The 144,179-nt window shown below is 37.3% G+C and overlaps 1 protein-coding gene across 1 annotated transcript; it reads left to right on the forward strand.

Annotated features, from left to right (window-relative positions):
- Positions 1-11,782: 11,782 nt before the first annotated feature.
- PPP1R3A (protein phosphatase 1 regulatory subunit 3A) lies at positions 11,783-80,569 on the forward strand. The gene is made up of 5 exons (XM_036760638.1): positions 11,783-12,576; positions 75,708-75,763; positions 75,866-75,990; positions 77,900-78,206; positions 78,432-80,569. The coding sequence occupies exons 1-5, from the start codon at positions 11,783-11,785 to the stop codon at positions 80,567-80,569; spliced, it is 3,420 nt and encodes a 1,139-aa protein (XP_036616533.1).
- The last annotated feature ends 63,610 nt before the right edge of the window (positions 80,570-144,179 follow it).

The raw sequence follows: 144,179 nt of genomic DNA on the forward strand, positions 1-144,179 counted from the left end.
AAACTGAAATGAGCAGAACCAGGAGAACATTATACACAGTATAAGACAGTAATAGCAATATTATATGAAGATCTACTATGAATAACTTAGCTATTCTCAGCAATACAATGAACCAAGACAATTCTGCAGGACATATGATGAAAGGTTCTATCCATCTCCAGAGAAAGAACTGGTAGAGATCTAAATGCAGATCAAAGATACTTTTTCTTTACTTTCTTTAGTTTTCTTGAGGTTTTTTTTGTATGTTTTCTTTCATAGAACGACTTAGATGGAAAAGTATTTTGTATGACTATACATGTATAACCTACGGCAAATTCCTTGCCTTCTTAATGAGGGAGGAGGGAGAAAGAATGTGAGAATTTGGAAGTCAAATAAAAAAAGAATGTTAAAATTGTTTGTATAAGTAATTGGGGAAAAATACAATATTAAATAAGATTTAAAATTATTTAAAATTAAAAATTATATGTGTATGTATATATGTGCACTATTAGCTAGCATTTAGATAGCACTTTAAAGTTGGCAAAGTGCTTTACAAATATTATCTTATTTGATTCTCACAACAACCCTGGGAGGTGGGTGCTATTATTATTCCCATTTTAGAGATGCAGAAATAGAGGCAGATGTCAAGTGACTTGCCCAGGGTCACACAGCTAGTACATATCCGAGGCTAAATTTGAACTTAGGTCCTCCTGACTCCTGGTCCAACACTCTTTGTGTATCAGTCTACACTCTGATCACATCACCCCTCTATCAGGAGGTGGGTAGAATGTTTCATCATGAGTCCTCTAGTATCATGGTTGGCAATTGAGATAGTTGGTTCTTAACTCTTTGAGAGAGCTATTAAGATTTTGAGAGTCACTGTTTACCTTTTGTAGTACAGACAGAAACCTTTGTGAAAGTACAAGAAAGTGTGTGTGGATGCAGCTGAGGATTACTATCAGATGTGATGTCCCCAAGAGTAAATAATTCTGGCAAGGCTCACTGCTCCCTGCCCTCTTGGAACATTCTCTGTGTACTCGATTTTGAGGCCACTTACCTATCTAGATTTAACATACTTTACCATTTCTCATGAATAGCTGATTTTGATTTTCTTTCTGGCAACAATCCTTAGTCATTTACATTCTCTAGCTAATGCTACTGGCATCTTCTTGTGCCTAGGATCCCTTTGAGGATGATTCAAGCTTAACCCCTGTAGACTTCTTCAACTTTCCTGTGAATCATTGTGGGCTTTAGACACTGGGTTCAGAGGTCCAAGAGGGCTTGAGGAATCAAGCCATATGTGACATTTAAGAGGCCCATGATCACAGGATCAAAGATTTAAAGTTGGGAAGGATGTTATTAACAATTGATATCCTCATTTTACAGAACTGGAAATTCATGCACTGAAATATTAAATGACTTATCCAGGGTTACACAACTAGCATCTGAGGCAAACTCAAGTCTTCCCCAGGTTGAGCATTCTATCCACTACACCCAACGTTTCACAAGTAGGAAGTGATGGAGACCCAACTCCTTTGATTCCCAAACGTTTGCTGTTTTCACTCTGGAAAAAAAGTGTAAGAAAAACTTTGAATCCTCAGCTTCTAAAAGTGCTACCCCCAGTGAGAACAGGCAACCTTATTCTCAAAGACATAGGAGAGTCTTCAAACCAAATTTGTAGCTCACTAGGAATCTATTTGTTGTTGTTGAATCATTTCTATGCCAGTCTCCAAGCAAAGGGAAGAAATTAATGTTTTCAAGGGAGCTTCCCCAGATAAAAAATCCATTATCTGTGAAGACTGCTGTCAAAGAATGAGGGTTCCACCTCCTTCCTAGTAGCTACCATTCAGAAGGAAGCTTAGTTCTGTTCTGTTCTGCTCCAGAAGGTAGGACCAAGAACAAAAGGCATAGCTTTCAGTGTGGAAAATGTAAGTTTAACAGCAGGATTCCCAAGCAACTAGAGCTGTTAAAATTGGAATGAGCTACCTAGGCTGCAGTTCAACCCCCTCATTCGATCTCTTCAGACAGAAACTATATAACCCCTTATTGGGTGTGTGGTAGTGGGGATCCTTTTCCAGATATGAGTTGTATTAGCCAGTTGCTAAATACTTTTATAATTTGTAAATTCGATAATTCTATCGTTTGAATTTTTCTGCCAACTTTTGGTTTGGCAAGGTCACACTCCTGCCTGCTAGATTATGGCCTAGCTTTTCTTCTTCCATCTTGCAGTGATGCCACAGGTTTGTAGAAAGAGAAGTAGATGTGGAGGAAACATCTTTTTTAAAATTCACCATTATTTCATGTCCCTTCTGTTTACTGTTCTCAAGCTTTAACTTTAGAATGGACATGGCCTTGAAGTCTTTGTTCCTACTTCAGTTGCTCACTAGATTCTGAGAGTATACTCTACTGCCTCATGGAAAATATCTTGATGAAATTAGAGAAAACCCTCACCAATGCAGTTTGTAGTTTCTGTCTCTACTTTAGTTTTTTGTAATGTATTCTTTCATGGAAAAATCCCAGCTGAGATCAGAGAAAACCTTCTCAGTTTCCCATTTATAATCATTTGTTTAACCCAACCACAATGCCTGAGTTCCTCCATCTTGAAACTTTCATTTTAGATGTGTTTGTCCCCGTCAGCACCATGTTCAGCAGCTGGATGTAAATAAATATTGCTGAGTAGTTCACTCATGGCTACATCAGAGCTCTAAGAGGCATTTAGCATGTATGCAGGGACTCCTTTTGAGGTCAACAGGAACAATGCATATGGAAGGGGACATTTATCATGAATGCAAGAGAATGGAGCTAAAAGCAAGATATCTCTATCTCTGTTTCTATCATCTCTATTATCTCTATCTCTATCTCAGATCATAGTAGCAAAGGACTCTAGAACTTCAGTGATATGCTCCTCACATTTTTCTCTGCCTCAAGTCTTGCTTTTTGCCCCACTCCCAGTCTCAGATATCTCTCCACTTATTATCTATCTCCCTTTCCACATGTGGAGTTACTGTTGACCTCACAGGGAGACTAGGCACAGAGCATGCATGCTACATGCTGGGAGGACAGAACACATTGTAATTATTTCCATTTTATAACAGATGAAACTGAGATGCAGAAAGGTTAAGCCATTTGTGCAAAACCACATATAAGTAAGCATTCTTTGAGATGGAGATGGAAACCTTTAATCAAGAAGAGGTTAAAATGTCATGATTCCAAATCAGAAATAGACAGTCTGAAATGGCAGATTCTTAAGAGAGAATAATTAAAGGAGTTGATGCCTCATTGTCTTTAACGATATTCCTTGCTGTTCCATCAAACCACTGAATAGATAAGAGGTGAGCAATAAGTTTCAAGCTGATCTTTTGTGTAGCCAGACAATTTAGACAAAAGCTCATAGGGATTTGGTGAAAAGTGAATTCACCCACCTGGCTTCCAAACTCCATAACTGAGCAGCAGACGACTGAGTGACAAGGAGTTACGGGGAACAGAGCAAAATGACTCAATGGATTTCAGAAAATGTTTTTTAATTTGAGATATCTGAGTGCTGCCTATGCCAGCTGTAATAAGAGTAGCAGTTGGGAGCTTGGAATAGGAGACTTCAGACATGGTTGGGCCAATGCATTTTATTCATTTCCTGCTTTTATTCATCATAGAGTCTGCAGAATTTATAATTACACAGAGCAAGATTATTAATCACTGCTCTTCAGTACAGTCATTATTATTTTCAGAGTTTAAATGTTCCACAAAAATGTCACCTCCCAGCCAGTCAAGAGAAATTTTCTGCTATATTCTCCCGGTGTCCACCTAAAAAAGGCTCCAGATTTTAAATCCTATGAGACATCCTCCCCACCCTGAATTTATACCCTGATTAGTCTCCTGGGGAAAGGAAATAGTCCATTCCTAAATTTAAAATCTTTACAACTGGGTGGAAATCGTGACAGTATCTTTTTATCACATCTCCTCTAAAGACTCTAATTCCCTGATATCTGTTTTTAATGGATTTCTTTCACATCTTCATTTTTTTTAACAGAGCTATACTTTAAAAAATGATTTTACAGTAGTCTAAGCATTCTTGGATTCCCAATTCAACCAGTCATTGTCCATATCCTATAGCTTTTTGTTAAGATGATTATTGTTATATTATGGGAGGGGAGGCATCCAAATAGTAGACTACAAGTCACGCCATGACACTTAGGCAAATAAATATAGCAAGGATCTTCATAAATCATGGCACCTTACGGAATTCTCTGAATATAGTTCAGTAAAAGGTGACTAGTTGTCTCATTAAGAACTATAAGTCTCAGTACTGAGAGGTCCCTAGTATAACTGGGGAGTGCAGTGGAGGGAATCTCTAACTCACGGCGATGAATTGTGTTCTCTTGCCACTGGAGGTGTGACAGGAGTGCCTTGTCATGTGTGGAGCCAGTTTCAAGTTCTCCATCAACATTGGATCAGCCTGTGTTTGCAGGGGTAAAGAAGACTAATACCTTTTTCCTTCCATGATTCCATTTATCTTAAAGTCTGACTCTTTGTGATTTGGGAAGGATGGGGAGTTAGGATCATAGATCTAGCTCTGGAAGGGACCTCAGAGGCTATTAAATTCCAGTTCACTAAGCTGTATCTTTCATGTATACTCTTTGGTGCCAATGGAACCACTTGTAAACAACCTTTCAATAATTAATAATAATAGCTAGCATTTATAGAGCACTTTAAGAATTGAAAAGTGCTTTATTTCATATGATTAATTGATTAATCATTTATTTGACAAATATTTATTAAATGCCAACTATGTGCAAAGGATTGTGTTAGTACCTTGAAAGGGATTACTAACCGTAATCCATTTATGAACTATATCATCCCAGGAAAGTTACTTAACTACTTCAGTTTCAGTTTCTTAATTTTTTTAAAGGGAGGGAGCAGGACCTAGAGAGAGAGAAGAAGACAGTAGAAACCCTTTTCAATGGTGTTTATTTTACTCTTCCTGATTCACAGCCCAATAAAAGGCAATGGTATGTTCCTTACTCAAGGTTCTACAGACCCTAACTCTGGCACCATCAATTACTTTCCTTCTTTAGGAAGATAGCACAAACCATCTGATTATAGCATCCATTCTCCCTTTACATAATTGCTATTATCTGCCAAACTCCAGGACATTCTGACCTTTCTAAATGTTTTTAATGCCTGGTTCAGAGCTTTTCTCTCCATCTTGGAAGACCTGCATGGCACTCATGACTGTTCCGATCTTCTGAACTCAGAGTTCCATATCTTCATTAACTCTTAGGTTCCCCATCTCAACTATACTTTATCTTCCACCAGAATAGCCAAACTTTAGACCCTACTTTCATTCAAAAATAACTCCATTCCCAAAATCTTGATACCTAATTGTCCCCTCTTTTACTACTATGTCTTTCTACCTGTCTCTCTTACCCTTTCAGAGGATGATATTTTGGATTTAATGAATTTTAGAGGTGGGAAGATTAGAGATAATTTCGTCCATTACTGTTTCTTTCTCTCTCTAGGCCCTGCTCCTTCCCTTTAAAAAAAGTGAAGAAACTGAAACTTGAGTATTTGAGTAACTTATCTGGGATGATAAAGTTCCTAAATGGATTACAGTTGTTAAAAGGATTCAAACCTAGGTCTTCTGACTCCAAATCTGGAGCTCTTTCCATTATATTAGGATTCCTCCTGCTTGAACCTGCCTCTTTCACCCTCATCATGTCTTCAGGCCCTTCCTAATTTTCTCATTTCATTACCTTTTTTTGTTCTTCATTCACTTTGTTACACTTCTTTGAACGCTATGGCGCAGGCATTTCATAGGATCACAGAATCAATTTAAGCAAGAAGGGATGTTGGATATCGTTGAGTCCAACACCCTCATCATACAGATGAGGAATCTTAGGCTCAGGGACGTTAGGGGACTTTGCCAGGGTCACTCAGCTAGCAAGGGTGAGGTTTGAATCCTAGTCTTTGTGACTTTGAGCCCACCGCTCTGTCTATTGTGCCATAGCGCACCATTTCAATCATGTACTTGTCTTTAACCTTCAATCACTTGCCGCCTTGACTTTCAAAACCATTTCCTTCTTGCTAGTCCCCAACCTGGGTTATCCTGACCATCTGCCTTCCATATAATAAAGCCACCAAACACTGTTGGATTGTTATAAAACTATGACAATTGAGCAGAATAAAAATTCATGTTATCCAAAATTAGCTGATTCTTCACTGTTACATGGTAATGCTCTTTTTATTTTTTACAAACTTTAATCTATTACATATTGAGTCTTCATCTTTATCTATTGAACTTTTTTATTTTAGTATTTTAAATAATTTTATTTATTTTTTTCTTTTTTTTTTTGGAGGAGGGAAGGCAGGACAATTGGGGTTAAGCGACTTGCCCAAGGTCACACAGCTAGTAAGTGTGTGTCAAGTGTCTGAGGCTGGATTTGAACTCAGGCCCTCCTGACTCCAGGGCCAGTGCTTTACTCACTGACCCACCTATCTGCCCCAATAATTTTATTTATAACATTTATTTGTACTCAATATTAAATAATTTTAAGTAAAATTTTTATTTCATTTACTTTATTACCTATTGAATTACTCATTTCCCTGACTCTCAGCAGATGACATGAACCTTGCTGAAGAGATCAAGACACTATGAGCTCCCATAATTCTCCACTCCATGCCTCAAAAACTTTTGCTGCTTTTAAGGATCTTTTTCTCCTTCCATTTAATCTTCAAGAATGAAGTGGTTCTTCCAAAGGTAACCACTCCATCTGCGAAGCCTTCCCTGAGACTTTTGCTTCATCAGTCCCCATAGATTCCTCTTAGAATCCCTAGCTCAACATAAGTGCCATCTCCTACATGAGGCTTCTCCTAATCTCTGCAATATTTCCAGTGCCTCCCTTCCCCAAATCACCTTGTGTTAACATTATAAATATTTTGTACCTACTTATATGTGTACATGTGTTTTCCCCAACAGAAGATAAACTCCTTGAGGGCAGGGGCTAGTTTTTGGTTGTTGTTTTTATTTTCTTATTCCTAGTGCCTAACATATTGCCTGACATAATAGTTGGTTGTTCTTTGTGCTAGAGGAGGACCAAAATGACGTCACCATGTCAGGGTCAAAGTACAGAGTGTCCGACTGTGGCTGATCAGACTAATATGAGCTCAGAAGGCTCTACCACAGGTCAGACACAAATAGTTCATATGAACGTTTGGAGTGGAGTTGTCTCTAAAGTTCGGCTTCTTATTTCCTTCGAGCTACCGTAATCCTGCTTTGCTCATAGAGCACAGTGCCTTCTTTGATGGGGGCATGCCATGCTGGGTGGTCCTGTGCCAGCATCTCCCATATCTCACAGTCAATTCCAAAGTCCCTCAAAGAGACCTGGAGAGTGTCCTTGTATTGCTTCTTTTGACCTCCATATGAGCTCTTGCCTTGTGTGAGTTCTCTGTAAAATTGCCTTTTAGGCAAATGTACTTTTGGCATTTGAATAACATGGCCAGCCCATTGGAGATGCACTCCGTGCTGTAGAGCCTGAATGCTTGGCAGGAGCTTAGTGTCTGGTGCCTTATCTTGCCAGATTATCTTCAGAATCTTCCTAAGACAATTCAAATGGAAGTAATACAGCTTCTTGGCATGACGCTGCTACAATGTCCAGGTTTCAAAGGCATAAAACAGTGAAATCAGCACAATGGCTTTGTAGATATTCGGTTGGGAATGAATCTAATACCTCTTCTCTCTCACTTTTTCCTTTGGAGCCTCCCAAACACTAAGGTGGTAGTAGTAGTAGTAGTAGTAGTAGTAGCAGCAGCAGTAGTAGTGGTAGTAGTAGGAGGAGGAGGAGGAAGAGGAGGAGGAGGAGGAGGAGGCAGTTAATGAATGCTTCCTGGTTGATTGACTGACATTCATTGTCTGCTCTTTCTCTGGAACGTTTGTCTATTTCCACTAGCTCCTTCTCTTCAACCCACAAACACAATACGATTTTTTCTATCCTTACTTTTTCTTTTCTTCTCCTCAAACCTGTTACCCTGTGACCCCAAAAGTCAAATTCCATGCCATGTAATGGTGAGTTGAATATAAATAGCTGATAATGGCTGTTGGTACATGAGACAATAAGATGATTTGTTGTATGCCTAATAAGAACAGGAAGGCACTTACTAACTATATGACCTTGCACAAGCAACATAATCTTTTTGAGTCCTGGTTTTCTCACATCTAAAATGAAACTATTGTCTTCTAACGTCCCTTCTAGTCTAAGCATGCTATTACACTGTATTTTTTATATGCTATCTTTCTTCAAAAGATCTCAGAGTATTTTCAAATACCTTGTGATTAATCCTCAAAATGAATGCTGAGGTAGGTGGGTGGCAGATATTTCATACATTAAGTGACCAGAAGCCCCTAGTGCTTAAATATAATCATTTCAATTGGTTTAAGGCTAAATAATATATAATTTAGGAACACTGAACTTCTAAGGAGCTTTTAACCTGCAAAGTCTCTTCCAACTCCAAGATGTTATGATTCTATCATAAAATACAAAAAGAAAACATGTCTTTCTTAGCTGATAAATTCAGTGCTACCCAGAGCATCAATTGGTACATACCCCACTGATTTTAGCTCTTATAATTAAAAAAAATTGGTGAGCATGTGGAATGAAGGGGTTAGAAAATAAAAATTCAGCTGACATTTACAAGTAAGTATTTCTAGATGTACGTATGTAGGTAATATATACTTGTACATTCATATAAGTATACATTTTATATTTAAATATTAAAGCTTTGGTTTTATATGTTCCTTTATACAAACCTTTAAGGGCCTTTGACTATTCCAAAAAAAATTTTTAAAAACCAAATAGAATAAAATAAGGTGAGATTTTATCTCATAAAGTGGCTAATAATATAATGCAATATGTTAGTTGAAAAGGGGAAACCTAGGAAGGAATTGTGTTTTTTTTTTTAAAGCAGAGGTGATAGTAGATATGAAAAAAAATTGGGTGCTAGTCTCTTCTCTGTTACTGAAAAGAAACAAGACAATGTGAATTTGGATGGCACGCAGAAAAACACCATGTCATGGGGCTACGGGTTGATCATGCTTCTCTCTACAACCCCAGAGAGACTTATTCTATAATATTGCATTCATCTGTGGGCACCTCATTAACAGAAAAAATATAGGCAAGCTGGAAGGAGTTCAGAGAGGAGTAACAAAATGATAAAAAGCGCTGGAGGGATTGACATGTGAGAAAAGATTTAAAAAGATGAAATCTCTTCGCTTTTGCTAAGTGGTGACTAAGGAGGAACATGACAACTGTCTACAATTAAGTGAAGGTTATAAACTCCAAAGAGAGACAGTGATTACCATGAATCAAGGGAGTACTACTTTGTAAAGAGATAAAATTAAGAAAAGAAAGTTTAGGGCAAATAGCAGGGACATTTTTGAATGTTGAGATGTATTATGTTCTTTGTGGCAGCACTTTCATCTTTTGAAATGTTTAAAATGGAACAAATTGGAAGTGCTTATAGAGTATTGAGGTATGCCTTCAACCATATGGCTCAGAGTGGACTCAGTGGCCTCAGTAGACAGATTTCTCCACCAGTCCTCATTATTTTATAATTTGTGAGCCATGAGAGTTGTAATCGATTGCTTCTGGACATTCTTTTCTAATTCCTTTACCTTCCTTCAATCACTATATACTTCAGATACCTTGGATAATAGCTGGTCATAGGAGCTAAGGTTTCAGGAGAATGTCTCTCTATGGTGTGTTATGTTATATGTATGAGGTAGGGAGGGAGTAAGCATTTGTATGGTGCCATGACAACCTCTCTTCCTGTATTTTATCAGATCACACACAATAATATCCTAGTCTTGTGTGTGGGATACATGAAAGACTGGAATTCAACTCAATGAGCATTTACTTAACAACTAGTATGTACAAGGTTCTAGGAATACAGAACAGACACTGTCTTCATTGAATTTATATTCTACTGGGAGATACAAAATTTGCACAAATAAGATATTTGAAGAAGGAAAGAGTATTAACCACAAGAGCGATCAGAAAAGACTTCCTGTAGGAGGGCACCAGAATTAAGTCTTAAAAGATGTTAAATATCTATGGAGACAGATGTAAGGAGGTAGTGCAATCTAGGCATAGAGATGGTAAATTGCACACTGAGTTCAGGAAATAAAAATTAGATTGGCTTGACTGAAATGTAGAATAGTATGAGAGGAGTATAATAAGCCTGGAAAGGCTGAAACCAGATTGCAAAGGGCTTTAAATGCCAAATTGAGGAGTTTGTATTTCTTCCATAGGCAGTTGGGAGCCATTGAAGATTATTTAACAGGAGGAGTGATCCAGACTTATGCTGAAGGATGATTTTTTTTTGGCAGATGTGTGGAAGATGAATTGGGTATAGGAGAAAATGGAATCAAGGAAACCCATTAAGAGGTGGTTGCCATAATTCAGATGTAAAGTGATGAGGGCTTGAACTAGAGTGGTGGCTGTGCGACTGGAGAGAAGAGGTTGAATACTATCGAAGAGTTAGAACTGACAGGAGTTTTACCACTGACTGTACACTAAGGGTGAGAATGGAGAACGAAGGAATGAGGATGACTCTGAAGTTTCAAATCTGGATGACTGGCAGGAGGGTGGGGCAATCAAAAATCAGCTGAACATTTTGTATACTTGATTCCTTTCAGGGTCAAGTTCACCCTACCAACGAACCTCTTTAATATGTTGAGGTCAAGTAATTTATGGCATTTTTGTGCATTTTCCTACAAATTAGTTAAAAGGAACCAAATAACTTTTTTTAAAAAGTAACAGGTTCAAGCAGATTGTCCCCAGACATAAGGTAGGTACTTCCTGTTGAAATATCTACTACTCTGGAAACTACAGTAGCACTTAGTACATAGCAGTACCTACGCATGTACCCCAAAAGACTTAAAAGTAACTTCCAAATGTGGAAAGCCTTTTCTGACTCTCTTACTTGTTACTGTTCTTTCACTCCTCATGTATGTACTTATTTGTTTGCATATTGTATCCTCTCAATAAGCTCTTTGAAAGAAGAGTCTTGGTACAGCAGAAAGAGTATGCAGACGTGGAGTTCAAGTGCCACCTCTAATGTTTACTCCCCCGTGTGACCTTGGAAAAGCCTCTTTACTTTCCAGGGTCTCAGTTTCCATATATAAAGTGAAGTGTTTGGATTAGATAACTTTGGAGTTCCATTCAGCTCTAAATGGATGCTCCTATGACTTTTTTAAAAATTACATTTGTAGCCCCAGTGCCTTGCACATAATAGCAATTTAATAGAAACTTATTGGATTGATTTAGATTGGTGCCTAATTTACAGCTGTGTGTAGCAGAGGTACGGGGATCATCTGGCCTCTATGTATGTCAAAAAGGTGCACTGATTTCATCTAAGACACGAGTGAGTATGATAAGAAACAAAACTAAACATCAACAAACATGAAAAGCTACATGGAAATTGGTTCAAGTGACAGATTTTTAAACTTCTGACAAGGTAGATTCAGATTTCAAAATGCCACTTTGGGGGTTTGCCTGTAGATAAATACATACTTTTTTTAAAGTAAGGATTAAATGTGAAACTTACCCTGGACAGAGTAGCATTGATGTGATCAAATTAAAGGCCTTTGGAAAGCTGGCCAGAATAGTTTACACGCCAGTGCTTCTATATTTAGGTCTGACTCCCTTCTGCAATGTCAACTGTAACATTATCCTTGTTTTAAATCTCAGTATCTCAAATATCAGTTGCTACTAGTTGTCCAGTTCTTCCCTGGTTTATATCAGAGAGCCCAATGGAGCCTTCTGAAGAAATTGTACAGATTAACAAGGATAACTTTTTAGAAGTTCCCAGTTTATCTGATTCTCTTTCTGAAGATGAAGAAATTAAAGATAACCTCAAGAATCGCTTCTCCCCTCTCCCAAGGCGAAGAGGGTCTGATTCTTCTGAATCAGATTATCCATACCTGGATACTCCTTCCTCAGGTTCACGAAGAGTTTCATTTGCTGATTCCTTTGGATTCAATCTTGTATCTGTTAAAGAATTTGATAGTTGGGAGTTACCAGGATCATCATCACATTTTGACTTAAGGGATGATGTTTTCCACACCGAGGAATATATTTTATCTCCATTGTTTGATTTACCTTCCTCAAAAGAAGTGCTGATGCAGAAACTGCAGGTACAGAAGGCAATCCTGGAATCAACGGAGTTCCTAACTGGGGCTACAGTTATGAAGGGCACTATCCGAGTTTTGAATGTTTCTTTTGAGAAGTTAGTGTATGTTAGAATGTCTTTAGATGACTGGCAGTCACATTATGACATTTTAGCTGAGTATGTCCCTGATTCTTGTGATGGTGAAACTGATCAATTCTCCTTTAAGATTTCATTGGTTCCTCCGTATCAAAAAGATGGCGCTAGAGTTGAATTTTGTATACGTTATGAAACTTCTATCGGCACGTTTTGGTCAAACTATAATGGCGGAAACTATATCTTGGTCTGTCAAAAGAAGGAAAGGGAGCCAGAGCCTGAAAAATCACGGGAAGTAATAAGTAACAGACAGCTAAGAGGCTGCTTAAAGGTAAAATCAAGGTGAGGTTACATCTTATAGTTTTTAGTCTTGAGAAACTTGAATATTTCATGTCATACATATTTCACTTGTTAAAAGAAATACTCATTGTATTTTAGACTGCACTGTATGATATGTATTTAAAACCGTACTTGAATTTAATGAGATTCATTTTATTCAAACAGTCTTATTACTTAATAGAGCATACCTCTTCTAAATAATGAAGAAAGTATACAGATGTATGATAGAGGATGGGCAGGAAGCTGAGTATGTGCACTGTTAGTTGATACAGTTTTTTGAAGGAGTCTAAAGGAAGAGAGAGCACCAGATATTTTAAATCCCTTAACATCTCACAGTGCCACCAATGGCTAATTCAATGCAGACTGGGAAACTTGTAGGTGCTCCCCCCTGCTCCCTAATATAAAGTTTAATTCCTTCCCATGTAAAAATGATAAATGAAGGGATAAGTCCATTGATTTCTAGTCAATGTGTCTAAAAGTATACTTTCAAACTTGAATGAAAAAAGACTGCTTCAAAAAGTGAATACTACTTGGTTTTCTAACTGTAAAAAAGTCTATTATTACCTCCTATGATCTTATATTATAGCTTGAAACTTGAAACAGATAAATTTTCTGACTGACTTTTTTAGTTCATTTATAAGGAACTTTTGAGTGATGTCCTTGATTAGTCATATTGTGAGAGCTGTGAATATAATATTAAAATGATAAAGACACAATGAGGTGATGAGTAGAAATATCTAAGAATTCTGACTGTGATCAAACAAGTCATTATAGTACTTACATACTAAAATGTGATAGGTTATCATGGTAAATACATCCTTAAGGAAATTGTAAACAATAAGCTAAGTGTGGTTAAGTAAAATTTTTTCAACAGAGACCAAGAAATTCAGATATACTGGTCTATGTTTAGGAGCTGTTGACATCTTTGGTAGACTTGAAAACCCATTTATAATTATAATGAAGAACGTCTGGTTTTCATTACCTCCATACCATAGATTGATTAAATTCTCATGGTATCAGGCTATCAGATCATCTTTTTAAAGGAAAGGTTAGTCTAGTGCTACTCCTCTTCAGCTCCTACTAGAAAAGTCCCCAAATAAAAAATAAAACTATTGCTCCATAAATCACTGGTCTGACTGTTTTCTGGGATTGTCCATCCTGCCAGTTCCTAATGGGGGATAGGCAGAGGGGAAAGGAGTATGCCTTCAAATCATGTTGAAAATTGTGCTATGGAAAAAGCATTGTACTTGGTGCTAAAAAATACAGGCTCTTATTCCAGCTCTGTCACTAACATTGTATGAACAGCAATGAATTACAACCTCTCTGTCATCTAGTTTTTCAGTTTTTGAAGATCCATCCAGATAACGTAAGTGACACGCTAAAAAGCAGAAAGTGCTAAATACATATAAGACATTGTTATTTATTAGAAAAAACTAATGGTCTATTATTTTAAAATAGTTGCAACAATGAAGTATTCATGCTTTCTCCCTCAAGTTTGTTAGGGCTTGTGCTTTGTACTGAGCTCTGCTAAGTAGGAATAAAGTTCCCTCAAATCTGCATTGCAAAGTTATCTGTAAACATAAAAGTAGAGTTATAACATCTATGTATGCTAAGATGATTATTTCTCTATTTGCCATGAGCTTTGGTTGCCCACCCACTTAAGAAATCTTTATTTATGAAATTCTTAAAACATAGATAATATCATTATTAAAATTTTATAATACATATCTCCAGCGTTATACGTTTGAATGTATTTGAGACATTTAATGAGAACCTCATTAATAGATATTTATTTAGCTATTTACAACTTGCTAATTTTCAGAAAAACAAGACTTTGAAAACAGTTCTGAGGGCTAAAAACAAAGTACTATTTTGCCAAGTGGATTATTATGTAAAATTAAAATGTCATTTTGAATGTGTGTGCATTATACATTATAATCTGGTACACATAGGAAGTTCCCTATGCTTACCAAACTTGACTTGATGCCAAGAACAAAAAGAAGGAATGTCAGGCTGAACCTATTTCTATTTTTCTCAGTGAAGAAAACTATATAGTAATGATACTAATTAAGGTTTTGCCTAAGGAATGCATGAGCATGCCTAGGATGAAAATAAATGTACACACACACACACACACACACACACATATACATAGAAATAACACACATATTAATATATACATAAGCACATACATTCAGACATATATACATAGGCATATATACACATACATGTTGAGAGAGAAAAAGAGAGCAAGAGAAATTTTTCAGAAGAGCTATCATTGAATTATAGCAGACACCATTCGAGTCCTAACATCACTTTAGGGAAAAACCTGAGTCCTAAACCACAAAATGGTCTGAAGGCCTGTAAAGTTTCCTAATGAGTTATAAAAATGGAAAAAAAGCCTTCCCCCTCAAACCCACAAATACATTTTCTCCAGTTCTATAACTTAAAAATGACCAATATAATTCAAACCACATTTTGAAAAAAGCATTTGCCTCTGGAGGAGGCTTTCTGTGCTGAGTTTCAGTCCAACATGAATTTTTACATCTGATTTATATACCACTCAAAATGGAGTGTATAAAGGAAATCCTGACAGATCCTTAGAACAGCATGTGCCATAATAGAATATTTATACAGCTTTTCCATAATATAATTTATATGCAATGGGTTTCAAATATTCCTAAAACTCACACAAGAGAGTACTATCGAATTTCAAAATGAATATTACAGTTGCTTTCCATTGCAAGGGGCTTTGGCAGGGAAAAAAATCTTTTTACCTTATTAGTGTGATATCACAAAATGTAATATACTTTCCTAAAATAAGGATGAGCTTAGACTCCTTTGAGTAAATGAATTATTGTTTTTGACACATGGTTGTTGTTGCATTAGTTGAATGTGACTTACAGTTGTTACTATGAAAGGCGGACAGGTGTTGTAGACACAGGTGCTTGTCTAAGAGTCAGGAAGATCTGACTTCAAGTTTTCCCTCTATTATATACTTTCTTTTTTGAGGCAATCAGGGTTAGGTGACAACTAGTTAGTGTCTGAGACTAGATTTGAATTCAGATCCTCCTGACTCCAGGGCTGGTGCTCCATCCACTATATCACCTAGCTGCCCCTCTTATATACTTTCTATGTCACTTAAACTCTTAATGCCCAAGGTGACTCTGCACAACTATATGTTATAGATGAGTTACTGATCTGCATCAGTGGAGTCAATTTCCGCACTTGGAATTCTCCACACTGGTGAAATTATGGATCCAGACCAAAACAAATAAGTGATACATTTATAAAACACCTAAAGAGATCAATTTATTGGTGGTCACTTCCTTCTGGAGGAGAAAAAAACATGTAAGATTTGTTTTATGCATGCATGTATGCATGGAGGCAAATGATCGATACTCTAGTAGCTAAAATCAAAATGAGGGGGCCCTGCCACAGGCAGTAATATCTGTTTGGATTCTAAAAGGAATGTCAATTTTTTAAACTGAAGTTATTTCCTTTTGGGGTCTCTTAGATTGCACCTCATGAAAGTATCAATAATCTCTACTTGTAAGGATACAGTGAAATGGGGCAACATGTTGAGAAGAGCACAGTCTTTGTCATTCCAGTCACTCCCCTATGCACTGTATTTCCCTTTTTAAAAATTTAATTTAGTTTTTAATTTATGAAATTTAACAAACATTTCCATACATTTTCCTACTGGAAAAAGATGATTGTATATGAAAGTGCAAATCTATTATGTACAAATGCAGATATTCTCGGGCCAAAGCTTGCACATCTCCACTTTGGCATGGGCAATTTTTTTTTAGAGCTTATTTTATTTCTGCTGGTCCATCTATTTTGGATTGACTAAAAAATGCAGAAGGATAAGAAAATACAGTTATGAAATCCTGTGCATGTTAAAGGTATTTAATCAAGGATATTTAATTGCATCGAAGTTAAGTTGAATGTGTTTTTTGCCTTTCTTTCTATCTCTTCATGAAGGAATCTATTACAGACTTAAAATAAATGAGTTTAGAAGAAATATGTAGGTTACGTTTTCTCTTAGTTAAGGCAGGTGTCATGGAATGTGTGGAATGCATTGTTACCAGTGCGTTTCAACTTGGAGGATGGTCTAAGATAGGACATCACTTCTGCTAGGTACCAAAAGCATGCTTGTTCAGGTTCAACCACAATATGGTTTTTTCTTAGATGAACCAAATCTAGAAATTTTCAAAGTAGAGAAATAATGTAGTATGGATATTCAGTGGGGTGTAGTAACATGGACAGAGAGAAGTAAAGAAATCCCTGAGTGATATAGATGTCAAAGATAATATTTAACATAAATCTGCAAAACAAGGCATAGAAACAAGCAAAGCCAACAATAAAAAGAAAAAAATCTAACATGATTTCATTTTTAAAATATGGTTTTCCTACGTGAAGTGGTAAATTCACAATGAAACTGGAAAATGGAGGCAAAAGCACATGGTCACGCAGTATATTCTAATAATAGACTCTGAATTTAGTGATTGTGGGTTTCTACATGCTTTGAGATTCCTATGCAAGGAGGTATAGACAGGTTCATGGTACACCCAAGGATTTGTTCACTTTGGGAACAGAGTAGGCCTTGTAGGAGGGCCTATTTAAAGGGAAGAAATCTTAGATGATAATAATTCCATCAGTCCATCAACAAGCATTTACAAAGTTTTTACTGGGTTCCATGCGCTGTGCTGAGTTCTGGGGATATGAAAAAGGGGGCAGAAAACAATTCTCAATGAGAATGTTCTCAACAAGATTAAATTCTAATGGGAGAAAATAAGTAAGGATTTAGGTATATAGAAAATATTACCAGAGCATGTGAAGGTAATCGTAGAGGGGGAGACACTAGTAACTGGGTGGGGGAGGGGTGACCTCCTGCAGAAGCTGAGATTTGATCTGAGTTTTTATAGAAGCCAAGGAAACTAAGAAGCAGAGACAAGGGTCAGAGCATTCTGGGTAAGTAATAGTACTCCATAAAAATTTAAGAATAATGTCTTTGGTAGATATTTCCATTCAAAAAACTCAGAATCTCCAAGATATGGGGAACAAAAAGTTTTTGAAATATAGAGACCCAGCAGAGGAGATCAGAAGCATGTGGAAAGAGGATGAGATCTGACTAATCTCAATTGTCCTTTCTGCTAGTGGGGGTTGTACTCAGGATGTTTTCAGGGAATCTACATAGGACGAACTTATATCTTGACACTTTCTCAATTACAAAAAGCAATTATTTTACCCATGTGTATAGTAAGCCTATAGGACTTTAAATATAAATGAATAGTATCTGAATTTTGTTTGGTTAATCAAGGGAGGTCCTTGTTCCCAGAACTGTTTTTGACTGAATGCCATATGAGAACAAGATGATGATGATGATGATGATGATGATGATGATGATAGCTGATATTTATATAGCACTAAAAGGTTTGCAAAGTGTGTTATATTTTTTTTCATTTGCTTCCTAGAGTCCTGTGATAAAGTGCTACAGATATTATTCCCATTTTATGGGTACAGAAACTGAGACTAACAGTGTTAAATTGATTAGTCCATGTCCAACAGTCATTAAGTATTGGAGGCAGGATAAGTAATCCAGATTTCTCCTGACTGCAAGTCTGACCATTACACCTGACCTCAGTAAAGCCATGTTAGGCAGCAGAACAGAAAATGAGGTTGCAGAGAACATGCCAGTGGCAGGTGTCTTACTTGGCAGCTTCTAGCCGACAGGCAGGGGATGGCCCCACCTGTGGAGCTGAGGAGACTGCCCACCAGTTTCTATTTTGATAGGGACCCACGAGTGCCCTAATATATTTCTGCTCATAGCAGGTCCACTCCAGAGCTATAAACATTGGTATTCTCTTAAAGTTGATTAGAAACCCTAGAAGGAGAGGAGAGCCAAGAACAGCTCCCCTCTCTACTTCCCCAGCTTCTTGCAGCCATTACCTGAACTCTCTCATTCTTGGAGCTAAAAACAAAAGTCATTTCTGGGATCACACTCCCTAGAGCCTATGAAACTGACTTGGGATCTTGGGTCATGAGTATTCCAAGCAGAGAAGTCAGCAAATTTATGAAGTATGTTTTTTTTTGCATTTCTCTTTTTTTTTCTATGTCACTTTTTCCTCTCCTGCCCCCATCTCCAGGAACCTATTGTCTTCATGCTGCCTGCTTTGGAATCCCACTCAAGCCTGTCTTTCCCCATAACCCATCCTTCTACACTCCTCTATCAAACCTATTTTCAGCTACTTGCCATGTGGCAGAGGCTAATAAGCTAGTGTATACTAAGGAATTAATGACTGATAGGGTATTAATGTTAACAATGGACAATGATTTAACGTAAAGAAGTAAAATACTAATGATGGAATACCAGAGTCAACTAGTGATATACACATACACAAATACACACATTTATTTACACATACACACATGTACAAGTATACATATACACATAAACACACATACTTATATATATATATATATGAACTTATACACACACGTGTGTTCATATATACATACATACATATGCACATGAGCGGGGGAGACTTTTCAGATACTCACAGATTATCTAGAATAATTCTTACCCGAAGTATGAATCCCATCTACATCAATACCTGCCTCTGTTTACATCCAACTATGGGGAATTCATTATCCTCTAAGGCAGTCTGTCTTATTTTGGGATCATTAAGAAATTTTCCTTTATTTCGAGCTAAAATGTCTCCTCATATAATTTCCATCCAATGAGCCTAGTTCTGACCTTTGGGGTTAGAGGGAACAAATCTCTTCCATATGACAATCCTTTAAATATCTGGATAGGTTGTTATATTCTACCTAAGTCTTGTCTTGTTCAGGCTAAATGGTATTAGAGACTCTCATAACAAGGTTTTGAGTTACTTTACCATCCTACTTGCTAGGCTCTGGAGACTTAGTGGATTGTCAATATTTCTAACATGTCTCTGAGAAAGTGGCATGAAAAATTGGACATTTTTTGAATGTGGTCTGTCTTTGGAAAAGTAAAGTGGGGGCAAAACTTTCTTAACTTGAGGTTTACGAACTTGTTTTAAAATGTATTTTGATAATTATTATTTTTTTTATATATTTAGTTTTCAGCATTGATTTTCACAAGAATTCGAATTACAAATTTTCTCCCCATTTCTACCCTCCCCCCCCACTCCAAGATGGCGTATATTCTGGTTGCTCTGTTCCACAGTCAGCCCTCCCTTCTGTCACCCCAGTCCCTTCCCATCCCCTTTTCCCTTCCTTTCTTGTAGGGCAAGATAAATTTCTACACCCCATTGCCTGTGTATCTTACTTCCTAGTTGCATGCAAAAACTTTTTTTTGTTTTTGAACATCTGTTTTTAAAACTTTGAGTTCCAAATTCTCTCCCTCTTCCCTTCCCACCCACCCTCCCCAAGAAGTCAAGAAATTCAACATAGGCCACATGAGTATCATTATGTATAAACCTTCCACAATAGTCATGTTGTGAAAGACTAACTATATTTTGCTCCTTCCTAACCTATCCCCCTTTACTGAATTTTCTCCCTTGACCCTGTCCCCTTTTGAAAGTGTTTGTTTTTGATTACCTTCACCCCCATCTGCCCTCCCTTCTATCATCCCCCCTTTTTTATCTTCTTCCTCCTTTTTTCCTGTGGGGTAAGATACTCAATTGAGTATATATGGTATTCCCTCCTCAGGTCAAATCTGATGAGAGCAAGATTTACTCATTCCCCCTCACCTGCCTTCTCTTCTCTTCTTACAGAACTGCTTTTTCTTGCCACTTTTATGCGAGATAATTTACCCCATTCTATCTCTCCCTATCTCCCTCTCTCAATATAGTCCTCTCTCATCCCTTAATTTGATTTTATTTCTTTTAGATATCTTCCCTTCATCTTCACCTCACCCTGTGCCCTCACTCTCTCTCTCTTTCTCTATATATACATATACATATATACATACATACACACTCACATATACATATATATATATATACATAAACATATATATATATGCATATTCCCTTCAGCTACCCTAATACTGAGGTCTCATGAATCATACACATCATCTTTCCATGTAGGAATGTAAACAAACAGTTCAACTTTAGTAAGTCCCTTGCAATTTCTTTTTCTTGTTCTTTTTCTTGATTACCTTTTCATGCCTCTCCTGATTCTTGTGTTTGAAAGTCAAATTTTCTATTCAGCTCTGGTCTTTTCACTGCGAAAGCTTGAAAGTCCTCTATTTTATTGAAAATCCATATTTTGCCTTGGAGCATGACACCTAGTTTTGCTGGGTAGGTGACTCTTGGTTTTAATCCCAGCTCCATTGACCTCCAGAACATTGTATTCCAAGCCCTTCTTAATGCAGAAGCTGCTAGATCTTGGGTCATTCTGATTGGGTTTCCACAATACTCAAATTGTTTTTTTCTGGCTGCTTGCAGGATTCTCTCCTTGATCTGGGAGCTCTGGAATTTGGCAACAATATTCCTAGGAGATTTCTTTTTGGGATCTATTTGAGGAGACGATTAGTGGATTCTTTCAATTTCTATTTTGCCCTGTGGCTCTAGAATATCAGGGCAGTTCTCCTTGATAATTTCTTGAAAGATGATTATCTAGGCTCTTTTTTTGATCATGGCTTTAGGTAGTCCAATAATTTTTAAATTATCTCTCCTGGATCTATTTTCCAGGTCAGTGGTTTTTCCAATGAGATATTTCACATTGTCTTCCACTTTTTCATTCCTTTGGTTCTGTTTTATAATATCTTTTTATGTGTTCAACAATCATATTCATTATGGGACACAGTTTGTCTGAGTCAGGGGATTTCAATTCATTTCAAGCAGCTAAGTGATCTTATACCATTTTACTTTGTTGGGAAGACCACAATTCATGGAATAAGAAGTTCATAGGAATTAGAGCTAGAATAAAACTTAAAGAACATCTATTCTTTCCCATGAAATATTTTCGTTTTATCATCCTCATTCTAGAGATTATTTTCCTTGGATAGAAAAAAAACAAGAATAAAATAGAAGTTATGGAATTCTTTCTTTTCCCCTTAGTAATCATTTATTTTTTCCCCATTCATCCCAAGCAGGAAGTCCTATCCATTGCAATCCTCCTCTCATTCCCAACAGATCTTTAAAAGAATGAATAACAACAAAAGACTTTTTTGTTTTCTTTAGTATTTATGAATTGCAAACATAAAGTCATACTGGGCCTTCCTGTCCCTGATTCACAAGACCTCCCATCCTTTCAATTCATCCCGAGTTTACCTGCCCTTTTCTACATATCATGTAAAAATCTGAGTTCATTAATGAACTCCTTAAGCATCTACATTGTTCTCATTAGACATCACTGTCTTTCCTTCCTTATTGGAATCATTTGCTTCTCTTTTGCCAGAATTTTATTCTTGAACCCTTCTCATCCCTCTTGGGCTAATTTCCCTTTAAGAATGTCAGGCTGTTAGATACAACTTCCTCCCATCTTTGAATTCTTCTAAATACACTCTTTCAAAGTATAAGAGGAAGGTGAGATTGTCCCTAATGTGAGGTCACCAAGAGTGATGGCAAGGTCTTGGAGTTGAGGATGATTGCAAGTTAGTCTTCCTTTAGGAAGGTGGGATGGTGACCTTGAAGTCAGTAGACGTTAAGGATAAGACTGGGGACAGGATGAAGCAATGACCTTATCTCAACAACACAATAATTTAGATGGTGTCACTGTGTGGAAATTTATTTTTCAAGCTCTCTGATTATTTACATTGCAGTTTATTTAAGATTCTAGATTTTCTACTTTGTGCCTTCTACTACCTTGTTTTTTGTTCCTTAGTCACTCATTTGGAGAAGAGGTAAAATTAAAAGGAAATAACAGGGACTGGGAAAGGGACTTAGACTAGTAATTTCAATGGTGGACAGAGCTCCCAATAAGGAACTTTATTTACCAGTGCATGTTGGCACCTTCTCTGCAATCATTTGACTCCTTATTAATGACTCCTTATCAATGCTGGTGAAATAAAAATGAAAAAGTAAAGAAGGTCCAAGTTGATGTTTCTAGATTTCTTGTGGATTTCAATTGATCAGATTCAATTTCATTTTACATGCATACTTGAGATGTAGCTACATATAATTTGATTGTAGCTATGCTTTTACTGGATTGAATTTATACTTGAATTTAGGGTAGAGGAGCTGTGATTTCAGCAGTGTGTGTGTGGGGGTGCCCACTGTGAGAAATCACTCCCCTAACAATTTCAAAATTAGTCTTTGACTGAATGGTTTCTAGGGAGTTGCCAGACCAGTCAGTCTCAAAAGTGGGATTTGAACCCATAAAGTCTTGACTCTTAAGTCTAATATTCTCTCTGCTATATAACACTGCTTCATGTTGAATTTAGATAAAGAAAACAAACTCAGTTTTTAAAAAACCTGTATTCTTCTATCTAAATGCTGTCACATTCGGGTACTTTTTTCAGTCTTCTTTGTTTAATGACTATATGAAGAAAAAAAAATCCTTAGGACAGAGCTCTCTAAGCCTTACCATTTTCGATTTCTTTGCTGCCACTCTAAAAGAATCAACCTGTTTAACAGACACAGTGGTGTTATTATCTATTATATAAATAATAACCAGTTTTGAATCCTTAATCATGCCATCCTGCTGCTTAAAGATTTTATGACAAATAGAAATAAATTGCTAAATTGGACTTTTACACCCCGTTGTTTAGTGACAGAGACCAATTGCACATTAAACAAACCTGTCATAGAGAATTTTAACATCCTCTTTCCACCCACCCCCTCCCCAGGTGATTCTGGAAATGGTCTGTCTGTGTGGCACATCAGGGCTATTCAAATCACAATAAATAGAAATAGAATTCTAACAATAAAAGTGCTGTAACTGGCATATGTGCAGCTGTGGCTGTGATATTTTGATCCTTTTTCAAATTTTCACTAATACTAATGAACTAGAGGACCTCCTTCTTCTCTCTACCCACAATGATCTACATGGCATGCATCTGTAATAATGAAACACTGTGCCTGAGAGTTATGTGGGACTCATTTCATTAGTAGATTTTATTCTAATAACACTCTGGGTGAGTTTTTTTCTGATGATAAATCAGGCCATGATCCAAAAAGAACCTGTTGACCCTGAAGTTTAAAAAAAAAGCAGATTTGCATTGCTATGAAATTTTTGTTGGTGTCTTGATGCAGTGGAACCCTCATAGAGCATTGCTTATCTATATCTTGGCATCATAATAAATAAGTTATCAGAACTGAAAATAGGTGAAATGCCAACATTTCACTCATTTCATTTTGTTGTAATAGGAAGAGTACTATATTTGGAGTCACTTTTAGGTTCAGATCCCAAATCAGACACTTACTACCTGACCTTGGACAAATCATTTAGCCCTTGGGCCTTAGTTTTCTGATTTACAAGATGAGCAGGTTGTAGGTGACCTTTAAAGACCCTTCCAACTCGGTATGTTTTCCAGTGATCTTCTGAAGATTAGGTCTAGTAGTAAGGACCGTACTTGGGATTTTATTGATACAGGAATCTTTGGGTAAAGAAATCCCTCTAATAGTGCAAGATGGCACTTTCTCTGAAATTTGTCACCTGGAATACTGAGATATTAAGTGACTCACTCGGGGTCACACAGCCAGTACTCATCAGAGTTAGGTCTTAAAACTTTGTTCTGTTCTCTAGATCACCTTCTATATTCCCTTTGAAAAAATCAATATCTGTAAATAAATTGCTACAAATATTTGTTGCTCTAATTTCATTAATTAATTTAATTAATTAATTAAATTGATTCAGTTTCAAGGGACTTGAAAGTTATACATACAGGATTTTTTTTCTCATGTTCTGCCATAGTGAAAAGAATTATGCTTTTGATTTGATATGCATTGTAATTCCCTATGATTATGTTTTCTGGTTTAAATAAAGCTATAATCATTATTATTGATATCAATAGAGTGCTTCATGATTTCTAAGAAATTTGCATTGAATTATTTGGCTGGCATTTAAGAGACCATAGAATCACATCTTTGGACTCAAGCAGAATTATTGTTAAAATCATGCCAAAAGGTTATTTTTGTGTCCTTTTCAAATCCTTGGGAAGGCTGAAATCCCTCAGAATTTGTTCTAGATTCTGATAATAGCTTCTATGAAGACATTACATCTTCCTGACTCTTAATGTCTAACTCCTCTTGTAACTTAAATCCGTTTACTCTTCGGCTGTCAGTGGAGATGGAGAATACAGGATCATCATTTTTATACTTGGATGCTTGCTGATAATTATGCTGTCTTCCTGAAGGATATCTATTTTCCTGTGTTCGAGAATCCTCCACCCACCCAATCACATGACCTACATGCCAGTCATTTAGACAAAACACTGCGCGGAAGAGTCATGCTTGCATATCTCACTTGCTAAACTTTGAGACGTTTTCACTAATTTCTTTTTGAAGCTTGCCATATTCTTCTTTCCATTCTGAAAATATGGAACCTCACTTGGAAGATAGTATTACTAGGCTGGCAGAAGATACTGTTTTTGTCATTTAGTTGTTTTCAATCATATCTGACTCGAGATGTGGTTACATATAATTTGATTGTAGCAAGGCTCTCCTACTCTCTATGACCTCTTTGGGGGTTTTCTTGGCAAAGAAGTTGGTTGCCATTTCCTTCTCTAGCTCATTTTACAGATGATGAAACTGAGGCTAATGGTGTTTGGTAAATTGCCCACCATCAAAAAGCTAGTAAATGTTTGAGGTCAGATTTGAACCCAGGACTTCTGGACTCCAGACCTAGTGCTCTATCATGCCACCTAGCTGTGAGTGGAATTCCATAGTCTAGAATGCTATACTTTTCCCTTTTCTCAGAAAGCAAACTTAATTTGTGACTCTGGCTCAGCTCGAGAGCCTCTGAATATAGCTTTTGAGGGGATCAGACTTGAGCTGAGCCAAAGATCCCTAATCTGTAGTACAATGGAATAAATTTGGAGTCAGGAGACATGGGTTCAAATCCTGGCTCTGATGTATATTAATTGTGTGAATTTAGTCAAGTTTCTTCACTCTTCTGAGGTTCAATTACCTCATTTGTAATTTTATTTAACTATATTTATGAAGGAACTATTAGGTGGACTTCATAAGCAACTGAAGAAGATTAAAAAATGATGCACTTTATAATCTCAAGGAGTTTATATTCTATCAATATAACAAATATCCAGATAGTAATAATATGGTTAAGAATGGAATGAGTTGGGGCAGCTAGGTGGCGCAGTGAGTAGAGCACCAGCCATGGAGTCAGGAGGACCTGAGTTCAAATTTGGCCTCAGACATTTGACACACTTACCAGCTATGTGACCTTGGGCAAGTCACTTAACCCCAATTGCCCTGCATTCCCCCCTGCAAAAAAAAAAAAAAGAAAGAATGGGATGGATTAAAGAAGAGATCTACATAGAGTGGGTACTCTAAGTACTATTAACCTCATTTCACAGAGAGATGACTGAAGCTTAAGTAACTCAAGGAACTTGTTCATAGTCATGCAGGTAGGAATGTCAGAGGCAGGGGTGGAGGTCAGGCCTAGGCCTTTCTGAATCCAGGTCCAGCCCTCTATACACTAAAGAGATGGATAATGTAAAATCTGTATATACCCTTTTCTCTTTGAACATAATCATCCATAGAAGCAATTCATGACTCCCTTTTTGAAGCAAGATATCACATGCTTCCCCAATGTCCCTTCACTTAAGGGGTGAATGAGTCAGGATTAGTCACCTTTTTGGGCAGCACAATGTGTTAGAACAGAAATATGGGAACTCCCTCCCACCCACCCACCCCCACTATACAAGTCAAAGAAGTGCAAGAGAATAGAACGATCAGGCAAAAATGGATCCCAGGAAGTCATTTAGCTCATTCTCTTCTACTGTTACTGACCAGTATTCAAAACATGCTGGAAAGATAGCATGTTAATAAAAATTAATTTAATTAAATTTGTTTTGCTTAATAAATGAGTTAATTAATCTTATTTAAAAATCAAGAAATTTTCTCCTGGATGTCTAGGTCCAATAGCATAACTAATACACTAAACTATCTTGATCCTTGTTTGCTTTGTATTTGTGAAATTTGACTAAAGAATCTAAGTATTCTACACAAGTGGACATTAAAATAATTTTCCTCCCCTCCTTCTTCCATTTGAGTATGTAGTAGGCATAATCATGCCACAATATTTTACAAAAGATGGCTTTAGTGTTTGACAAATGAAATAAAAGACCTTCTCAAAGGCATATAGGACCAGAAAAGGATTAGACCAGTCATGTAGTAAAAATGAAAACCTGAGTGGTACATCTAAAACTCACCAATAGAAAAAGAACAAGATGGAGATCTACACTGCCATAGATTGATTCTTTAATTGAAGATTTATAAGCAAACATAGACAAAAATTTCAGAAGATAGAGCATAAAGAAATTGCAATCTGTCTTGGTGGAAGGAGTACACATAGAGATGGAATTAACAATGGAAGTACCACTTGAATAAATTGAATATTGCATTGTACTGATATTCCTATCAAATTTTTAACACAGGTGCTATGACTAGATTACACAATTATACGACTTTTCTCGGAGAAGAGCGTGTGATTTCCCATGCCTAGATCTAGTGCCATTATTTCATAACAAAAGATATAAACCATTACCAAAGGAATTTCTCTTCTTCAGACCAACTTTTTGGTTTGCAGAAGGGAGAGAAAAGTTACTCTATTTTATTTTCCTGTAGTATAGATTCTCACTGCTAATGAGACACTATGTCTAATAAGAATTCATAATATAACTTCATAGCCTTCCCAAGCCCCATCGAGGGACTATTTTCCCAGAACTATACTCTTTTTAATTAAACTTTGGGAATCATTATATTTTAATGGTTTGTTTTTATTCCTTTGTGAAAACTGTAATAAGAAAGAATTTATTGTGAGATACTTTTGGCTTACACCTTCCCACTGCAATTTTGGCTCTTTTCAGAGTAGGTCTGCAAGTTGGTCACTGGACTGTTTTTTTAATAGGCAGGAAAATATATTTTAATGACCATAACCAAACTGTTACAGAGATGAAATATCTATCATTAATTCAAATGATGATTAATATTTTCCTAATCACTGCCATCTTTACATAGGATAATAGATTTGGAGCTGGAAATCATCAAGTCAAAGCCCATCAGTTTACAAACAAGAAGGGTGGATATTGATGTTCAGAGTCTCATTTAGTTCCTCACAGAGCGTTAGTTTTGCCCTGGACATAAAAAATTTGAAGTGCTTGAAGTGTTCAGTAGTATTATGGTCACTAGACTTGGAGTCAGGATTGTCCTGGATTTGAATTCAGATTCTAATGCTTATTAGTTGTGTGCTACTAGCAAGCCATTTAATGTCTCTTGGCCTCAGTTTCCTCTTCAGTTCTTGAATACAAAAGGATCATGGTGGAAGTTTGGTGTGAAAATACCCAGTACCAACAAGAGTGCAAATAGAGAAGTCAATTGCATTTGCCTTTCTACTTCAATGGTTCCTCTTCATCCTTTTCCTGACCTCTTAATATGTGGCTGTTCAGTTGGTTTTCAGTCATGTCCAACTCTTCGTGACCCCATTTGGGGTTTTCTTGGCAAAGTTACTAGAGTGGTTTGCCATTTCCTTCTCCAGATCATTTTTCAGTTGAGAAAATTAAGGAAAACAGGCTTAAGTGACTTGCTCAAGGTCACATAGCTGGAAAGTGTCTGAGGATGAATTTGAACTCAGGAAGATGAGTCTTCCTGACTCCAGGCCCAGCTCTCTATCCACTGCACTACATAGCTGCAGAACCTCTTAATATGAGTATTCTCCAAAGGGAAAATTCTTTCTCCTTGATAAATCATTTGTTGCCAAGATTTCAGCAACTGCCTCTATGCTTATGATTCCAAAATCTATCTCCAGGCCTGATCTCTTTTCTGATGGCTCTAGACATGCATCCCCAATTAAGTAGAAGTCATCTTCAAATGGATATTCCTTTATCAACCTCAAACTCACTATGACCTAAACCAAGCATATTAACTTTTCCCCATATAATTGATGTCTCTGGCACCACTATTTATCTTGTTTTCCATATTTGCAACCTTGATGTTATCTTTGACTATTTCTTCTCCATGACCTTTCAGAGCCAGTTATTGGGTGGGACCTTTTTATTATACTTATGTGACATCTCATATATTTTCTTTTCCCTCCTCTTTATTGCCATAACCACAACCCTACTATAGGTCTTCATTACCACTTGAATATATTAATATTCCTGCCTACAGTGTCTCCAATCCATCCTTCACACTGCTGTCAAAAATAGTATTTTCTTATATTAATATTCCGACTGAAAAATTTCAGTAGCTACCACACCCACTCTTTTCTTTGGCATTCAAGGCTCTCCATAACCTAATATAACCTTTACTTTCCAAACTTATCTCATATTACTCTTCATCATGTTCTCTATGTTCCAGCCAAACTGGAATTCTCTCTGCTCTCTGAACATACCCTGCGTTATCAATTCCATCACTTTGCTTATGTTGTACCTCATGCCTGAAATTTTCTCCTTCCTCTTTTTTGGTTGTTTTATTCCAACACATCCTTTTAAAACCAAACTCAGATGCTACCTCCTCCCTGATGTCCCCTGTTAGTTATGAACTTTCTCCTTGAACGACTGACGCACTTTGTCTTGCAACTTTCTAATGCATTTATCATGTAATGTTGTGTGTTATGGTCATCTGTGTGTCTTATCCCTATTCTAGACTGCCAGTATTGTGAAGGCTATATCTTATCTCAAGTTTGAACTTTCCTCAAGTAGCTAGGATTATAGTATCACAAATTTAAGACTAGAAGGGATCTGAGAGGCAAGCTAGCCTATCCCTACCACCCTGTTCTATATGTAACTCCATTTCTTGCTCCCTCAAGCCCATGATGGTTTATTGAGAGACAGCTCCATGGTGTTGTATGGTAGGAAGATGTGACTCTCTGGAAGCTGAGAGAAGAATGAGCCTACAACACAGCATGCCTAAGTGGATAAGAAGCTTTTTTAAATTCAGAGCAACAGTTGAGAAAAGAAGAGGAATTTGAGAGAGAATAAAGAGAGAGAAGGTGAACTTTTGAATGCCAGATGAGAGATCTCTTTGGGGCTGAACACATGAAAGGAAGCTGGCCCTCAATATGTCTCTTGAAATCTAGAACTTACACCCCTAGAAACTACTAAGGACAGACTCACCCTAGCAAGATTGTTTTTGTTTGTTGGTTAACCTGAGATGTCATCTTGTGTTCAAAAAGATCATTTACTGTTGTGAATTCATTTATCTAATTTAATCTATATAACTTCTCCAATTTTCATTTTTCTGTTTTCTTTGATAGAGATTTACTAGTGGAGTTGTGATTGGAAAATGGTGAGAATATTCTTCCCTTTAGAGTGACCAGGGAAAATTCCTTTTTTCTGAACCCCTAAAAGAGAAAGTATCTAAGTCTAAATATGCCCTTAGACAACAAATATTTTTGGTGTGGTAGACAGGGATAATTCTAGCCTAATACCCCTTTTAGAGGCAGGAGAGGGAAAGAGTGATTACTTGGTCATGGCTGGTCTGGAACCTGTCTCTCCGATTCAAGGATACTGGTGGTATAGCCATGGCCCTCCTACTTTCCTCAAAGGTGGAAATCTCGATCTCCCTTTGGAGATAAGGGATGAGGCTCCCCAGATCCCAGAGTGGATTTCTAGTTGTATCACACTCTGGCCAGGTGTTTTGTGTTAGATGTCTCCATACCTATATGATATGTTGCTTGGGTGGGTAAGCCTAGACAGATTACATACAGATAAACTGAGGCCCAGAGAGGCTAACATGTCTCAGAGGTAGTAACAGAATTGAGACTCTAACCCAGGTCCTCCAAATCCAGTTCCAATATTCCTTCCTCTGTGCTGTTACCTCTTTAGCACAGAGTTCTATATACACTAGGCACTTAATAAATGTGTGCTAAATATATGAATTATTTGATGTATGTAGTGTATAATTATCCCTTATTTGTCAATGAAGAAACTGAGGTTCACAGAGTTCAAATAGGCAAGAGCTAGGTTTTAAAATAGAGCTTTTGATTCCAAGCCCAGTGCTCTTTCATCTACTACATGATACCCTTTCTCTCACTTCTTTAAAGATTCATATAGTTTAGATAAATTAAAAGTCTAAAAGTCTGAGGCTTTGTATACACAACTGCAAAACAATGAAGTTGAATGGTGGAAAATTGTCAATCAAGTGGTTATTCTATTAATGCAAAACCCACAAATCTGTTCAGTGACATTTAAAAAATAGAATTAGTCGAACGGATTGGCTGCTTTGGCATCACACAGATACATCCTAAATTTAGACAGCTGGCATCAGTTCCCAAGATAGAAGGACAAAGGTCAGCTTGAGTAAGAAACTGACAGTTGGTAAAATATATTACAAGTCCTTCAAACTACCAAGCAATTTTTAATACCATTCTTGTTACCCCTACTAAACTGACCTCTTTTCTCACTAAGATTTTTGTTTTGTACAGACCTATGATTTCAATGGTATGGAGAAGTTCTCAGTGAAGAAATTCCGTGGACTATTTCAGACCAGCAATTTTTCTGTGACTTGTAATTGCAAGCAGCTCTTGGTTCACTGAGATGTTAAGTGATTTGTCCAGGGTCAGAGAGGGAAGATGTGTTAGAGAACATACTGATTAGAACCCAGGTCTGCTTGTATCCAAGGTCAGCTAGCTCCCTGTCCATCAGATGAAGCTTCCTCTTAAAAATACTTTTCATTAATTAGGAGTTAATTATCATTTCCTTGACCCAGTCAGAAACATGACTCATTGACAGGTTTCTGACTTGGCTATGCTCGGTGTCTGTAAGCTGACGGAAGCCCACCTTTAGTACACAACCTAAAAAAGACAAGGGGTATAACTTCTGTTCTCAGATATGAGTGTATAAATCCTGCTAGCTTATGCCATTTTTTGCTTTCTAACTCTATCCCTCACCTAGTACTGGGGTAGCATTTTGCTGTACTCTGCTTTGGCTAATCACCCTGAATTTTGATTCCTTATATTCTGTAACTCAGATTTCATCAGCTTTTCTGGGTACTTGCTAATAGTGTCTCTTTAATTACCCCTATTCCACTACTTGGGCAGCTAGGTGGCAAAGTAGATAGAGTGCTGAGTCTGTAGTCAGGAAGATCTGAGTTCAAATTTGACCTCGGGCACTTACTGGCTGTGTGACCCAGGGAAGTCGGTTAACCCTGTCTGACTCAGGTTCCTCAAGTACAAAATAAGCTGGAAAAGGAAATGTCAAACCACTCCAGTGTCTTTGCCAAGAAAACCACCAAAGGGGTCTTGGAGAGTCAGACAGGACTGAAAATAACTACAGCCATTCCACCATCTCCCTTTCTTGCAGCGAAGATTAGTCTAGTCTATGTGAAAGCAAAGGAATCCACTGAAGAGCGAAAGAAATTCAGTAGATGAACTAATTCACTTGTCTTTCATGAACCTGCTTTCTTCAGGTTCTCCTCCTGTTCAACCACAGCTCTTCTTCCTTTGCTCTTTAATGCTAATTCTCTCACTCCTTAAGCATAAGCCCTCATCAAGTCTCTATCCTCATCTTTTTCTATACCTTCTCTTTTGAGGCTATCATTGACTCCCAAGGGTTCAAACATCACTGCTATACAGATGACTTTAATTCTAATCTTACATTTTTCAGTTGCTTTATGGGCATTTTCTCTGCTTATCATCCCTGCCTGGAATGCTCTCTTTTCTCATCACCCCCTACTGGATTTTCTTTAAGTCTCAACTAAAATCCCATTTCTTATAGGAAGCCTTTACTAGTCCTTCTTTTAATTATTTCCTAGTTATCCTGCAAATAGCTTGTTTGTACATATTCGTTTACTTCTTATCTCATTAGATTGTGAGCTCCTTGAGGGCAGGGACTGCCTTGGCCTCTTTTGTATCCATGGTCCCTAGTACATCCACGTGCTTTTCAGTTGTCATTCAGTTGTTTTTAATCATGTTTGACTCTTTGAAACCCCATTTGGGGTTTTCTTGGCAAAGACATTGGAGTATTTTGCCATTTCCGTCACCAGCTCATTTTACAGATGAAGAAACTGAAGCAAACAAGGTTAAGTGACTTGCCCAGGGACACACAGCTAGTGTCTGGGGCTGTATTTGAACTGAAGTCCTCTGGCACTTTATTCACCATAGGTGCTTCCCCAGCAGTCACTTAATAAATATTTATTGACTACCTCTATCTGGTTATCTATCTGGTTACACCTCAAACTCAGCATGTCTAAATCTGAGCTCACCAGGTTCCCTCTGCTGACTTTTTCTCTTTATTCTGTTCTCATACTATCTCTATGTAGATTATTTACAACTCAACATATCCAGCCCTAATCTCTCTTGAGGCTGAGTCTCACATCATGAAATACCTACTAGATATTTAGTACTGTATATTCTGTAAGCTTATATGTGTACATATTAATTCCCCTATTTGAATTCAAGCTCCCTGAGGACTATTTCAAATTTGTTTTTGTGACCACAGCCCTTAGCTTACTTGTTGATGAGTTGACACTTCCTTAAACTTATCCCTGCTCAAGATTTCCCCATTTATTTTGAAGGGACCACCTTACACCTAAATACTGAGGTGCAAAATCTCAATCATCCTAGGCACTTCTCTTTTCTGGCTTCCTGAGTCCCAAAGCCCATTGATATGAGCCTCTCTTCTCATTGGTGGAGAACAATGCCCCACACCTGACCAAGAGGCAGGATGGAGGTCGTGAGAACAGCTCCAATCTCATCAGTTTTCTTTGAGCACTTTGGGCTTTGTGGTCACTTTGGGCACTTCTACATTTCAGCTTTGAGAGAGAAGATGGATATTGCCAACCTCATTTCAGATTGCTAAAGAGAGAATATGACTCTAGAAGAAGGTGACATGAAAGGAGCTGGCTGTCTCTATCATGTCCCTATCTATAGCTTGCTACCTAGAGACTTTAGGGAATTTTCCCTTGGGTAATATATGAGATTTTGGGGATACCCTGTATATAAAACTACCAGAATGAAAAGCTGTTCTAAGACTTTGGGGGTCATCCTGTATGTATATATATTGTCTCCCTTCATAGAAGTATATTACCTGAGAGGAGGGATTTTTCATTTTTGTCTTTGTACCCCAAGGACCTAGCAGAGACTGGTACACAGTAGACACTTAATAAATGTCTATTGATTGATTCGTTGCTCGCATAACCTTTGAGAACCCATGGTCACTTCTGTACCATAATAAGGTATTGTAGGAAGATTTCATTGTAGGACTCCATATACTTCAATATTTTGATGGATTTGCTATCTTGTAGATACAAGTATTCCCTCCAATAGTTCTGATCTCAGACTATCTTTCCACACTTTCTCATCTATTAGATTCTTGTCTATGTCCTCTCATAAACCTACCCAGGTGGTCCTCCCTAGTTACTGGGGTCTTACTCATGACACTGTAGAAGTACCAATGGAACACACAGGCTGTTCATAAGTTATTCCTAACTTTCCTCACATGATTAGCAACCTCCTTTTCTAGTAATATATCTCCCTGATGTATTCCCATGTATCATTGTTCCTTTATTGGTTCCTTATTCTAGTCTCCTCATATCTATCATAACCTCCTTGAAATGTCTTGACAATGAATTCTTCAATGCCTTTAAAATTATGTTCTTTCCAGCATAGGCTTCCTCTGTGTATACTTAGTATAATACAACTTTCCTCTCATCTTTGTTTTCTTTGGTGCCAGCTCTATTTCCTCTTGCAGAGCATTAGAGATTATGATGTTAGAGTCCAACTATGGTAGTTCCACAATCATATGGAAAAATAAATTGTTATAAATATCTTCCACCAATGTATCACTAACACTTCTTACAAGAAGAGAATAGGGAGGTGCTGTATATGGTGTTCACCAAGCAACATTACACACACAAAAGAATTTGATTATATTTTAATAGTTAGGAAATAACTGGTTAATGGATGTGTTATTCATTCTTGAATTAGCTGTCTGTGCATATAGTCAGATACACAAATTTGTTTGAGCAAAGAATAAAATAAATTTCAAATTACAAGATATCCTGGACCTAGGCTACCCAGATATAACCTACTTCAGCAAGACAAAGAAATAGTTCTGTCTCATGTTAGGACTGAGAAGAAGGCAAAGAGGTTATGTGCTACTGTTGAGAAAGCACTGTGTATAAGTCACTATGTGGGGCACCAAGGATATAAGCAAAAAATGAAAAAAGTCCGGGCCCTCAATTAGCTTGCATGCTACTAGATGGAGGGGAAGACAGTATACAACATGAAAACAGATAAGTATGTATATGATAATTTGAGGAGGAAGAGAATGTTAAGAACTAGTAAGATGAGGAGGGAACAGAAGAAAGCATTTTTGGAACAAAGGGCATTTGAGGTAAGGAATCAGGACTGGAGAAAACACCCACCATGGTTAGGGCTTTGGGTAACCAGAGGCCAGCATGTGGGTGATTGGGAGGAAGAGGTTAAGGACAAGCTTCATCTATTTTTAAATTTGCTTGAAATTAATTTACCCCCTTCCCCCTCCTTCCAGACACCAGTTAAAAAAAATAATTTCTTCCCAGGTAGTTAAAGAAACAGCCAGAAAGTTGGATAGTCGAGCACTGGGCTTGGAATCAGAAAAAACTCATTTTCATGAATTCATATCTAGCCTCAAACACTTACTGTGTGACCCTGGGCAAGTCACTTAACCCTGTTTGCCTCAGGAAAAAAAAACCAACCCCAGAGGACACTCCACCACCACCCCCGCCCCCGCAATTATGTTAGCCTGGAAAGCCTCTGATAGCATGGCAGAAGGAAAAGGATAATGTGGCTAGCACCTCATTCTATAGCCCCAGGGATGAGTATCCTCCATGAAGCCTTAAACCTTAGTTCACAGAAATATTTCTCTTCTGAATGGTTATAGCCTTCTAACTCTTCAGCCCCATGTCAACTGAAGTCTTGTACTATTTATTAATTTTTCATGGATCAATATCTATATCCCTATATCACTTCTTATCTCTTCTCTAGGCCTAATTTGAAGAGGAACTGTGCCCTTTTTTTGGAGTTTTGGGTCATGGTGACCTATACCCCAGTTATCTGTTTCTCTAGGATATAGCCCTGAGAAATAATCACTACATAAATGACCCCCATCTCAAGGAGGTGTCACTTTTAAGTCAGGCTATCCATATAGAAGACCTCCCTTTTAAACTATTAGCCAGCTTTGGTGTGTTATCTTTAGAATTTGCTCTCCATATAATGTGATTTTTCACCTTATGACCCACAATCATCAGCTTAATCACAATTTCTTGTATAAGCCTCTTTTTTGTTATTCTTTCTGTATTAAACAATTTGGGTTCATTGATCATTGTCAAGTTAACAGTAAAAAAGAAAATTAAAATAATTTGAAAGAACATTGATCATAACTAAGAAATAGTCCAGAAGATTATCCTACTTTATTGTATATGTAAGATCAGTCAACAAAAACTGTGTCTGTATAATGATATCTATGATTTCAATCTAGAGGTTTTTTTCCCCTTCTGTCATCAGCTATATCGTACCAGCAGGAAATATTTTGAGACCAAGAAAATGTGTTTTTTTTAAAAAGTTGTTGATTGTTTTTGTACGAATCCCATTGATATACTGAAAATTTCTAACCAGTGATATTGCCTCCCTTCACTCTGATGGTTTTAAACATTATTCAACTAACCTATATTTAAAAATTAATACTAGTATCAGGATCTTAAGTTTGGGAGGTACCTAAGTCATGATAAGGGAAGCTAGATGTGCAGTGGATAGAGTGCTGGGCCTGGAGTCAGGAAGACTCATCTTCCTGAATTGTAATCTGACCTCAGACACTTACTAGCTTTGTGACCCTGGGCAAGTCACTTAACTCTATCTCAGTTGGCTCATCTATAAAATGAGCTGGAGAAGGAAATGGCAAACCACTCCAGGATCTTTGCCAAGAAAATGCCAAATGAGATCACGAATGACAAAAATGATAGGTCATCAAATCCAACCCTAGGCCAGGTACATCAATCCTCTTTAAAACATACCTGACAAGTAGTGAAATGGATCTCTTTGGAAGGGATGCTTTAAGCTGCTTTTAGGAGATGATTCTGAGGCTCCTCTTGGGGTGAGCTACATGTCACTAAGACATTGGCTAGCCCATCTGGAGTTTGGGTACTCAGAGTTTGGCTTTCTGGAGTTGGAACCTTTGAGTTGATAAGATAAGTTCTTCACTTATCAATGTAACTATGGTGAGACATTCAGGATATATTCAAAGGAGTTAAGTCTAAACTCAAACAGACATGATTGGTTGTTTTTGCAACCAATGCCATTGTCAGTGAGTAGGAAGAGATAATCAAATGTAAAACTGAACAAGTTGGGTATCTTCAATACTTAATCATTTTATTTACCATTATTTACTGTATCAAAATATTCTAAAGTTATTATATAGACAGAGCTTAAGATTAGATAAACATTTAATAATATATTTGAAGGTATCTGCATTGATGTTACTTATTAAGCATCATTCTCCTCTATATGTTGTTTTCCCCCACTGGAATATAGTTCTTTGAAGGCAGAAATTGTTTCGCTTTTCTAAGTTCTTGGTCCACAGTGAGTGCTTAATGACTATTTTTCATTGATTCATTCATATTCATGAGAAAATGTTTCATTAAAATAGCATCAATTATATTAATGTATATATGCATGTGCCTATGTTTATACACCCGCATATACACACACACAAACAATCCATGTGGACTAGAACATATGATAGGGTATATTGTACATATGTGTGTACATTGGTAGAGAAAAGAGTACTAGATATAGAGTAAAAGGGTCTACTTGTGTGACTCTGGACAAATCACTTAATTTTGGAGCAACCTCAGTTTCCTCGTCTGCAAAATTAAAGTGTTGGACTAGAGGAAGTTTTGGCCAGGATCTCACTATGTCAGTGAAACTATAAGTCCAGTCTCTATTTTCTGTCATTATATTTAATCACATTAGCAGTTCAAAAAAAATAAGTGATTATTCGAAACCTTGTCTATGTTGAATGTATTTTTGTAAGTCCCTTCACTTGTTCATCAAATTTCAGGGACAGAAAAAAGCAAGCATAGCAATAGTATTTTATATGAAACATATTCTCACACATGATAAACTCTAAACACATTAAACTATCAGCATTATCCACAAACCTGCATTTAAAGCATTAAATTGCACATTCTGCCTTTTCAATAACTGTCACCTCATCTCTATTATTTTCACCTCAAGACTCTAATTGTTTCTTTTATGGGAGCTAACCTACTAGTGTCCTTGGCAGTACACTTTATGGCTCATGCATTTGCTGTAATTGTTTGGGCAATTTGCCATAGAATATAACAACTGGAAAACATTTTGCCAGCACAGGTCCAAATCTTCACAAACACTATCAGTTTGTATAATAACCTGTATCATTGTGAAACATAAAAATGATGTATGTTACCTATGAGGAGCAAAGGGCACGTTGGATTTTCTTTGCTAAAAAGAAAACAAATGTAAAGCCCTCCAAAGTATGTAAAAATAATCCCTATGTCAACTGAGAATTAATTCATTTAGAGGGATAACAAGGACATCAGTGCAGTGGATAGAAAATATGCCTATCTTTGTTAGTGCCAGGTAACTACTTGTGTTTCTACTATTACACATATAAAAGCCAGATTACAGCTAAACAAAACCTTGAATGAAACAAATTCTTGAAAAGAGTTCATTTTCATACTAACTCTGAAGCCACATAATGAAGGACAACATAGTTTCCTGGAATAAATTAAAAACATGAACTCAAGCTCTTTGAGTTTTTGTTTTAGGAACACCACAAATGCTTCTTAAGGAATCATTTAGTCTGCTTCAATAGCCATGAAAAGGCCATTTGTCACCTTTATGCCTCATGAGATTTTGAGTGATGAGTCAATACAAGTGTAATAAAAGTACACAAATAGTCTACGGGAGGCAGCTAGGTGATACCATGGAGAGAACGCTGGGCCCAGCAGCAACAGGAAGACCCAGTTCAAAATTTACTTTAGACACTTACTAGGTGGGACTCTGGTCAAAGTACTTAACCTCTGTCTTCTTCAGTTTCCTCGTCTTGAAAGTGGGGATAGTAATCTCACCTATCTCCTAGCGTTGTTGTAAGGATCAAATGAGATAATATTTATAAAGTGCTTAGCATAGTACCTGCACATAGTAGGTGTTTAATAAAGGCTTATATCCTTCTAAGTAGGGGTACTGAAAGCCTGGTAGATATGATTACTTCGTTACCATAAGTGATAATTGAAAGATCATGGGAGAGGTACTATGGAACACAAATAGGGCAAATATTTTTCCAGTTTTTAAAAAAGGATAGAGGATAGAGGCTCCAAACCATGTCAATGAATGTGAGTTCAATTCTGGGGAAAATTCTAGAACAGATTAATAAAGACAACTGAAAAAGGAAGCAGTCATCACAGAGTACCAGATTACCTTCTTTCTTTTATTTTTTTAATAGTGTTACTAAACTGGTAGATATGGGAAATACCACAAATATGTTTTACCTAGATTTTAGCAACATGTTTGTTATTCATGTGGAAAGGATCAACAGATGTGGGTTATAGTCAGGGGTGTGCTGGTAAATGTTTAGCAACAGGCATTCCCTTCCCCTCCCCCGCTGTACAAACAACACACTTTTGGGTTTAATTTCATTATTAACATTTTCTCTATCACTTTCTCAAAGTGTAGACAATCAATAAAGCAAGAAACCAAGCCCTGCTTTGTTACTTTTGTCAATTTCCTAGGTGTATACATTCACAGTGAAAATTTAACGATTGGCTCTCTCGTAAGCTAGTACAAACTAGTTTCTGAACACCCCCAGTATACTACACTTAGATGGATTCAGTGCTAGTTGACCTGACAGATACGAAGTGTATTCATTAATCATTTACTGTTAGCTTGGAAAAGAGGCATTCATTGGAATGCCTCAAGAATCTCAGCATGGGTCTATTCTGCTTATCTTTTTTGCTAATGGCTTGGATAAAGGCATGTTTATCAAATTTGTAGATGACAAGAACACTGAGCGAAGTTTGTTAGAGATTAAATGTAAAGTCTTATACTTGGATCCAAAAAGTCAATCTCACAAATATAGGTTGGGAGGAGTGGTAGGGAGGGCCAGGATATGGTTAGTCTGCAAAAGACCTGGAGGTTTTAGAGAGCTTTACTTGAGTTAACTGTGTACTACAGCAGCCCGAAGAAAGCTAATGTGATCTTGTCCTTTATTAATATGTTGCTCAATTCAGTAAACATTTATTAAACACCTACTATGTGCCAGGCACTGTGCTAAGTGCTAGAGATACAAAAATAAAAGAGGTAAAAGACAGTCCCTGCCCTCAAGAAGCTTATAGTTTAATGGGGGAGATAACATGCAAACAAATGTATCTGTGTGTGTGTATGTGTATGTATATGTGTGTGTGTGTATACATATGATAACTAGGAAATAATCAACAGAGGGAGAGCATTAGAATTAAAAAGGATTGGGAAGGTCTTCTTGTAAAAAGAAGGGATTTAATCTAGGATTTGAAGGAAGCCTGGTAAGTTGGTAGGTAGAGCTAAGGAGGGAGAACATTGCAGGCTTGAGCAACAGCCAGAGAAAATGCCTTAGAGCTAAGGGATGGAGTGTCTTGTTCATGGGATGGTCAGAAGGCTAGTGTTGTTGGATTGTAGAGTACATGTTGGGAAGTAAGGTATAAGAAGACTGGAAAGGTAGGAGAGGCGCTAGGTTATTGAAAGGACTTTGAATGCCAAACAGAGGATTTTGTATGTGATTCTGGAGGCTATAGGGAGTCACTGGAGTTTATAGAGTAGGAGGGTGACACGGTTGGACTTATGCTTTAAGACGATCTGAATGGAGGATGGGTTGGAGTGGGGAGAGACTTGAGGAAGGCAGACCCACCAGCAGGCTATTGCACGAATCAAGGCATGAGGTGATGAGGGCTTACACAAGAGTGATGGCAGAGAAGCAAAGGGAATATATTTGGGAGATATTGCAAAAGTGAAATTGACAAGCCTTGGCAACTGCTTGGATATGGGAAGTAAGAGGCAGTAAGACATAAAATAGATGTAGTTGCTAGGAATGGGTTGATTTGGTACTCTGCTCTCACCTGAGTACCACAGTTTAAAAAGGATATTAAAAAGCTAGAGGAGCTAAAGTATCACCCAGGATGGTGAGAGGTCTTGAGTTTAGGCTATATTAGGATGAATTGAAGGAACTGAGGGTGTTTAGCCTGGAGAAGAGATTTGATGGTGTTCTGGGAGTAGAGGTGGGAGTGGGAGGATGAGAGTTCCCAGCATACAAAAGGCTGGCAATGAAAAGGAATTTGATGATGTTCCCTTTGGACTCAGAAGGGATGACCAAGAGCAATAGATGGAAGCTGAAAAGAGACAAATGTAGGCTTGACATCAGAAACAACTTCCTCACTATAAGAGGTTTACAAAAGTGAAAGAGATTACCCTTCATTGCACATCCTCAAACGGAAGCATGATGGCCACTTATCCACCTATTAGGTGTGTTGTGGACTGGCAGTGGATAGTTATTTGGGTGTTATTTTGACTATGTGGCTACTAAGGTCCTTTTCAAGTCTCAGTGTGAGAAATCCCTCCATAAACATCCAAAGCAGTAGATGAGTCTTAAAGAAGTTGCTTCAGGCAAAAAGCTGTTAAGCAGTTTGTCCAGGGTCACATAGCTAGCAAGTGTCAGAGGCAGAATTTGAACTGAGGGTCTTCCTGACACCAAATTCAGCACTTTATTCAACATACATTGCTGCTCCTCCAAATAGGCTTCTCTTGCCAACATGAAGATATTTTAAATAATTTCCTGCTATTTCAGATTAGTGGAATGTGTTGGAGTTATGAAATAATCTTCTGCTCCTCCTCCTCTGCCTTTTCCCCATCTTTAAATATACCCTTTAAGGATAAATCGAGGGCATTCTTCTGAAGACTGAGGATAGCTTTTCAAGGTTCCTTCTAATTCTACCAGTGGGTCTTCTCTTAACGTATGATAGAAAAAGACATGGTGCTATCAGTAGAAATGACCCTAAAGAAGATGGATTACCATTTGTTCTGCTGCTCTGCCCTAAGGACCTATGGGCTTTTCCATTTGACTTGCAGCTGAAACCTCCCAAATGTGTTATCTACACTTTTAGAATGAGATTTGATAAGGATTGTTTTATTTTTCTATTTATATCTCCAGAGCTTATCCACTACGTGCTTTGTGCATACCAAGTACTTAAAATTATTTTTAAATTCATAAATGCTTTTTCATTCATCCATTAGGGGTCCCCAAAAAAGGCCATCACTTTCAAGTATGAACACATTAATTTTCATCGTCCAAAGATTTGACCACAAAACTAAAAATATGATCTCTTCTATATGTACTATTTGAACCAGTATGTAAGGCTAATGTTGAACATGAACCATTTTTGACTATCAGTAGCAACTATATAGACTGAAAACTACTATAAAAGCTTTATTTAATTAAAAAAATTTTTGGAGGGGGGAAGGCAGGGCAATTGGGGTTAAGTGACTTGCCCAAGGTCACACAGATAGTAAGTATATCAAGTGTCTGAGGTCGGATTTGAATTCAGGTCCTCCTGACTCCAGGGCCAGTGCTCTACTCACTGCACCACCTAGCTGCCCCTAAAAGCTTTATTTTAAACAGCTTTTAATGTAAAAATTATTCCGAAGATCTTTAAGTAGCCATATAAGCATAGCGCTGATATTTCTAACAAGCAAAGTTGAAAAATCATTACAGTTTTTAGAGAAATACTATTTTATGAATTCATGCTTCCTACTCCAACAAGTAAATGAAGGTCAGCAGTTGTAAGCACCTTTATCTCTGTCTATCCCTGACATCTTATATAGAGCAATTTAGAGTTCTTAAGTAAAGAACCAGGGTCACATTTCTTCACAAGTTAGCAAGTGTTCCACTATATTCTTATTAGCTTCCCTATTAGGATGTAAACTCTTGGAGGATAGGGGCTTTTTGGCTTTTTTTGTAACTCCAATGCTTGACATATTGTAAGTTCATAATAAATGCTTATTGATTGATTGACAGATTGGTAGTGAATACTAATATGCTAGAATAATAAAGTAATATAAACAGGAATAATTAAAGTAAGCAGTTAATAGATGGAAAGCTTTCTTTCACACCATAGATAAACCAATCAGTAAGTCCTTCAGTGAATAAGCATTTAAGTGCCCACTATGTACCAGGTACTGTGTTAAGCACTGGACATACAAAGAAAGGCAAAAAACAGTCCTTGCTGTCATAGACCTCACAGTCCAACGAAGGAGACAATGTGCAAACAACTAACTACAAAAAAGCTATTTATGCATATGCTTGTATAATATATACATACATACACACAAATACATATGCGAATATATTTCATATGAAAGCAATATATACATATTGATCACTTTTTTGCACCTAGTTATTTTGTGTGGGGGTGTGTATGTGTGAAATAATAAGCACAGAAAAGGCACTAGTATTAAGCAGGGTGTTGCAACAATTTGGCTAGCAGCTGCTGTGGGGGTGAAAGACCAACACAAGCCCAACAACAAGAACGCTGACAGCACAGATTCTTTCAATCTGCTTTACTAAGGAAAGTAACATTAACAATCTTATTTTAATCCAACATATACATATAAACTCACTTAGTTCAGGAGGAAAAGCCAGCAGCCTGAACTTCAGAGCAAATACAAATACAAACATATATTAGAAACAGACCAAATCACAATTCATAGTTACCAAAAAGCATCAACATCTGAGTTCACAAGCCGGAGAGCTTGACAACAGCTGGCCCAGATTAACGTGCCACTCCTTCTGTGGCTCAGAGCTCCAAGGGAGAATGCCAACCTCTGGATTTGGATATCTTGTTCAGGGTCAAAGGTGAGTCATACATGCCACTCACCCATGTGACCTAAAAGCATCACAAAAATTCGACTTAAACCCACGTGGTCTAAAACCCTCTGATGTCACAAACATGTCACTCAGACCCATGTAAACTAGGCTTTCCCTTGAGGCAAGGAGGTCATCAAGGGCTCCTAATTTAATCAAGGAAACAAAGGCCAAACTCTTCAAGGGCACTTGATTGAATAAGTGTTAAAAGTCCATCTTAATTATCAGTGTTGGAGGTTAGGCAAGGCTTCCTGTAAAAGGTGATATTTTAGCTGGGACTTATAGGAAACCAAGAATTGGGCCTGAGATGAAGACAGAGAGCATTCCAGGGGAATTCTTCACAGACCAAGTCCAACCTATTTCCCCCTTCCTCATGGCAGCCTCCTCAGCAATTGTCTTAAGGTATCTTTGGGTCTCTGTCTCCTTATAGGGTGATACCCTGCTCCTCCCTCAAATGAATTGCCCTGGGCCCCATAATTGCTAGTTATGGTTCTGAATATGGGCTTAATAATGGACTATGAGTAGAAGGAACAGTCTCTAAGTTTGGAAAGAATAATCAGCATTTGGTGATTTTTTTGGTGGGGGTGGGGAGGAGGATAAAATACAGCAACTCAAAGATTTTCTACTACAGTGTGGAAGGGGAGTGATTGGTGTAAATGGAGACAGTTCTCACATTGACAAAGTCATGGATCTTTAGAAATATTTAAGTACAATTCCACTGCAGGAAACAAACAAAAAAGGGATCTTCATCTCTGTCCCTATTATGGAAACTCAAAGTGTGAGTATCATTTGATCACTCTTATGTGAAACTAGTTTCTTCAAATGCCAAATCTCTTGCTGATTCTATGAGGGATCAATCATTACCTGAATCCTATGCCAGGCACAAAACATGAACCTCAGCATTATCTTTTCTCTAAACTTTCCCCTATTCTATTTGTTCAATTACATCCTTTCTTTAAAAGAAATAGCTTCTCTCTAAAGTGCCTTTCTGTAACTTCTTTATACTAATACTTAGCATTTGTGTAATATTTTTAGATTCAGGAAGCACTTTACAAATATTATCTCATTTTATTCTTACAACAACCCTGAAAGGTGGGTCTATTATTATCTTCAGTTTACAGATGAGGAAACTGAGATGAACAGAAATTGCATGATTTGCTTTGGGTCACACAGTTAACACATATTTGAAGCTGGACCTGAGCTCAGGTCTTCCTGACTCTAGTCCCAGGACTCTCAGCTGCACCACTTAGCTCCCTATCTCAATCGATCAATAAACATTTATTGTGTTACTCTGTGCTAGATGCTGTGCGAAGTGATAGTGATACAAAAAGAGGCAAAAGACAGTTCCTGCCCTCAAGGAGCTTACAATCTAATGGGGGAGACAACATGCAAACAAATATATACAGAGCAAGTTACATGTAGGAAAAGTAGAAAGCAATTAACACAGAGAAGGTACTAGAATTAAGAGGGACTTCCAGTAAAAGAAGGGATTTTTAGATGGGGCTTAAAGGAAGCTAGGGAGGTCAATAAGAAGAGCTAAAGAGGGAGAAAATTCTAGGCATCAGAGAAAGCCAGAGAGAAAGCAGAGAACTGAGAGATGGAATGTCTTGCTCATTATATACCTAGGAGGTCAGTGTTATTCGATCAGAGAGTACATGTTGGAGAGTAAGGTGTAAGGAGACTGGAAAGATAGGAGAGGGCTGGGTTATGAAGGACTTTGAGCACCAAATAGAACCTTTTGTATTTGATCCAATGGGCAACAGGGAGGTACTGGAGTTTACCGAGTAGGGGGATGACATGGTCAGACCTGGGGTTTAGGAAAATTGCTTTGGAAGCTGAGTGGAGTATGGACTGTAGTGGGGGGAGACTTGAGGCAGGTAGACCCAACAGTCAGCTATTACAATAATCCAGACATGAGGTGATGGGGGAGACTGTATTAGAGTAGTACCTCCTCAAGGGGCTTATATTCTATCAGAGGACACAACATTCCTAGGGAAATGGTGGCCAAGGAAGGGAGTTCAGGTGAGTGAAGTTACTGGACAGCCTATTGTATATACTCTTTCCTGAAGCAATGGTGATATGGATTTAACTGTGATTCCCAGGCTAAAAGTCGGACTATTTGGGGATGAGGCAGAGCAGGTGGTGAAATGTCCTGGATGAATGGGTAGATCACTGGATGGGATATGAAGTATGGTCTGAGAGTACCTACATATATTGTCAGATTAGTCAAAAAAAAAAAGTCCAAGTGGCTCATTTGAATAGAAAGAACTTAAGCCTACTTGGCTGACTTGGAGGCAAAAGGTTTCATGTGAATTCTGCACCAGCCCAGAACTCATTTCATGGTATTTGGTGACAGCAGAGAGAGGAAAAGGAATATTTCAGAGGTGTGGGTGAGGGGGCGGATGAGAGAATGTTCTGTGAAATGTGGACAATTTGAGAGCTATGCTTTAGTCTGTTGTGTTAATAATGTGCATATTAAAAAGTCACGAATCTACACATTAATGAATTCTTAACTAGTCTCTGACACAATAGACTGATATGTCCCTGGAGGAGTCATTATGGCCTATCATGTCAATGATCTGCATATTAATGAATCTCTTACATACTCATCAACAGGTAGTCACATAGACTTCCATTGAGTTCTTTTTCATTTGATTTTTAAATGTGTTTCCTCCCAATCCCCCTTTCTCTTTTGTAATACTATTGTGAAGAAAAGACAAAAAGGTGCATTAAGATAATTTTAATATGTGACGTAAATTCACAAAAGCATCAAATTTAGAGATAATGCTTTAAGATTTACTGGAGCTACTGCCTGGAAAACTTTGCAGCAGATTTTCTACAGAGCCAAGCTGAGACTTATTGGGATTTAGTACAAGGCCATCCATTTTTTTTCCTTCAAAATAACACCTTTTATTTTTCCAGATACACCCATGTAGGACTTGATTACAACCAACTAGAGTTGCTTTTTAAATTTGCTTATGAAACTACATTGTTTTAAAATGAAAATTCCTGACTGTAACTCTCAAAATCATGTTTTAGCTAAAACATTTATTTAAAAAATAACTTTGAAAAAAGAGTAATAGCTAGTAGAAAAAACTTTGAAAGTATAAAAGATACACCAGTCATGTCTTTGATTGCATAGTGAATGGAAAAATGCACCATACCTCTTCAAAATGACTTTCTCACATATACTCCTTTTTACTTAGACACAGCCCCAGGAGGACTTTTAGCACCTTAACATTTCCACCTTCACTCCACATGCTTTGACTTTTGTTGGATCCAATTAGGACATGTAAGAAACTCAATGCACTTTGAAACATAGTTCTTTGGTCAGGAATACAAGCAGTGTCTTCTTTGTGTGAGGATGCAGAAGATTACACTTCCTGCATTTTTCTTGAATTACTCTTCAAAGATGAGAGGCACCTTTTCCCTGAATTGTTCTCTAGATTCTGGAAGGACTATTGATCAAGGATCTCAATCTAGCAGATGACCAGAATGCAAAGTTCCTTCCCAACAGAGATGCTCTTGCCCCTGCTGGCACCCCTCAAAGGATGTTAAACTAGCATCATTCTGCCTGAGAGATTATAAGTTATATTGACGAGGTGCCTTCATGCTCATTGTGCTGTATTATAAAGCACACGGGTTTGGATAAATACTTACTTTCTGGGAGGCAGGAGGACCAAAAGAGGGTCATCACTGCAATCAATATAAAGGGCAATGAGTACACATTAATTAATGGGAGCATGGTGTAGTGAAAAGAATAGTGGACTAGAAATCAAGACGCTTGGGTTCTGTTGCCAGCTCTACTACTTATATTCTGTGTGACCATGAGCAAATCCATCAGCCTTTTTGAGCCTCAGGTTTTCAGTCTGTTAAATGGGAATGATCATATTTCCTTTGCTACCCTGACATGGTACGAGACTCAAATGAGAGGACGATCACAGAGTCCCAGGATTTAGACCTGGAAGGAATGTTAGAGATCCTTTAGTTACGCCCCATTTTTTTTTTATTTTTTTGCAGATGAAGTAATCAATGATACAATTAAGCTATATAAAAGAGACAATTTGGTGCAGTGGAAGAATAGGGATAGAAACAGGATCTGTGATTTCATCGGCATAGGGACCCTCCTGGTGATGAAAGACACTTTACCAAAGCAGGTTAGCACCTTCTCTTATAGTGTTAGGGAGATGCCTAGAATATTGACTTGCCCTGGGTGGCACAGTCAGTATCTGTCAGAGATAGAACTTTGGCCTGGGTCTCTCTGTATCTGAGGCCAGTTCTCCAGGGCAGCGAAAACAGCAGAATTTGGAATTGGAGGACCTTGGTTTGAATCCAAGACCTGGTACATAATATCTTTATGATCTTTAGCAAGTTATTAATCTCTCTATCCCCCCAGTTTCCTCTGTATAATGAATGAAGAGGTCAGGTCTCTAGTTTTAAAGCTACAATCAAATCAATTCAGCATGCATTTCTTAAGTGCCTACACTGTACCAAGCAGTGTACTAAGTGCTGGGGATAGAAAGAAAGGCGAAAATAGTCCCTGTCCTCAAGACGCCTACAATTTAACGAAGGAGACAACATGCAAACAACTGTATGTGAGCAAGATATAGGCAGGGAAAATTGGAGAGAATCATAGAGAGGAGGCACTGGCATTAAGTAGGATTGATAAGGTGGAATTTAGCTGATATTTAAACTAACCTGGGTAAGCTAGGAGGAGATGGAGATGAGGGGGGAGAGCACTTCAGACATGGGGAACAGCCAGTGAAAATGCATGCAAATGGGTGATGAATCTTATCCGAGGAAAAGCAAGGAGGAAAGTGCTGTTGGATCAGAGACTGTGTGGTGGGGATTAAGTCATAAGAAGATCATTTGAATGAAGCATGTATTGAGCAACATTTATGTATAGATCGTTAGGTCTAGAGATACAAAGATTGTGTATCTGCCTCCAAAGAGGCTACAATCTAATAAGGGAATAATACACTTGCAAAGATAGGATAACACACAATATTACATTAATGTAGAGAGCTGCAAAGTACTTTATGTGGTCTGAAAGAGGTCATTACCAAATTTTATTAAGTGAGTGATATTAGAGTTTTGGTTTTAAGGCATGGAGAGGAATTCTTTAGGCAAAGATGAGGAATGAGGACATTTCAGGTATAGAAAATAGCCTGATAAAGACACAATTGGAAAGCATGTGCATCTGTGGGAAAAGGTGAGAAAAGAATAGTTCATTTTGGCTGGTATGTAAGATATATGGAGAACAACTTAGAATAAGGTGTGTTTGGTGGGGGTATCCCCATTGTGGAGGATCATGAATGCTATACAGAGGAGTTTAAAATTTAATTGATAGCCAGTAATTAAGATTTTTGAGCAAGAGAGTGACATGATCAGATCTATTTGTAGGGAAGATTATTGTAAAAAGATATGAAGGATAAATTGATTAGGGAGAGAATGGAAGCAGGAGTGCCCAGCATTTAACACAGTACCTAGCACATAGTAGGCATTTAATAAATGTTAAATTGACTAACTGACTGGCTAATTGATATAAGGAGGTTGTTTGGATAGTATATAGTACCTACATGTTGATATATGAACCTTTCCTAAGGTGGTAACTGAAAAACAAAAAGAAAGGGATGGATTCGAGAGATGTATTGGGAGTTGGAATGGATAGGACCTGTGGACTAACTGAATATAAAATTGGAGTATAAGTGAGAATCAAAGACAGGCCTAAATCATGACAATGGGAGACTGAGTAGTGTTATAGATAAAATAATGAAGCAAGGAGGTATAAGTGGAAAGATAATGTGCTCTATTTGGGATATGTTAAGTTTAAAATGCCAGAGGAGCAGTTAAGAGCAGATTTTTCTATAGTCAGTCTTGACTTCAGAAAATACCAGGACTAGAGATGTTAATTTGGGAGTCATTTACATAGAGGCAGTAGTTGAAACTGCTGAAATGGGTTCAAGTCCTGCCATTGAAACTTACTAGTCATGTGACTCCTAGCAAGTCGGAAAGTTTCTTTGTCTCTCAGACAATTCCCTTGACCTTGAAACCTCAGTCAAATATGGATTATGATCAGCACTGGCAAAGGGAATTCTCACACCAAGAGTTCCCCATGCTGACAAAAAAAATATTTTTATGGAAAGTATTATTGTTTTGTGACTTTATAAATACAGAAGCTGCTTAGGTACACTATCAGCAAATTTGTAAATTTTAGTCAGTCATGAGTGATTGGCATAGAACAAAGAAAGTAGAGAATAATTGTGTAGAGTTTGGGTATTTTTTGGCTCTAAAAAAGTACTTACTTTTAGGAACTTAGATAATAAAATGGTCTCACACAAGTTATACATTCTCAATTATTAATCCAGTATCTCAGTGCATTCCTACTGTTTGACAGGTTCAATATTATATCTTCATCACCATCATTTGGGGAAGCAGCTCCTGTGGAGAAGGAGCAGGTCATTCCCAGCACGCACTGGACAGTCAATCCAACCTAGCTGAATTAGCAAGGCACACTGAGGGAGAGACAAGAGGTACCCATGTGCCAGGCAAATTAAACCACCTCTACTACCTTGACTACCATCTCTCCTCAGATGCACATGTAGATAGCCCAGGGTCCCAAACATAAAAGCCTTGGGATCATAACAATGCTATCAGACCAATGCCCTCAACCATCATCCTCTGAAACAAACTTTATGGAGATGTAGCTTGGCATTTGCTCCTGCAGGTTCTACAGCCACAGATACTGAAGACCTAGAAAGGAAAGTTCTTATCACCAAAGTCTTTGGTGCTCTCAAATAGTTCATCAGGATTATGATTCAATCAAATTTTATGAGAGAAAATGGCATTAAAGAAGTATTAACATCTCCTTTGCAGCTGTACTCTAAGGACATGAGACTTTTCCATTTGACTTGCTGCTGAAGCCTTCCAAATGTGTCCCCCCATTAGAATGTGAGCTTGTTGAGAACACTAACCATCTTACTTTTCTGTTTGTATCCTTAGCATTTAAATTTTTTAATTTATGTTATTCTGAATTTAAGAAGTAAAACAAGCATTTCTATAACAGAATAGAAAAAAAGATGCAACTGCAAATCTATTGTGTACAACTTGCTTTTCTTTTTAAATATACAATAAAGTTATCATGTAACTTTTTTCCCCTTTTTTCTTCCTCTCTTCCCCACCCTAGAGATAGCTACCATCAGACACAAATATGTATGTATGTATATACACACATAGGTATGTGTATATATAATATATGCAAAACCATTCTATACATATTTCTATTTTTTATCAGTTTTATCATTTTGTCAGTTCTTTCTCTAGTCGCAGATAGCATCTTCCTTCATAGTTAATTTGGGTGTTTTTAATAGTCAAAATGACTTAAGGTTGTTCTTAAAACAATATCGCCGTTAATGTATACGATGTTCTTTTGGTTTTGCTCATTTATGTTCTTCATGATTTAATGTAAGTCTATGTTTTCCTAAGATCATTGAGCTCATCATTTCTTATAGCACAATAGTATTCCCTCATGATCATAGACCACAACTTGTTCAGCCACTCCCCAGTTGAAGGGCATCACCACAATTTCTGGTTGTTTGCCACCACAAAGGGAGCTGCTACAAATATTTTAGAATGTATAGGTTCTTTACCTTTTTCCCTAATCATCTTGGGAAACGGACCTAAAACAGAGCTTTGTACACTGTTGATGCTTAATTCATTTACTTATTTATACTCAGACTCCCCTTTGCTAAGAAAGGTATGACTTTATTATTAAGTTTCATTTCCGAACTACGTATTCTGATGGGACATTTGCGGCAAAGGCTATCACTTCCTGTTCCTCTAGCGACTTATCCTACACTTTCAAATACCATTGGTGATAATACCATTGGGTCTTGTCCCCTCCTTTCTCATTAAAAGAAAAATATTGATTAATAAAAGATTATGTACACAGCTGCAAATAGATTGGAGGGACAAAGCTAACACAGGATCACAGATATGCATCAGGAAAGAATTTAACCATTTTGCAGGTCAGGAAACTGAGAAGCAGACAAGTTAGAAGACTTTCTCAAGAATGCATAGGGAGAGAGATTGGGTTTGAACTCTTGTCCTGTGACTGACTTATAGTAGCAGCAGTAATAATAACTAGAATACACACAGCACTTTATGGCTTGCAAAGTTCTTTACAAATATTATTTCATTTTATCTTATAACAACTTTGGGAAGTAGGGCTTCTCGACTCCATGTCCAACACTTTTTCCACTGTTCCATGCTGCCTGACCCCTTTCTCTTACTTTAATGAAACAAACAATTTAGTTGCTACACACCGACTGTACAATGCATATTTATTTGTTCATGATACTTAAAAAAATTTTTTTTTGAAGATGGAGTCTCCCTATTTCATCTAAGTTGGAAGTGTGGTGGCCACTCACGGCTGACCTGACCCTATTGAAGTATTGACCTGCTCTGTTTCCAACATAGGATGGTTCAGCCCCCTTCGGATAGTCTGGGGCCACCCCTTTCCCCACCCAGATTCACACTATGTTGGTTCTAGACTTTATATTGGATTGGTTTTAGTTCTATTGCAGCTCAGAACTCCCAAACTCAAGGGGTCCATCAGCCTCAACCTCTGCAACAGCAGGGACTACAGTCATGCTCCTGGCTTTCCATGATGCTTTTAGCCTCAATTAACTGACTCACTTATAATGATTTTTTACTGTTGACTTATGAAAAATGGCCCCCAAACAAAATCTATTGGTGAATCAGTGGTGAAGGAAATCTAGAATCTTCAAGTCAAAAACTGATTCGTGAACATCAATTAATGGGAAAACAACCAGGCAATGAGAAGAGGACACAATTTTTCAATAGAATATTATGAAAGGTAGCATCTATAGTTTAATTCTCTTATATACATTTGAGGTAGAATGACTCTCAGCTAAATGTTTAATGAGCTGGACACTGAATAGTTCTATTAATTTGTTTACTCTAATAGGGAAAGCTGACCCCTTTAAAAGAACATGTGAGTAGATAACTTTAGAAACTGTGGCCTCAGACCAGTAGCTTCTAATATTCTGTTGATATACTAGGTTCTCCACTATACTCTATCAATCAGTGAAGAAAAAATAAATTAGGTTGTACCTTTATTGTTACTTTAGCAGTTTTACTAGTGTGTTTTTTTAAACTTAATATTCATGGGGTTCACTTGCAAGTTCTTCTAATTCAGAAGACAGAAAATAATTAAGGGAAGTAACCAACTTTTAAAAGACATTTCTACTTCTTTGGATCTCAAAGGGACCAACCAAAGATTTTCTTAAATCTTCATAATTGTGTGCCTCCCTTTGAAAGTACACCTTGTGCTGCTCCTAGGGCAAGGTGAATCTCCATTGACTGTTCACTCCAGGTTTCTTCCAGGTGAGCAGCAAAGTACATTTGCTGCTTTGACTCATGAGCAGTGACTGGTTTTCATGTTATTGATTAGGTCATAAGTGACACCACCCTTTGTAAACCCTATAGTTAATGATTATATCAAAGAATTCTTTAACCCAAATGAGACTAGTTTTGATCATTGTTTCTTACTCTGGAAAAATCTAATAGTTATGGAATTTCCCTTTTTGGAAAATTAAAAGAAGCATCATCAGTTTCAGAACTTCTTCAATATCGAGACTATAGCTGTGTACTAATTCAGAAATGGAAATAAGGAGAATTCTTAGGAAGATAGTGGTACAGCTTTATGCAAAACAGGAAAATTAATCAATAAAACCATATGGCCACTAATGTAATGGTGTTGTTGTTGGCTACTTGACTACATGAATAGCTCTCTAGTTTCCTGAGGGCTTTACAGAGTTTACGTATATTTTAAAATATAATAAATAAAAGTCTTGGTAACAGTTCTTATCAAATATTTTCTTATAACAATGTTCATTGCTGGATTTTATATTCAAATTCACTTATTTTTTGGTGAGGTAATTGAGGTTAAGTGACTTGCCCAGGGTCACACAGCAAGTAAGTGTCAAGTGTCTAGGCTGGATTTGACCTCAGGTCCTCCTGACTCCATGGCTGGTTCTCTACCCACTGTACCACTTAGCTGCCCCAAATTAACTTTTAAAAATGTTTCTATCAATGTTATTTTATTCATTTAATAAAAATGTATAAATTATACATATACCACTAAAGAAGAAATGGATAAATGGAGATCATCATGGTTAATAAGATAGTACTCATAGGGAAATCATGAATTCACCAAAGTATGAGCAGAATTTTAAAATACAATGATGTTGTAGAGCAATCATTTCTTCCAAAGTACATATTTGGAGCTAACAGAATTAACATTAACAAGACACCAGTTTGGAAAGGTCAACAATGGTTTATCTATACATGCTACTTTCAGACTCTGAAAGATCTGTGATCTCTTTGATGTTTTTATTAGTGTTAATGACAGAACATGACTCACCCATGCAGACTGAGATCCCATCTGTATCCTCTGTAAGTCTTCCACAAGAGTACACCCAATGTGGTGGAGGCCTTCCTCTAGACTTCTTGAGATTACTCAGATACTAATGGAGTATGTGATGTGGTCTATCCATCAATTATTCTCTACTTTTGCTCCATGATTGGCCCATCTCTTTTTCCATCCATCCTGCTTTTTGAGGCTATCCTTTATGTTTCTTCTTTGATGTGATTCTTGATTGGTAATACAAGGCAGTCTACTCACGGCTACAATATACCTCTCCACTGGCCTTTGGGTCACCTATAACATCCATTCTTCAGAGACTATACTTCATCCCTTACAAATATATAGCATCACCAGAAGAATACTTTAGTAAAAAGATAGGCTTCTATTTGATGGAGAAATATGGGGTCATTAAGAGCACTGTGTAGTCTTCCAAGGGCAAATCAGTCTGCCCTCTTCCAACTATCCAATTCTGGCCCTAGTTCATTATTCATCCATAGGGTCTATTCAAAAACTGTGTACAGAAGCAGCATGGTGGCACAGTGGATAGAATGATGGACCTGGAATCAAGAAGACATGAATTCAAATTCTGCCTCAGAAACTTACCAGCTATATGACCCTTGGTAACTCACTTAATCTCTGTTTCTCTCAGTTTTGTCAACTATAAAGTGGAGAAAATAATAGCATCTGCCTCCCAGGGTTGTTAAAAAAGATAAGAGAAGACAATATTTATGAAATGCTTTGTGAACTTGAAAGCACTAAATCCTAGATATTACTGATGGAGCATATCTAGGGGTTGCCAGTCCAGCTATACACCATAGTGTATGTTAGAGTTATCAAACATATGGCCATGAGCCACATGGAATTTACAACACTCCCAAGTGTAGCCCCAAAAGATTAAAATGTAATTGTAAAATATTGAAGAAAATAAATGAAAATGTAATAAAACATAAATAATACTACATTTTAAAACTAATCAGTATGCAACCCACCAGTATCCTTATGTATGGATTAATGACACTTGTTTCTATTTGAGTTTGAAATTACCTCTCTATATAACAAGGATCTTTCATCCACTTGGTTTTTCCAGGGTGGATAGTTGAGTTGAATTCCCTGGAATTCTAAATAAATAATAATCAATGATGGTGATAATAAAAAAGATTTTAATGGGGAAAAATTCATCCTTTGTAGAATTACAACTACTATTTGCCCATTGTTGACTTTACTGAACAGTAGGCTTTGAATATAAAACTCTCAATTGGTCATTGCTAAAGGATGTCATCAAAGAAAGCTGTGATTGAAAAAGAAGATAAGCTGGTTATATGCTGAGGGCACGGGATAACAAGTAGATACTTCAAGTATTCTACTGCTATCCTTGCAACATCAGGAGAGAGCAAGGAAGACAGCCAGCATAATAAGCAGACATTGTGTGGTGAATTTAGGGGAAGACATATATAGGAATCATGAATTATGGGCAGTCATGGATGGGTTGTGATCTATTTTTGAGAGAAAATTTTAGTATTGCTACTTATTTCAATCCCTACTTAATAATGTAAAACTCCCTGCAAAGTTTTCTCCCTTCCTGGCTTCTCCATTAAAAATCCAGACATCTTTATATCTCGTGCCCCAGAAATACACCTAGATTTTAGTGTTGTTTTTAAAACAATCTACCATAGCTGTCTTTAAAGAAGGTATCCCTGTTGCTGTTGACCTTTATAAGGGGAGCTATAAGCATTTATTCACTGACACTGACAGGTCATTTAATATAGCAGATACAGTTCTGGTCGTGGCACCCGAGAGACCTGGATTTGAATTCCATCCTTGTTACTAGGTGACCTTGAGCAAATTGCTTCTCTGCTCTGAACCTGTTTCCTCATCTGAAAAATAGGGATGATAATATTATAGCATCTGCCTTACAGGATTATGGTACAGGACTCTCTGTCATCTCTGTCTCTGTCTGTCTGTCTCTCTGTCTCTCTATATATGTATGCAGGTATGTATGTATGTACATATATGTATATATTTAAAACTTAGATACACCTGTATGTAACTTTAAAAATTTTATTGATGTGTTTTGTTTCTTTATTATAAGCCAATATTACTCCTACTTTGTGAGAGGTCTCTTGTGACAAAGTAAAACAATTAAGTAAAAATTAATCATAGTGACCTCATTTGAAAGTGCCTGTGTCATTCTTTATCTGTAGTACTCTCAACTTTTACAAATAAATAAATATAGATATCATACACACACACACACCAGAAATCCATTTTATCTCCCTCTTACTTTGTACTCCACTAGAAAAAAGAGAAACAAGTTTAATGTAATAAATACATATAGTCAAGTAAAACAACTTCCCTTCCTCAGTCTGTATATGTATGCATACACACATGCATGTGTCTATGTGTGTATATATGTGTATGTGTATATCATAGACATGTTATTATATAACATACATGTATGTCACATATATAATTTTTCTGTACCCAAAAATTTATCATGGATAACATGTTTCATGACAAGACCTTTGGACTCATGAGTGGTCATTGTATTGATCACAATTCTTAGAGACTTCAAAGTTGTTTGTTTTTACGGTATTGTTTTTGTGTAAAATGTTCTCCTGGTTCTGTTCACTTCATTCTCAATCAGTTTACAAAAGTCCTCAAAGTTGTTCATTTTTATAATGTTGAGATTATAGTAAAAATTGTTCTTTTAGTTTGGCTCACTTCCCTCTGCATCCATTCATATAACTCTGTAACTTTTAAAATTCATCATTTCTTCATTTGTTATAGCATAATAATACTCCAATACATTTATATCAATTTATTTAGCTATTCTACAATTGATGGGCATCCCTTAAGTTTCCAGTTTTTTTGTTTATGCCATCACAGAAAGAACTGCTACAAATATTTGTGTATGAGTAAGCCCTTTTCTTCTTGCTCAGACCTCTTCTGGATATAGGCTTAGCAGTGGTATAGCTGGGTCAGAGGACATGCACCATTTAGCAACTTTCTGCATACAATTCCAAACTCCTTTCAGTTTGCAAAATGCTTTACATGTGAAATATGGTATTATTATTCTAATATTTCTAACAAAGTGGTCAAAGCTGAATCTGGAAAAAAAAAAGTTAGCCTGGTGTGGCAGATAAAATGCTCATTCTGGAATGAAGAGAGCACTGAGTTCAAATGTACTTTTGACACTTATTAGCTGTATGACTATTAGCAAGTCACTTAACCTTCTAAGCCTTAGTCTTATCATCTGCTAAAAGGACATAATTATGCCTGCAGTACTCACCTAACAAGGTTGTTGTGAAGAGTAAATAATATATTATATGGACTATATATAATTATATGTAACAAATATATTATGAGCCATGTATTTTATTATATATTATTATATCATATATAAAGACCTGTGCAAAACTTTAAGAGATATGTAAACATTAATTATCTACCATTAGTAAAACTTCATTTCATGAATAAAAAAGATTAATGTAATTGTATTCCACAGAAAAGTCTTTTCAGCATAACTTTAAGTAGGCTCTTGGAACATTTAACTTCAAAACCCAGTTAAATTATATTATTCCTAAATTTTGCTCATATCTAAAATGACCTTCCTTTTATTTTGGACTTTGGTAGGAAAAATTAGATGAGATCACAAAGCTTGGGGAGACTTGATCGGACTCAACTTCTTGACAAGTTTAACACTTAGTTATTCACTGCTTTCAGGGAGAATGAGTGGTTTTGCCAAAGAACTCCAAGTTTTGTTCTGTTCGGGCAGTGCTAAGTGCTCTCAAGATTAGTTTTAAAGAAACACAAACACAATGTTCATGAATCACTTTGGAAATTATCCTTTTATGCCAGATTTCTTATTCTGCTTGGAACAGAGTTGTGTTTTTGCTGCCCAAAATCCAAGCCTGTCATCTACCTTGACTGAAACAGCTTTAGGTAATTCCATAACACCATATTTGGATGCTTTTTGCATGTTTATCTGTCCAGTAAGCTTATTTTTATCTTGAGGGAGAAGAGAACTAGTGAGGTTTCAGTATAGTACAGGACAGTATAGCAGCCATATGAAAGAAACCTACCATGATACCAATAGGCTGTTTGCTTTTCATTCAGTAAGTATTGATTAATAGTACTGTGTGTATCTATTCTAATGGCAAAAATTAATTTTGATTGGAACCAAAACAGACTATATAATTTTTAGCAGAAATGGTAGAAAACACTATATTAGTAATATAGTATAGTAGAATATGTGTGAGTTATCTAAATATAGAGATGTGGTTTGTAGATAGCATAGATAACTATGATCTGAGGTCTGGCCCACCTTTGTGAAAAATATGAGGAGGGTTCTGCCTGCACTTCATGTAGTCCAGCTGAGGGAAGGGTTCGGTAAGGTCCAAGACTACCAAGAGTAGGAGATTTCTCTTCTTGTCTTTAAGAGGGGTGTTAGGATAGAATTCTTATTTCCACCCCTCAGATATTTCAAGCTATAGATATGGGTCTAGGTTCAGAAGGAAATCAGTTTCCCTGATCACTCTTAAGAGGGAAGGTAGCCCTTAGTTCATACTCACTCATACTACACTTATCCTCTTCACCAAACATTGGTTACACAGAAGACTGTCAAAAATATCAGGCAAGCATATTTATCCAAGCAAAATAGCAAACAGAAATGGGAATTCTATTGCTTAAAACATACCAACAAATATACAGCAATATCTGAGCCCTTCACTTGAGTGATATAAGACTTCAGCTGAGGGAATGATGTCAGGAGAGGGAATGATGTCACCCTGGGGAGGTCCCCTGTCAACAGTCTCTAGAATTGTAAGCCATGATCATCAAGAAACATTATATATAGATATAAATATAGATGTATTATCTCTATATCTCTATATAATATATATCTGTATCTATATCTATCTGTGACTTATACATGGTCTGGCTCCAAGGGCTCCAATTCACTATTCAAAAATTTGTCTCTTTGGCTCTTTCCTTGGAGTTGCTCTCCCCACAGATCAATCAGTTAACAAACATTTATTAAGTATCTACTACACGCCAAGCACTATGTCTTTGAAGTCTTTGCTATACATTTAAACTAAGCCCCTTAATCAGGTATTTGGTGTCTCAGCATCCTCTCAACTAAAGCAGAAGTCACATCTTTCTCTACACTGCAGCACATAATATAGAGCTTTCACACCACAAAAACAAAACAAAACAAAAAACCCAGGCTTGGAGGAAAGCAAGGTTACATAGCCACATTTTCGTGGAGAATAGTCATCATCATCACAACAATCAGTAAGCATTTATTAAGCACCAATTTTATGTCAGGTACTGTGATTAACACTGGAAAAAAGGGGAATGATTGGACTTGTAATATTATTAGTATAGGGAAGTCCCATGTGACTCCCAGGTAACAAATTCCCTTTATAAATGCTGGTCAGCATCTCTTCTGAAATTTATAATATTAGAGAATTACCAGAGCACTGGAAGATTAAGTGACTTATCCAGTGACAAATAGTCAGTATTTCAGAAGTGGGACTTGAACATAGGTTTTCTTAGCTTCAACTTTAGTTCTCTAGTCACTATAAAATATTGTCTTTAAAATAGCAGTAAAATTTACCAGTCACTTTCTTTGCTTAAATGCCACCTGTTTTGCAATGATTTGTGTAGTACAGTTCTAGGCATAGATCAGAGAAGAGTTCAATAACTACTTGTTGATAGGTTACAAGGGAACTTTCCCAATTTCCTCAGTTGCTAACACTTTCTCCCTCCTGAAATTACTTTTTTTAAAAATTTATTTAACATGTTTAGTTTCAGCATTGATTTTCACAAGAGTTTGGATTACAAATATTCTCCCCATTTCTACCCTCCCCCCCACTCCAAGATGGCGTATATTCTGGTTGCCCTGTTCCCCAGTCAGCGCTGCCCTCTGTCACCCCACTCCCCTCCCATCCCCTTTTCCCTTCCTTTCTTGTAGGGCAAGATAAATTTCTACGCCCCATTGCCTGTGTATCTTATTTTTTAGTTGCATGCAAAAACATTTTTGTTTGTTTTTGAATATCTGTTTTTAAAACTTTGAGTTCCAAATTCTCTCCCCTCTTCCCTTCCCACCCACCCTCCCTAAGAAGTCAAGCAATTCAACATAGGCCACATGTGTATCATTATGTATAACCCTTCCACAATACTCATGTTGTGAAAGACTAACTATATTTTGCTCCTTCCCAATCCATCCCCCTTTATTGAATTTTCTCCCTTGACCCTGTCCCCTTTTGAAAGTGTTTGTTTTTGACTACCTCCACCCCCATCTGCCCTCCCCTCCATCATCCCCCATTTTTTTTTATCTTCTTCCCTCTTCTTTCCTGTGGGGTAAGATTCCCAATTGGGTATATATGGTATTTTCTTCTTAGGCCAAATCTGATGAGAGCAATGTTCACTCATTCCACTCTCATCCGCCCTCTCCCCTCCTCCTACAGAACTGCTTCCTCTTGCCACCTTTATGGGAGATAATCCATCCCATTCTATCTCTCCTTATCTCCCTCTCTCAGTATGTTCCTCTCTCATCCCTTAATTTGATTTTATTTCTTTTAGATATCTTCCCTTCATCTTCAACTCACCCTGTGCCCGCACTCTCTCTCCCTCTCTCCCTCTCTCTCTCTCTCTCTCTCTCTCTCTCTCTCTATAAATATATATATATATATATATACATACATACATACACACATAGATATATACATACATACACATTCACCCATATATATACATAAACATATATGTATGCATATTCCCTTCAGCTACCCTAATACTGAGGTCTCATGAATCATACACATCATCTTTCCATGTAGGAATGTCAACAAAACAGTTCACCTCTAGTAAGTCCCTTGCAATTTTTTTTCTTGTTTTTCTTGATTACCTTTTCATGCTTCTCTTGATTCTTGTGTTTGAAAGTCAAATTTTCTATTCAGTTCTGGTCTTTTCACTGAGAAAGCTTGAAAGTCCTCTATTTTATTGAAAATCCATATTTTGCCTTGGAGCATGATACTCAGTTTTGCTGGGTAGGTGATTCTAGGTTTTGATCATAGCTCCATTGACCTCCGGAATATCGTATTCCAAGCCCTTCAATCTCTTAATGTAGAGGCTGCCAGATCTTGAGTTATTCTGATTGAGTTTCCACAATACTCAAATTGTTTCTTTCTGGCTGCTTGCAGTATTTTCTCCTTGATCTGGGAGCTCTGGAATTTGCTGACAATATTCCTGGGAGATTTCTTTTTGGGATCTATTTGAGGAGGCGATCGATGGATTCTTTCAATTTCTATTTTGCCCTGTGGCTCTAGAATATCAGGACAATTCTCCTTGATAATTTCTTGAAAGATGATATCTAGGCTCTTTTTTTGATCATGGCTTTCAGGTAGTCCAATAATTTTTAAATTATCTCTCCTGGATCTATTTTCCAGGTCAGTGGTTTTTCCAAGGAGATATTTCACATTGTCTTCCATTTTTTCATTCCTTTGGTTCTGTTTTATAATATCCTGATTTCTCATAAAGTCACTAGCTTCCACTTGCTCCAATCTAATTTTTAAAGTAGTATTTTCTTCAGTGGTCTTCTGGACCTCCTTTTCCATTTGGCTAATTCTGCCTTTCAAGGCATTCTTCTCCTCATTGGCTTTTTGGAGCTCTTTTGCCATTTGAGTTAGTCTATTTTTTAAGGTGTTGTTTTCTTCAGTGTATTTTTCGGTATTTTTTTGGGTCTCCTTTAGCAAGTCATTGACTTGTTTTTCATGGTTTTCTCGCATCCTTCTTATTTCTCTTCCCAATTTTTCCTCTACTTCTCTAACTTGCTTTTCCAAATCCTTTTTGAGCTCTTCCATGGCTTGGGGCCAGTTCATGTTTTTCTTGGAGGCTGTTGGTGTAGGCTCTTGTACTTTATTGACTTCTTTAGGCTGTATGTTTTGGTCTTCTTTGTCAGCAAAGAAAGAATGCAAAGTCTGAGACTGAATCTCGGTACGTTTTCGCTGCCTGGCCATATTCCCAGCCAACTAACTTGACCTTTGAGTTTTTCAGTGGGGTATGACTGCTTGTAGACTAGAGAGTTCTATGTTCCACGTTTGAGGGGGAGGTGCCAGCTCTGCCACACCAGCACTGCTCCTTCCCCAATCCCCAACCCAGAGTGGGCTTAGATCTTCAGCAGGCTGTGCACTCCTGCTCTGATCTGCCACTTAATTCCTCCCACCAGGTGGGCCTGGAGCCGGAAGTAACAACAGCTGTAGCTGCCCCACCTCCGCTGCCCCCGGGGCTGGAAGCCGAACCGCGAACTCCTTCTACTCCCGCAGCTTTTCCCACTAACCTTCTCTGCAGTCTTTGGTGTTTGTGGGTTAAGGAGTCGGGTAACTGCCACAGCTCACTGATTCAGGGTGCTAGGGCCCCCTCCGCCGGCTTCTGGTCTGGATGGTCCACGCCGTTCAGGCTGGGTTCTGCTCCACTCCGTTCCCAGCTCCCAGCTCCCAGCTCCCAGCTCCCAGCTCCGTGTGGGATAGACCTCACCCAGAGACCATCCAGGCTGTCCTGGGCTGAAGCCCTGCTTCCCTCTGCTGTTCTGTGGGTTCTGCCATTCTAGAATTGGTTCAGAGCCATTTTTATAGGTTTTTGGAGGGACTCGGTAGGGAGTTCACACTAGTTCCTGCTTACCAGCCACCATCTTGGCTCCTGAAATTACTTTTTATATACTTGTATTTACTTACTAATGTTTCTGTTGGATTCTCTCCAGTTGAAGGTAAACTCCTTGAGGGCAGGGACTGTTTTGTTTGTGTCTGTATTCCCAGAGCTTGGTACAGTAGCTGGCTGTGCAGATTATCCAGTGCTTAATAAATATTTGTTATTGAAGTGAATTAGCAATTCACTATGGAGTAGCTGTGTGGATATCTGGACGTACTGTGCAAGAAACAGTGTGTAAACAGACTGCCTCAGGAGATTTATTGTTGATCACTTAGTTTTGACAATAATTTTTCAATATTTATCATAGCTGTTATCAAGAAAACTTTAGAAAGCAGGTTAAGTCATTCACAATAGGTTATGTCCAAAGGGAAGACACGATATAAGAGTTGTTCAATAGATCTTTAGTTTGGTTTGAAGTCTAATACCATGTTGCAGCCATGTTCTATCTGCAAGCTTCCTAAAAGATATGCTGGCCTTTAGGGTTCCATTTTCTACTTCTTTTTCTATCACTGTACCACTTTGTAAAAGTATATCTTTGTTTGGCACAAAGCCTGGAATAAAGTAGGTGCTTAAGTGTTTATATTTTGATTATCAGGGTATAGAGTCTACTGTATTTGAATTCACCAAAAACAATTACAGAAGGAAGTCAGAGCTGCTCAATTTTTATCTTGTTTCTGTTTTCTCTGCCAAGGAGAATGATATTTGGATTCCAAAGGACAGAATAAAAATAACTATTAGGGACGCGATACCCAAGGAAAATGGGAAGATAGTCAGATAGCATCCATCTGTCCTTGATAAGTTCAAGACTCTAGGCCAAGATGAATTACATTCCTAAGCTACTGAAAGAAGGGGTCGGTATGTTTTCTGAACCACTTTCAGTGACCTAGGATAACTCTTGGAGAACTTAACAGGTACCATAGTACTGAAGAAATAAAATAAAATGTCTAATATTCCAAGAGTAATAGAAAAGAATGGGCAGACTATAAGCCAGCAAATTTGACTTTGATTTCTAGGGAAAAAAACCTAGACTATATTATTAAAGGGATGAGAGGCAATGTGGCATAATAGAAATAATGCTGATTCTGAAATCAGAGATTCTGGATTGTAATTCTAAACTCTGTCACTTACTATATAACTTTGGGCATGTAACTTAACATTTCTGGACTTGAATTTCCTCATTTATAAAACTAAAATATTGGAATAGATGACTTCTAAAGTCTTCCCCAGCTTTAAACATGTGTTCTATGGTTTCTTTGTTCAATGGTTCATGAACAAATAGACAAGGAATCATTGTTCACAAACAACACGGCTTTATCAAGAATTGGTCATGCTAGACTAAGATAATTTTCTTTTTTTATGACAAGGTAACTGACAAATCAAAGAAATGTAACAGATAAAATTCACCTAGGTTTTAACAAAAATGTTTCACAAATTATCTTATGTAATTCTTATAAAAAAGAGAGATGTGAATTTGATGAGAATACAGTCATGTGGATTTGGTACTAGTTAAATGGACTGATTCAAAGAGTAGTCATCAATGGCACTATATTAGCTTGAACGGAGTAGTTCCTTAATGATCTGTAGTTGGCCCTGAGCTACTTTACATTTTTATCAATGAGTTACAGAAGGGCTTAGATGTGCGCTTATCACATTTGCAGACTACACAAAACTGGAAAGTAGATTTAATTCAATGCATGACAAAGTGAGGATGTAAACAGATCTTGTCAGGTTTGAATATGACCTAATCTAATAAGGAAAAAATGAAAAGATTTACACTTAGGGAAACCAAATTTGTTTCATGAGTACAAATAAAGGAAGCATTTCTATATAACAGTTTGTTTGGAAAAAACTCTGGGGTTTTTAGTGGATTGTGAGCTCAACATAGCAACCGTTCATTATGTCACCAAAGAAGCTAATATAATTTTGGGTTACTCTCAGCTGGATGTAGAAAGCATCTGGGACTACTGAGGTGTTAACTGTTTTACTCTAACATAGTTGGTTGTGTTTAAATCTAGGTTTCATTTTAGGAAGGATATTGATAAGCTTGAGAGAATCCAAAGGAGAGCTGTTAGTATAGTGCAGAGTTTTAAGAGCAAACCACATGAAGTTTGGTTGAAGGAAATGGGAATATGTGGTCTGGAAAAGAGAAGATTCAAGAGAAGCAAGATAACTGTCATATGGAAGAGGGATTAGATGTGTTCTTTTTGGTCTCAAAGGATAGAATTAGGAATAAAGATAGAGTGCTTCAAAGGATCAAATTTAGACCATGTAAAGAAAAGCTTTATATATAAAGACTGTATAAGAAGGAGAATGGGTATCTCAGAAGGTCACAAGATCATAGATTTAGGACAAAGAAGAGTCATCTAGATCAATAGTGTCAAACTTGAAAAGAAATGGGGACCACTCACCCATATGTAGGGATCCCCATGGACCACATGTTGTCTTAGTTTTAAAATGTAATATTTAATTATTTTTTATTGAGGCAACTATGTGGTGCAGTGAATAGAGTACTTGGCCTGGAATCAGTAAGACTCATCTTCATTGGTTCAGATCTGGCTTCTGACTTGACCCTGGTTTTTTGCCTCGGGTTTCTCATCTGTAAAATGAGCTGAAGAAGGAAATAGCAAATCACTCCGGTATCTTTGCCAAGAAAACCCCAAATGAGGTCATGAGGAGTCAGACATGATTGAAATGAACAAAAATGTTTTGTTGCATTTTTATTTATTTTGTTAAATATTTCCCCAGTTACATTTTAATCTTGTTCAGGCCTCACTTGGGAATGTTGTGGACTGTATGAGGGCCACATGCCTTGTGTTCAACAACTCTGTTCTATACCAATCCTTGCAGGAAACTGAAGCCTAGGGACATTAAATAATTTGCTGCTGGTCATAGAGATAATATATATCAAAGGTAAGGTTTGAATTTAAGTCCTCTGACTCTGGAGTCAATGCTTTGCCCACTGTAGCAATAGAATGCTTCCCAATTAGAAGTAGTATATTAGCCAGGAAACAAAATTAGGTCTTCTGTATAGGAAATGAGGATTCTACCATGAATGCCAATGAAGATGAGGAAAATGAGGTAGAGAGGGTAAGTGACTTGACCAAGGTCAAATAACTACTAAATGTCTTAGGCTGGATTTGAACCCAGGTCTCCTTGACTGTTGAAATGAGCATCCAATCCACTACATTACACTGCCCCTCAGTATAAAAGACTGTCTTGCCCAGGGTAGAGCCTTGTGGCTGTTCACAGGAACATTCCCATTACTCATCAGCAAAGGAAATTTTAAATTCTCCTTGACTAATGGTCTTTAAGGAGTGACTGAATGACTATTTGGTATCTTTCAGAGTAGGGAGGGGGTGTTATTTTTCATTTATTAGTTAAATTGGATGACAGGTGAAGTCCTTCCAACACTGAGATTCTGTGATTTTAATATCATGTGAAAATATTTCTTTTCCAAATTGCTAAAGGAGTCTGGTGCTTTCAGACTTCTTTAGGCTTTTGTTCTAATTTGTGGAATCCTAAGTGCTTCAAAATCAGAACAGGAAGAAGATTCGGAAAAGAAACAGTGACGTAGTGAAAAGAGTACTAGAGATTGAGATTATAATTCGAGACTGGCTACTTATTACTGAGGTGACCTTGTTGTTCTTATTCAGTCATTTCAGTCGTGTCTGATGCTTCATGACTCCATTTGGGATTTTCTTGGCAAAGATACTGGAGCTGTTTGGCAGCTGGAGCAGCTTCTCCAGCTCATTTTACAGATAAGGCACTGACACAAACAGGGTTAAGTGACTTGGCCAGGGTCACACAGTTAGTAAGTATCTGAAGCCAAACTTGAATTCACGAAGAGGAGTCTTCTTGACTCCAGGCCTGGCACTCTATCTACTCTGCCGCCTGACCATGGCCAACATTTAACTCTCCAGGTATTGCTTTTATTAATGAAGGCATTCAACTGTGTAATTTTGAACATCCCCTCCAGTTCTAAATCTATGATATTAAATAGGGGGGCTACTGTGGGAGTGGGTCCAAAGTGAGGGTAGTCACTGACATTTAGAACTAGGAATGATTGCCTTATTAGCACTTTGTTCTTGGAGTCTCTTTCTCTTCTGTTGAAGCTATTTTCCTGAGGTCTGGTGGTTAAATAATGTCTTCCAGAACTTTCATTGCATGCTTGAAAAATCCACAGTTGTAACTAGCAATTTTGGCACCTGGGGAAATTCAGTGAAGAAGAGGGGAAACCTCGAGGCATTGTAAGAAAACTGGAAGAATTCACCTCGGATGTAGCTGAAAGTTAAGAATAAGCATGACACCTGGTAGCTTCCTATTTTTACTGAACATTGCCACTGAATAGGTGATAAGTTCAGTTGTTTCTAGCTGCAGGGGTATAAATGCTGTTTGTCTCTATATTCTGCTCTCTGGAGCAAAGCTTTAGTCCCATCTCTCTCCCCCAGCTAAATATTGGCAATGAACATGAAGGAGGATTTGCAAATAGGAATGATATCACTATTATGGGCAAAAAGAAGCTGTATTTTTATCATGTGGTGTATTGGGATATATCTCTTAATTTTGTTTTCTAGTGTACCTTTAGGAAGACATACCTATTTAAAAATATCTTTCAGCTTTTCTCATAGTTTCTATTTCTAATCTTTAATTCTATCCAGAGCTTTTATATATTGGTGAAATTTCTTTGATTCCCTAAGACATTCCAGCCATGGAAATGTAACTTACTCCAAGGAAGGACAAGAATCCAAGAAGTTGTTGAGCAAATCCCTTTTTGACATGATCTTTCATACTTGCCATGTACAAAAATAAGTTAGCATAGATCATGTCATATTGCCAGATAGACTGATAGTTTGTGTAGACTCTAGCTTGACTGACAGACATGTTGGAAAGCTGCCCAAGTAAGGCTACATCATTGTAGGTTGCATTATAGAACTCTAATTTACATATTTATTTTAATTAGTGTTTGACCTATACATTCAATATATGCATACACATATGGATATACATTATATATATATATATATATATATATATATATATATATATATATATTTCTGGTAAGTAAAGACCTCTTCATTATTGCTTCATAGAAGTTAGTTTGTATGTTTTAGTATGAGCCAACCAGGATTATATGAACATGTTACTTGTATTTGTATTTTTAGTACATAGTATGGTATCTATTACATTGTATGTGCAAAATAAATGTTTGTGAATTAATTCCTTTGTTCTAAAATAGGCAAGATGTCACTTTTGGGTCATCTTAGCTGGTTTGGTTTTGGGCATTATGAAGTTGAAACCTTATCCAACTGATTTTCACTTTGGCCTTCATAGAAGATGGCAATACTGAGAAATCACTAGTAGTGTATGTTCTTTGAGTTAGTTTTCCATCATGGTGATAGACTCTTTACCCAATCCCATTTGTGATCAAAAACACCTATTTTTGGAGAGAGTGGAGTTAAAAAAAAAAGAAAATAATCTATTTTTAGAAGACTGGTTAGGGTTATAGGTACATGTATGGCCATGATGATAGATGCCTGACAAGCTGATAAAACGCATGGCTTTAGCATTCATTAAGTGCTTGCTATGTGCCAGAAACTACACTAAGCACTGTGGAGCTCACCTTCTAATGGGAGAGACAATACACAAACAACTAGATAGATAGATATGTAACATTCAGTATATATGTATATGCATGTATATATTATATTGATACATGTTAACATGTAACTACACACATATCCGTATATATATATACATATATATATGTATATATATATATATATATATGTATATACAGATAATCTCAAAGGAAAAGTTCTAATACTAAGGGGAACCGGGAAAGATTTGTTGCAGAAGATGAGATTTATTTGAGATTCGAAAGATGACAGGAAGGCCAGGAGGTGGAAGTGGGAAGGGAAAACATTCCAGGCACGGGGGACAGCCAACGAAAATGTATGAGTTGGCAGATAGAGTATTTTCTACAAAGCCAGCGTCACTGGACTATAGAGTATAAAGTGCTTTAAAAGCCAAATGGAGGATTTCTTATTTGACCCTTACGGTGATATGAAACCATTAGACTTTGTTGAGCAGGGAGTATTTGTGTGTGGGGAGGAACAGAGTGACATGGTGAGACTTGCTCTTTGGGGAGATCGTTTTGGCAGTTGAATTGAGAATAGACTGGAGTGGGGAGAGACATGGAGCATGAAGACAAATCAGAAGGCCATCACAAGAGTCCAGGTATAAGGCAATGAGGGACTGCATTAGGTTGGTGGTCAGAGGAGAAAAGGGAGACATAGGTTTTATGAGGTAGAATCCTCAAGACTTGGCAACAGATTGGATATGAAGAGGGAGCGAATATTGAGGATGGTGCCTAGGTTGCCATCTTAGGTGAATGGGAGAATTATGTTGCCCTCAATAATAATAGAGAGGGTTTGGGGACAAGATAATTAGTTCATTTTTAGACTTTATCATTAATAGAATTGTACTCAAGTAGATAGGGTTCATTGCACCACGGCTAAGTATAAGCTCTTTTGTGGGAAATTTCATGTTCAGTGACTTTAGAGGGATGGACTGTAGGTGATTTGGATATAGCAAATAGTAATACCATGCTAACAACAACCTCTATATAGCATTTTAAGGTTTGCAAAGTACCTCATGAATGTTACCCAATTTTATCCTGACAACAACTCTGCAAGGTTGGTTCTATTATTATCCCTACTTTAGAAATGAGAAAACTGAGGCAAATAGAGATTAACTGGCTTGCCAGAAGTCACACAGTAACTAAGGATATATTTAAACTCATATCTTTCTGAATCCAGACCCAAGGCTCTATTCATTGCACCACTCAGCTATCTTACAGCAAATAGCTCCCTAACTATGATTTTCACAAAATGCTACAGATACCCTTACTATAAGACATTTGATCTTAGACAAATCTTTTTTTTAACCTTCAAAGTAGTAAATTGTCCAAATGAATTCTTGCTTATTTGGGGTGATGAAAAGCAAGCTTCCTTAAGACACTTATCAGGCAGAATTTTAGTCTATATGATTTGTTACTATTTTTTCCCTTTTGGTTAGTATTCTACTCTTGTCTTTGATTCCTTTCCCCTTTCATCTTTACAATAATTCAATACTTCAAAATTTCATTTTAATTTTTATTGATTTTTCCCTCTTCCAATGTAAAACACAATTTATGGTCTTAGAGGTCTCAAAAAACTGATGGTCATAGATGTCCTTAAAAAGTTGGTGGTGTTATTTGTCCCTAAAAATCATCACCATGGACCAACCTTCTGGTCACGAGCGTTTCCTCACTTGTCATCATTGCTTCTTTTTCAGCAAACATCACTAGGCGTAGAACTGAAACATTTCTACTTTGGTGGGACCTGCAGAAGCTTATGCTCTTCTGTTAAAAGATATGTGACCTTTGAGAAATAATAATACAATGAAACATCAAATTAATAATTATAATAGCTAGTATTTGTACAGTGCTTTAATGTTTACAAAGTACTATGTGTAATATGTATGTATATGTGTGGAAAATTTTATGATTGCATAAGATATATGTATGTATATATACACATATACATATACATATACACATATATATATATATATACATACACTCATTGGATCTTTACAACAACCCTGTGAAGTAGGTGCTATTGCTATCACCATTTTAAAGAAGAGGAAACAGAGACTTAAATTAAATGACTTGGCCAAATTTACATGGCTCCTAAGAATCTGAGGCAGAATTCAAACTCAGGCTTTCCTGTCTCCAATCTAGCACTTTATCCAGTGTACCACCTAGCTGCCAAGGTTTTGTTGGTGGTCCTCTTCCATGGAAAAGCACAGAGTGAATCTTAACTGTTGGAATATCAGGAGCTGGTGCAATCAAAAAGCCAAAGAATCAGATACTAGGCTGCCAAAGTTTTGCTTCTCACCCCCAGTCTTGGTGTGTTCATACCTTATTACAACCAAACATTGACGATAATAGGAATACTTTCTGAGAAATGATGAATCTACATTCCAATGGTTATTTTATTCTTCGAAGATAAAATCTGTGATGTTTTGGGGGCAGCAAAGACAAAATTAGGAGAGAAGAGATATGCATTCTAGTCCTGGGTTTGTCAATAACTAACTGCATGAACCTAGGCAATTTCACTCAATTCAATTCCATTTTGATAAACATAGAAGTCTACTAAATGTAATGAATTGGTTTTTAAAAATGTTTTACCGATACTCTTTTTAAAAAATTGAGTCATTTCCACCAATAGAACTCTGTCCCGTAAAAAAAAAAGTATAGTCAATCACAATCAACCAGTTGGTGATATCTATGCAAGTCTCATTCTTTTACTATTGTTCATGACTAGAAGATAGACTTCACCCTTAGTCCTGTAAAGTAGTGATCAGACACTGTGCTGATCAGAGTTCAGCAGGCTTTCAAGGTTGTTTTCCTTTCTATAACTGTGGTTATTGTGCAAACTGTACTTCTGGTTCTACTCACTTTTCTCTGTATCATCAGTTTATAAATTCCTCCCAATTTTCTCTGAATTTTTCACATTTGTTATTTTTTTAAACCATAAAATAAAATTCATTCATTTACCGTAATTTGTTTAACCATTTCCCATTCAATAAGCAGCCAATAACACTGGGTCAAAGGGCAGGTACAGTTTTATAACTCTTTTCCAGCATAATTTTAAATTGTTTTCTGGAAAGGTTGGGCAAATTTATAGTTCCACCAATGATGCATTAGTATGCTCTTCTTTCTAGAATTCTTCCATCATTTGTCATTTTGTCCTTTAGTTACATTGGGCAACTTGATGGGTATAAGGTAGAACCTCAGAGTTATTTTAATCCCAATGCATTATGCTAGGCACTAGATATACAAAGATGAAATAAGAAGGCATGCTATCTACGCTTTGGGATCTGTAAAATGAGGGGAGTGGATTGCTTGACATTTAAGTTGTCTTCCAGGTAGAACATTCTATGACTGCATAAGTAGGTAGTTTGCAGTTTGCAAACATGAAAGTATTATGTATATTAATTTATTACTCCATAACTTTGTATTATTATTATTATTATTATTTCTGTTATGTTATTGAGAGAAAGTATCAAGGGTGTGCTGAAGTAGAGGCTGCCTATTAAATTTTCAGTGTGAGCATTTACAGCTTGGAAATCAGTAAATATTACAAATCAGGGCTTGATATATTGTTTTGTTTATTGTCTGGGCTTAAGAAAGTGATGGAGAAAATGTTAATAATGCAAGTTAAACTTAGGAAGTATGAACTCCATATATTTCCCCCCTAGTTGTGATATACTTACCAGCACACTCTGGGATATGGTATGATGGACAAACAGCTGGCCTTAGAATTAGGAAAGCTGGATTCAAGTCCTGTCTCTGGCGTTAGCTATGACCAGTTGGGCAAATCTCTTAACCTTATATTGCCTTGGGATGATCTTCATTGCTAAGGGGAATCTTTTTTTTTTTTTGGAGAGGGAAAGCAGGGCAATTGGGTTAAGTGACTTGCCCAAGGTCACACAGCTAGTAAGTGTGTCAAGTGTCTGAGGCCGCATTTGAACTCAGGTCCTATTGACTCCAGGTCCGATGCTCTACTCACTGCACAAGCTACCTTCTCCTGGTGAAATCTCTTAACCTCATATTGCCTTAGGATGATCTTCATTGCTAAGGGGAATTCTTTTTTTTAACCAAACATTCCCTACAATGAAATTACAGGCCCATTCCAAAAATTGTATTATTATTACTTTAGGATTCAAACGCTGATTTGAAGTAAGGGTCCACATAATGCTGTTAATGTTAGCACAATGATCATTTAATCCTTTCTAGTATTACTATTCAAGTTTGTTAATCTTTTCTTATTCTGGTGTGCGTATCCATAATTTCTCTCAAATCCACCTCCTTTCTCTCCGTTGTTTCTTTATCCAGGCCCTTTCTATCTATCTATCTATCCATCTATCTACATACATACACACATGTATATGAATATACGTGTGTGCATGTATATGTATGTATATGTTCATATACATGCATATATGTACACATATATATCTTTAATTATCATCAGCCTTGGAAATAGGAGTACCTATTGTGGTGTGATTGCAGAAGCATCAAGAAGGCCTCCCTGACTATCACCACCACTGACTTGTTTATTCCTGAAATTCCACTATTTGTCCTTTATTCCTTTGGCTTAAGATTTTACTTGGGAAGGGCAGCTCTTTTAATCCTCATTAGTCATTTAAACATTTGTATGAATCCTTTCGTACACTTATATAATGATCAGGGGTCAACTAATCCAACCACTTTACAGAAGAGAAAAAGGAGGCTCAGAGATGTAGAAGGACTAGTCTAATGGCACCCAGACCTAGTAAATGGTGAGACTGGAATTCAGATCAAGGTCTTCTACCTTCACATCCAGCACCCTTTCCTATACAGTGAGCGGGTGGCCTCCCTGAACAAGAGGTTTTAATGGAATGAGATGTGGGGAGACAACACTATGTTCCCAAGGGGGATGGAAACAAAAAGAGGTGCTACTAAGGGGAGGAAAAAACATAAAGAGAAAAAGCTAAGAGTTAAGATAAATACTGCCTACTTCATTTTTCCCAGTACTGCCCCTGCCTTTAGCTACCTTGTTATTGAGTCATTTTCAGTCATGTTCTATTCTTCATGACCCCGTTTGGGGTTTTCTTGGCAAAGATACTGGAGTGGTTTGCCATTTCTTTCTCCAGCTCATTTTATAGATGAGGAAACTGAGGAAAACAGGGTTAAGTGACTTGCTCAGGGTCACATAGCTAATAAGTGTCTGAGTCTGGATTTGAACTCACAAAGATGAGTCTTCCTTACTCCAGTCCCAGTGTTCTATCCACTGTACCACCTAGCTGCTCATTTAGCTTCCTACTATTGCCAAATAATAGCCTTTTTTCCCTAGACTTTTCTAAGGTCATGTCAACTGTTTAGATATAATTGAGCAAGCCACTCAATCAAAAACATCAATGAAACTTGGGCTTTACATTCCCAAATGATCTAATGTATTGTGTAAGCAGGTAGATTATCTTCTAACCCTAAGCTGGATTATAAAGTACCTTTGCTTTTGTTTTTACTCTCCATTATTAGGATTAATTTGCTTGCTTTCCAATGTATGCTTTATGTAGTTTATTTAATTTCCTGTATTCCTATGTATATTTGTTGTTATGTCTTCAAGTTTTTTCACATTGTATATATGTATACATCAACATTGTCTGTTTTAAATTGTAAGCTTATAGAGAAGCATTGTGTCTACTTAAAGTTCTTAGTATTATAACCAGTAGAGAACAATGCACAGGTGGGTACCTAATGAATGTTTTCCAAAAGTGAGCTAAAAGGAAGCTCTATTCCATTTTATTTGAGTGCTTTTCAAAAGCAGCAGCATTTTAGAGACCTGGGGAAAATGATTGATAACATTTTGGTTTTTAAAACAGTGAAAGGAATCTTTGAAATGCTATTGTTTTTCTACTACAAATGGAATTGTGAATTTTGTTAAGGGAATGAAGAGGAAGCTGGAGCTATTAAAAGATGCTTAATAGGTCACATTTTGAAAAGAGTAGAACTCATGTATGTGAATGAGTTTGGAGTTACATTTGCAAAACTGAGACTTTTTACCTAGCTACTGTATTTTTTTAAATATAGCAGATTTAATGCTCCAATAGGGCAACCATTATTTTTCCTTGTCAGAATGCTAGTAAAGCATTCCCATTTCCCTTTCTGTGACCATTAGATGTATTCAATTCTTCACTTCAAGCTAAAAGCTAACCACGTAACTATCTGAGTACTATAAAAAGGCTAGTCCAGCATAAGTGTAAGGTAAAGGGAAAGTTGAACAGTTCTCTTATAATTTGAGGCACTATAAGTGACCTGCATGATTCCAGGGCCAAAAATTTGACATTGAAGATAAAACTATCCAACTTGTTTGTCCACACTGGACAAATCAATCAGCCAACTCTCCCGTCTCTTTGCTTTGCTTTGATTGGCAGATGTGGTCTTGTATGAATGTAGAATTTTTCACTGGGAAAAAAACCACCAGAATAGGAATTCAGCTATAACTATACAAAGAAAACTCTTTATGCACTCCTATATTCCTTATGGATTTACTAAAGATACTGCTACATATAAGCCCATGAGACTTAATTTACTAGATTCACTAAAATTTTCTGACTGGGTATGATTTTGAGACTTTAAAAAAAATCACCCGACAAATATACCGAGGGAAGGTTAAGTTTAAACCATAAAGGAGATGTGTGTATTTTAAGTCCAGATCTCGAATGAGAAGGGGAAGGAAGTATATCTAGAATAATCCTTTACATAAGAAAATGTAAACTTGCATATGAGAGGTCTGAAGTCTCAGTTATAAAATTAGCCTATGGCAATACATATATAAATTCTTTCAAATGAGTCTATATTTGGCTGCCTTCTTCAGTTTTTAGTTAGCATTTTTTTCCCAATGGGGTTAATGTAACATTGTGTCAATTGGGAAAAAAATTAACAATTGGAACATTAGAAAACAATTTCTACTACCACAAATGGACTGGCAGTTCATAAACCTTTATCATTAAAACCTAAAGAAAAATACTCTTTCTTGTGAAGATTAAATCCATGAATGATAAGATGGTTTATATTATTTTTATTATGATTATGTAAGTTTTAAAATAGATAAAGCATCCTCATTTATAAATATTACATTATGACATTTTTCTTTCATTGCTTTTACACCTGTATTTATTACTATATAAATTTAAAAGATTAATCTGATTTTAAAAATATTTAGACGAGTACAGTGAAACTTGCAGGATTACACAGTATTTCCTTAGTCTATGTAAACTATAACTGTTACATGGTAAAATATATTTCTTAGAAGACTGAATCTTAGAATAATTTCTAACAGTTTTTTTTTAATTTAACAGCAAAGAGGAATCAGAAATATTAGAGGAGAATAACTGTCATAATTCAAGGACAACAGGTACTATTTCTCTTTAATTTCTAACAAAAAATTTATTTTTATAGTTGTAACCTATAGCGGGGGAAAAAGTCTTACACAGGTATAATTATACTCACTTTTCAGATACCTCTCTCCCAGTAATTATTTGTTCTCATGAGGATAAGGAAGACATGGAAGCCAGTGGTCAAAATGTAAAAGATGTAAACAGGGAATATGATGAACACAGCAAAAAGGAATTAGAGCTGATGGTAAGTATTCTGGTTGCCACAGTATTGGAGGATATGAAACCATTTACGCTTCAAAGATGGCAAAATGTCTCCTTTTCATTAGCATCGACTAATGTAATTTACAAATGTGAAAACATGGTCTGTGCTGTCATTGCACCTCTATGTTGATCAAAAAGACATGTTGATTTCAGTACGTTGCTTTCAGTCTTTGCAGTCTTAAATTAATGACTTTTATTTCTTATCTCATTACTGGTGATTCTAAATAATAGTTTTTAGGAATTATAGGAGAGGTAACCCAATATCGATGCCTATTCCTAATCTTCATGACAAGTATAAACTCTTCCCTTTTAAAATGAAGGGTTTCAATGAAATACTCTCTAGGGTCCTTTTCAGCTCTAACAATCTAGAATTCTTTTAGTTTTATGGTATGCCTTTATTTACTTCTTTCCTCATGAGTCTGCCAATGGTTTACATTGCTGTAAAGTATTGAATTGCCCAGCAGGAACAAGAGAGCCTTTTGCTATAATTTTTAAATAAGAAAAAAATTCTATAGCATCCAATTTAGTATTTGTTATCATAAATTTCACACCCGGTGAACATTCAATCCATTTAGATTTTTTTTTGATGGTTTAACTTACGTTTTTCATCACAAAGGGAGAAATAGCAGTAAATGAGTCACAGAATGCAATTTATCCTTACCAGTGTCTAGTTTGAGCTTAGAGCATTGGAATACATGGATTCATAATAATCTAAGATAAAAATGACTTTTGCCTCTTCAAGTGTCAGTGCTGAAGGAGGAAAGAAATAGAGCTCATCTCTTCCCCCTTCCCCCGCCAAAGCACCACCTTTTCTAGAATGATATGGAGGATGCATCACAAAAGTATGCAATTTACTTTGCTCCAACTTTAAGTAACTACAAAGTTGTCACCCATTGTGAGAATTCTCACCAGCTGAAAGTTAACATTGCCATTTTTTTTCAAACCACAGAATATAATGAAAGGACCCTGAAAAATCACATACTCCACCAATGCACCTCATTACAATGAGCAGGCCCAAATATAAAAGTTTGTTTAGAAGTCACTGAGATTGTACGTCCAATAAATGAACAGGGAACGGTAATTTAGATGCTAATTTGCACCATGCCGATGTTAATGCATAAAACAATGAAGCTCTATAATAGATGGAAATACAACCAAATCTGTGAAACCCACAGGCATTGGCTTGCAAGACAGCTGTGCAGTTGACAAGTAACATGAGCCTTATGTGAGAAGAAGGGGAAATCGTAAGATTTGCATATAATTATTGAGATCATGCAAATGTCAGTTATGAGGAGGAAAAAAAAACACAGGCATCTCACTGTTAAATCCTGACAGTTGGCATCACTGAAGAGCTCAAATACATTTGAGTACCAGTTGGCAGAGGGTCATTAAAACAGAATTTGCAGAGACATTAACTCCCTCACTTTTCTTTGAGTGACGTTTTGCTATTAATAGTTTGCAGAGGCTTTGCAGAAAACATATTAATAAGAGAAACTGTAATGGGGGCACCTACAGCAAGTGTAAATGTAGAAGGGGCACCCAGGAAGCTACTCTCTAATTGATTAGCATGGAGCTATCAATGTATATATCCTAAGTGAGGAGAGAGAGCGATGACAAGCAAGAACAGTTGAATAATATAATGTGATATTTGGAGGCTGGGAAGGAGAGTGATTAGTTTTTGGCCTTTTCCTTAGTAATCTCATTCCCAAATCATACTTTAGCAGGATTCCCAAAAAAACATCCTGTTTCGAAGCCTGTAAGAAACCCATAAGTGAAATGAGGTGATGGGACTATGCCTGGGACTTACTAACTGGGCAAATGAAACCTACTTAAATCATTTTGCATATTTTAAAAAGCTCTTTTGGTCATTGTTTTCTGTTTTTTCCCCAAAGATAAATCAGTACTCAGTAAGAACTAGAAGTCCTTCTACCAGAGATGAAAGTTCATTTGCAACCGAGCCAGTTAATTTTCCAAATACAGCTGAAGAATCTGAGAATCAGCGAACCCTTGGCGAGATAAGCGGGAACTTGCTCAGGAGGCCTTTGTCTCCTAGTTCATCAGCAGAAAATCCCTTAAAGGGAGACTTATACAGCAACCCAAAGTATGCCTTGAGAAATGAAGTTAGTCACCAATTGGCAGAGGGACTTACTTCAGGTCTATCAAACAGCAGCAAACCATCACTGAAATACACTGATAGTGGTGAGACCTCTCCATTACTTGGAAGTCTTGTTGTAAGGCAACAGGATGAACATTCTCCTTTTCTGGATGAGTCAGAAAGGCAAGGAATAAAATGGGTGGATATTTCAAAAAGTCAAATGGATGGTGCAGTAGGAAATGAGGTAGTGGATAGACCATTTACCAGCCAAGAGGATGCTCATAGCCACAAAAAGAACCATGAAATGACACTGGAAACAGTTTCTTCAGAGGATGACAAATTAGTGCCATTAGGTACCAGTGGCATGGAAGTACTGGATGATAATGCCAATCCAGCAGGAGAGGGTTACAAACTGCAAACATCTTGTCCAACTGCATATTTGCCCTTGGCAGGCAATGCTGATCAAGGCAAAGAAGGAGAAAGAACCAAGAAAATTGAAGTCGAAGACTGGGAATGTCCAACAAGAGAGTCTCTTGCCTATATACCTGACCGTATGAATACTTCCAAAGAATGCCCAGTTACAGAAAAGAGAACTTCTAGAAAAGGGTGTAGGAGTGGTAGAGAAAAAGAGGAACAAAGAATCAAATTCAGCATTAGTGAAAGGCAAAATGAAAATGTACTGTCAATCTCAACCGACAGCCAAGGGAGAAGAGGGCATCCTGAAATAGGTGTTAACATGAGTCAAGCTGGTAATAGATCCTTATATGACCTTCAGAGCAAAGTAAATGAAACCTCTGATAGTGCCTGTGACTTGGCACCCAAAGTTGATACATCGCATTGTCTCAGAGCTGATCTAGCTAGCTCCAAAGATGCGTTTACAACCCAAAGGAGTACTCTAGAGAATTCAGAAGGCACCACTCCAGAAAGAATGTGTGGCCAAGTTTGCTCACCAGAAAATGGAAATGTCTTGCAAACCAATCTGTATCTTGCCCAGGTTCAAAAAGGGAAAACAGATAGGAATATTCCTGACAATCAGAATAAGATTGCATGTGGAAATCAAAGTTGGAATGTTCTGGAAAGTCAGGTAGTTTTAAGAAAGAGTAAGACAAACAGAACAGAACAGATCAAGGAGCAAGCAGATGGTGAAGACATGTGGGAAATAAGAGATAATACAAGGAACCTGAATGTTACTCCTACAGAAGAATTGTTTACCTGCCAAGAAACAGTGAGATGTGAACTGTCTTCTGTAGCTGATCATGGTATTACCGAGAAAGCAGAAGCAGGTACAGCTTATATAATTAAGACAACATCAGAAAGTACTCTAGAAAGCATGTCTCCTAGAGAAAAAGCAATAATTGCTAAGCTACCTCAAGAGACTTCTCTAAGTGACAGGCCCACTGAGGAAAAGGAAACAGCGTTTGATCCACATGAAGGGAGAAATGATGATTCACATTATACCCTTTGTCATCGGGATTCAGTGGATGTAATCTATGACACCGACTTTGAAAAGAAATCACATTTAGGTATTTATAATGTACACATAGATGAAACACGAAAGGAAGAAACTATGTCTCAGTGCACTTCTGGGGAAATACTTGACAGGGCAGAGCATGGCATTAGAAATATTGCAACTGTAGGAGAATCTCTGCAGGCTACTCCTGAGAATGGAAAAGCAAGCTCAGAATTGGATTTCTACTCCACACAGTTACCTAGTGCTCCAAAAATTTTGAAGAAAAATATATGCCATGCAGAGGCCCAAGGACTCCCTCAGAAGAATGATGATTTGGTTGCTCTTGCTCATCAAAGTTTCAATTCTGAAAGAAGCCTATGTCCTCAAAATGGCACTCCTGTATCCACTTGTCCTAATAAAACTCAATCCCATGAGGAAGCATTCACGACAGAGTATCCAGTGACTGCCATGTCATTCAAGTCCATTTCTACTACATCTGAGTGTAAATGTGATCCCCACAGTGAAGCCCAGTGTACTGAGAAAAACCAACATCCTGGGTCTGTACCTCAAGAAAGTAACAAAAGTTCAGTCATATTGACTTCCAGCGATGAGAGAGAAAGTTTCATAGCTGAAAGTTTCCAACAAGCAGAAAATAACATGGAGAAGTCTTTAGGGCCCATGATTTTAATCAGTGAACCTATCGAGGAGGTAGAAGAGACAAGTTGTGAAACTGCTGAGTTAATAAGCTATGGACAAGAATTAGCCTCCCCAGGTTTCAAGCCAGGTAACAGGTCTGACTCCTCCAGTCTCCCTGCCCAGGACAATCAAACTCTGGCCAGTGAGTCTCTGCTTTCAAAATACATCAACTCTAAAATACACTATTTCCTTTTGTTCATTCTGTTTCTCCTAACAACCTACTATTATGACTTAATGATTGGTTTGGCATTCTACCTTATTTCATTGTACTGGCTATCTTGGGAAGGAGGGCAACCCCAAGAACCTGTCAAAAAGAAGTAATCTCATGGGTTTTATTATTCGCTTAAAATTTAAGATATTATGCCCCAAACATTTTGATTGTTAAAAGGGAATATTCATTGTTCAAAGAACCAGTGCAGTTTTTCTCTTGAAGGATCGTTTAAAAAAGGAATGCGTATGAAGTTCACTCCTTCATATAAGTAATTATTCTATATAGGACCATTATGTTTGGATCATTAAATACCTATATGAATATGAGATCTGAAGCACGTCAAGTTAAAATTAGGTACAGCTGTTGCTCCTTAGCAGGCTATGAAGATGCAATGCTTCATGTCTCTTCACTACTTAAAGTGCCATTTTCTTGCATTCATTTCTTTTACAATAAAGCTTCGACCCTCTCCTCTCCCCCCAAGGTTTTAGAAAATAGTTTAAGAAATATTTAAAATGTAGCCAACGGCATGAGGACTTTTATGAAAGTCCCCTAGTACCGGCCATACAATTTTTGTATTTCCCAGTTGTGTTGGTGTTATTTCCCAGAACAGTCCATTTCATTGTTTAAGGCCATTATCTGCATATTGGGAAACAGAGCTCAAGCACCATAAATTCAACAAGTTTGTATGTGTCAGATTTTGGCAAGATAAAAGTAAGTGTTTTCATATCACGAAGCTAATAACGATTGGAACAACTGGTAGCTTATCACTCAATTGCACAAAACTTTTTTGGGTGAGTGTTTTTCATATTTTTTAATATTGTAAACAACTGAACAATTTCATTGACAAGTATCATTTGAGATAGAAAATTTGAATTCATTTTTCAAAAGCATTGCTTTGGAAAGCATTTATACATATGAAGCATAAAGCATTAAATAACATAAATCAAAAATGAACTTATGGTACTTGGTACCTTTACAAGGAATTTCTTTTTTCTTAAACAAAAAAGGTAAAACTAACATTTTAATTAATTTTCATTTTAAAATGTCAGAAGTCTACAAAAGAAAACAGACATCTTTCTATGCATAAAAACACAACAGTTAGGCACTAGTCACGATCATAACTTTCAATTTGTTAGCTTATTAAGGTGATAAAATTGATTTTAAAGTTGGTAATAAGCAGTTGCAAGAATGTATTCAGCAAGAAATAAACTTCTCATATGGAGGTAACTGGCAGCATCTATTATTACATATGGTTAATTTTATGGAATAGTAGATTTGATCACTTTATCAAGTGGAGATAACATTAAAATTTTGATGGCCTTATTTTACTTTGGACACCCTCTGGAGTCCCTCCCAAGTGGTGAACTTAGGTATGTTTGAGTCTGTTTAGTTACTCCTAGAAACCATGAGAGAGACTCCCTACAAGTCACTCTATCTGTAGGACTTTTTTCATCCCTTTATCTCAGAAGGGGATAGAGCACCTAATTCATTTTCAGAGGGAGCAGCAGCACACCTCATTTGATGAAAATGATAAACCAAAAGATGACAAGTTATATATAAAGTCACATGCATCTAAGAAATATTTCTTAAACTTCATTTTCTATATCATAATGAAAACTCTGAATGCATTGTGTAAAGAGAAAATTATAAAGAATTTTAGCTGATCTTAATGCAATAGGGGAATGTATATTTCTCTCTTCATATTAAATAATTTCAGAAACCTTACTTGTTCCCAACTATATAATTCCATCCATCCCTCAAATGCCATTCAGACTAAATGACTGACATTAGCTTTTTAGACTAACATATATAAACATCCTGAGGTAGAACTTGGGGCAAATATTTGATTGTTTGAGCTAGCATAGTTTCATTTAAATACAAGTGGAATACTGTAGGCAATATCTAGAATATTATCTCTAAAACTGCTGGGTTGATAATTTTGTTGACAGGTCTATACAAAGTTTGGAGAAACAGGGTAGTTAATGTTAGCATTTCTTCAGGTCTTAATGGTATGATTTTTGCGTTCTACCTTTAAGGGTTTTAGTCAATATGTCATATCTTATTATTGCAAAACAAAACACTATATTGCTTTATTGAACATAGGTGCCTGGACTACAATTATGCATTTAAAAGAACAAAGTGACCCATTTTACTGCCTATATTTGATTTTTGATAACATTTTACTTTCAAAATTATCTCAATACTTATTTGTAGTATGATATCAATAACCTCCTTAGGATAGAAAAATATTCAGTTGTATATTCATCTGAGTGCATTGAAAAAATGGTCCCTGGTTTAGGTACCAACTTTTCCACCACTACTTATGGAGCAATTTTCACATAAAGAATGAAATAAAATGATAAGCACTTGGAGAAATCTTGATAGGTAGGTTGAAAGATAGATTTAGGCAAGTCTGTTTTGGTTGTATCACTATATCGAATAGGAAAAACGGCATGCAGAGAATACTAGCAGATCTCCACTTATCCAAGATCTATCCCTGAATTAACATGGCAGGTGAAATCTTTACAAGTACTGTGGCCATCAACATCCATCCCTAAGCATTCATTGAGTGCTCAAAGGGTGTGTGGCACCACAGTAAGCAAAGTGAGGTGAATCACATGTCTATGCCTGAATTGTGCAAGAAATATGAATTGTTAAACCTTCATATTCCATCTTGCCTAGTGTGCTGGCTATACGTCAGAAAGAAAATTCTAAAAATTAACTAGCAGCATGAGCTATGCTACTAGTAAAAATAATTGGTTTAGAAATTCAAATTTGTATAAGCCATCCCAATCCTTTTCAGTAGGCTCCTTATTGTAAAAGAAAGCAAGCTTACTAGGATTGTTCCCATCTATCAGAATTTCAAGAGAACAGAGAAAGGACAACCTCATCTCCTCCTTGTTCAGAAGCACTTTTAAGAGATCTCAGGCAAGCACAAGAAGGCATCCCTTTTTTTCTGAGGGAGTATCATGACCTCAATTGAACAATTTCTTCTCTCTCAAGGAGACAGATGGATTGCTCTACAAATTCTTTTTTTTTTTTAAAGAAATCAAGACCCAATGCTGGCAAATCCATCATTGTTATCACATTGCATATTTTTACCTCCTTCCCAGTTATCAGGCTGACTGTCTGTTTCATAGTCCTCACTCTTGAAGAAATCAAAAATTACTGGAACCAAGAGTCAAGTATTACCTCAAGGACCAACCCTCTCATCTGTTTCACACAATGCTTTACTACTTCACTAAAGACTTTACTACAGATCAACATGGTCAATTAAATATAATGCAACATGGGTTTTCCTGACCATAGGAGTCTGTCTCCTATAAAATTATTTGTGAAATCATCCATTCTGGACACTGATTTGGTGCGTTTAAGGAATTCTGTCTCTCATATTTAAAGACTGAGCACAAGACCTTGGTGCCTGTTTTTACCCATGGTTCTTAGAGGACATAAGCGGATATGATTAGTGTACTCTACCTTCAAGGGATGGACATCTGCTAAATGCTAATATGAACGTTTTTACAGAAAAGGTTTTGTTATTGTTGTCACTGTTTTTTTAATGTCATCCCGTTCTGTTACTCTGAGACCATATTCTAGTTTTTCCTTATGATTCCAAAGGAAGGAGATACTAACCTACTATTACTACAACCTCTCCAGCCCATTTAGGTGGAGTGGTAGAGTGGATAGAGGGCAAAATTTGGAATCAGGAAGACTCGATTCAAGTCATGCCTCTAAAACATACTAGCTGTGTGACTATTGGAGAAGTAACTTAATGTTTCAGGTCTCCAGGAAGCTCTCTAAGACTAAGAGTTACTGAGAAGGTTACAGATATCCAGCATTGACATAATGAGTACCCACACTGGGAGATCCCTAACTGAAGAAATCACAGGCCATTTTCCTAATGTATTATTAATACTTGCCAGGAGGACAGTTTCTCCTCATCTATTTAATACTGGTTTGATTGAGTGTCCACTATTTTCCCACAACTATCCTGGAACTCTTTTCTATTAGTTTATGGTTTTATTTTGGGGGAGATAAATGCTTTTAAGTGTCACAGGATAGGCAATTATTGAAACTGTTAAAAATCTTAAAAGGCCCATCATCCTAAGTTCAGCATTTTGCTTGAATGCTTCATTTCATTTTTCAAAGTAGAAAAAAATAGAATATATGACATTTCAACAATGAAAAATTCCCAAGCTCCTTTCAATATATTCAACTCATGATAGTCATACTAATGGAAGAAATCAGAGGCATGGATAATCCAAAAGAGCAGACAATTTAAAAAAATTATATTTGACTTTGGTATCCATGACCTAATTGGTTTTGGCAGAAGATATAGACTTCTAATGGTGTTTAATTAGGCTATTGTTTAAATGAATTTGCCCTTTGCCATCTTGCCCAGTGGTACTTATTCAACTTGTGCTCTCCTTACTCCCTAAATCGTACCCTCTAGCAAAAATAGCCCAACAGATTACTTTGCTCCTAGAACAACCCCTTAGTTCTTAGTTCTCTTTTTCATGCTGTCCCCTTTATCTGAAACCTTATCTATTTTCTATTTAAATTTTAGTCATTTTTCAATGTCAGCTCCAATACCTCTGTCACAAAACCTTCCCTAAGACTACTCTAATCCACAAAGATTTCTCCCTTCCATGAAAATCTTATTGTAATTGCTGTTTGAAATACTTATTTGGAAACAATCATATACTTCTTTGTATGGTTATTGTTTGTGTAGTTTGTTTTTCATAGTAGACTGGAAATTCCTAAAGAGCTTCCAAAGGAAGCTCAATGTTGGATACATATGTAGCAGGTACTCAATAAAATATCTGTTAAAACTGATTAGCAAGAATATAATTGTAATGTGGATAATAGTATAAGAATCACAATAAATGAAGGGCTCTAAAAGTTAGACAATCTTTAATAGGCAATGATCACAGAAGAACACCACCTCTCAAGAAGAGAAATCTTGTAGATATGAGGGAAGAATGCTTTGGGAACTTGAATTTTTAAAAAATCATTGTATAAAATTGACCAAAAATCATTAAGTTTTTTTTAGGAAAATATTATTTCGAAGGTAGGAAGAGAGAGAGAGGTATAGGGACTAGACCTGTAATTTAATATGAAAAGGAACTCCTCAGGTGAAGAAATAGCCTCTATCAATATAGATCCATTTCTTCACTACAATTTACAATCTTAGTTTTGCTGCCTGGAGCCCTAGGAAGATGAGGAACTTGTCCAGGGTCACATAGCCAGTTTGTGTCAGTGGCAGGCGTTGAATCACGTTTTCATGGCTTCCAGGATATCTCTCTGTGCACTATGCTGCCTTCCCGCTTTTCTCCCCAGTCAATTTTTAGGAGGAAGGTGACCAAAGTAAAAGTGAAAAGATAATTGGGATATAGGAATAAAAATGCCACGGGCTACTGGGTGTAGAGAAAAGGGAAATGATTCCCTTCTGTTCCTCTTAAATATTAAGCAGCTTTTCTTTCTCTTCAACATTCCCAAAGTAGCTACATCCCCTTCATATGCTACAACACACAGATTGCAAATTAGAAGAACAATTCCTTAATTTAAGAGTTAATGTGGAAGTTGATGGTACAAGGAAATGTTTTTTAGACGAAGTAGCTCGTTAGCATTAAATCATCAACCATCACAAGGTTTAAAGTACAAGAAACTCAATCCTAGCAACTGTTGTTATGACCTTTGAGACCAGCTGATCTGGTCAATTTTACACCTGTGCTGTATGTCAACTTTTAAGGCAAGCAAATAGAGCCACAAACACGGGAAGTGAACTGGATTTCTTTTACACTGATTATCACACTCATCGTCCACTTTGGCCAGAAATCGTTAAATACAACATCCTAAATGATATAATTAATACCAATTAAGTAATTTGAAAGACAGCTGATTGATTCAAGCATAAAATACATTCAATGCTCTGTTTAATATGTAAAAGGTATTTTTTGTTTTAATAGCCTTATTCTAACAGGTTTTGAATTTTATCTTTTCTGTAACCATTTAATCTGTGATGTTCCAAAAGTATGAAATATCCATCTACTAATAAAATTAGTCTTTATTCCCACCTGATTCCATAAAAAGTGAACTGATTTCTTTTTTTAACCTATCTTTGATGAAACTTTCAAAGAGAAAGGGTTCAATGACAAGAAACACAATGTGTTTCAGAAAATGTCAAGGGTATCTGACACTGGTGTCTTATGGTTGTAATATATGTCTTCTTCACCATGATGTTCGTTAATATGGCATATTGGTTAATTTGGTTCTTGGTGGAAGTAAATTTAAAATTTCCTCCAGACACACTTTATAAGGTAGATCATTGAGCAACAGAAAGAGACAGATGCTGAGGGAAAGGAGGGAGACGGGTTTGTTTCTTTATGATGCTACACAAGCCCTTCCCTTTTCCAGTCAACCAACCAATCAACTGACACTTATTAAGTACTTACTACATGCCCAACACCATACTGAAGATGCAAAGAAAGACCAAAATATTGTCCCTTCCCTCAAGGAGCTCACATCCTAATGAGGGAGACAACATGTAAATAACTGTTCACATACAAGAGATACACAAAGTAAATGCAAAGCAATCTCTAAGTAAAGGCAATTTTTCTTCACTGCTATTTATTTTCCCATGATGCTTCCCCTGTTTGCTTGTTCGTTTGTTTTTCACAGGTCAAGATGTTGTTTAGGGACTGATGTTCCATGCTCAAAAAACTGGTGATTTCTGCTGTGTTTCCTGACTACTCCTGCCGTTAACCTCCCTTCCTCTCCTACGTGTCTTTCACTGCCAGACACAGAAACCAAGGATTCTGGTTCTTCTTTAATCTTGAGGGAAAAACACCATCAGACTAGGGGCACAAGATGTGGGTTCTATCCCCTGCTTCGTGGCTCCCTCATTGGCTTTATTGGCTGAATCACTTCTCCCAATCTCATCAGTCCTCAGTTCCTCCATATTTAAAATGGGAAGTGAGTGATCTGGTAAGATTAGTGCTACCCAGGTCAGGTCAGTCAATTGGGTAGCTTTGTAGAGAATAGAAGTTGTTTTTCATGACCCTTCACGGAGAGCAGTGGAGGGGAGAGTTGGATTAGACAATTTCTAAGGTCCAAATAGTATGGTGGGTGGAAGAAATCTTAGACTTACAATCAGAGGACCTGGGTCTGAGACCTGGCTCTGCTATTCAATACTTTGATAATCCTGGGAAAGGTGCTTAATTCTTCTTAGCCTCAGTTTCTTCATTTTTAAAATAAGGGAAGTAGACTAGACAGTCCCTCATATCCCTTTCTGTTCTAAACTCTATAAAGAAAGCATTTGATATTCATTGTGATAGTTTGAAAATCCTACTTCTTATGCACTTAAATCATGTAGAATTTGCCTTTAGCAATTTTACATGTGTTAATTTCATAAAAATGTTTGTAAAGGTATATTTTTTATTAACTGAAGAGCATTTGGAAAAATATCACAAAGCCAAATCCCGGTTTGTAACTATCTAATAAAATTAAATTGCTGCATGATTTAGCATGGCTTCTACACAGTAAACACCTCTTCTCATATAAGCAAAACACTACTTTTGTGAATATAATTCAAGAAATGCCTTTTCCTTTCACCTTTTATGTGAAACTTTCTCATTCTAAAAACTGAAACTAGCTTCTCCTTGCTAACTAAAAAGAGAAGATATTCACAGGAATATCAAGTTTTCTGAGTTCATACCCAGAGCAGGAAATATTTGAGACAACTCTTTCCAAGTTGGAAAGGCAGCTAGGATCCTTAAAATAAGGGAATGAAAACCACCTTCACATTCCAAACTAATTTTCACAAAGTAGTTCACTGGAACTCCTTAGAAAGTCTCCTAATCAGAGGGTAGGTGACTTGGGGGAAGCACTTAAGCCAGATAGCCCTAGAAAGGACCTAGCCCTGGGCCTTAGGTTTCACTTATCCAACTCCAATTCATAGGTCACACCAAAGTTCACATCCCACAAACCCTGTGTTCACAAGCTCCTCTCCTGTCAGTTCCTTGACCCTTCCACCCTTCTCCCTCCCTTTTCAGATATCATTCAATTCTAGTTCACCGGTCCACCTGTCACACTGGATGAAATAGAACTGACAGTCTGACCTTTCAAAAGCAAGGCATCTAGTTTCAGCCCACGTCTTTTGGAATTAGGCGGAATTATCAGCAACTACTTCTGACGTTATGTATGTGTTTGTGGGAAGGGGTGGAGATTGAGGAAGGAGGCAGAAGGAAAAAACGCATGCTGGGGGGGTGAAATATATACATAAACATTTCTCAATCCCTAATTTTAAAATAATTGTGTGCGTGTGCGTGTGCGTGTGTGTGTGTGTGTGTGTGTGTGTCCCTGAACTTAGCATTGTTCCTGACACGTACTAGGCACTTGATATATTTGCATGTTGCATAGTAATGTATTTTATTAATATCTTTATATTTCTATATAGAGCTGGAAGAGATCTTAGAGGTCATCTAGTTCAATCCCTTTATCCATTATTCAAATGAGGAAACTGAGGCCTCTTGCCCATAGTCACAGTCTATTTTCTCATGGTCATAGTCTACTTGCCCCACACAGGTAGCAAGTGGCAAATGTACTTGAACCTAGATTTCAACTCCAGATCCATCACTTTCCTTACTGTACCATATTTTTAAGTGCTTTCCTTTTTCCTGACTTTCTCAGTCTGTATTTGAACCAAGGTCCTCTAACTGAAAATCCAGGGCTCCCCTCAACCATGCCCACCATTGCTTCAATTAACAAATATTTCTTGGGCATGGACCTATTGACACAAGTCACAACCTCTCTATACCTTCTTAGCTGACATCCTTGTGGCTGAAATTTTTCATCTGTGACTGAAAGATATCACCTGGTAGCCGAACTTTTAGTGATGACACTATGAAATTAGGTAATGGATGCCCATAGAGCACAGTTATCCTCAAAGTCTTTCTGGTTTGGTAGGACATATTTCCTTTGAAACGATTTGCTGGTAATATCTAATAACCCACTCATGCCTACCATGTACTCCACCATTAACCTTTTAATGGTCCTCAATACTATTTTACCAGAGTATTCCATGACTTATAACCATATAGAATAATGTATTCAAAGGAGAAAAGTCCCTAAGTGGGCAACAACAGATTTTAGATTGTTTCACTTAAAAGGGTCTTATCATTTACCAGCTTAAGACCCTGGCCTTCAAGTACGTTTCTATAGAAAAACAGAAACTACATTTCTATAAAGCACAGAAACTGTATTTCTACAAAATACAGAAACTACATTTTCATAAAAATACAGAAGTAGACTATTGCTGGGAAATTCTAGGCTGGAAAATAGGCACATACTTGTGGAATTCATATATGTTGTCTCATACTCTAAGTGACTCATAGTAAGAGTGAATTTTAAGCTTGAGGACCTCAGTTATATTAATGAATGGTCTTAGTTGACAACAGTTTAATCAATTTTCTAATCCTCTCTTTTATTGGCATTAGTCCAAGCCTCTCCGTAAGGATAGTATTCTTCATTTTTCTTTTATAAACTTCATAAAATATAGAGTTTGATTCTAAATGGATTGCTTTTTCTGAGGTTGTTGGGACAATGCTTATTAAAATTTTTTTTCAGTATTATGATTCCACAGCAGCCTGGAAAAGTAACTATATCACTTACTGACAGGCTCAAAGCCTATGATGCCACTACTGCCCAGAATGTCCTTTTGGAGTAATTACTATCTTTTCCCTGATGCTAATATAAGAGAATATACATGTTAATAGTAAGGTATAATAACAAGTAGCAAAACAGACCTGAAAGAAACCAAAAACAGAATCTAGGCTTTCCAAATCTGATACCAATACCTCTTCCCCTGAACCGTGCTTCCTTCTCATAATCCTTACCATTTTTTTGAGACATTCTCAGGCTTTCTAAAATTGAAAACTAAATTCCAATACCTCCTAATATCATAAGACTAGCTCAAAATGGAATTTAGATCCTCCAGAAGATGTGAGTACACATAACACAAATGAAGGAGTTTAAATTACTTTTAATATTATGGGGTTTATCAAATTGTTTTAATTGACTCGCATTCAAAAATATATAGGGCAAAAGTCTTATTCTGATAACTCACTACAAGATGGATGGAATGCTAGGCTTTCAAAAGCTATGCCAGTGGAGCACAAATTCTGATAAATCCTATCCAACTAGAAAGGCTGTAAGGATAAGACCAATAATGGGAAAAAAGTCTGTTATCTAAGGACCAGCTGAGCTAGGTTTGAAGAACCTCATCTCTAGGTTTATAGTAGGGTAATGATTTTTATGGGCAAAGCAACTCTCCAAATACACACATTGACATACCAACGAAATCACAGATCCTTGAAGCACTGAAATATCACTATACATAAGATTGTATATATGTGTGTGTGTGTGTGTGCGCGCATGTATTATGTGTATATATGTATATATACACACATATAGAGCTGAGTATATATAGATATGTGTATATATACACATATACACACATATATGTATTATACATATATATATATATATATATATACATATAGAAAATGAGAGAGAGAGAGAGAGAGAGAGAGAGAGAGAGAGAGAGAGAGAGAGAGAGAGAGATAGGACATCTAGGGCTTCTTAATCTTTTTTGTGTCATTGGTCCCCATGACAGTCTGGTGAAGCACTTGGACTCTTTTGCAGAATAATGTTTTCAAATAATTGAAGGAAATGCTAAATTTTAACTAGTTAGGGAAAATAAATAGGTATTTTTCTCCTTTCAAATTCATGCGCCCCCTGGGATGTAACCACAAACCCTCTGGGCATTTTTGGATCCCAGGTTAAGAAAGCCTAATCATTATGTACCTATTTGAAACATGAAGATATCATTCATCTTGTCTTGAAGTCTTACCCAATGTTTCACCATGGCATGGAAGTGACCTGAGTTGTTGTTGTTTTTTAAAGACCTTGTGGTAGAATGCAAATCTGGGCTGATTTAACCACGCTGGAAAAGCTCTGATTGCAGGCTGAATTAGTCCATCCAAGGACCAGTCTTGGTAAGTTCAGAGAATCTTAGCATCAGAGAGTTAGCAATCAGATGACTTGTCTTTGTCGGGGATAGGGGGTGGGGAGAGGGAGAAAGGCACAGGAAGTCACTAAATTACTTACTAAGGTACTGAGGCATGTGATCTAGGTTGTAGGGAGTTAGGTTACCATGGGAGGTTTAAGCTCCTCCACCCTTGGAGATCTTCAGGTAGAAACTAAATGATCACTTCTCTGGTATGTTATAGTGAGGATTCCTTTGTGTAAAGGATGGATTAAATGGCTGCTGAAATCCCTTCCAATTCCATAAGGCTATGATTCTTCGAATACCTACAAAGATAAAATCACAGGCACTTGAACAAGTATTGAAATATATATGTTTGTCTGTCTATCTATCTACTTTCCATCAGCCTAGTTGGACCTATTATTTCTTTGTTTTAGGCAACTGCTGGTGAGGAAACTACCTCCATTAATGCTATCTTGGAACTTGCAGTCTTAGAAAGTTGCCACTATATGTTATAAGCAGGTCTTGAATTTAGGTAGCCCTGACTCCAGGCCTGGCTCTCTGTCTGCTACATTATGTTATTTTCCCATCATCCATGTACACATACAAATAAATATCTGCTAAGGGCATGACAAGGAAAAATAAGAGCATTTACACAAGTGTTAACGTATGTACAGATAAAGAGAACTATAAATATATTTATATATGATGTTTGTTCAGTTGTCTATGATATATGTATATACACATATGATATACATATGTAAAATATGTGTTTAGCATATGTACATATGTGTTTGTGTGTAATTGTTGAGAGACTTCAGGGTAAAGTGGCTAGAAAAGCAATTTTGGAGTCAAAAAGATCTGATTTCAGGTTCTGCCTCTGAGGTATGTGTGTATAAATCCACCCACCCATACATACATACATACGTACGTACATACCTACACACACACACATATGTCCAAAACAAATGTGTAATTCATATTTGCATGTCTATACACATTGATTTCTTTTTGTCTAGGATCTAATACAGTGTCACATGGGAATCAGTTCTGATTCATGTTCTATATTTTTCTTTTCAAAATTACTGATTTATATGTGACATGGCACAAAATCCCATACAAAGAGAAATTTTTAAAAACGGGGTAAAAAACCTTCCTTTTACAGACTCGCAGACTGAAATTAGCATAGCTAAATGAGTGAATAAAAATAAAGAAGATGCCTTTCTAAAAAAAAAAGAGGATGAAGTTACTTTAGATATAACATCACTTATCATTGAGCATTTGGCTGATCTATAGTACAATTTAGATTCTCCAAAAACATGGCAAATATGTTGGAAAGTCAAGTCATCTTACAACAATCCATCTTATAGCTACTTTTGTTACACTTCTGAGTCACACCTTTTGCATGACTAACCTGACAAGCAACCAGATTCTGACAGGTATAGGGAAATCCTTTTGATCCATGCTCAGGGAAAATGCTTAGGATATATTTACTTTTAATTATAGGAAAAGTCATCTTTATGGATTGCCTCATCAAAACATGCTTGAAAAATATATCCCAGGAAATTGACTATGATTCCTCAGCTACCAAAACAATTCCTATATGTGAATGGATTGAGTTAAATTGAGATTTCTTTAGCATACTGAATAAATATTGCATAGGGCCATAGATTCAGAACTGGAAGGGACCTTACAGGTCATTTAGTTCAACCTCCTTATTTTACAGATCTAGATCTGCAGCCTAGAGGGGTGAAGTCACTTACCCAGTCTTCAAGACATTAACTTGACATAGGGATTTTTTTTCATCGCAAATTTGGATTGTACTGTAGGTTTGACAAAAGACAGGTAAATGGTTAGGCGCTAGCTACACGCTATATCTTTAAGAGCAAAAGAAAATATTTCCCCTCCATCCTTTTTACTGACTTTCATACAAATAATATCTTTCACTCTGAGAATATTTGCAGTTAAGTAAGGTGGGAATCCAAGGGAGACTTCACTTTAGAAAGTAGCAGCTTAGAATTTAATTCAACAAACATTTATTAATTGTTTTTTTTTATGTGCAAAGTGTTGTGTTAGGCATTGAAGATATAAAGTTAAAAATGAAACCATTCTTGCCCTCATGGAGCTTATAGTGTACTAGAGTGTGAGGAGGAGACTAAAAAAGAACACAAAGAGTTAAACACAGGATAATTATAAGGAGGGAGAGAACACTTACAATCAGAAGAATCAGGGAACACTTCATACAAGAGACTGCACATAAAATGTGTTTAGAAGAAAGAAAAAGTGCTTGGGGTCAGGCCTGACTAGGTCAGGAGCAATAGATAGTTTGTAAGGATTTATAAAGGTAAGGAGGAGGAAATAGTGTCTTTTTTTCCCAAATAAAAAGGGTGGCTGAAATGAATGGATGAAAGCAAGAGATGGGATAGCTGGTTCTAGGACCATGTGAGTCAGCGTGGTAGAGTGGATAGAGTGTTAGAATCAGACAGACATGGATTTAAATCCTGCTTCAGATATTTACTAGCTATGTGGACCTAGAACAGAGTAAAACAAGACTAAAAAAATAGAACAAGCAACTCGTGGTGGGCCTTAGGTAGTTAAAAATCCACGTACATATATATACACATGCACATACATAGTTCATGTCCATACATATGGAGACAAAAAACCTACAGCACATACATGTATATATGTAATATATATACATATAGATAGATTGTAGATATACATATACACACATCTATCTATCTACACACATACACAACACTGGGAATTGAGGAATTCACATGGCCATCTGGCCACCCGTCCTCATTCAGGTCCCCATTAGAAGATCTTCAAGCAAAAGGTAGATGATCTCTCATTGTAAATGCACATTTTTTTCCAGGAACAAGTTAGACTAAAGGGCCTCAAGTCTCTTCCAACTCTGAAACTGTATAATCTTGTCAGATCATTTAGGGATGGAATATAGATAGAGAAGAAGAAAAGAGAACAAAAGAGAGGGAGGGGAGTGGAGAGAGGGAAGATGAAGTGAAAGGAAAGGGAGGGGAGAAAAAGGAAAGAGAGGGGAGGTCAGGAGAAAAGTTGGGGCTAGAGGTAAGAGAAGATTGGTAAACTCTGAAAGAGAAGTTTTAGCAGAGTGATAGGGGTAGAAGCCAGAAGACAAGGGGTGGAAAAGAACATGGGCAGTAAGTGTAGTTGGCTCATACTAGGAGCTTATTAGTGAAAGCTGGAGACATAGTGGACAGTAGCTTGAGGTTGATGAGAGAGTAAAATGATTTTTTAAAATAAAAAAAATTAAATTAGTTTTTTTTCAAATGATCATTCACCTTCTCTCCATGCCACTTACCCCAAACACTCTCTATTTTCTCTCCCCTTCCCCTCCCTCAGAAAGCAAGAACAACACAATCCCCTGTAATAACCATGTGTCAAGTAAATCATATTCCCAGGCTGGCTATGTTCCCTCACCTCCCCCATCACCACATGTCTCAATTTGTACTCTGACTCTATCATGCCTCTATCAGGAGGCAGGTAGCCTATTTCATCATGGCTTCAGAGTTGCTAAGACTTTCAAAGTTCATTTTCTTTACAATATTGTTGTTACCGTATAAAGTGCTCTCTTGGGTCTGCTTACTTCACTCTGCATTAGTTTATACAAGTCTTCTCATGTTTTTCTGAAACCATTCTCTTTATCATTTCTATAGCACAATAGATAGTATTTCATCACTTTCATAAACCATAACTTATTCGGTCATTCCCAATTGATACACATTCCCCCGCATCCCAGTTCCCAATTTTTTGCCACCAGAGTTGCTATAAATATTTTTGTATTTAGTTGTCCTTTTCCTCTTTTTTCAATAAATCTCTTTGGGGTATAATCCTAGCAGGAGTATTTCTGTGAAAGGATTTACGCAATTTACTAGTGTTTTGGCTCATAGTTATAAATTGTTATCCAGAATGGTTGGATCGGGTGGCAGCTTCACCAGTAGTACATTAATGTTACTTGTTGTTCCACAACTCCTTCAGCATTTGCTATTTTCCTTTTGATAAACTTTGCTGATTTAATGGGTGTGAGGTAGAATCTCAGCATTATTTTAATTTACATTTCTCTAATGAATGACTGAGTATTTATTTTCAAATGGCTATTGTTAGCTTGGATTTCTTCCTCCAAAAAACTGTTCATACCCTTTGACCATATAGCAATTGGGTAACAGCTGTTATTCTTATAGTTTTGAATCAACCATTCAATCAACAAACATTTATTAAGGGATTACTGTGTACCAGTCACCGTGCCAATTGTTGAATGAGTACCCTATGTATCTTAGAAGTGATACCCTTATCAAAGAAACTTGCTGAAATATTTTCCCCTTTACCTTTTTTCTCTTTTGCTTTTAGCTTCACTGGTTTTATTAATATGGAGAAATCTCTTTAATTTTATGTAATCAACACTGTCTGCTTTCGTTTATGTCATCCTCTGTAGTTCTGTTTTGTTATGACATCTTCCCATATCCATAGATCTGTCAGGAAATTTTTCCCTTGCTCCTTTAACTGGTTTATGATGTCACCTTTTAGGTCTAAGTCTTGTACAGCTTTGGACCTTATTTTGGTATATGGTATGAGATACTGCTTTTTTTTGAGTTTCTGCCAGGCTACTTTCTATTTTTCCCCAGTTCTTCTCAAATAATCAGCTATTGTGCCAATAGATGGGATCTTCAGATTTATCAAACACTAGGCCACTATGCTCATTTTTTTCTGCATATTTTGTACCTAATTCGTTCTACTGATCAACCTCTCTATTTCATATCCAATAACAAATTGTTTTGGGTGCTGACTACTTTGTAATATAGTTCGAAACCTGGTAGGCCCCCTCTTTCCCACTTTTCTTTCATTAATTCCCTTGAGATTCTTGACTTTTGGTTCCTATAGATGCATTACATTGTTTTAAAAGAATGGAGAAGATTTAGGTGGGTTTGTATGACAATAGGAAGGATCCAGTAGGTAAGTAGGAAAAGCAAAAAACAAATTCTGGAGAAGACAGCCAGGAAAAATTCTGTCAATCCAATAAACATTTATTAAGCACCTGAGTTCAAATTCAATCTCAGGCACACATTACCTCTGTGACCCTGGGCAAGTCACTTAAACTCTGTTCGCCTTACTTCTGTTGAGAAGGAAATGGCAAACCACTCCATTATCTTTGCCAGGAAAACCCCATATGGGGACATGAAAAGTTGAACACAGCCGAACCACACCAACAACAATGTGCCAGGCATTGTGCAAAGTGCTAGGGATACAATCAACAAAAAGACAATCCCTGGTCTCAAGGAGCTGACAACTTAATGGGGGTTGATAACACATAAAAGGAAGAAGGAATGAGGAGTGAAGGGACCCAGCAAGGGATACTTGGCACAGTTCTATGAGGTTGGAAATAGAGCAGCTGATACAAAGTGCAATGAACTGAACCAAGTCCAGTTTCTGCTGTTTATAAAGGAAGGCATTTGGAGGAGTTTGGTACTTCTCCCTCTAATTCTCCAATCAGAGGGAAGAGGAGAATGAGAGAGACGATATCAATAGAAACCTGATTGGCAGCATGGCAGCGATGAGATTTGAAATTATGGCTTACATCTTATTCCATGGAGTTGAAGCCAGGCAGAACAGCAGATGCAAAGTGGAGAAAATCTGGGTTTTGGTGAGCACAAGAAGATGACAATAATAATAACAGCTAATATTTATATAGTGCTTTATGGTTTGAAAAGTACTTTACAAATATTATTTCATTAGATCCTCACAAACATCCTTGGAAGCAGGCATTATTATTATCCCCATTGTACAGAAGAGGGAACTGAGGCAGACAGTGACTAAGTGACTCATCCAGGGTCATACAGCTAGGGTTTGAGGATGTATATGAACTCAGGTCTTTTTTTGCTTTTGAGTTCCACACTCTATCCACCACACCATTTAAGCTTTCTAGTGTGAAATGAAGAGATGGGAAAATGGTGGTTTAGGAGGAGTAGGACTGAGTTGGATGGGAAGAAAGTATAAGAAAAGGTGGCAGCAGCAGGGGAAAGGGGTTTTCATCTTTGCAAATGATGGCTCAGACATAAGGTTTAACAGGAGCAGGAGATGGGATTTGGTTACATTTACATTTAAGTCTCATACTGATGGCACAAAAGGAAGAGAAGCAGAGATGGCCAGAAATAAAGGAGGCCAGCAAGTCAGAGGGGAGAGAAAGTGGGGCACTTTCACTAGATAAGAGCTTGGACAACCATCTCTGATACCTGGATCTACCTTCTTCCAGGTCTAGTATGCTTAAAACACACACACCCACACACACACCCACACACACACACACATACACACACCAGTGCTAAATATAATTCAGTTTCTTGTTGGGCAAATGAAAAGTTAATTCAATGTAATTAATTGAAAATAACAATTTGTTATTAGTATGAATGAATGAATGAAAAAGTATTAAGTGCTTACTATATACCAAGTACTGGGGATGCAAATACAAAGCAAAAATAGTCCCTGCCCTCAAGAAGCTTACATTCTAATGGGGGAAACAACACACACATGTGGGAATGGAATTTCCAGGGGATGAAAATGTCCACTCACTGTTCTTCTTGAAAAGAATAATGGATTATCAAAGGAAAAGAGGGAGGGCAGGAAAGAGTCTGGTGGGAATGAGGTGGCTCAATAGCTGTGGTTTTAGGGTCTTTCTCTAGTGATATGCCCTCCTTGTGGGGCTCAGAGGTCTATGCTAGTATGTCAGTCCTTAAGAAGGACAACAGGTAGAGTGAATGGTCTTCGTGTTGTCGCTATGAAACTCCCCCTGCCCAGGTTGGTACAATTAAGAGGTGTTTCTGATGAGTTTCTAATTCTAAGTTCAGTAGACACAGCATACCTGTTAAGCCTTGTCAGAGACAACCCTCATTGTGAGGTGTGGATGGCAGAGGCTAAAAGCCTCGGGTAGAAGCTAACATAAACTCTGCTGTATGACATTCTTTTAACCAGAATTGGCATTTCTGCATATCTACTGTATAGTGATAACTGATATTTTTAATAATGACCCTGAGGCACTGCAAGATCCTGAAGGGTCTTCTGAATCATCAAAATAAACCAAATTATATTCGGTATAGTTTTATTAAGTTCATTTTATTGTAGCCTGTCTTGTTGAAAATTAGTAATCCATGTATGTACATATGGTAATTCTCTAATTAATGGGAACACTGCATTCCAATGATTCCATTTGATAACTGGGAGTTTATTATACTTGACAAAAGATCAAGACTTGTAATGTAATACAGATAGAGCTCAGGCCATCTTTTCTATAAAATCACTGGAAAAAGAATGCAAACCCAGGTTTTGTTGCCTATCATTATTCTGTCAACTGTGCACTCCTTAGCACCAGGATTAAAACTATATGGCCTGAATCTGAAGGGACCTTAAAGTTCATCTAGTCCAACTTGTACCTAAAGCCTGAATCATCCCCACAACATTCCTGACAAGGGACTACCCAGCCTCTGCTCACAATTCTCCATTGGTAGAAAACTTCCTGTCTCTTGGAGCATCCCATTCCATTTTTTTGAACAGTTGTAATAGTTAGGAAGTGTTTCCATTATAGTAAGCTAAAATCTGCCTATCTATCACTTCCACCCATTGTTTCTACTTCTGCCCTCTGGGGCCAAGCAGAATAAGTGTAATTCCTCATCCACATGACAACTTTTCAAATCAGATTTGAAGACAGTGATCTTGTTGCCTGAAAGTCTTCTTGAGGCTATACACACCCTGTTCCTTTTAAAGAACCTTCCTATGGCATGGTTTTGAGTCCCCTTATCATCCTGGTCATCCTCTTCTGAACACACTCTTGCTTACCTTTTCCTAAGAAGGGCTACCTTTGTCATTGTTTAGTCATTTTCAGTCATGGTCTGACTCTTCACGACCTCATTTTGGTGTTTTCTTGCAAAGATGCTGAAGTACTTTGCCATTTCCTTCAGCTCATTTTACAGATGAGGAAACTGAGGCAGAGTTAAGGACTTGCCCAAGGTCACACAGTGAGTACGTGTGTGAGGCCATATTTGAACTCAGGTCTTCCTGACTCCATGCCTGGTGCTCTATCTACTGTGTTACCTAGCTGCCCCTGGGGTACCTATAATGAAGCACAATGCTCTAGATGACCCAGGCAGGTTTACACTGTCTTCATTAGAATGTTGTGAGTTAGCTTTCTTTGCTGCAGCTTCCTAAAGGTAATTCATGCTGGTTCCAGCCAGATCTTTATGAAGAATCTGCTTTCTAGTCAAATCTTCCCTATCCTATATTTCATATACTTTATTTTAAAATTCAAGTATAGGACCTAACACTAGAGACTGTGGAAAAGTGTCCTCCTAAACCCACTTCACAAATTTAAAACCTAAGCCTGTACTATACTTTCTATGCAAAGTCCAGAAAAATAATCATGCTTGGATTTTTGCATAAACTTTCATATTAAAAAAGTGACAAGTCCCTGACCTTGATAAAGAGTTAGTAAAATGTGATATTTCTTTAAATGTTTACAAAAGGTGACAAAGGAGACTCATATTTCATTCAAGCTGTGATTAATTCTTCCCACAAACCAGACCTACTAAACCTCATCAGAGGGATAGGATACAGTTACTTTAAAATCTTAAATATTCATTTTCATAACAGTCCAGGGGATTATTGTTCAAGGATCACTTAAAAATCTTACCAAAAGGCAAAAGACAGCTGGATAAGATAGATGGTTAGAGAGATAAATAGATAGATGATGGATCGACAAATAGGTATATATGCAATATAGATAGATATGCGTACAAGTATATGTCTGTCTGTCTGTCTGTCTATCTATCTATCTATCATACCTCTTCCAAATAATGAAGAAGGCTTCTTTCAAGTTTAATGGGTATTATTTGGGAATCTTTTGTTATGACTTTCATATCATATTTTCACAATGCTATCAGAATTAAGGGGAGAATAAATCAATTGGTGTTTTGAATCTGAATGTCCCCTAGACACAAAAAGATATTACCTTATATCAAACAAGTATTGTAGATCTGAGTAACCATTAGGAGTAAATCTCAAAACTAATTATGGTTCTTTAAGTTGAGAGTTTCTTCAAGAGCCACTTTCCCATTTCTGTCAAACATTTGCTGTTCTAGTACAAATACATTTATTTTTTTTCAGAATTAATTCACTTGTATTTAAACTTCAAAGCAGTGTTTGCTTTTCATTGTGAAATAAAGAAAGGTTATGAAGAAATTTCCAAGGCTTTTTAGAAAATTTAACTCTTTGGATTCCTGCATTGTTTTGCTAAAATGCTATCAGACTGGTCATGACAAGCAAAAAGCAACAAAATTGTCCAATGAACTTAGGACAGGTTAAGTCAGGGTAATCAATGATTTCAGATTTTTAGGTAAAAGCAGTTTTAAAATTGAACTCTTTGTAATGACTAAATGACATGACAAATAGAATAGGTAAGTATCAATGCAGAAGGAAGAGCGCTGGATTTAGAGTCAAAGGACGAGGGTTCAAATCCTAGCTCTGCCACTTACTACTTATGAGACCTTGGGTAAGTTGCTTAACCTCTTTGGCATTCAGTTTTTCCCTCTGTAAAATGAGTTTAGACCAGATGACTTCTAAGGTTCTTTCCATACCCATAACTGCACTTCTCTATAATCCTATGAACTAAAAGAAAAAAAATCTCCCTTCTTTGGTAATGCTAACTCTCCCCCTCCCCTTCTCATCATCTATCCAGTAAATTATTAGCAATGTTGACTTTTCTATGCTGTTTGGTGTCCAAAGGATGAACACTTGGCCAGGCAAGCTCAGGTATAGTGGTCTGCCATATCTCCTCCCCTTAAGTCATAAATTTTGCAAGTCAAATTTCAATTATATATAAGAGAAAGAGAGAGAGAGAGAGAGAGAGAGAGAGAGAGAGAGAGAGAGAGAGAGAGAGAGAGAGAGAGAGAGAGAGGGAGAGAGAGGCGGGGGATGGGGATGGGGATGGTGGGGGAGGGGAAGAGAAAGGGCCTTATGATTTTATTGGCATTAAGAATGACTGGTGAAGAATTGGCATCTTGCCAATTTGGCACTCTTTGACAGAGTGATTTAGAGAATCACTTCAGTCCCTGTAAGTTTAAATAACTTAAGACAGTCAGGATCACAAAGAGACAAGATTTGAACCCAGATCTTATTAATTATTCATTTATGGATAAAATTGTATTAGGCATTGCAGTTCTAAGGGCATCCTGCAGTCACCAAAGGACTGGGGTAGAGGATTTATGTAATTTATCACCTCCTTCCCACCTTGGGCTCTAGGTTACAGGAGAGAATAAAGCTCAAATTTCTTCCAACAACTTTTCTTCTTTGTCTAAATAAGAGTAATCTCATTTTACTTCTCACATTTATCAACAGCTAATAGCCAAGAAATGAACCTATAAACATTATTTCTGCACACGTGCACATACACACACACACACACACACACACACACACACGCACGCACACGCACAGGATTTATACTTCTAGACTGCTATAGAAACTTTGTTTATTGGAACCATCTAACTAAAATAATTACCCAAAAGGGTCACTTATAATCTTTGTTTATATTCATTTTTTGCATGGAAACAGAGGGTATTATTTAGAATTTTCTTGCAAATCCAGTAAAATGTATGAAGTGAGTAGTGCTAACAGAGTTTATATAACATATTCCTCTTATGACACTCAAGAGTATATCAGTTTAATAAAGTTAAAATGAGTGATTTATTCCCTTCTAGTTCCTTGTTATTTGACTACGCCCAATAGCTCAGTCAAGAGAATGAGAAAAAAAAATGTTTCTGCAAACTATTATCTACTAGCAAACACAGTGAATCAACTTCCACACAAAAAGATCAACATTAAACTTTCCCAAAGGCATATACCAGGTTCAAATCATTATATTGCACAATATGCTGATGAATTCCTTGATGAATAGTAAATCTTAAGAGTATATTACATTATTCCTATGACATACTACCTGTCAACAGGTAAATTATCCTTCAAAACCTAAACACAGGAAAAAGAGTGCCCTGTGATACCAGTGACCCCTACTGGTATATAGATGAGCAATAAAACGAATTGGACACAATTCTGAATTTGCAATTGATTTTATGCCCTGCTAGTTTAGAATGCTTCTTAGCACTTACAGCTACCATAGCATTTTATATTTATCCGTTAGACCATTTAAGACCAGTCACTATAGTTCTATTTGTTAAGTGAGAGTGCTGTAACTCAGCTTTCTTTTTTCATATTTTATTATTTAATATTTTTAGTTTTCAGCATTGATTTCCACAACATTTTGAGTTACAAATTTTCTCCCCATTTCTACCCTCCCCCCACTCCAAGATGGCATATATTCTGATTGCCCCATTCCCCAGTCAGCCCTCCCTTTTGTCATCCCCTCCAACCCCACATAACTCAGCTTTCTTAGTCAGGACATCATATGAATTCATAAAATGAAATAGGGATGAATTTTCTGCATATGTTGATTTATTAAGCTTTTGCTAAGCATATTTACTTGTGCATATAAACTACAGTTGTTACAGAAGACTACCTGTAAATAAGGATTTTTTTTAGTTTGTTTAGTGATATTATAACATGAATCTACAAAAAAGTAATCTTTTTACCAGTCTTCTTTAAGCCTTAGAGTCTAGACTACAACTAAACTAACTCCAGATAAATAAGGATTTATATCTATTAACTAAGTTATATATATGTATATACATGCATATATGTACACATATATACATCCTCAAAAGATCAACAGATTAATAGCTTATGTTTATGTTCATATTTTATTTCCTAACCCTTAAATCTTTTTTATTTAATGGTCCTTTTTATAGTGTTTAGAAAGAACATTTTATAGTAGGGTTCATGCTACTCTTAGAGTCAGGAAGACCTTCAAATTCTGCCTCCAACATTGACTAGCTGTGTGATCTCCTAAGTTCTAAGGTAATTTCCTAGGGCTCACCTACTAAATCAGAAACGGGCTGTATTTGTGGAGAGAGTTCCCATATGGAGAGTTCCCCAGACATTAAGAAATCATAAGTCCTTCTGATATTCCATATTCTAAGTGCCTAGAACAGGAGAACGGTGTTGAAGTCCACCCATAATTATTCTGGGGCTTACCATTACCAGAAGCTTACTATATCATTGCTGAACTTTGTGTGAACACCAAATCAGCTTAGCCCACTGCATCTCAGGATGCCCAAGGTCAAGAGATCTTCCAGCTTCAGCCTCCCTAGTAGCTGGGAGTATAGGTATGTGCTAACACTACACACAAAGACTATTAAAATACATAATTGAGTCATTTATAACTCTGAGCATTTTTGTGGTTTAATCTAGCTGGAGAAGGGAAATTTTCACTTTTCAATAAGTTGTATTAGTATCATAATGTACCATAGCACAAGCACATCTCAAGCATGGATGTTAGAATGTAATAGTTTTCCCCTCCCCCCACCCAATGTAGAGGTAATGCATACAGGCATGAAAACAGAATGCTAGCCAATTCCAGTAACTTAGGATAAATCAGAACAATTAATGTTCAGCCATTTGTAATCTGTTAAATTAATTGCAAAGTAGCAAATCCACTACACTCTAGCTCCCTAAGGGCAAGGCATGTTCTTTCTTTTCTCTTTTGTTTTCTTTTTTCTCCCCTGTCTCTCTCTCTCTCTCTCTCTCTCTCTCTCTCTCTCTCTCTCTCTCTCTCTCTCTCTCTCTCTCAATCTCTCTCTCTCTCTCTCTCTCTCTCTCTCTCTCTCTCTCTCGCATTCTTTCTTTCCTTCCTTCCTCTCTCCCCTCCCCCTCTCTCTTTTCCTTTTCTTCCTTTCCCTTACTGTTAACTGGTACCTACACTTGGAGCTTTACATGTGTTTGTTGGATATATGAACAAATGAATAGTGGTTCTCTGTTTTTTTTAATGAGACAAATGCTAAAACCAGTTGGAAAGATAAGAAAAATCAACTTAAATTCAAAATATGACTTTAAACAATATAGGAGGGGTCGGTATTGTTGGACTAGTACATGCTCTAGATCAGTAGTTTCAGATGCAAATAGAAATGGATCTGCTAAACCATACATAAGGATCTCTACAGGCTGCATATTGACTTAGTTTTAAAATACAATATTTATATTTTATTTATTTTGTCGAATAGTTCCCAGTTATGTTTTAATCTGGTAGAGGCCACACTTGGGAGTGTCGTGCTCTGCATCTGCATATGTGATACCTTTCCTCTGACTACACCAAACCCCCACTCACTGGCAGCATGGATCCCTGGAATTTGGTTCTGACCCCTTGTGATCTAGGAACAGCCATGAGTGATTGTGGGGTGTTTCTAATGCCATAGCTTGTGAGCCCCCACCAGTCTGCTTCCTTCCATAATCAGTTGATATCAATTAGTCAGCCAGACTTAATTAGCTTTTAGAAAGGAGTATTTAATAAGGTGATATAGTAAGAACAGTTGATTGGAAAAAAAATGCTCCTTAAAAGTCTATAACATAGTTTGCAAATATATACAGAAGTCAGGGAAAAAGTAGATTTAATCTTAGAGAACACATGTGCCAAAAACATCATTCCTAGCTCCTGGAAGTCCTTTGAAAGGTAGAGTACTTAAGATATTCCCCTTAGGTATAATGTAGCTTTTCTACTGGGCTCCTTACTTTTCTTGATTGTGTCCAGTCTGTTCTTGCATTTTGATGCAGATATTACATGATGCTACTCTGGAAATACTGATTAGGTGTTGGTGAAAAGCCCAAATCCTCTGTTCCTCCAGAATTCACAAGGTCCTCCTCTCCAAGGAGGGGAGGGGTTGTGGGTGGAAACCAAGACCAAAGCCAAGATTGGCATTCTTCTTCTCCCCTCAAGCAATTCCCTCTTAGTGGCTTGTCTGGAAGACTTGCACTCTACCAGCAACTCAAATTCTTGGGTTCCAAAAGGCTTATTATTTCACAGATGACCCACAGGATATGACAAAATTTTGTCAATAAATCCAAACATGCTTCCTGTGCAATATTAAGATATCATTTTAGTCAAGAGCTTTCAAGGACATCTAAATTGATTAGGGAATTTTTTGACTTAATCTAATTCTTATGATTGATTCAAATGAGAAATGTTCTCACTTGGTTAAATTAACAGAGTGAAGTATCTTGTCACTTATTTAAGTGGAGTGGAGTAATTAGTTGACTTAGTTAATCCCCACTTTACACTGGTATAAGTTTCTGCTTCATTTTCTTTTAATGAGCAAAAGAGGGATATTTTTTTTTTCTCATTTGGAAATCTCCACTCTACCAGGAGCTCAAATTGCGGGGTTCCTAAAGTGGCTTACTTTTTTTATAGATGACCCATAGCGCATGACAAAATTTTGTCAATAAATCTAAACTTCCTGTGTTTTAGCCAAGAGCTTTGAAGGACATCTAAGTTGATTAGGGAAGTTTTTGACTTAGTGATTGACTTAGTTGACTCACACCTTACACTGGTATAAGTTTCTTCTTTTTCTTTTAATAAGCAAAAGAGAGATTTTTTTCTATTTGGAAATTTCTATTTGGAAATACTAGACGCTTTCTTTTAGCTAACTTGAAATATAATAGAACCAAGAATTTAATCACGTGGCTACATAACCCTATATTCTTCAAACAAAATTTGCTACTTTACCAAACCTAAGAGAAGGGCGAAAATGATGAGAAATAGGAGCAGAACACAATAACATTTTATCTTTAACCTTGAATGACTTAAATTTGGGTTTGGTCAGTGGCATGACAGCCAAAAATAAGTCAATAAATGAACATAGTGTTAGTTACTAAAACTATCTTTTCTCTCCTCTTCCTCTGACTCATACATGCCCAATTTAGTCACACAAACAAATTTTTATTACTGTCAGCTTTACAGCTCCAATATAGCTGTAGACAAGCAAGCTATATCCCATCTCCCTCATGCATCTTTAACAATAGTGCCAACTATGGAAGAATGCCAAAAATCTTCTTTATTGGTGATGACGTACAAGACTGATAGAACGAACACAACCTGATTTTTTTCCCAGAGATGTATGAAGTCAATTCACAGTGCTCTAAGTCAGAAAAAAATCTTGTTTTTAAGAGTTGTAAACTGAACATAACTTTTTGAATGCATTTATATGCATGGTATTAAAATAACTTGTATGTGCCTGAAATTCTAGATACCAAAAATAGCCTATGGGGGGACGGGGAGAGTGCTGGATTTCTATGACCTTTGCTTTCTGTTTCTGTGGCCAGTAGAGTTTTCTCAATGCTGTCTTTCCTGCATACTCTCATTTACTATCCATTTTAACCAACAAACTAAAGCAGAGAGCCAGATGAGATATGCAACTATATTCTCTATCATTCAGTTTTCTATGTCACTGTCAAAATCAATAAATACTCATTCAAAGAGGCTGGGGTTAAGCTACTCATTAATCTGCCTGTTCACTGTTTCCCAAATATGGGTGGCTTGTTGTGTGCTTTCTAAAAATCCACAATGCAAAGTGAGCTTCATGAACATTGTCAAGGGAGCTAGCAATAGATAGAGTTGCTACTTGAATAGGGTGAGGAAAATATCAGTGATATTTAAACTGGTTTTATGTGTGTTCCAGGGTTTGACCACTTCTGTTATTTACCCAGGAACATCTCTCTTCTTTCAGGAACTGTTACCTTTGTCTTCAGAATATCATACAAGCCCGGTATAACCTCATTGTAAAAATTTGTCCTTGAAGATAAATAACACTCTGGAAACTTCAATTTAAAAAAAAAAACAACACTTTTCAAAAGCACAAAGAGAAAGAAAGAATAAGTTCTTCAAAAATCAAAGGAATGAAAAGTGACCTGTTGGCGTGAATGCTGAAGGAGAAGCTGAATAGTCTATACCAGAAATTCATCTGAAGAATGTGGAAATCAACACTATATAAATTCATTTATAATAGTAGGGGTTAATAGAAAGTCATACAATTGAAGACTCTGAAAGAATCTCTGTGCTTGGGTCTCTCTCATTCCTCGACCTCAAAATTAGATCTGCTATAACATGGCTTACTCTTCCTAGCCTTTTGTTGCCTCAAGTTTGGGAGTTTATATCGTTATTCCTGATGAATTTTCTAACTCTAACAGCAGTGTGAAAAACAACACCAGCCTGATCTCAGTAACCTCATTTTTTTTTTAGTTTGACTTGGCTAAAAGCCATTAGAGCTGCTGTTTATTATTTCAAAACACCATTAATACTTACTATGTGATTCATTTCCATGTAAATTCTCCTTCTAGAGAGCTTTGATTTAGGGCAATATATGCATTAGGATGAAAACATCATATAATTATTTACTCAAAAAACAAGAGAGGAGGAGGGTTGTAAGAGAGCATATCCCATGAGATTTAAGACTGACAGATTAGTAGCAGAAAACCTTTTGTCTGGAAAGCAAGAAAATGATCCTAGAACTAAGCACAATATACCTCTCAACTTGTCAAAGCCACAGAAGGTGCTTTATGTGTGTGAATAGCCCATCCCCAAGTCTCACATACAGATATCTGGGTTGGGAATCTTGCCCTTCATTTTCATTTGGAAAACTGGGAAATGAATAGTCAGGAATTCAAAATTTAGGAAGCAAAATATGAAATGAGCTTGAACTTTAAAAATCCCTGCCCTGCTTTTACAATTCCAAATATATGTTCTAATATTATATCAAATTGATAGGGTATAGATAAAAGTATAAAATCTATAAACTGTGGTTTAAACTAAAGCACAGCATACTATACTGCAGTGACAGTTGGATGTCACTCAATGTTTATATAGAGAAATGATGGGGAGGGCATTCTTGGAAGGAGGAATGAGTTGGGCATATGTAGAGAACAGCATGGGGAGAGCCCAACTGCTGAACAAAGGATAAAGATTATAGTGGGGGTCAGAAGAAGATGGGTGCCTATTCTAGGCCCAATCTGCAGATCAACTTGAAAGCTAAGGACAAGAGTAGGCTTGATCTGATGGGAAATGGACAGGCTGCGAGGGTGTAATAGGAGAGGGTGAGAGGAAAGTAGTGTTTTAGGAGAATTAATCTGGAAAACTTAGCTAACTGTGACTCTCCTGAGGGCAGGGACCACATCTTAGAAGCAAAATGAATGGGCTGTCTTAAAAAGTAGAAAATTCTGCACTACTGAATATGTTTAATCAGAAGCACATTGAAGATGCTATATATAGGCATTAAATGGGACATTAAACAACTAGATGGATTGTAGTGTTTTTTATACTACCTGCTTCACAGAATTGCTAGAAGCATCATTTGAGAAAATCTGTGGAAGGTGTTTTTACAGATCTTAAAATGCTACATAAATGTGAGATATTATTAATTTTAAGATTTTATGATTATAAGTCCTACTTCCTTGATTAAGCCTTCCTATGAACTTAGACACAATTATTTTGTTTAGCATTTAATTTTGTACAATTTTATATTATTTGCTGATTGTTTTGAATAATTATTTAATGTTTGTATAAATCATGTCTCCCTGCCAAATATTAGTATTTTTGAGGGCTGAAATAATGTCCTCTTTTTTTGTAGACTTGTAGCAGCTGGTATCAGTAAATACTTGTTGAATGATAGTCCAACACTACAGGGAGCTATATAATCCCATTGATGTAGATTTATAGATCATAATCTATCCCTGTCTCCTCCCTCCACCAATATGCTTTGGGTTTTCCTTGACTTCTTGTTCTCTCTGTCTCCTTTGTTGGGAGGCAATTGCCCAGAATCACACAGCTAGTAAGCTAGTACATGTCCGAGACTGGGTTTTAACTCAGGTCCTTCTGACTCCAGGGTCGGTGCTCTATCCACTGCACCACCTAGCTGCCCTTGCGTTCTCTTGATAGTGCATGGATATCCACACATAAGCTATCACTCCTTCAGTGGTCCCCTGCTCTGTAATCAGGCCATTCTTTTTTTTCCTGGTCATATATTTCTTTGATAACATCCTTTACACCTCTTCTTCTGTATAATTCCTTGTTTGGAACGTATAGCAACTTGTTCAGGTTAGTTGATACAGTGGTTGGAGTGCTGGGTCTGGGGTTAGGAAGATCTGAGTTCAAGTTTGAGTTCAAGATACTAACTGGCTATGTGGCCCTGGGCAAGTCACTTTGGTTACCTGTTTTTTCAACTGGAAAATGCATATAATAATCCGCTCCCAGGGTTGTTGTGAGGACCAAATGAAATAATATCTGTAGAAGTGCTCGGCACAGTGCCTGGCACATAGTAGGCACTTAACAAAAGCTTGTTTCCTTCCTTTCTTTTCTTCATGCACATGAAGGTCCTCTCCATCTCCTTTTGGGTGACTTGTAGTGCTTGTTCTTAACTCATAGTTATACAACACCTCTGATAGAATATAGATCTTAAAAAAGTGGGTCTTTATTTAGGAAAAATATTGGGTCACTAAAAAGAATCATGAGGTTTCCCAAGGGCAATCTAACTCCCTGAGAAAGTCAAGGTCCTGTAGTGAATGGTCTGGTCCTAGTGTCAGGAAGAACTAGGTTTAAGGCATACCTTCAATTTATAGACTGGATGCTCGACCCTGGGATTGTTGAGATTTTTATGTAGATGGAAGATCATCTCTCAGCATCCCAGGAGACTCTCTAAAACTATATATTGCAAAACAGTTGCTGCATTCAGATGGTTTGCCTCTTCCTGTTTAATTCTGGGTGTACTTTATTGTCCATTTCTAGAGTCTGTCTAAAATGGTCTGATAGATGAGCTCTGGGTTGATTATCCAACTGTAATAAATATACTTCATCCACTTGATTTTTCCTATAGGGATAGTTAATCCACTTGGTACACTGAGCTTATTAAGTTATTCAGAGTCCAGTTATTCACTTTACAAATATCAAGTGAGTACCTACAGTGAACAAGGTACATAAGCACTCCTGGGGACATAAAGAAGTAGAAAACACGGGGCAGCTAGGTGGAGCAGTGAATAGAGCACCAGCCCCGGTGTCAGGAGGACCTGAGTTCAAATTTGGCCTCAGACACTTTGACTATGTGACCTTGGGCAAGTCACTTAACCCCAATTGCCCTGCCTTCCCCCTTGCAAAAAATAAAACAATATATTTAAAAAAAGTAGAAAACACTAAGCATTAGAGGAATTCATTGTCTTCAGGGAAATGGCACCCTGCCAGAACAAAAATCATATTTATTCCTTTCTTACTTCAGTTTGGCTGAATTTCTGCTAATTCTGTTACCAATTTTAGAATGTTAATAACTCTAGAGCAGGGATTCTTAACCTGTGGTCCATGAATTTTGTTTAAAAAATATTCTGATGACTCTATTTCAATATAATTGGTTTCCTTCGTAACACAATGTATTATATTTTATGCATTTTAACAGTGATTCTCTAGCCCTCAAGGCTCCTGAATGTGGCTGAGGAGATATTGTGCCAAAATCAGGTAGAATTAAAGATATAGGCAGTTCCAGCTATGCAGCCAATGGAATGAGGCTTCTCTGATCTGATTCCAATGAAGTCTGTCTTCTCCTAGAAGTAGGTCTGTGGCATCTCTTATAAGTGTGCCTTCATCTTGGATGATCTGGCATATGCTAAAACCTCATTACCAATTCAAAAACACTATTTTGAGAAAGGCTTCTCCAGACTGCTAAAGGGATCCTTGACATACACAAAAATTAAGAAACTTTGCTAGGGAGGTTATTTCTTCCCACAAGAGATCTGAATGTTTCATCTTTTGGCCCAATGTAACCCTTCTTCAAAAAATGCCAATGGAAGATCTAAGGACTTTGATTTAGTAGGAAGACAATTACTGCATGTCAATTTTATTTTCTATCTATCATAGGAATTCTCTATCTCTATATCTGTCTCTGTGTCTCTGTCTCTCATCTTTCTGTGTAAGTATGTATATATACACACACATAATATAGGTATTGTAGTATCCACATATACATATACACATACATACTAATAGTCAGCAGTCCTCTACCACTAAATGACTGATAAGTACAGTCATCCTGCCTTGCCTCCATCCTCCCTCCCTTCCTCCCTCCCTTTCTCCCTCCCTCCCTTTCTCCCTCCCTCCCTTTCTTCCTTCCTTCCTTTCTTCTTTCTTTCTTTCTTTCCTTCCTTCCTTCCTTCCTTCCTTCCTTCCTTCCTTCCTTCCTTCCTTCCTTCCTTCCTTCCTTCCTTCCTTCCTTCCTTTCTTTCTTCCTTCCTTCCTTCCTTCCGTCCTTCCTTTCTTTCTTCCTTCCTTCCTTCCTTCTTCTTTCTTTCCTTCCATTGCTATTTCACTTTAATCTTCATATCTCCAACACTTAGTACAGCCCCTGGCATGGAGTAGGTACTTCGATGCTTGTTGCTTGTTTGTCTAGTTGACTGTGGGTTCAAAAGGAGTCAAAAAGGGTTCATGATTTAGGAATAAAGGGTGATACTATAAGCAATTTGGGAGAGCAAGGAATAGTTTACCTATCAGATTTATGGAAAATCAAAGAACTCATGACACAACAAGAGATAGAGAGCATTACAAAATGCAAAATAGATAATTTTGATTATGTTAAATTTAAATGTTTTTGTATAAACAAAGCCAATGCAACAAAAGTTAGGAGGGAAGCAGAAAATTGGGAGAAAATCTTTATAACTAGTGTCTCTGATAAAGGTCTCATCTCTAAAATATACAGGGAATTGAGCCAAATTTATAGGAATACAAATCATTTTCCCATTGAGAAATGGTCAAACAATATGAACAGGCAGTTTTCAGAGGAAGAAATTAAAGGTATCTATAGGCATATGAAAAAATGCTTGAAATCACTACTGATTAGAGAAATGCAAATCAAAACAACTCTTAGGTACCACATCTCTTCTGTCAGATTGTCTAAAATGACAAAACAGGAAAATGATAAATGCTGGAGAGGATGTGGGAAAATTGGAACATTGTTACATTGCTGGTGGAGTTGTGAACTGATCCAGCCATTCTGGAGAGCAATTTGGAACTATGCCCCAAAGGCTATAAAAACATTCATACCCTTTGACCCGGCAATACCACTTCTAGGGTTGTATCCCAAAGAGATCACACAAGTGGGAAAAGGACCCATTATGTACAAAAATATTTATAGCGGCTCTTTTTGTAGTAGCAAAGAATTGGAAATCAAGGGGATGCCCATCAATTGGGGAATGGCTGAACAAGTTGTGGTATATGAAGGTAATGGAGTACTACTGTGCTATAAGAAATGGGAAAGATATGGACTTCATAATAACCTGGAAAAACCTACACGATATAATGCTGAGCAAGGGGAACAGAACCAGGAGAACATTATACATAATCACAGATATATGGATTCTGTGATGACTAACCCTGATAGACATCACTCTTCTCAGCAATATAAGGTGCAAAGACAACTCCAAAGGACTCATGATGGAGAGGGCTATCTACATCCAGAGAAAGAACTATGGAGTCTGAATGCAGATTGAGGCACACTTTATGCTCACCTTTCCCAGCCTTTTTTTTCTCTTTTGTTTTTGTCTTTTGGGGGCGGGGGTTGTTTCTTCTTTCTCATGATTCATTCCATTGGTCATAATTCTTCTTTACAACTTGACTATTGTGTAAATAAGTTCAATGTGAAGTTATATGTAGAAGATATATCAGATTCCATGCTGTCTTGGGGAGGGAGACTGGAAGGGGGAAAAGAAAGCCTGGAACTCAAAGTTATGGGGAACTGAGTGTTATAAACTAAAAATAAAAAGTCTTAATTATTAAAAAAAACAAAAGTGAAGGCAGGGAAGAAATTGTGACAAACAACACAAATTTAGAGAAGCTTACCCTGAGGACAGGCTTTTTGGAGGGATTGGCTTGAGTAGAGGGTCAAGTGACTTTACTGTGATATATTGCCTGGAATGCTAAAATTGGGGGATCATTTGTCTAACAAAATTAAAATGAGATAACCATAGGAAGGTTAAAAGGCTGTAATTTTCACCTTGGAGTGAATTAGTTGAGTGACATTCCTCATACCTGAGACCATTTACATTGAGGTAATAGATTTTTGATTGTCAAGAAAGAGAGGTGTAAAATTTTGGAACTTAGAATATTTGGGGGGCGGGGTAGCTATGGCATATCTGAGTGGGTTGCTACAGTGGGGGAATTTAAGTTATAATGAGAGCACTGGGTACTTAGGGAAATTGGCCTATGCAGAGGATAACAAAAATATGTCCAATATAAACTAGGCCTATTTCGAGGCATTCTGTAAGAGCAGCCCTGAGCCCAGGAACAGGGAAGGAAATTATCTTCTCTCTCATGTACCAAATAGCCTCCCATTCCCAGAACCTGGAACTCAAACTTGTACTATTAATATTGTAGTTCAGCTACACTATGGATTAAATAGGCTTTTGTGATCTGTCATGGAGGCCTAATCACTATTTATAACATTGCTTTCATGGGAAAATGCATTGCATGTTCCAAGCAACTGACTTGGAAAGGGGTTTTGGAACCCAATACATTCAATGCTTAAGGATTACTTACAATCTTATTAACCCTAAAAAAGACAATTAACCTTGAATTTAAGATAAGAAAACTAAAAATGGTTATACACAAAAATTAATGTACCTAATGATGTAAACTTTTCACTAATGAATTATCTGAAGTTATATTATTTTTCTCATGCTTTATTACTATTGCCCTTCAGTTTTTATACCCTTATCTCTTCATCTTTTATAGAACCATCACTTCCTTCTCTGTCCTTAAATTCCTCACTTTTATTCTCTTCACTATTCTCAGTTTCTTTGAACTTAAAGAAATCATCTTCAACTCCATTTACAGAACTTGGAACAAAATGTTAAACAATTTAAATGATAATTTCTGGATTTCTCTTAATATATACTGTCTTAATCCAGTGACAAAAAGGGATGTTATTGGTTTCATCGTTTTCCATATTCAGACTAAGAAGCTTCATCTATGGATAGTACTACTGGAAGTTTAAAATTTGACTTGGAAGAATTCAAAGAAATATGGTGTCAAAGGATGGGCAAATCTTGGGCACCCTGTTAGGGCAGGTTTGATGCTGGGACAAAATGAGATGCTTGTAGGTCATTGAACAGTTAACAAAAGGAGTCTACTTGGCTGTAGCACAGAAAATGTACAGGTAATGATATAGTCATACTTAGCTTCAGCTTTGGCAGACATGACCTCCCTTACCCCATTATGGAAAAGAGTTTGGAAAGCAGAGGGATGATCAGTATGGTGATTTGGTTCATATGGTGATGCAAGAGGACTTAACGGTGGCAGGGGCTGATCAGGTCCCTGGGAGAGTGCTTTTAGGGAAAATTAATTCCTATTTCAGGAAGGTATGGGTTAAATCCATGTTGTTTGGTAACCCTGGTAGATATTAGTCCTATCATACATGGCAAGACATGTAAGTAATGATGCTGAGAAAGTAAGTAGACCCAGAAGAACAATACACTCAAATACTAAAATCATGTAAACAACGAGACTAAAAGACAGCAGAACTCAGATCAAATGCAGTGTACAATCTTGATCTCTAAAACAGATGATAAAGCATACTTTCTTCCTCTCATTAGAGCGTAGTATCTTCTCTACATTGTTGGCCTCCCCAGAAGAGGCCCTGGGCATGCTCTCCCTCAATCAATAGAATTGAGGGTACAATTTTAGTTAGTTTTTGTAAAAATTGCTTGTTATGGCTTTATAGACAAGTGGGCTTGATTTTGATTCCTGAAAAAATTCTAGATCAAATTAATAATATTACATATTGCTGTCTGCAGCAAGGTAAGCAGCTATTGCTATGATCTGGCATGGTTTTAACAAGATCAGGTCACTTGAGGGTAATCTCATTTCCTTTTATTGACAGGGTCATTTGATCTGGGGATTGCTGCAGGCACAGTTGACCCAGAGTTCAGCAAAGCATTTAATAAAGTTTCTTATGCTATCATTGTGGTTGAGGTGCAGAGATGTGGGCTAGCTCCATGACTATAATTATGTGGATTCAGATCTTGTTAAATGACTGGGCCTGAAGACTAGTCATTAATGTCAACTTGGAAGATGCCAACTTGGAGAAGGGTGTCCCTTGACCCTGTGCTATTCAACATTTTTATCCACAGCTTGAATTAAGATAAAAATAAAATGGTTATTAAAATTATAGTTACACAAAGCTGAGAGGGATAGCTAATGCTGGGTGACAGAGGCAGGAGTCAAAAAGATCTTGACTCATTAGGAAAATAAGCCAAATATAGTAAGATGAAATCTAATAGAAGTAAATGCAAAGTCTAGCACTTAGGCCAAAAAAATCAATTTCTCAAGTACATGATGAAAGAGGTATAATTATATAATAGTTCCTGTGAAGAGAATCTGGGAACTAATTGCAAGCTTAAGCTTAATATCAGTTGCTGCCTATAGACTCTTTCAAAAAGTGAAAATTCCTCATCCTGGCATCTAAGGTTCTCTGCAGTTTGGCTCCAATTGAAGTGTACCTTTTCACAAAGTCCAGCAAAAATGAATCACTTCCCATCCCTAGCTCTTGTCCAGCCTTGTTCATGCTGTTTCCCATGGCTGCAATAGATTCTAGCCTTATCCCTCCTGGTTCCCCTTACTCCAACCAACATTGCCCCTTGCTTTGAGGTTCAATTCAGACTTTACCTTCTCTATGTAGCTTTTTCCAATACTCCTGGATTGTCCCAGTTCAGCTGATCAACATTCCTATATTAAATGCTATTTCAGGAACTGAGCTTAACACTGGGAATATACATATAAAAGGGAATCCTTGCCTTCAAACTGCTTATACTAGATAAAAATTCACTCTTCCTCCTCAGATTTCTCATAGCACTTTGCCTGGCCCTCCCTTCCACACTTGACTCATTCTTCTTTGCATCATATTTGTTTTTGCACTTGTCCTTCCTGCATTAGGTTACAGGCTCATAAAGAACAGGGCCTGTGTTGCATCTAACTGTATTTTCAGTGCCTAGCACAATGTCTTGCACCTACATAATAGGTGCTTAATAAGTATCTTGAATTAAATTGTTGCATAAAACTCTTAAATATTGGATTAAACAAATGTGGTAGAAAAATGGCAATAATCACTGATCAATCCTCCTACCCTCAATTTTTTGATTTGGTTAGAAAGCTTTATTACCTTATGACCCTCCTTTACCAAAGAGATGATGATCATCTGGGATTTAAGGAGTCTCCTGATTTTTACATAAAACACTCAGACTTGGGGAAAACTCTCTGTTTTGTAGGGTTTGGATAGTATATAGCTAGATAGATGTGATAATTCAATTGAAGGGTAGCTAAGTGGCACAGTGGATAGACTGCCAGGCCTGGAGTCAGGAATTCATCTTCCTGAGTTAAAATCTGGTCTCAGACACTTCCTAGCTGTGTGACCTTGGGCAAGTGACTTAACCCTGTTTGCCTCAGTTTCCTCATCTGTAAAATGATCTAGAGAAGGAAATGGCAAACCACTCTAGTGGCTTTGCCAAGAAAACCCCAAATGGGGTTGAAAAGAGTAAGACATGAGTGAAAATGACTGAATAACAACAAAAACATTCAATCGAACTTGTTCAAATCTCAAGATAATCATAAATGCTATTAAAAAGATAACTTCAGAATTTTTTCAAATTACCCAAAGAAATTTACCATAAAAGTATGTATATATAAACTTTATTTCATAATTAGAATGTAACTAAATGGACATACAAATATATAGCTTTTATGATGTTATAATTTAAATTTTTTTAGAAATAAGAAAGCTATGGCCAGACCTGTGTCACATACACACACATATGTAATATAATATAAAAATAACACTGTCTGACATTTTCATAGCATTTGGTGGTTTACAAAGAGCTTTCCCCTCTGTAAATCTGACATAACATTATTGTCTTTTCTGTGGGGTTTCAGAGGCCACATATTTGCAGTAGGGTTGAGTAGTTACTAGATGTGTCTTATGTCTTTTTCGTTACTGTGATATACTATCCAAACCATTCTGCCCATCAAGGAAGATGATATATTCCAAGAAACTAAACTCTTTGTTATTAAAATACAACATTATAGCAAGTTTCTAAGTGATACTAAAGAAAGAAATCCTTTATATCAAATATTTAAAATATATTTTTAAAAAATTTACATTTAAAACCTGAGTAGTTCCTTTATTTTTTAAAAAAATGTATTTATTTATTTTTAGTTTACAACATTCAGTTCCACAAGCTTTCAATTTTCTCTCCCTCCCTCCTCTCTCCCCTCCCCAAGATGGTGTGCAATCTGATATAGGCTCTACATATACATTCATATTCAACACATTTTCACATTCGTCATGTTGTACAGAAGAATCATAACCAATAGAATGAACCATGAGAAAGGAGAAAACAAAACAAAACAAAAAAGAGGGTGAGCAAACAGTATGCTTCGATCTGCATTCAGACTCTGTAATTCTTTTCCTGGATGTGGATAGCATCATGAGCCTTTTGGAGTTGTCTTAGAACCTTGTATCGCTGAGAAGAGTCAAGGCTATCAAAGTTAGTCATTGCACAATGTGGCTGTAACTGTGTACAGTGTTCTCCTGGTTCTGTTCCCCTCACTCAACAACAGTTAATATAAGTCTTTCCAGGTTTTTCTGCAAGTCTTTTAACTTAGAATCGTAAAATTTCCCAACTCTATATATAGACAATCTAGCTCAATTACTTCATCTTACATATAAAGAAATTAATACTTTTCAAGGTTAAGTGATCTGCACATGGTTACACAGTTCGGAAAGAGCTGGGTCTAAAACCCAGCACTACCTATGAGCAGCCCAGGATATATTCCTCCTATATTCTCTTAAATACAGATGACAACTTGGGCTAAAATGGATTGTCTTGATGAGAAGCCTTCTGTGAGTATCTTTTTAGCTAAAAGCCATGAGAAGCATCACAGTTCGGACTGAAGCCAAAGGCCACATAGGGAAAAAACCAAACAAACCAAAAACCAAAAAAACATTTTCCTTTCAACTTAAATATCTAGAAACCTGCCTTATCTTAACTGGCTGCTCCAGTTTGCTACAGGTGTTGATGCTTTTGGATCTTTCTCTGCCTTTCTCTCCCCCACCCCACCCCACCCCGCCCTGCCCCAACCTTTTTCAGAGCTTGATTCAAATTACCAAGAAAAAACTAAAACAAAAGAAAGACCATGGGAGCTATCGCTGACTCTCTAGAAAGTCTCTTTGCGCATAGAAGGTGCTCAATTATTGGAAATATCTCCATGTTCATTGTTGGATTCTTATAATTTTCATTGGGTCAAAATCCTTTGGAGTTTGGGGTAGAGCCAATGGTTATCTCATAATCAGTTCTTGATTTGTCTCCCCAATTCTCTTCCTCTCCCTTACCGCCCCTCTCTTTCTTTTTCTCTTCCTCCCTTCTTCTTTTTCCTCTTCTTTCTTCCTTTTCCTTTTTTCCTTCACTTCTTCCTCCTGCCTCTTCTCTTATCTCTTCTCCTTTTCTTCCATTCTCCTCTCTCCTCTCCACCAAACTCCATGGTCTCAAATTATTTAAAGGAAGCTTATTCTGCACAAAGAAGGGAGTTCATTGCTGTTTTCTACTGTCTCAGAGCTGCCAGTTGAAATTTGCTGACTGATACCCACATTGACTTATTACCAATAGAATCCTTTTCACTAGCTGTTCTTAACCCAAAATGTAGGAAAACATACAAACAGATCTAGAATAATAATTGTGGTGCTGTGGAGGAAAATCACAGGACCTGGAGGAGGGAAGAAACCTGCTACCTTTGCATAAGCAAATTATAATGTTTCCTATTTGTAAGACGAAGTGGCACTAGATGTCCTCTGTAGTCTTTCCAGCTCTAGATCAATGATCCTATGATCAACTGTCCTTCATGTCATTAAACCATTCTCAAGGTCATTGGGAGGTCACCTGGACATTGTACAAGCGAGAGTAATAGTAATAATTAATAATAATAATATCTAGCATTTATCTAGCACTTTAAAGTGGGCATTACTCTTTATAAATATTACCTCATTTGATCCTTGCAATAACCATAGGAGGTACATGCCATTACGAAGCCCATTTTATGGATGAGGAAATGGAGTCAGACAGAGTTTAAATGACTTGTCCAGGGTCACACAGCTAGTGTCTAAAGCCAGATTTGAACCCAAATCTCCCTAACTCCACGTTCAGCAGTCTATTGTGTCATTTCACTGCCCATTGTATTATGATTCAGAATGGAAAAGGTTATTTGGGACTGCTATATGCTTTTTTATCTACTTACCAAGTATTCTCTTTTAACATGTTATATTATGTTTATGAAGGTAACAGAAACTTTAATACATTTTCTGTATCAAATGATGAAACAAAAATATCCCTGTAGGTTTGGGTCTCAAATGTAGTCAAATTATAAACTGGACCATAAAGTATAAATACAGTATATACAGATGAAATAGTAATATACATGAATAAAGCAGGTATAATGGGTGGCCATAAAATATGATTAGCGTAGTTGAAAGGAAAGGCCTCTGTAACTCGCAAGTGGTGAACTCATTAGTGGGTTATAGGGGTTTCCACATGAGTGAAGAAATCATGTATAATGGTTGCTCATTACATACTCTATTTATTCCTAGGGTGTCTTTGGAGAAGCTTGTTTTTTTCCATTAAATTTAGGCATGGAGAAGGAAAGACATGAAAAAGAGAAAACCAAATACTGACTTAAATATTGTATTTCCATAGGTGAAAATTTCTATTTCATAAGAGTGAAAAAATTCTGAGTAGGGCCTATTAATGTGCATACCATTAGTACAATAAAACTAATTAATATGATCTTTTTAACAAAGAAAGGCAAAGATCTTTAGGAAACAAATTTCATGGGAATTTTTTTTTTTTTTAGATTCAACACCTCCCCATTTTCTTTTATAGACCATAGTAGTAGTGCAAATCCATGAAATGTTCTCCCTATTTGTGGGGCCAGGGATGGGTGTGACAGGTATTTTAGTGTTTCTAAACATCAGCTCCAGGAAACTGGGGCCACCCACAACTAGCGAATGTGTTCTGACAGTCTGGTTCTGACAGTCTGGCTACCTCTGAGAATTAGTGGTGGTGTTCCCAAATTACACATATGCTCAGCTTGTTTTTTCATACTCACATCATTTTTGTGGCAAATTATTTTGGAGATTGAAACCATGCTGGCTTTCTCTGATTCTAAAGACTATGTACATGTTAACGCCACATTGTCTTTCTTTCAGAACAGTCTGTACCCTGAAACCTAGCCAGTCTGCTGAGGCCAACTGTGGTGTAGTAGAAAGAATAGTATCTTTTGAGTCAGCTCTGTCACTTACTACGTACCTGACTGTGGTGTTGGAGGGGCAACACTAAAACCAGCACCTCCTTGGTTCAGGTTCAATGTTGGGACAAAATGGGGTACCATAAGTCATTGGCCATCAGACAAACAAAGGAGGTTTACTTTGCCCTAACACAGCAAGACTATGCAACAAAGAATTAGTTTAGTGGAATTTTGGTTCTCTGGACCTGGCCCCATTCATCTCCATCTGGAAACACTTCTAGCTGATAGTTGTCAGGGCATAGAGACTCGTGTGGTTTGGGGTACCTAGCACATCCGAGAGACCCAGGCTCCACTGACCCAGGATCCGCTGGCTGGGACTTATTATGACCCTAGATGACCAGGAAGCTGAGCCAGGGAAAGTGAAGCCATCAGACCCTGAGGCTGCTTCGTATTCTTTCAGGTAAAGGCTTGCCATGCTGTGGGTGGGAAGAAGGAAGTTGCGTCAGGGAATCCTATCACACATGGACAAGCCAAAACTCTTGGAACCTCAATTTTCTTATCTGAAAAATAAAAGAGGATTGGACCAAACAATCTCCAAGGCACTTCCAGCTCTAAATGTGTGATTCTATAGAAAAGAGTCACTGCCTAGTTATGAAAACTACAATACATAAGCAATTAATGAGCAGCTAGGTGGCACAGTGAGTAGAGAGTGCTAGGCCTGGAGTCAGACCTGAGTTCAAATCTGCCTCAGACACTTAACTAGTGGTGTGACCCTGAACAAGTCACTTAACAACACTTTGACTCAGTTTCCTCAATTATAAATGATAATAATAATAACACCGATCTCCTAGGGTTGTTGCAAGTATCAAAAGAGATAATATATATAAAGCACTTAGCATAGTACCTGGCATATAGTAAGCACTAAATAATTTGTTTCCTTTCTTCATGTACACATGCATAAACATACACATATATATGTTTAAAATGTGGGTTGAAAATTTATATAGGATCATTTTGACTACAATGCTAGATTAAAGGATTTTTTTTCAAATTTGGCCATGATATGTAGTGTCCAGAACTGTTGCAGTATAGCAAGTACTATTTTCTAATTTAATTTTGTGCTAGTTAAAATACTGGTATGAATGCTCTTTAGTGGTATATAAGTCAGGAATATAGAACTATTAGGCTGAGAGAATTCAAAGTGAAGTAGTAAATTGTAACAAAATTTAGTAAATTAGATTAGCAGAGACCAGAGGTGTCAAACATATATCTTGCAGGCCACATGCAGCTCACAGTACTCATGAATGTGGCCCAAATCAGAAAAATGTAACTGAGAAGTATTCAATAAAATAAACAAAAATACCACAAAATATAGATAATATTACATTTAAAAACCAAGTCGATATGTGACCCACAACGATCTTTACATATAGTTTAGTGGTCCCTGGTTCCATTTGAGTATGATATATCTAGTATAGATTGTTAGAATGAACAAGTACAGACCAAAATACCTGATTGTTTCTCCAGAGCAGTTTTTTCTCCTGGATCATCCAATTGGGACACCATCCCTTATACTTCATCTAGCTAACAAAATGTAAAGTGAATATTTGTCTATTAAATTTTAATATCAAAATATTGTCTTTGGGGCCCAAGTTGTCAGTTTCATTGACTATTTATTAAATTAGCAAGCTTATTAAAAACAAGCCTCTTCTTCAAATTATAATCAATTCAACAAATGTTTATGAAAGTGACTACTAATTACAAGACGTAAGAAGTGCAAAGTCCAAATAAGGTACAGTTCTTGTCCAAAAGGAGTTTATAAGTAGTAGGATAAGGCACGCATTTGCAATGGCCTCCTGGCTTTGGGCTTACTTTTCCAACTCATTCCACAACTGGCAGGTTGGGTCATCATAAGGATTGCTGTTACTACTCTTGGGTCCAGTGAACCTATGGGAGGCAATCCTCCTAAACAATGCCTCACAAGCCCCAACTTGTATCCTTTCTCTTAATAATCAGCCAGTAGATTCAGTTGTTTAGCAAATGCATGTGCTCAAAAGGCATAAGAAGAAAAGTAGTTATAAAGCCTTTCCCTCACCACCGGGGTACTCTCTCCCACCAATATGCCCAGAGACCAGGGAAGGCAGAAGAGTGGGCCCAAACTAAAGTATCATGGTAGTAAGACATACGCATTCAAGGCAACTCACAATTTGGAAACTAAGGTAACTCATAACTTTAGAATCAATCAGTAAACAATTACCAAGCACCTACCTATCAAGTGCCAGGCGCTATGTATGCTAAGTGCTAAGGATACAAAATGAGGCAAAAAAAAAAAACAGCCCCTGACCTCAAGGAGCTTACACTCTGTAAGAGAACTACAGGGCCTCAAGGCAACTCACAGCTCTAGAACTGCAGGACTGGTGCCTCAGCTAGAAGGACCAATATGCTGCTGATCTGGGTTGAACAGGTCATATGGTAACAGTTGTATTTCCTCACCAAAATATTCTGCCACTGGATTGAATTGGGAAGGTCATTCATTCAATGACTGTGCTGGTTACTCAGTTGGATCCATTAATACTGGGACGGGCTGGGGAGCCACTACCCAGTGGCTGCCACATGGGACTGGCAGGTAGCTTTGTCACTGGACAGCTGGTAAAAGCTAAGCTTTTGGGCTCTTTCTATGATGCAGAATCTTTGCTGAATCCTCTGTTCTCTTGGGCTTACTCTTCCATAGGCTGGTGCAATCATTTTCTACCTTCAGTCACTGGCTAGGCCGGGTGGCACTGTGCTCTATTAACCATGTACTTTTTAGTTAGAGTGCTACGAAGCTCTTTCAGTTAGGGTGATGAACGAGTTTAGGGTGGTCGATGCTTCTTCATTTCATCTCCCTCAGAGCAATAGCTCTGAGGTTGTTTAGCAACTCAAGAGGAAGAATTAGAAGAAAGCTTAACCTATCTTATTAGCTAGAAAGTCCCTTCCCTCATTAAGCCTCTCCATGTTGCCTTTCGTTTGATTATTTTCACATAAGTCATTTTCACTTCCCATACTCCTTTGGGAATCTTATGTAGATGAATTGCAAAGAACAAAGGTATAAATGCAGTCTATATTCTGAAGGCACTTTCATTGACTTATTGTCCTCTTCAAATGCCAAGAAGGTATTCGATCATCCCACCCTTTCTAGGGTAGGAAATATCTATTTTGCATCTTTTTTTACCCTTCAATGACTGACATTTAGTCCTGAAGACCTTCAGGTTTGCTGAAGTCTCACTGGAGGTACCCCTCTTACATATGCAAATAGTTATAATACAAGGTTTAACAAAATATGAATTAAAATGGCAACATGGTATAGAGTGCTGGGTTTAAAGTCCAGGAAGATTTGGTTCAAATCTTGCTTCTGACATTTTCTAACCAAGTCACCTCAATTGTATGTTCTTCAAGACTTCTCTACCTAGTCACAGATGGGTTAGGAACTGACTAGTTGAAATAACTAGTCCCAGGGGTGGAGCCAAGATGGCAGCTGGAAAGCAGGGACTTCTGTGAGCTCCCCACCAGGTCCCTCCAAACACCTATAAAAATAGCTCTGAACAAATTCTAGAACTGCAGAACCCAAGAAATAGCAGAGGGAAGCAGGGCTCCTACCCAGGACAGCCTGGATGGTCGCTGGGTAGGGTGTATTGCCCAGAGCTGGGAGTGGAGTGGAGCAGAGCCCAGCGTGGGCTGTGCCTAGACCAACCAGACTGGGAGCTGGGCAAAACAGGCCCTAGCACCCTGAATCAGTGAGTTGTGGCAGTTACCAGACTTCTCAACCCACAAACACCAAAGAAAACAAAAAAGATTAGTGGGAAAAATTGCAGGGGCCAGAATGAAAGGAGTTCGCAGTTTGTCCACCACCCCAGGGGCAGCGGAGGAGGTGCAGCTACAGAGCTATAACTGCAGTTGCTTCCAGCCCCAGGCCCACCTGGTGGGAGGCATTAAGTGGTGGATCTGAGCAGGAGTGCAGAGCCAGCTTAGATATGAGACCGGTCCAGGTTGGTTGTTCTTGGGGGAGGAGTAGCGCTGGTGTGGCAGAGCTGGCTGTGTAGAAATAGCTCTGAAAACAACAGCACAGCCCTTCAAGCTTGGGACAAAGTATTCTATGCTCTACAAGCAGTCACATCCCAATGAAAAACTCAAGGGTCAAGTAAGTTGGCTGGGAACATGGCCAGGCAGTGAAAATGATCTCAGATTCAGACTCAGACTTTGGAATCTTTCTTTGGTGACAAAGAAGACCAAAACATACAGACAGAAGAAGTCAACAAAGTCAAAAAGCCTACATCAAAAGCCTCCAAGATAAACATGAACTGGTCTCAGGCCATGGAAGAGCTCAAAAAGGATTTGGAAAAGCAAGTTAGAGAAATAGAGGAAAAATTGGAAGAGAAATGAAAGTGATGCGAGAAAACCATGAAAAAGAAGTCAATGACTTGCTAAAGGAGAACCAAAAGAATACTGAAGAAAATAACACCTTAAAAAATGGCAAAGGAGCTCCAAAAAGCCAATGAGGAGAAGAATGCCTTGAAAGACAGAATTAGCCAAATGGAAAAGGAGGTCCAAAAGACCACTGAAGAAAATACTGCCTTAAAAATCAGATTGGAGCAAGTGGAAGCTAGTGACTTCATGAGAAATCAAGATATTATAAAACAGAACCAAAGGAATGAAAAAATGGAAGACAACGTGAAATATCTCATTGGAAAAACCACTGACCTGGAAAATAGATCCAGGAGAGATAATTTAAAAATTATTTGACTACCTGAAAGCCATGATCAAAAAAAGAGCCTAGATAACATCTTTCAAGAAATTATCAAGGAGAATGGCCCTGATATTCTAGAGTCAGAGGGTAAAATAGAAATTGAAAGAATCCACCGATCACCTCCTTAAAAAGATCCCAAAAAGAAAACTCCTAGGAATATTGTTGCCAAATTCCAAAGCTCCCAGATCAAGGAGAAAATACTGCAAGCAGCCAGTAAGAAACAATTTGAGTATTGTGGAAACACAATCAGGATAATACAAGATCTATCAGCTTCTACATTAAGGGATCAAAGGGCTTGGAATATGATATTCCAGAGGTCAATGGAGCTAGGATTAAAACCAAGAATCACCTACCCAGCAAAACTGAGTATCATGCTCCAAGGCAAAATATGGATTTTCAATAAAATAGAGGACTTTCAAGCTTTCTCAGTGAAAAGACCAGAGCTGAATAGAAAATTTGACTTCCCAACACAAGAATCAGGAGAAGCATGAAAAGGTAAGCAAGAAAGAGAAATCATAAGGGACTTACTAAAGTTGAACTGTTTTGTTTACATTCCTACATGGAAAGATGATGTGTATAATTCATGAGACCACAGTATTAGGGTAGCTGAAGGGAATATACCTATATAGAGAGACAGAGGGCACAGGGTGAGTTGAATATGAAGGGATGATATCTAAAAAAATAAAATCAAATTAAAGGATGAGAAAGGAATATATGGAGAGAGGGAGAAAGGGAGAGATAGAATGGGGTAAATTATCTCACATGAAAGTGGCAAGAAAAAACAGTTCTGTAGGAAGGGAAGAGGGGGCAGGTGAGGGGGAATGAGTGAATCTTGTTTTCATCAGATTTGACCTGAGGAGGGAACAAAATACATACTCAATTAGGTATCTTACCCCACAGGAAGGAAGGAGGAAGGAGATAAAAAAGGGGGACGACAGGGAGGGCAGATAGGGAGAGGAGGTAATCAAAAGCAAATGCTTTCAAAAAGCGACAGGGTCAAGGGAGAAAACTGAATAAAGGGGGATAGGATAGAAAGGAGCAAAATATGGTTAGTCTTTCACAACATGAGTACTGTGGAAGGGTTTTACATAATGATACACATGTGGCCTATGTTGAATTGCTTGCCTTCTTAGGGAGGGTGGGTGGGGAGGGAAGAGGGGAGAGAATTTGGAACTCAAAGTTTTAAAAAACAGATTTTCAAAAAAAATTTTTTGCATGCAGCTAGGAAATTAGATTACAGGCAATGGGGCATAGAAATCTATCTTGCCCTATAAGAAAGTGAGGGAAAAGGGGATGGGAGGAGTGGGGTGACAGAAGGAAGGGCTGAATGGGGAATGGGGCAACCAGAATATATGCCATCTTGGAGTTGGAGGGAAGGTAGAAATGGGGAGAAAATTTGTAATTCAAACTCTTGTGAAAATCAATGCTGAAAACTAAAAATATTAAATAAATAAATAGAAATATATGGAAAAAAGAAATAACCAGTCTTGCAGTGTGTTTACTGAATAGGTTTGATTATGATTAAGGGCACAGGAGAGGTCAAACAGGGAAGAAGAGTTCCTACCGAGCTGAGAACCTCAAAGGAGGCTTTGTAGGAGAAGAGGCACTCCAATTGGTCCTTGAAGAAGAAGGCAGAAATGGGGAAAGGAAATAAATTCTAGGCTTTGGAGACAACGTGAAGCTATGGAGGCTTGAGAGGTCAGAACAATATCTGGTAAAAGTTATCATAGATTTAGAGCTGGAAGTAACCTTAGAAGCTATCTTGTTCAACTGTCTCATGTTACAGATGAGGAAACTGTCTTGCTCGAGGCTGGAGTATACAGTGCATGAAAGAAGTACTGTAAAATAAGATGAGAAAGGCAGGAGGAGCACACCTGAATTCAAGGCTAAGTAATTTATATTTTATTTTACTGGGTATTGAAGGTCCTTGAAAAGAGGAATGATTGTGCATTGTAAACACATTCTACATGAAGAATTGGGAGACAGGGTGATATAGTACAATAAAGCTTTGGACCAGAAGTCTGAAGACCTGGGTTCAGGTCCTGAGCTCTGCCTTTACTACATGTACAACCTTGCACAGGTTGCTTAGAATTATAGTATTACAGATTTAGAACTGGAAGGCACCTTAGGGATCATCGAGATGATTTTATAAATGAAGCCTAGAGAGGTTGAGTGACTTAACCAAGGTCATGCAAGATGCAATGTCATCTAGCCTGTTTTCTCGTTTGTAAAATAGTGATACAATGATACTTGCATTCTCAACTCACGGGATTTTGGTGAGGATCGTATGGCTTGTGTGCAAAGCCCTTTGTAACTATTTAAAGTGCTAGATAAATGTAAATTCTTCATATAATCAAGTGTAAGTTCACTGTAAAATAGAGCAAACTGAGTGACCCATTAATCCCAGATAATCTCGTGGAGACTCTGTGTCTATGACAAGCCATACTATTGTTAGTCCTGAGACTAAAGCTTAAAAATGCACACACTGCTCTCCCTGACATTCCAAAAGTTAAATGATATAGACTTTAAAAAAAAACTGAACCTGAATATCTTAATCATGCAGTAAAGCACTACCACTAGTAATAGCATCATAAGGTCAGTAAACGGACAATGATTTTGTTCCAGTGATATAATGAACCCAATTTAGTATACTGTATTGTCACTTGATAGCTCACTGTCTAAAATGGAATTCATCTGCCCCACCTAAACCTTTCCCTCTCCCAACTTTTCCTTTTCTACTTATGGCACCACCATCAAGTTATCTTGGTTCATAAATCTCAGTGTAATATTTGACTCTTCTCTTTTCCTTAACCCCTCTGATCCAATATGTTGATAAATTCTCTTGATTTATTTCTAGAACATCGCTCTCTCTGCCTCCTTCTCTCCATTCACACAGTGTAACAGTAAGCAAAGTGGGATTTTTTGCTGGATTTAATGTGTGATTTGACCCCCTGAAATTGATCACAGCAATGGTCCTCCGATGTGCTGCCGTGATTGTCGATACACGCAGTCACTCTAATTCAGGCCCTCATTACCTTTTGCCTGGACTATTGCAATAGTCTTCTAAATGGTCTGTTTCTAGTCTCTACCCTCTCCAATCCCTCCTTCCCACACCTGCCAAAGTAATCTTGTTCATACAGATCCAATCACATCATCAATCTTCTCAAAAACCATCAGCGGCTCCCTGTTAGTAAGGGAAAATGTAATCTTTGGTCTGGCATTCAAGGTCCTCTGTAATCTGGATCCAAAACACCTTTTCAGCCTCATTTCACATTATCCTCCTTTCCAAACTCTGCGTTGTGCCAAAACTGCACTCTTTCTCCCACTTCTCTAAATCTTTTCTATTTAAAACATATGTCATTATATTGTTTACTTTTACATCACCAAAATTTCCCCTTTATCCACCCTTCTTCCTCCCAGAGGGCCATCTCTTACAACAAAGATTTTTTAAGAGAAAGAAGAAAAAAAAATCAGGAACATTGATTATTAAATAGAAAAATCTGATATTTCTTACAATGTCCCATATCTGTGGGCTATCCTTCCCCTGCTTCTGCACAGGAGTTAGGGAAAGTAGCTTCTCATATCTTTTGTTTTCTTTGGGACTAACCTTGTTCTTTGTAGTTTTGCTACATTCATTTTTGATTGTTTTGTGGTTGTCCTTTTATTTACATTGTTGTGGTCATTGTGCAGTGTAGAATATATTGGGCTTCTGACTGCTTATTTCACTCTGCATCAGTTCATATAAGTCTTTCCGTGCTTCTCTGAATTCATCATACGTGCTCTCCCATATAGTACAGCAATATCTCATTATAATTAAGTACCACAATTTGTTTAGCCATTCCTTAAATGATAGATATCTGCTTCCAGTTCTTTGCTACCACAAAAAGTGCTGCTATAAATCTTGTTGTAAATGGAACCTTTCTTCTTGTCAGTGACTTCTTTAGGATACATGCCTCGCAGTTGAATCTCTGGGTCAAAGGGTATGAACATTTTAGCCATTTTATTTGCATAATTTCAAATTGCTTTTCAGAATGGTTGAACTAATTGACAGCTCCATTAACAATGCATTAGTGTGCCTGTCTTTCTACAACTGCTCCAAAATTATTTATTCCTACTTTTTTGTCATCTTTGCCAATTTGCTGGGTATGAGGTGAAACCTCAGGGTTGTTTTGATTTGCATTTCTCTTATTATTAGTTATTTGGAGCAGTCTTTCATACAGATGTTGATAGTTTTCAATTCTTCTTTGTCTCTCACTCTCTTCTAAACTCTATGTAATCTAGCTTCTAACCTTATCATTCAACTGAAACTGCTTTCCCAAAGTTATTAATGGTCTCTTAATGGACAAATTCAGTGGCCTTTTTTCAGTCCTCGTCCTTCTTGACCTCTGCAGAATTTGACACTGTTAATCACTTTCTCTTCCTGGATAGTCTCTTCTTTATGGGATCTCATGACTCTTTTCTCTCCTGGTTCTCAAATCTGCCTGTTTCTTCTCAATTCCCTATTTTCCCTTTTCATTTGTGCCATACCCATTAATTGTGGGTGTGCCCCAAGGCTCCATAATGGGGTTCTTCTGCTTTTGTCCTCTACTATCTCACTTGATGAGTTTATCAGCTACCATGAGTTCAATGCAAATGATTCCCAGATCTAGATATATAGCCCTAACCTCTTTCCTATGCTCCAGTCACAATCTCTGCCATTTTGGATATCTCAAACTGGACATTTCATAGGCATCTAAAACTCAACATGTCTAAAGCAGAATTCATTTTCTTCACATCCCCCTCCCAATGCCACCTACAACTATTCCTTCTTCCTAACTTGCATATTACTGTCCAGGGTAATGTCATCCTCCCAGTCACCCAGATTGGCAACCTTAGCTTCCCTTCCACTCCTCACTCTCATTCACTCTATATATCAAATCCATTGCCAAACCTTGTCATTTCTTCCTTCACAACATTAGTCGTATATGTCTCCTCTCCACTCACAAAGCTGCTACCCTACTCTAGGTTATGATCACCTCACTCCTGGATTATTTCAATAATCTCCTGGTTTGTCTTCCTGCTTCAAGTCTTACTTTATTCCAATCCATTCTCCTCAGGATGGATTGCTAATCAGCTACCAAAGTGATTTTTCTAAAGCAGTGATCTGCCCATATCACCCCCATAGACATACTCAATACATTGAGCTGGCTCCCTCTTACCTCTAGAATCAATTATAAACTCTTCTGTTTGTCATTTAAAGCTCTTCATAGCACAGCCTCTTTCATCTTTCCAATCTTATTATACATTCCTTCCCCCCCCCCCCCACATACTCCATGATCTAATTACTTTAGTCTAACTCATACATGACACTGTACCTCCTGGGTCTGTGACTTTGCACTGGTTGGCCTCCATGCCTGGAATGCCCTCATTTCTCATCTCCACTTCCTAGCTTTCCTGGCTTTCTTTAGAAATCAGCTAAAATCCAAGCTTCTATAGGAGGCCCTTCTTGGGCCCCTAGATTTCCCTCTGAGATTAATTTCAATCAATTATGTAGCTATCTTGTATTTATGTAGTTATTTACATGTTGTCTCCCTAATTGTAATAAATAAATGGAGCTTACCATAAAATGATAAGTCATATCTATCTAAAACCACAAGCAAGCATTATCTGTAATGGGGACAAACTAGAAGCCTTCCCAATACAATCAGAAGTGAAACAAGAATTCCCATTATCACCTCTACTAGTTAATATTGTACTAGAAATGTTAGCTACAGCAACAAGAAAGGAAAAAGAAATTAAAGGAATTAGAATAGGAAATGAGGGAACAAAACTAATACTCTATGCATGCAATGTTATACTTAGGAAATCCTAGAGAATCAACCAAAAAAACTACTTGAAATTATTAACAACTATAGCAAAGTTGAAGGATACAAAATAAACTCACATAAGTCATCAGCATTTAAGTATATTACCAACAAAGTCCAATAGCAAGACATACAGAAATTCCATTTAAAATAACTGTAGACAATATAAAATATTTGGGAGTCTACCTGCCAAGACAAACCCAGGAACTATATTAACACAACTATAAAACACTTTAAAAAAAACTTGGACTGTGCTTTGTATTATTTACTTACTTGTATACTTATTCTTTTTTTCTCTTTTTTAATTTATTTTTTTCTTCTTAGTTTACGACATTCAGTTCCACGAGTTTTTGATTTTCAAATTTTCTCTCCCTCTCTTTCCTCCCCCCTCTTCCCAAATTGGCATGCAATCTGATATAGGTTCTACATATACCTTCACATTAAACTTATTTTCACAATAGTCAAGTTGTAAAGAAGAATAATAACCAATGGAATGAACTATGAGAAAGAAGAAACAAAACCAAAAAAAGAGAAAAAAGAGAGAGAGAGCAAATAGTTTGCCTCAATCTTCATTCAGACTCCATAGTTCTTTCTCTGGATATGGACAGCTCTTTCCATCATGAGTCCTTTGGACCTGTCGTAGAATCTTGCATTGCTGGGAGGAGCCAAGTCTATCAAAGTTAATCATCACAGACACTGTGTGTATCTGTAATCATGTATAATGTTCTCCTGGTTCTGCTCCCCTCATTCAGCATCAGATCATGTAAATCTTTCCAGGTTATTATGAAGTCCATCTGCTCCTCATTTCTTATAGCACAATAGTATTCCGTTACATTCCTTTACCACAACTTGTTTAGCCACTCCCCAATTGATGGGAATCACCTTGATTTCCAATTCTTTGTCACCACAAAAAGCTATAAATATTTTTGTATGCATGGGACGTTTTCCCACTTGTATGATCTCTTTGAGATAGGCCTTGAAGTGGTTCTGGGTCAAAAAGTATGCACATTTTTATAGTCTTTTGGGCATAGTTCCAAATTGCTATCCAGAATGGCTGGATCACTTCACAGTGCCACCAGCAATGTAACAGTGTTCCTATTTTCCTACATTTTCTCCAGCATTTATCATTTTCCTTTTTTTCATGTTAGCCAATCTGACAGGAGAGATGTGGTACCCAAGAGTTGTTTTGATTTACATTTCTCTAATCAATAGTGATTTAGAGCATTTTTTTCATATGACTATAGATATCTTTAATTTCTTCCTCTGAAAACTGCCTGTTCATATCCTTTGACCATTTATCAATTGGGGAATGACTTGTAGGCTTATACATTTGACTCAGTTCCCTGTATATTTTAGAGATGAGGGCTTTGTCAGAGACACTGGTTGTAAAAATTCTTTCCCAATTTTTTGCTTCCCTTCTAATCTTGGTTGCATTGACTTTGTTTGTACAAAAACTTTTCAATTTAACATAATCAAAATTATCCATTTTTGCATTTAGTAATGCTCTCTATCTCTTGTTTGGTAATAAATTCTTCCCTTCTCCATAAATCTGACAGGCAAACTATTCCTTGCTCTCCCAAATTGCTTATAGCATCAGCCTTTATATCTAAATTGTGAACCCCTTTTCACTTTATTTTGGTATATAGTATAAGATATTGGTCTATGCCCAGTTTCTGCCATACTATTTTCCAGTTTTCCCAGCAGTTTTTGTAAAATAGTGAGTTCTTATCCCAGAAGCTGGACTCTTTGGGTTTATCAAAGAGTAGATTACTATAGTCCTTGACTACTGCATCTTTATTAAACATTTTTTACACAAATAAAGTCAGATCTAAACAATTGGAAAAATATTAATTGCCCATGGGTAGGCTGAGCCAATATAATGAAAATGATAATTCTACCTAAATTAATCTATTTATTCAGTGCCATACCAATCAAACTATCAAAAAATTATTTTATAGAGCTAGAAAAAAATACTAAAGTTCATTTGGAAAGCGAAAGTTCAAAGATATCAAGGGAATCAAAGAAAAAAATGCAAAAGAAGGTAGTCTAGACATACCAGATCTAAAACTGTATCATAAAGCAATATTATCAAAACAATCTGGTACTAGCTAGGAAACAGAGTGGTGGATTAGTGGGATAGATTAGGTACAAATTACATTATAGTAAATGACATAAGTGATCTAGTATGTGATAAACTCAAGGATCCAAGCTTTTAGAACAAAACTCATCATTTGACAAAAACTGCTGGGAAAACTGGAAAACACTATGGCAGAAACTAGATATAGCCCAACATCTCACACCATGTACCAAGATAAGGTCAAAATGGGTACATGATTTACACATAAAGGGTAATGCCATAAGCAAATTAAGAGAGCATGGAATAATTTATCTGTCAGATTTATGGATAAGGGAAGAATTTGGGACCAAAGAAGATATAGAGAGCATTACAAAATGTAAAATGTATCATTCTGATTACATAAAAATTAAAAAGTTTTTGCACAAATGAAATTAATTCAACCAAAATTGTAAGGAAAGCAGAAAATTGGGGAGGGAGGGGTTGTTATAAGTATCCTGATATAGGCTTCATTTCTCAAATATATAGAGAACTGAGTCAAATTTATAAAAATACAAATCATTCTCCAACTGATAAATGGTCAAAGGATATGACCAGGCAGTTTTCATACAAAGAAACCAAACTATCTATAATCATACAAAAAATGCTCTAAATCATTATTGATGAGAGGAGTAGAAATTAAGACAATTCTGAGGTATCATCTCATACCTATCAGAGTGGCTAATATGACAAAAAAGGAAAATTTTGGATGTTAGGGGGAATGTGGAAAAACTGGGACACTAATGTACTGTTAGTAGAGTTGTGAACTGATCCAACCATTAGGGAGAGCAATTTGGAACTACACCCAAAGGGCTATAAAACTGTGTATACCCTTTGATTCAGTAATACCACTGCTAGATCTCTATCCCAAAGACATCCCCAAAAAAGGAAAAGGAGTTATTTGTACAAAAATATTTATAGCAGTTCTTTTTGTTGTGGCTAAGAACTGGAAATCAAAATTATGTCCATAAATTGGGGAATGGCTAAACAAGCTGTAGTATATGACTGTAATAAAATATTATTTTTGTGTAAGAAATGACGAGCAGGATGATTTCAGAAAAACCTGAAAAGACTTACATGAACTGATGCAAAGTGAAATGAGCAGAACCTGGAGAACTTTGTGTATGGTAACAGAAATACTGTTTGCTAAAGAATTATGAATGACTTAGCTATTCTCAACAACACAATGATCCAAAACAATCTCAAAGGACCTACAGAGAAAGAACTGATATTAATTGAATACAGAGGCTGAAGCATGATGTTTTTTCATTTTCTTTCTTTCATTTTTTCTTTTATTTGAGTCTTCTTGTGCAAAATGACTAATATGGAAATGTTTTACATAATTGCACAAGTATAACCTATATCTGACTGCTTACCATCTCAGGGAGGAGGGAAGCGAGGGAGGGATAGAATCTGGAACTCAAGACTTCAAATAAAAATCTCTAAAAAATTGGAGAAGAAATAAATCTATCTAAAAGGTGACAACTTAAGTAAAAAACCAAGAATGATGAAAAAAATAAAAATCTTTTTCCACAGAAAACTTGGGGAAATTAAGGAACTATATTATTCTTTATATAGTATTAAGGAAATAAAAAGCTTTGATTCTGTCCTTGTTACAAAAAAATGTAAATTTTTCCTGTGACTTAAATGCTGAAGTAGAAGCTGGTGGGAATCCTGGAAATGAATAGCCTCGAAAGATGTGTTGGCTCCACATTGCTTAAATAAAATCTGGGGAATATTAATAGGGCAAATTGGGAGGATGGGAGACTTTTTTCTGAACTGTTTGCAAATGGTTTCTCCACTAACTATAGATCTCTCCATCCAGCAGGTGCTCACAAAATAGTGATTAACCTAAACATAGGCACCTTTCCTCCCAATTCACTTATTTTGTGTTCCTCCTAGGAACTGAAGGTAAAAAGCAGTGTCCTTCAAGGCAGCTGAGACTTTAATGAGGGTGAGTCATAGTACTTAGGGAGGCAAACCTATTTATTTTTATTACACAACACTTTTAACTGGGCCCATTTTAAAAAGGCCAAATGACAGATAGGGGCCAAGATTAGATGCCTCTTTGGTAGACTGACTGAGCATGCTCCTGACAGAGTAAAGGTTTTAGAAGAGCATGCAGTCTTCTCTTACAGCTCATAATAGCCAACAATTGAGGGGGCAGGTGGAGGGTGGGGAGGGTTGGTGACAGAGAACCAACAATAACAAAAATAACCTCCCTAAAAGAGTTTCTTACACACACACACACACACACAGGCACACGCACACACACGCACACACACACACACACATACACACACACTATAAAAAGGTCACTGAAACTTCTCTTCAGACTAAAATGTGTGACATAGACTTTTGTACTGTTAAGCTTTTTAGTTAGCTGAAATAGAAAAGAAAGAAGGGGGTGGGGAGGGAACAAGTATTTGGGGGATAACCAAGCTACTGTATTTGGGAGGGGCCATGTACCATGTTTCTCTTCTCTCTTTCCTAAACTGGCCAGTTAAATGGTATGCTATTTCTCAATGACAGCGTCAATATGATGGGCTTAGAGCAAAATGGAATTATGCCTCTTTTCTCTAATTCATTTTCTATTACAGTGGTAAGTTTAATGACTATTAAACTAAACTGCATTCATTAGAGAGAAACTTCCTTGAACCACAAAATACCCCAAAACCAAAAAAAAACCCCACCGTACTCCAGCCTTCATAGTGAAATATCAAGTGACAGTCCCCTAAATTGACTGCATTACATCATTGGAACAAAATCATTGGTCCGTTCCCTGAGGTTATGATATTGTTTCTAGCATCTTCTAAAAATGGCTGCCCTTTCTATACTTAACCCTTTCCAGGGTATGGCAGGCATGCTTTTAAACCAAGAAACAGTAGTATCCCAGAGGGTCCTGGCTTACCTTTGATCAAGTCCTTCGTGTCTGCAAAGCTGGTAGTTTGAGACCAAGATAAATGACTACTTTTGTGGGGCAAATGAACCCCTTATAGAGACAGGGGTCATACTTAGTATATCTAAATTCCCAGCACTTTTCTAGTGCTTAATGAATGCTTGTTGATTGATTGATAGTATACTAATTAAGCACATGGTGGGGGTGTTTTTGTTCAAGCAAAGTAGAATTGAATTTTCTAGCTATCTTGCATAAAGGGAGAAGGATTATATGAAATCCATCATCGTTGCACCTGAGTATATGGCTAGATACAGAATTTGGACATTACTGATGCAAGCTATGAAATCAAAGAAACAGCTGTCCACATTTCTCAATTTCACTTTCTCACCTCCCATTCATTCCTCAACCCCTTGAAATCTGGCTCCTGTCCAAGACCACTCCATTGAAGTTACCCTCTCCAAGGGCACCAATGATCTCAGTACTGCCATATCCAACAATCTTTTCTCATGCCTCTTATTTCCTGGCAGCGCTTGACACAGTTAACCAATTCTCAGGCTTTCATTACATTATTTTATGCTGATTTTTCTCCCACTTCCCGTCTGATCCTTCTGTCTGCATCCTTCTGTCCAGCATCTGTTTCCTTTCCCTTTTCATGGGAGTATCTCAGATCTCTGTTCTGGCACTTCTTTAAATTCTTAGCTCCCATAGGTTTGATTATCACCTCTATGCAGGTAACACCCGAATCCACATATCTAACCCTTGTCTCTCTGTGTTATCCTCAACTGTTCACTCTTATTTCCTTTAGTGATCCAATCAGCTGCCAAATTTTGTGGCTTCTTTGCCTACATCACCTTTCTCTTTGGCCCTGTTCACTTCACTCATACCACGACCCTCCAAAGTTAGACCTTGAGTAGTATAATAACAGTTTCCTAATTGGCCTCCACATAGCTGCCTATGTGTTATTCCTAAAGCATAATTCTGGCCACGTCAAGAAGCTTGAAAGGCTGTCTAAATTCAAGGATAAAATACGAACTTCTCTGCCTTCCGATTAAAGCCCTTTACCATCTGCCCGCAGCTCATGTGCTCCTAAGCATCTCTGTACCATACAAAGTAAAAATCACATAGTTCATGGGAAAAATTGGGTCAGGGGCAAAATGCTCAAAACCTTCTTAAGTGATACATTAAAAAAAAGATAGAAACCTAACCAAAACAGCAGCACAGTTGTGTACATGTAAAATGGTTAAGAAGTACACAAATGATAAAATAAATAGTAGCAAAGTCTGTGGTCAGGGGCTGCTGCTCATCTGTCCCCATTACCTATTTCCCATGGTTCAGGTTGGCAAACCTAGCAATTCAGGGTCTGAGCTATAGGAAGCCACGGAGGAAGAGAGAGGCGCAGAGGTGAGGACCAACCATCCTCCATCCAAATCTCCTCCTACACCAGCAGATATACAATAATTATGTCACTTTACCTTGAAGAAGATCCAAAGTTTGCTTATCGAAGTGGGTATCAGAAGGGTTGCAGCCTGTGAACTGGTACCGTTTTCTGCTTCCTCGATGTTTCTTGATGAAATCTCTAATAAGCAAACAAAAAAATTAAAGTTATGCTTACATTGTTCCCTAATATATCAACCTCATTGAAACAAATTCACATTTTCAAAACAAAGCATTGCAGCAGAACTGACTTATATACAGCCTGACTATTCAACTTGTGCTATATGTTCCAGTCAAACTGTCCTATTTGCTGTTCACAGTAAAAGGCATTCATCTCATCGCATAGCCTTTGCATAGGCTGACCCTTCCTCATAGGCTGTTGCTCTCTCTCTCCTCAATTTGACCTTCTGGGACTCCCATTCCCATCAGGTCTTATCAAGACCCAGCTCAGGTTCAACTTCCTGTACCAGATCCTTTATGAGCTCTAGTCCTTAGCTCTCCCCACCTAATAATTTCTTTCCATTTATTTTGCATACATTTTGTACCTGTTTGTTTGTTTTTATGTTCAATCTCACCTCTATCTTCCCCATTGGAATGTAAGCATCTTAAGGTCAGATAATGTCTCTTTCCTATCTTTGTATCTTCAAAGCCCTGCAGAAATACCTGGTACATAGTAGACAATTACTAAATGGAGCAAAGATTTGCCAACCAAATCAGTGAACAAAGTATGAGGTATATTTATTATTCTTCTTTTTTGGAGGGGGGGGAAGGCAGGGCAATTAGGGTTAAGTGACATGCCCAAGGTCACCCAGCTAGTAAGTGTGTCAAGTGTCTGAGGCCACATTCAAACTCAGGTCCTCCTGACTTCAGGCCCAGTGCTCTACTCACCGCACCACGTAGCTGCCCTATATTTATTATTCTTAAGGGAAAAACTATAAGGAGCTTAGTACACTGCATGCAGATGGGGAAAAACTAGTTACAAATGACCCCAACCTATTTATCAAACTAGGTCCAGTAGGAAACTTTTATTTAAAAAATACTTTGCTAGCAGTAAATTCAAGTTATGGTAGGTAACTGAAAATAACACAACTGCATTTCTCAACAAGTCTACGATTAAAACATTTCATAGATTAACATGGTGTAAGATTTCCTCCTACTTTTCCCCTGCCTCCTTACTTGCTTCCTCACTCCCTCCCATTAGTCCATGTCAGTGAGGACTTTACTTATATAGACTATGGAAGCTTGGTCTATGGACAAGAGGGACTTGGCCCAAGCAGTTAGCACTTGAAAGCATTGTTACTTCAGTGACCTACTTTCAAGGAAAGGTTAACCTACAGTGAGGATGCAGAACTAAATTAAATTCCTGTTAAATTCCAGTATTTTCCCCCTCATACTGAGTCATCTGATTTGGGCCCTGCAGGGTGCAGTGTTACCTTGCTTGGTGAACTGAATAATTATTTATAGATTCCCTGAACATTAAGCTTACCCCTTATCTAACTTTACACAGGCTGTCTGGTTAGTGACTCTTGGAGAGACACCCTACTGGATAATGTGGTCCCACATGGTAGGTCAGGGCCCAGCTGCCCTCTTTTCCATTCTGCATTGATGGTTTGAAAATACCAGGACAATGGCTGCATGCCACATTGATTTTATAATCCCTAATCTAATGCCTCTACAGGGGGTTCTAATTCCATATAACACGCATAAAACAAAGAGATAAATGTTAGTTATTATTAAAAATGGAGGTTTCAAGGACCCGTTGTAAAGCTTTGTACATACAGATGGAATTCTAAAACTAGGTTATGGGGGGAAAAGTAATTTCTTGATGAAGCATTAATGATAAATAACAAGCCTTCAAGAAGCTAAAATACACAGCACTTAGTGGCACTTCCATTCTGAGCATTTTACAAATATGAACTAATGGAATGCAAATTATATTTCTCATAGGATACAATGTAGTCATTCTATAATGAAATTGATTCACCATCCATTAATTAGGTGAGATCTTGAAGTTCTTAAAAGCAACAGGTCTTTGTTTTGTTTCCTTTTTGAGGTAAGTATTTCTTGGCTCGTATAGGTCACGTAGAGGAAGGCAGAATGGACATGGAGTCAGAAGACCTGGCTTTGAGTCCTGCCTTTGCCACTTAAGTGTTTATGTGACCTTGGGAAAGTCATTCTCTGAGCCACAGTTCCTGCATCTGTAAAGTCTCATAGGGTTGTTACAAATAAAGTACTTTAGAACCTGAAAGTGAAAACTACTTTTAATTCTAAGCGTGACAGTGAATCAAATTCACATGTCCTGTAGCTGCTGGTGGGTATCTGGGAAAGTCAGTGTGTGGTGCAGATCTGAACGGATTGGTATCTCCTCCAAAACCAGATTGTTGATCCCACGATTTCATTGAACAATCCATAGCACAACGTCCACAGAGATATGCCACCTACATTTTTAAAACCCCTTCTAGGAATGCAGACTATTAGATTTGCTTAAGTAACCTGAAGGATGCAACAAAAAGATAAACATGCCACAGAAATGCAGTAGAAAGAGCAGTATTTTAGCTTCCAGAAAATGACCATCCCTCATCCAGGCATGCCATGACTGGAAAGAAAGGAAAAAAGAAGGAAAATGACTGTGATACAACATCACTGAAAGCCAATAAAAGCATCTCTCTCTCTTCCAAGTTCTGAGGTTTCCCATATCTGAAACAAATCTCCATTTATGGATGTATAATATCTTACTATAATGAAAAAAATCTGAATTAGCCAGGATTGTAAATGATATATTAACTGCTTTATATCACCAAAGTAGCACATGCATAAATCCTGTATTAGCCAAAATATGATCTGGCACATTGTGAGCAAGACAAGGAAACCCCTGAAGATTCATTAAGACCCCTAGACTCCAAGTAGGACCACACACAGTAGGCTTGTTGCTGACTTTGACAGTGCACTAAGTGCTAGACAGTCAATAGCCCTATTTATTTTGGAGATTTTGATGTGAAAAATTTTAATCATATTAAAAAATAATGGAAAACACATTATTTGATTTACAAAGTATAATGACTGCTTAGCAACCCTTAAAGCTTACTGTTCCTTGTTTTACACAAATCAGTTGGCTGAGTTTTGTTCAAAAGAAATGGTCAAGTGGAATCATCTTTTTTTCTACTATTACAGAAATACTTGTTTATTTCATAAATTTAAAATAAAATAAAATTTAAGGAAAAGAAATAGTCAGATGGATATTGTAATACAACTACATGTTGTATCTGGGGGCTTAGACAATTTACATTATCTCATGAAGTTTGTTTTTAAGATGAACAATTGTACTTTCCAAATTCTACTGAGACAATGAGTTTGACCTGGAGAAGCTAGTGTCTATTTTTCAGGATTCCTCAAACAGCAAAGCCATGTGACACATTTTGTAAAACATAAATATCAAAGGGTTAGCAAGTAAAGCAACAAGAATCTCCCAGAATGAGAAGGCAGAGATGACTTTGGAATCACTATCTTTGGAGGGAGTACCTACATTTTGGCACGATCACCGATCCATGCAAACATGGAAGCAAATGAGTACACATTCATTAAAGCAATAATAAGTGGCTGGAAGAGTTTGAAGTAAATGAAATGCCTTTCACACACAGAGTGTAGAAGAGAGAGTACTTGACTGGATGCCAAAGGTCTTGATTCCACTGCTAAGTGACTATGTGTCCTTAGATGAATCATTTTCCTGATCTCAGTACTCTCATTTGTTAGTTGGGGATATGACACACCTCCAGAAATATTTTTAGATTTAAAGAAAATAATAGGTGAAATTTGAAGGGGTTGTGCAGATATGAGGCAGTATTTCTATACAATTCATTTCAATTAACACCAACTATGTCAGTCAAAAAACATTTATTAAGCATTTACTATGTGCCAGGCAGTGTGCTAAGTGCTAGGGATACAGAGAAAAGCAAAAAACAGTCCCTGTTCTCAAGGAGGGGAGACAATGTGAAAAAAAACTACACAAAAACGAATTATAGATGGGATAAATTTGAGATAACCAATAGAGGAAAGGAATTTATTTTAAGTAGAATTGGGAAAGGCTTCTCATAAAAGATGAGGATTTTTCTGGGACTGAAGGGAAGCCAAGGAATCCAGGAGGAGAAAATGAGGAGGGATAGTATTCTAGGCATGGGGAACAGCCAGTTCCCTGGAGAGGTGAGATAAGGTGTCTTGTGTTAGGAGCAATAAAGAGGTGGGTGTCAGAGTATGAGAGGGGAGAGGAGGTGTAAGGTGTGAGAAGACTAGAAATTTAAGAGGGGACTAGGATGTAAAGGACTTTGAGTGCCAAACCTAAGATTTCGTATTTGATCCTAGAGGTGATAGGGAGCCATTGGTGTTTACTGAAAACGGGGTGGTGGTGGTGGAGGTGACATGGTGAGATCTGTCTGCACTTGTGGTAAGATTAATTTGACAGCTGAGTGGAGGACAGATTGGAGTGGGGAGGGACTGGTAAGACATCCTGCTGAAGGCAGCAAAGGATCATTGATTAAGAGCTAGAAGGAACTTCACGGGTGACTGAATTCAACCGTCTCATTTTACAGGTAAGAAAACTGATGCCCAGAGAGGGTGTGATTTGCCCTGGGTTCTACAGCTAGTAAGCACTTAAGGTGGAATTCCAACACAGTTTTTCACCACTCAAGTCCAGTGATCTAATCACTATACTGCCTTTAAAATCGTCTATTGACAGGAACAGCTACGTGGTGACACAAATGAGTGCTAGGGCCTGGAGTCAGGAAGACTCATCTTTCTGAGTTCAAATCCAGCCTTAGTTATTGGCTGTGTGACCCTGGGTAAGTCACTTAACTCTGCCTCAATTTCCTCATCTGTAAAATTACCTGGAAGAGGAAATGGCAAAACCACTCCAGTATCTTTGCCAAGAAAATCCCAAATGGGGTCACAAAAAAATCAGACAGCCAAGAGTGATCTGTGATTAAGTCATGGAACTCTTGATATGAGCATTCTTTCTACCAACCCTACTTACAACTAGCCTATGTCTTACCTTCCAGGAGCTAAAAACAATAATAGCTAGCATTTCTTTGCTTTGAGATTTGTAAAACACTTTATAAATATTATCACATTTTATTCTTACAAAAATCCTAGGAGATGGGTGCTATCATTATCCCCATTTCATATATGAGGAAACAAACCTGAAGCAGACTGAGGTTAAGTGACTTTCCTAGGGTCATGTAGCTAGTAATCATTTTGAGTTTGGATTTGAACTCAAGTCTTCCTGAATGCAGGGCTGATAGGTGGCTCAATGAATAGAGTGCCAGGCCTGAAGTCAGGAAGACCTGAGTTTAAATCTGCCCTCAGACACTTGCTACCTATGTGACCTTGGGCAAGTCACTCAACACTGTTTGCTTCAGTTTCCCCATCTGTAAAATGAGCTGGAGGCACAAAATCGCAAACCACCGCACTATCTTTGCAAGAAAACCCCAAAAGGGGTCACAAAGGGTAGGATGCTACTGAAATGACTGAAATTCCTGAATACAAGTCCAGCGCTCTATTCATTCTGGAACCTAATAGTATCTTGTCGCTAAGGATCTCCCATACCCAGGGTAAACTTTCCTTTATCAGTTGTTGCATATTTTCTTATCTTCTTTACTCTGAGTTAAGACAATTGCATTACCAGAAAGCAAATAAATTGGTAATCTTTAAGCCTTAACTTTGGCACACTCTGTATCCTCCTAGAGAAGAATAGGACAAAGGACTCCTAAAGTTGGGGGAGCGAGGAGGGAGAGTGAGAAAAAAGAAAGTGAGAAGTTGAAAAGGATCAAAAGGTTAGACTTTGTGGGTTGCTTGGTTTATTTTCCTGAAGCAAAGTACAGCGATGGAGGCTTTTATATTGAAAGATTTCTGTAAATGTCCAACATATCTGCAGGAAGCCTCCAAGCCTCTTCTGGTTTTAAGGACTAGAATCCCAAGTTTCAGAATCTGAAGCAATCTTTGAGTGCATTGAGAGGCTTATTTTTCAACTTTTACATTCTTCCCCACATACATGTATCAGAGAAGGTAGTTTAATTTGGCTCAGCAGCTAGACTTGGCATCTTCCATCTTTCCTGGATGTATATAGTTACGTTCTCTCTCTCTCTTTGGGAAGCCGTAGTGACTTGTGCTGTTTTCATTAAATTGTAAAGGAGGAAAACATCCTAGAAGACTTAAACTATCACCTGAGTAAGGGGACTGTCTTCTTACTTGGAAATTTCCTCTGCTTAACCCCCAGGCTGTCTAAAGATCAAGTGAAAAGGAAGACCACAAAGAGACTGCCTAATTCAGGATTT

Source organism: Trichosurus vulpecula, chromosome 5 (assembly GCF_011100635.1).
Source record: "Trichosurus vulpecula isolate mTriVul1 chromosome 5, mTriVul1.pri, whole genome shotgun sequence".
Classification (NCBI taxonomy): Eukaryota; Metazoa; Chordata; class Mammalia; order Diprotodontia; family Phalangeridae; genus Trichosurus; species Trichosurus vulpecula.

What these genes read in the sequence shown, in the direction of transcription:
- PPP1R3A (XM_036760638.1), top strand. Translation starts at nt 11,783, where the DNA reads ATGGAGCCTTCTGAAGAAATTGTACAGATTAACAAGGATAACTTTTTA. An exon ending in TGCTTAAAGGTAAAATCAAG is followed by an intron (nt 12,577 to 75,707) that starts GTGAGGTTACAT and finishes TTAATTTAACAG; the next exon opens with CAAAGAGGAATCAGAAATAT. An exon ending in TCATAATTCAAGGACAACAG is followed by an intron (nt 75,764 to 75,865) that starts GTACTATTTCTC and finishes CTCACTTTTCAG; the next exon opens with ATACCTCTCTCCCAGTAATT.